A 144,179-nucleotide genomic window follows, 5' to 3' on the forward strand; every position below is an offset into this window, starting at 1 on the left:
TTCCCTAAACCTCATGTCCCAATTTCTAATACCTTTATTTCTCCTTTAGTTTGTTCATCACTCTGAGTTCATATACCTGAAGTGCATTATGAAAATGACCTGTAGGAAGTAAGAAACCACATCCAAATACCTGATGAAATTGGGTTTAGATCTGGAATGATTCTAAATAACTAACTCAACACATACTTATGGACTTTTGTTTTCTATCCACATGCCATTTTTATAAATTTTAAGCATAGTGTGGTGAACAAGTAACAGTGTCTATATTGAAGAACATTAAAAGATACAATGCAAAATATGTGTAAAATTAGGTAATTATTTCTTCTGAGTGCTCTTAAGGAAGAGTACTCTGTATGAAGAGGACAAAATTGTACCTCCTCTAGATTCATTGTACATTTTTGCTATTGCAAGTTAAACTTGAGAATCTTACAAATACCTGCATTAATATACCAACCGTACAGTTTATGATATAGGTGTCATATGCATCATAATTATACACATCATGAATCATACAAGCGATTTATAGTTTTTTGTTAGCTATTAACAATTGATACATTGCATATTTGTAACATAATCATAAATATGTAGATATAAACATGCATGCAGATATACATAAACATGTTTAGAGTGTTTGCAATTTTTTATTGCTGAGCCAAAAACCTGAAAGAAATAATTTTTAAAGGAGGAAAGATTTACTATATTCACCATTTCAGATGGTTCAGTCCACAGTCATCTGGCAGTATTGTTTTATCCCTGAGGCAAAATAGAACATCATGGCTGAGAGTGGGTAGCAGAGGTTTTAATGTGGCAGGAACCAGTGAAATATAGATATTAAAGGGACCAAGCAAAGGTATATATATTTTAATGCATGTCTCCAAGGGACCTACTTCCTCTAACTAGGCCCTATCTGCTAATAATTCCATAATGTTATGAATTCTTCAAGGGATCAATTCATTTATTAAATCAGAGCCCTCAGAATTTAATTACATCTCAACAATTGAATATACCATCTGAATGACCAAGCCTTAAATGCATGAACATTTTTGAGATTATTTCATATTCAAATTTTAATGTACATTAGACTTATATTGACTCATATGTATTTGATTTTTGATGTATTTTATTCTTTCATAAGGATTCAGTTCCTATCTTGTCTGATTTCCCTTAGCCTGAAAATATCCTTCAGTATTTGGGGAAGGGGCATTAGAGTTCTACTGCTGCAAACAATCACTGATTTTCTTTCTTATTCTGCAGCTTAATGTCTTTGTTCCTCCATTTTGTTTTACCTAATGAGAACTCAATGATCAGGAATTTTCTGTCTCCCTCATTCCTCTCTCTTTCTGTTTTGGCAACTAAATCATGATATCCTTTAGTATGAATGTCTTTATAGTTTTGCATTTATTTTGCTTTAAATTTGTTGAGCTTCTTAAATTGGTAATTTTATGTCTTTCCTGGAGTTTAGGAAATATTTGACTACTGTTTCTTCCATTAACTCTCTTCTATTCTCCTGGAATCCCAGTTATGCATACAAAAAGTGCTTTCACATATTCACACAGATCAATCTGTCATCTTTTGAAATTCTTATTTCTCTTTTGTCTTTATATTGCATATTTTCTAGGTTTCTGTCTTAAAATTCTCTCTTTCTTCTGTTATTTCATTCCATTGTTCATCCTATTCAGGGTATTTTAGTTCAAATAAAGTATTTTCAGTATTTTTCAACTCTAGATTTTCCATTTGTGATCTTTCTAATGACTTCTGATTTTCCTATAAGATTTTCCTAATTACTTTTTCTCAGTATCTTATTATTGTCATACAAATAATTAACTTCTATTATGGCTTTTTTAAAGTATATTTTTTACCTCCTTATGCCATATTTAAAGATTTATTTTAATTAATTAATTTACTTATTTTCAAGCAGAGAGAGGCAGAGATACAGAGAATGAGCATGTCAGGGCCTCTAGCCACTGCAAACAAACTCCAGATGCATGCACCTCCTTGTGCATCTGGTTTACATGGGTACTAGGGAATCAAAGCTGGGTCTTTTAGCTTCACAGGCAAATACCTTAACAGCTAAGCCATCTCTCAAGCCCCTCCTTTGAAATATTTACAATATGAATGTTGACATTCTGCACTACTAATTCAAACATCTATGTCCTCATTGAAATCAACAGGTGATATTTTCCTTTGGATATACTCACATTTTTATTTTTTTCTATATGCCTAGGAATTAAATTTTTTCTTGGGGCTGGAGAGATAAGTCAGTGGTTAAGGTGCTCGGCTGCAAAGCTTTCTGACTTGGGTTTGATTTCCAAGTACCTATATAAAGCTAGATGCATGAAGTGGCATATGCATCTGAAGTTCACTTGGAAGCCATGGCATGCCAATTCTCTCTTTCTTTGTCTCTCCTCTCCCTATCTCTCTCTCTGCTTGCAAGTGAATAAGTAAATAAAAAAATAAATATGGGCAGGGGTGTAGTGGCCATGCCTATAATCCCAGCATTTGGGAGGCTGAGGTAGGAGGATCACCATGAGTTCTAGGCTACTCTGAGGCTACATAGTGAATTCCATCTCACCCTGGACTAGAGTGAGACTCTACCTCTAAAACCCAATATATACATATACCTTATCTTGGATAACATCATGAAATTTACATGGATTATCTGTTCTGTTAATTATTTTTATATATAATTGTTTTTTGTGTTTTTATAATTGATTATGCTATTTAAAGTAATGCTTTAAATTGTCCCACTCCCAGCACAAAGAAATGAAATCTCTGTCACTTTTGTCCCTATCTTGGAAGCTAGAATCAATTTTATATATACATAGTCAAAGTAAAAGTCAGAAAGGGGTAGCATTCATAGTCAAAGTTAGTAGGATTACTTCCAGTGTCTCTCTTCTTGAACTTTTCTCCCTTCCTAAATGTTTCGCATAAATAATATTTACCTGATGTCAACTTTCTTGAAGGCAATGTGACTTTCAGTTTATATTTTAGATGTATTTGGCCTGTAAATTTTGATATTATCTTCCCTCAGAACAAAAAACATAAAAAATAAAACTTACTCAATATTGTTATTCTAATTTTCAAAGGGGGAATTTCTCTGAATTTTCTACCTGTCTTTTTGTTGTTATTGTTATATGCAAGTCCTTCAAATTATGATTTTTAATATTTTGGCCAGAGCCTATAGTGATTATATTCAAGAATATTAAACTAATCAGAACTACTCCAGGACTGCTAGAGATGGGATTACTCTAATAATTATATGCTTATATAGTGTTTATAAAAGCACCAGTGCAAGAAATAAATGTCAATAAATGATAACCTTTTTCAAAGACAAATCAATCTAATCTAGTAATTATTCTGTCTTCCTATCTCATAAATACATGTAATATTTTAACATGACAGATAAGTTTCTAGCAACAAAGATGTACAATATGTACTAGGTCCAAAACAAATTCTTAATATAATTTTGGGTATATTCTCTGAAGAGTTTCTTCTATTGCACTTATGAAAAACTAGTAAAATTACTCAGCAATTTATTTAATTCATTTTGACTATCAGACATTCTGCAAAATGGATATTGACTGCAATGCTGATTTAGTTGACCTGTACTTTTAAATGATTTCCCTAAGCAGAAATTAATTTAGTGTTTCAGTACAAAGGTTGTGAACTTCCCTGAGTTATATAATAAGAGTTTTTAAATTTGTATATTCTTGTGTAGTTGTAATACATAATAGAGTGATCTTTAGTGTTGCTACATAATTTCCCAATTTTAACATCTTGAAAACCTATAGTAGGTATGGTATCACAACTACCATGTTGGCTTGGATATAGACAGGATAAAGAACAGTTTGTTTTTAATTTTATTTATTGATATATTTGAGACACAGAGAGAAGAGAATGGGCATGCCAGATCCTCTAGCCACTGCAAATGAACCCCAGATGCATGTGCCATCTTGTGCATCTGGCTTACATGTGTACTGAAGAATTGAATCTGCTTCCGTTGGTTTTGTGGGCAAGTGCCAAAACTGCTAAGCTATCTCTCCAGCTCGAGAATAGTTTTGTAACCATATGAAATAATTGTTATATATTTCTTTTATTTTCTTTTTTTTTGTTTTTTCTAGGTAGGGTCTCACCCTAGCCCAGGCTGACCTGGAATTCACGATGGAATCTCAGTGTGGCCTCGAGCTCATGGCAATCCTCCTACCTCTGCCTCCCAAGTGCTGGTAATAAAGGCGTGCACCATTACTTCCAGCTATGAAATCATTGTTATATATTTCTATAGACAAATACACACCCACTTTTGTCTGTGACTCTGGTCAACCACCAATTGTTCTCCATTATTTAACTCTGTGTGTTCAGTAATATCATAAACATACAATCATACACTATACAACTTTTCATTTCATGTGTATCTACTGTATAATTTGGGGTGGGATATTAGCCCTCAGGGATATGACCAGGTCCTTGTTTCCACAATTTTATCAGGTTTAGACTACTTGCTTGGTCTCTCTGGAATTTCAGCAAGGTGTGTGAGGCTCTGTAACACTGTATGTTGCTGGTGGTGAAAAAGTTCTGGGGTTTGGAAACTGTAGATCTGCTCTCACAATTTCATAGGCATTTTATTGATTCTCTTGTTACTTTGCTTTCATCTTTCCAGGCAGACACCCATGCTTAGAGTTCACTTAGGATAGACTAAAAAACCATTATTTAGGTAAACTGTTAGCTCTAAGGAGGAGGCCTTATTTACTTTTCTTTTTTAATTTAATTTTTATTAACACTTTCAAGCATTATTAAAAAAATCTCATGGTAATACCCTCCCTCCCCCCCTTATTTACTTTTCAATAAAAGAACTGTAACCTCTTTAATTGTTCTCCATACTTCCAATCATTCCTATGTGGCTCTTCCTATTACCTAGAAGCTTACTTAACATTGAACATTATGGGTTTTCATTAGCAATTGATCAAGCATAAGTATAAATCCAAATATGTTTTCCTAATATTATGAATCATCTGAAATAGTGCAAATGTAGTAGAATTGTCCATTTCCAGACAACTACAACAACCTTATAGGTTAAATTGCATTTATCCACAGCATTTTACAAGCTAGAGAAAGGATAGATTGCTCTTTCCTTTATAAAAGGAAAACCTAAGGCAGAAGGCAGTTTTTATTATTTTTATCACACATGAAATCAGTGAGGAAACAGAATAAGATTAATTCTGATATTTGTCTCAGATAACTGCAATGGTTATAATGTATGTTATTTAATCCAGAAATTACCCTGATTACAGTTGGCCTCATATTCCTAGATGTTCATTGAAAATGCAGTTTTACTGTAAACATCTTAAATACAAGCTATAAGCCTTTCATGAAGCTCGTTTCTGCATTAGAAGTGAGCATTAATCAGATTTGGAAGATATCAAATTTTAATGTTGCCTTTTGAATTAATATTAGCTTCAAAATAAACTTGTTCACTAAGCCTTGTTATTAATTGGGATTTCCAATTACCTGTGGAAAGCTTCAGGTAAGCATTGACATTTATTTGTGTATAGTTTCAGGTGCTGTCACACCTGATATCTCTGAGACAGCTAAAGATGCAGATTATATGATGTTCTGTTTGTACATCAGGGTTTTAATAGGTAATTAGTATAAAGATTGACTCATAAACTAAGCCTAAATGTTATATTTTAGGTATAATAACATAACATCTAAGCAAATCATAAACAGAATTATTCTTAAAGGCTTTGGTGTTTGTAGTTGTGAGCTCATTGTTCTCTCCTTCACAACAGTATATTTTTAAATGTTGGTGAAAACATATACGTTATATCATATATTTTAAGTTTTATTTTATTGTGAGTAGCTTATATAGATTTTGGCAGATCAACTTTTATATGTTCATACCTGAATTCTATTTTCTTTTGAAATCTAAGGTAAGAGCTGGAGATGTGGCTGAATGGTTAAGGCACTTGCCTGCAAATCCTAAGGACCCAGGTTTAACTCTACAGAACCCATGTAAATCAGATACACCAAGTGGCACATGCTTCTGGATTTTGTTTGCAGTGTCTACAGGCCCTGGTGTGCCCATTCATATGCAATCTCTCTTTCTCTCCCCCCATAAATAAAAATAAAATATAAAAAATATAAAATATAAGGTTAACAATGATGGTTCTCATTAAAAGTATTATGAAAACTATGACTATCTATACATCATTATCCTGTCTCATCTTTCTATGACAGTCATGTCTGTATAAGTATTTATTTATTTATTCATGTGTGTGTGTGTGTGTGTGTGTGTGCATGGTGATCCATCTTCTTAGCCCTGCTCACAAGCTTTTAAAAGTTTTATTTTGTTTTCAACTGACAGATTATAGCATACATCTTGAGAGCAAAATATGATATTTCAATACATGTATATGTTATTGAAGGATCAAGTTGAGATAATTAGCACAATTATGACTTTATGTATTTATCATTTATGTGTTGTGTGAACATTTAAAATTATCTCTTTCAAGTACTGTGGAATATGTAATACACTATTACTAACTAGGGTTCTCACCATTATGTAATAGAAAATCAGCATTTATGATTTTTAGCTGTCAGAATCTTTGTACTCTTTGACTAATGTCTCCCATTTCTCACTGGAATCCTTATTCCAGCTGTGATAATCATAATATTATTTTCTATTTTCATGAATTCAACTTTTTGTAGATTTCACATATAAATCATTTCATACTGTGTCTCTGTGTCTTGCTTATTTCTCTTAAAGTAATATTCTGTAGATCATTATGTTTTCACAACTAACAGAATTTCCTTTTGTATAGCCCAAATAATACATTGTGTACAATTGCCATATTTCAAATCCATTCAGCCACTGAAGAATAAGTAGGTTATTTACTTATCTTGGCTGATGGTAATGAACTAATATCGACTCATAGCTGGAGTTCTTATATGATATTTTTTATTTTTTAAGCAAATTCTATAATGTTTCTGTAATGGCTGAGCTCATTTACTTTCACTCAATGCACAAAGTTTCCTGTATCTGGGCTTTGTGCCAGACACTTGATTTTTAAACAACATTTTTCATACTAACAGGTGTGAAGAGTTATCTCAGTGTGACTTAGTTTGCATTTCTCTTATGATTAGAGATGGATGTTCCACATATATCTGTTGGTAATTGTACATTGAAAATTATCAAAATTGGAGCTAGGAAGATGGATCACCGGTTGAAGTAATTCTGCAAAGCCTACCAACCCAGGTTCAGTTCTCTAGTACCCATGTAAAGCCATGTGTGTGAAGTGGTGCATGAATCTGGACTTTGTTTGCAGGTACTAGTGTGCCCATTCTTTCTCTCCCTCTTCTCTCTCTCTCTTTCTCTCAACCTTTATGCTCTGTTTGCAAATTACTGCACAAAAATATTTTTAAATTAAAATAAAATGTAACTTTCTAAAGCAATTCTCAAATTTTATGTCCATACTTGATGTCTGTATTGAAATTCAGGTCTAAACTTCTTAAAAAAATGAAGCTGAGTATATTCATGATTTTCCCAAGATACTAAAATCAACCAATTCTAAATTGAATTCATCTTTTCACATTTACTCACCCATTTCACCTAATCATCTAGTCCATTTTGCATGTCACATTTCCTTATTTGTGATTCTGTTCTTCATATAAGAATTTATGTTCAGTCATTCATCATAACTTTTTTTTCATGTTGCCTTATGATTCCTTTCTTATTTTCATTGTATTTCCCAGTTCAATCCATCTGGTTCAAGTCTTTGTCATCATTTATTTATGCTATTGAAGAATTATCCTGTTATCATCAGTCTTCTCCTCTTTTCTCTGTAATCTACATAATTGTTTTATTTATGCTGGTAAAAAATCAGCTATGTAGGGGTAGTTGAACTTTTCTAAAATGTTATTCACTTTCATTATAGATATTACTTATAAATGTTTTCACCTATTTGACCATAAGCCTCATGAAAACAAAAGTTTAAATATCTTACAGTACCCTGTAGTACTTTCTTCCATGTAGAGAACCAATATATATTTTTTGACTTAAACTACCCATGTAAGCATATGTGTCTTAAGTTCTCAAAACTCACAGAATACAGATATCACCATGTGTGTAAGCATTCTGTGGAATAAATATCATAATAGAACTAAAGTATATAATCAAGGTATAACTGAGATAGGCCTAATTTGCAAATTAATACAATTGAGATACACTTTAGAAGTAGAGTGTGCACTTTTTTACTTCAGTTTCTAAAATTTCTAGTTACTAGAAATGAGAATGTGAATTTGTATGTGTATAAATAAGAGTACATATCACTATATGCATATTCTTATGTATCCATACCATGATTTGTGTGCCTTATAGTGGACTTTTAATAATGATGGGTAATGACTTTGGTACATTAATTTTTTTTTAATCTATGAGACATGATTTGATTTATGTTATATCCATATATGTGTAGAGCTTAGTCATTTCGCAAAAAACATGCACACTATCTATAATGCCAAAACTATCTTCATGAAATATTATACTGTATACTCAGAAACTTAGAACTGGATACTTTTTTTTTCAAGGTAGGGTTTCCCTCTAGTCCAAGCTGACCTGGAGTTCCCTATGTCTTCTCAGGGTGGCCTTGAACTCATAGTATTCCTACTTCTGCCTCCCAAGTGCTGGAAGAACTGGATACTTTTGAGATATTGGAATTTTTAAATTCACTTCAAGTATATTCCAGCTTATTTCCTAAACATTTTGGAAATTAAATTTAACAACAATCCTTAAAAAATTTGGACATTGTTTATCCACAACTATAGATACCTTCGCATAAATTATTATAATTGAATTTTACTTTTGCCTGCATCTGTGAAATTAGACTTTTTTTTCACCCACTATGAACTATCTGATATTTTAAAGCTAGCTTCTCAGAAGGGCAAGACCAATTATTAAAGGATACTATTGAAAATACTGCTCACCACATGAGTATGTATTCCTATGCACTCATGTGCACACACACCCACACCCAGACACACTCAATCTACACACCTACATCACACTGCTGTTGTGTTATATAATTCTCTTCTTGTGATTCCACTGTAAAATACATAAATAAATTTCAACTTAAAACAACTCAAATAATTTTAGTTTATGACTTAATGTTAATCATCATGCATACAACTTTTAACAAAATTATGATGGTGACAAATTTAACAAATTGTGTATTTTAGAAATCTAAAGACATTTTAGATTCTCTAGTTCATAGTTTAAGTATGATATGTCCTTGAAACTAAATTCAAATTATGCATCTGAGTTTTAATTGGCAAATCAATGCTTTTACATTTCACATCTTTATGACTTTAAGATAAAATGGAATAAAGCTCAATAATTCATGTACATTTGAAACTGATATATTTAGAAGGGTTTAGAATAAAGAAGATTATTAAGTTTTAAAATAAGTTTTGATTACATGTATAAATATTTACAGTATTTGGTATATATTCATTTTAATAAATATTAAAGTTGTCATAACTTTATAAATTAAAGTCTAGAGTTCAAGTGTATATGTGCAATAAAGATTACAGTGCTGAGGGCCAAAATACCTTCTTAATACTTTTTGGGTAAAATATCGATCTTTAAAACATTAATGTCAATTCTTCTTGACAAAGTTTAATTCAGGGTAATCAGCCTTTTGAAAACTGATACTCTGTCCTCTATGTGGCTACTACTACATAAATATACAGATAATTTTTTTTTTTGAAGTAGGGCTCACTCTAGCCCAGGCTGACCTGAAATTCACTATGGAGTCTCAGGGTGACCTCGAGCTCATGGCAATCCTCCTACCTTTGCCTCCCGAGTACTGGGATTTAAGGCGTGCGCCACCATGCTCGGCTCAGATAAATGTTTTTTTATGGAGACAGGTTTTGTAGTTCATTAAAGTTTGGTATATCAAACATATAGATAAGACTATAGCATATATGAAATATTTAGACATTACTGGTCTAGATATGACAACTAAAACCTAGTGGGGAAATAAAGTTTAAAAGAGAGTTAACATAAAGACATAAATTCAGTGAGATGAAGCTGAAACTGTGGCCTCTGCATAGAGATAGATATCTTGATGAACTAGAATGACAGAAATTAAGGCACAGGATTGGCAAAATGGCTTACAGAATAAGGTGCCTATAAGCAAAGCTGAAGGACCCAGGTTCAATTACTCAGTACCCATGTAACTCAGATGCACAAAGTGGCACATGCATCTGCAGTGGCTGGAGGCCCTGGCACGCCTATTATTTTTCTCTATCTGCCTCTGTCACTCTCTCTCATAAGTACATAAATAAATATAATGTAATTTTTTTTTCGCTGCTGTGCATGACGGCATGCATTTTAATCCCAACACTCAAGAGACAAAGGTAGGGCTGGAGAGATGGGTTAGCTGTTAAGTGCTTGCCTATGAAGCCTAAGGACCCCCATTGGAGGTTCGATTCCCCAGGACTCACGTTAGCCAGATGCACAAAGGGGCGCATGCGTCTGGAGTTCGTTTGCAGTGGCTAGAAGCCCTGGAGCACCCAATCTGCTTTCTCTCTCTCTGCCTCTTTCTCTCTCTCTCTGTCTGTTGCTCTCAAATAAATAAAATAATAAAAAAAGAGACAAAGGTAAGAGAATCACACTGAGTTCAAGGCCAGCCTGAGACTACGTAGTGAATTCCAGGTCAGTCACCCAGGGGTAGAGTGAGACTCTACATTTAAAAACCAAAAAAAAAGGCTGGAGAGATGGCTTAGGGGTTAAGCGCTTGCCTGTGAAGCCTAAGGACCCCAGTTCGAGGCTCGATTCCCCAGGGCCCACGTTAGTCAGATGCACAAGGGGGCGCACACATCTGGAGTTCGTTTGCAGTAGCTGGAAGCCCTGGTGAGCCCATTCCTTTTCTATCTGTCTCTTTCTTTCCCTTTCTCTCTGTCACTCTCAAATAAAGAAATAAAAATGACAAAAAATATTTAAAAAATTTAAAAAAAAAAGAAAAAAAGGAGAAAGAGGGAAAGGGAGAGATTTGTGTACACAGAGAACAGCATGTATTAAACAATATGTTTTTGTTTGATAATGAATAATGAAACATCTATCTAGAAAAGAAGACATGGTTATTTTTAAATTGAAACACATTGTAAGATACTTGTAAACATTGTTTCTTAAATTTTCTGGGGGCAAAGAGTGGTCATCACAAAGCAGGTTTCAGTTCTGACTGGCTTTGAGGCCCACTCCACAGGAAAAAAAAAAAATTCTAGGCATTTTAAACCTGGCCAAAAGCTTATGACTAAGGGCATAGCTCCTGTGAGGGGGGTGGCTACTACTGTGGTAACACTAAATGGACAGCATGTCAAACAGATATTCCCTAGATTAATATGGTTGGAAACCTCAATCATAGAAGTTTCTCAGCAAAATAGTGGAAAGTAAATGACTACTGTGTGTTCAGCTTCAGGCAGGACATCTAAATCAACCCTTCTACAGCTCAGGAAACATTGAGGAAGAATGAGCATAAAAAATGTAAGAGCAAGAGTATTTAAAGGAAGGCTGAGGAACAGTTTTGTATGGATATGACATAGCCATTACACTCATGAATTCATGGCAGGTGTGGTTTCCCACATAAGAGTGAGTTTATTAAAAATTCACCATCAGGCTGGAGAGTTGGCTTGGCCCTTAAGGCACTTGCCTGCAAAGTCAAAGGATCCAGGTTCAATTTCCCAGGACCCACATAAGCCATATAAATAAAGTGGTGCATGCTTCTGGAGTTTGTACACAGTGGCTGAAGGCCATAGTGTGCCCATTCTCCCTATCTCTCTCTCTCTCTCTCCCTCTATCTCTCTCTCTCTCTCTCTCTCTCTCTCTCTCTCTCCATCTTTTTCTGTCTCACAAAAAAAAAAGTTAAAAGAGAAAAAATTAAAAAATCTTCACTATCAATGAGTGAAAGAATACATGAGACTCTACTTTCCAGAGTTGCTAATGGCAGCTAATGCTGGCTGGGAAAGTAGGAGTCAGGTTCATCAGTAGGGTAGCCACTGGTAAATTGCCCACCTTAAAGTAAATATCCCCTCACACATGATCATGCAAGCAACTCTAATTTAATTCAATGGGGGAGGGGGAAGTCATGAAAGTAAGATAGAGGTTAATGTAAAAGAAGTATGCCTCAGGGAAGGGGAAGGGACAAGAAAGGGTATTTGAGGGGTGGAAAACATCAAAATATACAGGAAAATATAGGAAATATATAGGAAAATGCCACAGTGGAAGAAAATAAGTAATTTTAAATAAATGAAAGCAAGCTTCTGGATCCTACTTTAAAAATGCTGAATTATAATCTTTATATTTAATGCATATTAAATGTAAAATATCAGCTCAAATTTTAAAACATTTGTATTTGAGTACACCCTTTCAATTTAGACACAGTGATGGCAATTAAAATAAGTGGAATATAATAGGATAATTTATGGAAATCCTTACAAGACTACTGTAGAATACCACCCACTCACTCACTATGAAGAAGCCTTTGAGACTTTCTTAAATGATTCACATGTTCAATACTGGCCACATACTCAAAGATCAGTTACTATAGATAACTATTATAGATAACAAACAGTGGGACTAAATAATCTGTTGAAAAATAGATGGGAAGTATGAAGATGAGAATAACCTGTCCATAGCATAAAAATCAACTTTATATTTTATCATTAATTATTTAGCATTCAAATATGGGAAAACCCTACTAACTTTAGTCAAGATTCTCTAGTCAATAGAACTACTATTGCTGGGAGGTAGGAGGAGAAAAAGAGGGAGAGTCATTTTAAGGAATTAGCTCACCTTAACTATGAAGTAGGGAGGCTGGTTAGTCCTTAAATCTGTAGTAAGGAAGATGGAAAGTTGAACAATCTGATGGTATCTTTCCGCTCTGCATGCCACCAGGCCTGAGGCCTAGTGTGGTTTGAATATAAAATGCTCCCCGAAAGGCTCATGTGTTTAAATTCTTGGTCCCTAGCTGATGTAGCTATCTAGAAAATTTGTGGAATTCTTATGAAAACCCTTCCTGGAGGAAGTGAATAATGATTGGAAAGTCTTTAGGTTATGGAGCCCAGTCCTACCGGCTGTTGTTTTCTTCTGTTTCCTGATTCTAGCATAATGTAACCAGCTTTGCTTCATGCTCCTTCTACCATGCCTTCCCTGCCATGCAACTTCCTCTTGAAACTATGAACCAAAATAAACCTCTTCTTTCTTTAAGTTACTTTTGCTGGAATATTTGCTCACAGCATTGGAAAATGTGACTGATATACCCAGGAAGAAGACAATAATTTAGTTATAGTCTGAATACAGTAAAAGTCTGTTTCAGCTCAAATAATCTACCAAGAATTCTCTCCTCGTTAATGGGGATTCAGACTACTATTCAGCTAGCAACTGAATGGATACATCACAGTAGTGAATTATGATAATGAGACTTACTCAGCCTGTTTTTTTTTCATAATTGAAAGAACTTTATTCTAATAGTCATATCTCAGACAATTCTCACCTAATACAAGCTTAACCTCTAGTTTAACACATACTTGAGGAAACTAAGTTTCAAGGTCCCATCTTATTCTCTTTTTTTACTTTGGTTGAAGCAATTTTCAGAATATGACATCAATGCACAGATGACTGGAAGCAGTTGTTTTCAAAGACCCATATTTTATGGAGTTTTCTCACCTAAGATTACTCCTCATATTTTCCATGTGACCAATTGTATTCTGAGTTTACAAATTCTTTTTTTTTTACTATTTTTATTTTTTATTTTTTTAATTTAAATTATTAGTTTTCTTTTCAGCAAATACAGGCAGTTTGGTACCATTATTTAGGCTCATCTGTGATCTACCCTCTCCCATTAGACCCTCCTTGTTGAAGTAAGTGGGTCGTGCATTGTGCAGTTAGCCCATGGTTTTTTGGGATGATAAATGTCTCTGCATATCATGACCCAACATGTGACTCTGACATTCTTTCCGTCCTTCTCTTACGCAAAATTTCTCTGAGCCATGTTGGGTTCATTTTTGGTCTGCTTCAGTGCTGAGGTGTTGGGGGCCTCTGAGGCTCTGGCTCTCTGATGTGGTAGGAGTTGATTTTTCTCTGTGTTGGTCTCCTTCCCCTTTGTGCTGGTATCCGGTTCACAGGAAAACATCACCTTTGCTTGTTTTGCCAGTTGTCCTTAGTTTCAGTCGGGCCCGTTTGAGGTATGTTGGGGCAGCTCTCTTCTTAGGATCTACATCTATCTGGAAAAGAGAAGCAGATTCTCCAACGGAGAGTAAGTTAGCACCCAGGAAATTGAGATAACACTTTTTTGATAGACAGTTTGATAGGTGTAGGCCCTCTTATACCCCGTGATTGATGGTAGCTTGATATTGTAGAGTGGGCTTATGTTTGGATATGATTCTGACTTGTTTCCCCATTCCACCTATGGGTCCCAGACCACTGATGGGATTAGTTAGCCAAATCAAGAGCAGTCGGTTGCCCATCATGGCTGTGTGCCACTATTGCACTTGTGTGGGCATCACACCAGGTTATTTGCTGCTAAGTAGTTTAGACCACGAGTTACTTGGACAGATATTGGTCATTTCCCCAGTCGCCCATGTAGCACCTTCTGGCACTAGACATGCTGACTGTCTGGGGACTGACTCTCTCCTGGCTTCCAGCCATGCCGTTCCATTTTACATGTCAGTTGCGTATGGTATCTTCAACAATAGGGTCTTACCACTGACCTTTGGTGGGTCATCGAGTACTCTGACAGAAGTCTGTCATTCATTTAGGAATTTTGTAGGTTTCTCTGATCAAAAGCTCATTGTGGATGATATCCCCATGCTGGTAGTAGGGGTTACAGGTCAGTGCCCACTAAGAAAATGAAGGAAAAAATAACTAATATACAAGAGTTAGAGAGAAGAGGGGGGGAGGGGTAGAGGGAGGGAGGGAAGATGTAGAAGATTTATGTTAGACTTGATCCTACCCTGTCCAATGTCTTGTGGTTCAAGTGTTTCCTGTAAGGGTCTAGTGAAGGTTCAGCCATTTGGTCTGCATTTTAGGAAGTAGAATTTTATGGTACTATTGCCATTTAGGGCCAGATTAGTGTTTCCCACATCGTCGTTGCCCTCCCCTCCCTCCCCATCCATCCTAGTGTCCCATGAGATGCTTGCTGGTTATGTAAAGTATCTTGGGTAGATTCAGGTTAGGTGTTGTAGATGAATGAAACTATGTGTCGATTTTTTTTCTGTGATTGAGTAAGTACACTGAGAATGCTCTGTTCCAGGTTCAACCATTTTTCTCAAATTTCTTTGCATCATTTTTTTTTCTCAGTGCTGTATAAAATTCCATTGTGTAGATATAACACATCTTAGTTATCCATTCTTCTAGTGATGGACATCTGGGTTGATTCCAGCTCTTAGCTATTACGAATTGAGCCGCTACAAACATGGTTGAGCAAATCTCTCTGGCCTGTAGTTTGAAGGTTTTAGGGTAGATGCCCAGTAAGGGAATAATTGGGTCTATTGGTATCTCTATAGTCAGCTTTTTCAGGAGTCTCCATATTGCTTTCCAAAGTGGTTGTACCATTGTACATTCCCACCAACAGTGAATGAGTGTTCCTACTGCTCCACATCCTTACCAGCATTTATTTTCATTTGATTTTTTGATGTTGGCTATCCTTATTGGGGTAAGGTAGAATCTCATAGTAGTTTTAATTTGCATTTTTCTGATGATTAGGGATGATGAACATTTTCTAAGTGTGTGTTTGCCATTTGAATTTCTTCCTCTGTGAACTGCCTGTTCATCTCCTTGCCCCATTTTATGAGTGGGGTGTTTGTCTTCTTCTTTTTTTTTTAAAAATATTTATTTATTTATTTGAGAGCGACAGACATAGAGAGAAAGACAGAGGGAGAGAGAGAGAATGGGTGCGCCAGGGCTTCCAGCCTCTGCAAACGAACTCCAGATGCGTGCGCCCACTTGTGCATCTGGCTAACGTGGGATCTGGGGAACTGAGCCTCGAACCGGGGTTCTTAGGCTTCACAGGCAAGCGCTTAACTGCTAAGCCATCTCTCCAGCTGGTGTTTGTCTTCTTATTGTTCAGATTTTTGACTTTGTAGATTCTAGAGATCAGACCTCTATCCATTGGAAAACCCGCAAATATTTTCTCCCATTCTGTGGGTAATCTATTGGCTTTGCTTATTGTATGCTTGTCTGTAAAGAAACTCTTCAGTTTCATATGATCCCATTGGTTGGGTGACTGTTTAAGATCATGAGCCACTGGGCTTTTGTTCAGGAAGTCTTTTTCCATTCCTATATCATGGAGTGTACTTCCTAAATTTTCTTCCAGTAGTATTCGAGTTTCTGGTCTTATGTTGAGGTCTTTGATCCATTTGGATTTGAGTATAGTGCATGGTGAAATGTGTGGATCAAGTTTCAGTTTCCTGCATGTGGTTATCCAGTTTGTCCAGCACCATTTGTTGAATATGCTATCTTGTTTCCAGCCCATATTGTTCAGGCCATTGTCAAATATCAAGTAGCTATATTTGCTTGATCCAAAATCCGGGTCCTCAAGTCTATTCCATTGGTCTATACTCCTGTTTTTATGCCAGTGCCATGCTGTTTTTATTACTATGGCTTTGTAGTATAGCTTTAGATCAGGTATGGTGATGCCATCAGAGGTATTTATTTTGCTGAGGATATGTTTGGATATGTGAGGCCTTCTGCTTTTCCATATGAAATTTGAGATCATTTTTTCTATGTCTGTGAAGAGCACTGTGGGGATTTTAATTGGAATTGCATTAAATCTATATATTGCCTTTGGTAGGATTGTCATCTTCACAATGTTAATTCTGCCTATCCAGGAGCATGGGAGGTCTTTCCATCGTTTCAAGTCCTCCTCAATTTCTTTTTTTTTTTTTTTTTAATATATTTTCATTGTATAGATCTTTCACTTCCTTGGTTAACATTATTCCAAGGTATTTTTTGTTGTTGCTGTTGTTATTGAAAATGGGTCTATATCCCTTATTTATTTTCCTGTATCTTTGTCATTTGCATACAGAAATGTGACCAATTTTTTTGCATTGATTTTGTATCCTGCTACTTTGCTATGGGAGTTTATCAGCTTCAGGAGTTTTGGGATGGATTCTCTTGGGTCTCTTACATATACAATCATGTCTTCAGCGAATAGAGTGAACTTAACTTCTTCCTTTCCAAATTGTAACCCTTTTATTTCCATCTCCTATCTTATTCCTTGAGCTAGGACTTCCAGCACTATATTGAAAAGCAGAGGGGAGAGAGGTTATCATGTCTTGTTCCTGATCTTAGTGGCAATTCCTCTAGTCTCTCTCCATTAAGTATTATTTGAGCCTTTGGAGCTTTGTATATTGCCTTTATTATGATAAGATGTGAACCAGCATGCTGATTCTCTCCAATGTTTTGATCATGAAGTGATGTATCTTGTCAAAGGCCTTTTCTGCATCTATCGAAATGATCATATGGTTTTTATGCTTAAGCTTGTTTATGTGGTGTATTACATTGACAGATTTTCGTATGTTGAACCACCCTGGTGTTCCTGGGATAAATCCCACTTGGTCCAGGTGGATAATGCTTTTAATGTGTTGTGGGATTCAGTTTGCGAGTAATTTGTTCAGGATCTTTGCATCTATGTTCATAAAGGGAAATAGGCCAGTAGTTTTCTTTTCTTGTGGCATCTCTGCCTAATTTTGGGATTAGGAGGATACTAGCTTCCTAGAAGGAGTCAGGTAGCTTTTCTTGTTCTTCAATTGTGTGGCACTGTTTTAGGAAGATTGGTATGAGTTCTTCCATGAAGGTTTGATAAAATTTGGCAGAGAATCCATCTGGTCCTGGACTCTTCTTTTTGGGTAGTTTTTTTTTTTTTTTTTTTTATTACTTTTTCAATCTCCATGAGTGTGATGGGTTCATTGAGGTGATTACTCTACTCTGAGTTTAGCTTTGGTAGATGATATGTGTCCAGGAATTTATCCATCTCCTCCACATTTTCCAGTTGTGTGGAGTAGAGATTTTTGAAATAAGTCCTGATGATTCTCCCAATTTCACTTATGTCTGTTGTGATCTCTACTTTTTCATTTTGAATTTTGTTAACTTGGAACCTCTCCTTTTTTTGCTTGATCAAATTGGCCAGAGGTTTGTCAATCTTGTTTATTTTTTCAGAGAACCAGCTCTTTGTTTTGTCAGTTGCCTTAAATGTTTCCTTTGTTTCCAATTCATTAATTTCTGCTCTGATTTTAATTATTTCTTTCCTTCTGGAGCACTTTTGTTGGATTTTTCTTGTTTTTCCAGTGCCTTTAGGTGGATGGTTAGGCTATTGATTTGGGATCTTTCTGTCTTTTTTTATGAAGGCATTGAGTGCTCTGAATTTTCCCCTGAGGACTGCCTTCATTGTGTCCCATAAGTTTTGGTATGATGTGTTCTCATTGTCATTCAATTCCAGGAATTTTGCAATATAATTTTTCATGTCATCCACTATCCATTTATTGTTTAAGAGTATGCTGTTCAGTTCTCAGGTGCCGTTGGGATTCTTGGTGGGTCTTTTGTTGTTGATTTCCAGCAATATAGCATTGTGATATGATATCATGCAGGGAATTAGGTCGATTTTCCTAAATATGTGGAGGCAGTCTTTGTGACCCATTATATGGTCTATTTTAGAGAATGTTCCATGGGCTCCTGAAAAGAATGTGTAGTCTGTGGATTTGGGATGGAAAGTTATGTAGATGTCCATTAGGTCTAAGTGTTCCATGGTTTTGTTGAGCTTACTTCCCTGTTGAGTTTCTGTTTGGATGATCTGTCTATTACTGATAACGGTGTGTTGAACTCCCCAGCTATGATGGTGTTGGTGGTTATTTCTGTTTTCTTATCAAGTAGGTTTTGTTTTATGAACTGTGGTGCCCCTGTGTTTGGTGAATACAGATTTATGATTGTAATATCCCCTTGATGGACTGTTACCTTATATGTAGCTAGTAGCCTTCTTTGTCTTTTTTGATTATTTTTGGTTTGAAGTCTATTTTATCTGATATTAATGTAGCTACACCTGCTTGTTTCTTATTCACATTTGCTTGGAATATTGTTTTCCACCTTTTCACCCTGAGGAGGTTTCTTTCTTTTGTGGTAAGGTGAGTTTCTTGAATGCAGCAGATTGAGGGGTGTAATTTTTTGATCCACCCTGTTACCTTGTGTCTCTTGATGGGTGAATTAATGCCATTAATATTTAAGGTAATGACTGTGAGATTTGATTTGATCCCTACCATGTTGTGTTATAGATGTGTGTTGGTGTTTTCATGGAATTTGAAGTTTTTTGTGTCTACTCCGGGTTTGGTTGTTGTGATCTGCTTCTTGTAGGCACTGGTGTTTGGTTATTTGTTTCTTCTCTGTGGGGAATTTCCTGGAATACTTTCTGTAGGTTTGGTTTTGTGTTCATATAATTGTAAAGCTGGGTTTTGACATGGAAAGTTTTTCTTTCACCATATATTATGAGGGAGACTTTTGCCTGGTAGTTTGGGTTGGAAGCCATAGATTCTTAGAGTTTGGAGAGATTCATTCCAGGCCCTTCTAGATTTCAGTGCTTCCATTGAGAAAGCTGAAGTAATTTTGATGGGTTTTCCTTTGAAAGTGGTGTGCTGTTTCTCCCTAGCTGCTTTTAGGATTTTCTCTTTGGTGTCACTGTTGAGAGTCTTAAAGCTAATATGTCTTGGGGAGTTTCTCCTTTGGTCCAGTCTGTTTGGAGTTCTGTTTGCTTCTTGTATCTTGATGGGCCTTTTTTTAAGAGACTGGGGAAGTTTTCTTCAATTATTTTGTTAAGTAAGTTCTCCATGCTTTTGGTCTGAAACTCTTCTCCTTCTGGTATTCCAATGATTCTGATATTAGGACGTTTAAGTGCATCCCAGAATTTCCTCGTGTTCTGTTCACAGGAACTTTTGAACTTACTGAAATTTTTGAACTCTTGAACTGTTTCTTTCATCTCGTCTTCCACATCAGAGTTTCTATCCTCCACTTTGTTGACTCTACTCTTGAGAGCCTCTAGAGAGTTTTGGACTTGTTCAATTAAGTTTGCATTTTCTACTACTTTCCTATGTATCACTTCCATCACTCTTTCCAGCTCCCTTTTCACCTCATTTTCTGATTTTCTTGATGCTTCTTGGAATTCATCCTTGCATTTCTTTATGTTTTCATTTAGTGTGGCCAGCTGATTTTTAAGGTCCTCTTTGTTTTTCACTCTCCCTCAACTCTCTTAGCTCTCTTTGAATTCCTTCCAATGTCTTATCATATTGCTCTAGCTTAGTGATGGTAGCATCCACATGATTATTGGTCCTTTGTTGCTTTCCTGCAAGTTCTAGCAGTAGGTTGGTCACTGTTGCATTGCTCATAGCTTCCACTTGATATTCTGATCCTAAAAACTCTTCTATGTTTTGGTTAGATGTAATCCTTGTTGGAATGGGTGATCTGTCTGGATTTTCTTGCAGTTTATTTTTCATGTTATTTCTTTTGTGCTGTGGTCTACCCATGTCAGTGTATGGGCAGGTATGTGGGTGGACCAGCCTGGGCTCTAGCTCAAAGGGAATCAAAGGCAGCCTGGGGCAGTTGCCTAACAGCCTGGGTTTTTGCTCTCTCTTGCCAAAGCTGCCTATCTACTGCCTGACAAGGGCACCAAAGTTGCCTGATTTCTCACCCAGTAATGCACAAAAGCTGCCTGCCTTTGAGCTTGGATGGGGACTAGGGTAGCAAGTCCTGAAGCTGCCCAAACTCTGGCTGGGAACACTGGGACCTGCAAACAGTCTGCACTCTCCTGCCTCAGGAGAGTGGGGGATGGGCAGCAATGGACAGGTAGGGGATGGCACCTGAGCTGGCACTAGTGACTCAATGTGGGCTTGTGTGGCCCTTGCTGTGGGACTGGGCCTGCTGCACGTGCAATTGTAGTGCAGAGGCAGCTTCGGTGGGTACAGGATTGGGGCACAGTGGGGGCTGGCCTCCGGGCCCACAATGGGAGCACAGCAGCAGGGGGGCATTCTGAACGGAGCACAGTGTGGTGGGCTGGCGCACGCTATTGGAGCACAGCCACTTGCGGTGTGGGGCACAGCGGATGTATGGGGGGTAGACTACCCACCCAAGAGAGGATCCGCGATTCCCTGTTTGTCCCCACTCTGTGCCCTCCCACTGGAAGAAGACCCTGATAACCCTTAGTTTCTTGCCTTTCTTTACCCAGTATTTGCAGTGCAACTAGGAGGTCGCCATCTTGGCTGGAATTCCCTTACTCAGCCTGTTAAGGTAAATATTACACAGACCCAAAACACCCTTAAAGAAACAAACACATTAATGGCTAATAAAATACATTGGCACACTATAATACAGTCAAATGGACATAAATTAACAATTATACCTACAAAAACAAGAGAAAAAAAGGAAAGATACAACTGAACTCATAATTAATTGGGGAGAGATTAAAATGTGTACCAAAACATAGAATAATACATTATAACTTCCAAATGCTTTAAGCTCATGCTATGTTGATGCTGGTAGAAACTTGTTGATCTGTTCAGCATCTTCATTATATATGTATATAAATATAAATAAATAACTAAATAAAAATAAATAAATAAATATATATGTTTATATATATACAGAGAGAGAGAGAGAGAGAGAGAGGGAGGGAGGGAGGGAGGGAGGAAGGGAGGGAGGGGGGAGGGAGGGAGGGGCATTGAGAGGTAAAGAAGTAAAATGACTTATGTGTGGTCATACAACTCCTTAACACCCTGATGCATACAAATTCAGTATTAATTCTAAAGGTATGCAAGGCTAATTCCCCACCCTTGTCAATCTGAGTATATGAACCAATGTTTGGTATCTTTCAAGATGAATTACAAAATTATTGTGGTCAAAACATTCTTTTTTTTTTAAATAAATTATTTATTTATTTATTTGAGAGCGACAGACACAGAGATAAAGACAGATAGAGGGAGAGAGAGAGAATGGGTGCACCAGGGCTTCCAGACTCTGCAAACGAACTCCAGATGCGTGCACTCCCTTGTGCATCTGGCTAACGTGGGACCTGGGGAAGCGAGCCTCGAACCGGGATCCTTAGGCTTCACAGGCAAGCGCTTAACCGCTAAGCCATCTCTCCAGCCCAAAACATTCTTTTGAAAATTTTTTTTTTAGGGCTGGTGACATGGCTTAGTGGTTAAGCACTTGTCTGTGAAGCCTATGGACCCCGGTTCAAGGCTCGATTCTCCAGGACCCATGTTAGCCAGATGTACAAGGGGGCACACACGTCTGGAGTTTGTTTGCAGTGGCTGGAAGCCCGGACATACCTATTCTCTCTCTCTATCTGCCTCTTTCTCTCTGTCTGTTGCTCTCAAATAAATAAATAAAAATAAAAATATTTAAGAAAAAAGTTATTTTTATTTATTTACTTACAATGATGGAGTGAAGGTGGGAGGGAGGGAGAGAAAGAGACAGAGAAAATGAGAGAGAAAGAGAGTATGGACATGCCAGACCTCTTGGCATTGCACAATGAACTTCAGACATATGCACCATTTTCTGTATTAGACTTTAAGTAAGAAGTTGGGACTCAAACAGGGGTCAGCAGGCGTTGGAAGCAAACACCTGTAACTGCTGAGACATCTATCCGACCCCTCTCTTGATACACAAAACAATTTGGGATAGAAAAGCATGCCTCTGCACAAAATTGTGGTTCAGATTCAAATGTCCTATTGAGCAGTGTGATGATTTTGAGAGAATTGAAAATATGCCCTGCTACATCCTTTCATAAGGACTTCTGAACAAAGAAATAGACCCTTAACACTGTGAAAGTTAAGGGGCTGATCAAAATGTTGTTTATAGAGGCAAAGGGCCATAAAGGAAAGTTCATTTTTCAGCTTTGGTCAGAGAAGGCATCTTATTCTTTTCTTTTCTTTCTTTCTTTCTTTTTTTTCTTTTTTTTTTTTTTTTTTTTTTTTGATTTTTGAGGTAGGGTCTCACTCTAGCCCAGGATGACCTGGAATTCACTCTGTAGTCTCAGAGTGGCCTTGAACTCACTGCGATCTTCCTACCTCTGCCTCCTTATTGCTGGGATTAAAGGCCTGAGCCACCACTCCCGGCTATCTCTTTCAATCTCCTTTTAAAAAGCACTGGTCTCTCTTTTCCTGTGTAAGCATAAGTTAGTAACTGTCCTCACAGCTTTTATTGAGTGTGCATATGTGTGCTGGTGTGCAGGGGAATCTTTTTGAGTGTGTAGTCAAGGCTAAACAATAAGAATGTAGGATGTTTCTACTGCTCAGGTTTTTCAAGTAAATGTTTATATAGGGGCATGAACATTTGCAGATGAGCTTTGCATATCATAACTACAGATCTTCATACAGGGACTGAGCATAGGATGATTTTTCTTAATGAGCTATTATGAAATTTTCCATAAGAATCCCAAAATAGACCATAATGAATTCCTTTTCCACACTTCTCAGAGGATTAAGTGGCACATTTTTTTAAAAGTGGGCTGTTGAATAAATAGGGCAGGGGAAGAGGAAAGAAAATATAGAAGGAAGTGACTTTAAATGCTTCACTGTTACTCAGTTGCCTGGCTTAAGCCGCAGCTATTACACTTCAGTATCAAAGAAGCAGGGTTAGCTCTTTACAAGCCCAGGCGGGAGGGCTGGAAGCGTGCAAATCTAGCAGCTGGAGTGTGTTGTGGTACTGCTTTCCTGTGCTAAGCTGATTTACTTGTTTAAGGTCTGACCTCATCATCCTGTCGGTATGGGTTCCCACCTACACTGTTAGCTGCAGCTTTCAGCTTCAGCTAGGCTGGAAGTATTCACAGTGTATCATAGGCAGAGGGGGAGGGGAGCGAAAGCAAGACAGACTGCTCTCTCTCTGCACTTGTGCTTTTGTTAGTTCTACAGAAGAGGCAGAGAAACAAGAGATAACAAAGGCTCCGTTTCCTTTCTGTTAGAGAAGGCTTTTGTCTTTCCTCCTGCAACAATGTCAGTGTCCGGGAAGAAAGAGTTTGATGTAAAACAGATCCTGAGGCTACGCTGGAGATGGTTTAGTCATCCTTCTCAAGGTTCATCTAACACTGGAAACTGCCTTCAGCAGGAAGGATATGAGCATAGAGGGACCCCGGTTCAGGGCAGGTTGAAGAACCACGCTCGGGACAGAAACGAACTAAAGAAAGGAAACAGTCCTGTCCATCAAAACATACTGACACCAGTGCCAGGACCAGCCCCTACCCATCAAAGAGCCCTTCAGAACTGGCACCAGCAAAATCTGATCGAACATCTTCAAGCAAATGAAGATACTTCTAGAGGTGTTTCAGAGGAGAATTTGTCCAAGGAATCTTGTGAGAAACGCTCACAAGATTTGGAAATGATGGCGGATGACAAAATAGAAGATTCTAGAGCACGGTAGGAGTTTTTGGTTATATGATTGTAAGCCTTAGCATACACTAACTTATCCTCTAAAACTTCCATTTCTTGTTAACTAGGAAGTGCTATAATAATCTCTGAATTTGTGTGCAGCCAATCAGAATCTCCAAGAAACCCCCCACCCTCTAAGTCTATGAATAATCACTCATATATTTTGATAATCCATGGGAACTTTTTTTTTCATTTGGCAGGATTACTTCTCATTTTCTATTCTCACTCCATTTAGAATTCTCTTCTGGTTCTGAGGCATATTTTATAATTACTCGCCTTCTACAGATATCTTCGGCAGCTTAAATATTCAAATAGTGGTGCTTTTTTACATAAGAACTCTTTTTGACTTTATGAACTAGCCTACCGTTGAATAAATTAATGTTCATCTCAGCATATCCTGTCTACTGTCTAGTACAATGAATAGTAATTTGAAACTATGTCACATTTTCTGTGAGAATATGGAAATTTTTTGGTATTTGAGATTCATTTCGAGTGGTGTTACTTTCACAGATAGTTTGTAATCATGAAAATATTCTTCATTAAACAAGTAATAAGATGCAGCTTATAGCACTGAGATGTTAAGTAGGAAGTTGAATGTGCCACCTATATCAGGGCATTAAAAATAAATCTTTGGGGCTGGAGAGATGGCTTAGCGGTTTAAACGCTTGCCTGTGAAGCCTAAGGACCCCGGTTCGAGGCTCGGTTCCCCAGGTCCCACGTTAGCCAGATGCACAAGGGGGCGCACGCGTCTGGAGTTCGTTTGCAGAGGCTGGAAGCCCTGGCGCGCCCATTCTCTCTCTCTCCCTCTATCTGTCTTTCTCTCTGTGTCTGTCGCTCTCAAATAAATAAAAAATTGAAAAAAAAATAAATCTTTGGGGTACAATTCATAAAACATATGATTTTTAAATATATTTTTTATTTCTTTATTTGAGAGAGAGAGAGAGAGAGAGAGAGTGAGAGAGAGAGAGAGAGAATGAGAGAGAGAGAATGAGCACACCAGGGCCTTCAGCCACTGCAAACGAACTCCAGATGCATGTGCTCCCTTGTGCATCTGGCTTATTTGGGTCCTGGAGAGCCAAACTGGGATCCTTTGTCTTTGCAGGCAAATGCCTTAGCCTCTAAGCCATCTCTCCAGCCCCAAATTCATGTTTTATTGTGACTTTATCCATACTTTTTTTTTTCCCCACAAATGGTTAGAGTGGAAGAAACTTATTCTATCCAACAGTACTGTCAAATTTAAGTTAACCTAGGTATATTTTGGCTTTCTTTTTGTAGTCAGAAACATTTGTTTTCTGCATAGCTTGTCATAATTGATCTTTGTAATCCAGTTAAAATTTGGAAGCGGGGGCTGGAGAGGTGGCTTAGCGGTTAAGCACTTGCCTGTGAAGCCTAAGGATCCCGGCTCAAGGCTCGATTTCCCAGGACCCACGTTAGCCAGGTGTACAAGGGGGCACATGCGTCTGGAATTTGTTTGCAGTGGCTGGAGGCCCATTCTCTCTCTCTCTGCCTCTTTCTCTTTGTCTGTCGCTCTCAAATAAATAAATAAAAATAAACAAAAAAAATTTAAAAAAATTGGAAGTGGAAAAAGAAGCATTTTTGTTGAAAATCATATAGCATTATTGCAAGAAACTATACTACTTTATTTGTGTTCCCATTAAAGACTATTTATCCCTTGATGTAAGTTTTGCCATTATATTCATTACACGCTATCAGTTCCATAAATTCAAAGCATAATACCAAAAGAAAATGGAACATAGCTATACTGTTAAAAGTCAAATCATTTCTGCCAAATGGCATCTTTTTTAAAAAAAATTATTGACAATTTTTATGCATGTACAAAATGTATTTTGAACATATTACCTTCAACTCCCTCTGTCTTTTCCTCACCCCATACTCTTTCCTCTGTAGCCTGTCTCCCTGCAACTAGTGCCTCCTTCACAACAGGTTCATACAATAAAATTCATAACCAAATAGCATATTTCTATATAGGAACACAGTATTGTTGATAAGGAAGCATACAGTAGATTCTGTCAAATGATTTGAGTGTCTGTAATGTAGGTCTTTTAACAAAGCAAGTATGCATTTGTGATGTTATCTACATATTTTTATTGTGGCATACCCAAGGAAAACTATATAACTTTGGCATTACAAATTTCATTTGTTACAGTATTTTTAACATAATAGGAAGTCAGTAGTTTTAATTCAAACTATTTCAAGTTGATCTCTCATCACTATATTTTTAAACTGCCATAATTGTAATATAATTAATGTAGTTAACTATGCTATACATAAATCTAAATTACCAACTGTGTTTTCCAAAAATATTGTTTAGGGATCTGTGAATTTAATTTTTAGTATAGCATTGATTAGAATGTATTGGAGGCTGAACTGTAAAATGTTGTCACATAATTTATCTCTTGATTTTGTTCTGAACGCCATCATGTTCTAAAAAAAATGATAGTTATCCTATGGTTTCATAGGGAAGGTAATATTTTCATAAAATAAACACTGGAAGTATTTAAAAATGTGCCAGGGATATTTAAACAAAAGGGGAGTATGATCTTAATTGAATTATGATGGTATATTACCTTCACATTAACCATTCTAATTGTCTATGACTTATTCCAACAGATTTCAAGAAAGAGCATTTTAATTTGTTCCTCCTGTAATTATCTCAACTTCTGCAAGATTGGGAAGCAGGAGGAAAAGATTGTCATTGTGATAAGTTGGCAGCAGTCTAGTCTCCTCTCAGTATAACTCTGGATAAAATGAAAACATTAATCAGTATGGAAAATCATCACTCTTTTATGAGTGAGTTCTATTGCTTGGACAAAGTAATGCTTTTTATCCCATCCACTTTCTGCAAATATTATAAGAACTGAAGAGAGCATTAAGTAATTTAGAGACACCAAATAAAACAGAATAATCCAAATTAGTCCCAAGGCATTAAAGTTGTATTAATATGTTGGTCTTATAACTTAAAAACCAAATATAATTTCTACAAATTTGTATTAAAAGTATGTAGTGCATTCTGAAGAGCTGTGTAGCATGTAAACAATATGAGCATACACACATCAATATGCCTATCATTAGACTCCTGGGTTCAGCTGCCTTTTTAAATTTTATTATAATTAAATATTAACAGTGTATTTTATCTGGGAAACTAACCCTTTTATAAGAGTCCTGTCTCTTCTTTGTGTCAACCACAATAATCCAGTTATAAAATATTTTAATGGTGTATTTTGAACATGTACATTATGGGACAATTTTCAGCTCTGAAATTGTATCTATATTTACAATGCTTCTTACATAAATGATTCCATTAGTACATGGATGACACAATGATAACCATAGGCCACCTGATAATAAATAATAGCCATTGAGTAAAATGCATGTGATCTTTTTATGGCCCCAGGACATGACTTGATGGAAAACTAGAAGTTCAAAAAATTACTTAGTTTAAAGGAATTACAGAAATGGAGATTATGCTCTCATTTTACCTGTTGTGGCTTTTTATCATAAACTGACAACCACATAGATATATTACTTTCTATATATTTACCATATATTTAACATGACACAAAATTCCCTCTCACTTAAGTTCTATCCATTTGTGTTTCAAAGAAAATTCAAAAGATAACAGATACTCAATGAATATATTGTTTTAGAAAAGACAGGATGGTTGGATGCATAATAGTTAAAATTCAACCATAATTAGTTCACAAACACTGCGTTACCCTTGTGTGATAGGCACTCTTGTGAGTGTGTGAGAGAAAATAAAATAGCATCAAAATAAGTAGAGATGGAGATCAACAAATAGAGAATAGAATTAAAAAAACATATTTAAATGGATGTAAATAATATGCAAGAAAACTGATTGGAAGGGAATGTGAGGAGGGTGTGCTCCTTCAGATAAGGAAGCATTTTCTTGCAGTAACTTTTGGGCAGGAATTCAAATAAAGTGAAGGAAGAAACTGACTGCTGACTCATGATTTTGAAGTAAGTGAAAGGCTCCTGCTCCACATGAGACCACATATCCGTTTGTGTGTAAATCTATGTCATAGGTCCCCACAGAGTCCATTGAGTGATGATATACATACATACATACACATGCATACTTATATATGTTTGTGTGTGTGCGTGTATATGTATACATATTGCTGAACTTAACAAAAAAAGTCCTCTCATACTGCTGATTTATAGTGATTTTAGTGTCACATGCATGTCCCATATCCACAGAAGTGACTTTCTAGCAATTGTGGAGCCATGGTACCATTTTGTTCGTTGAGAATCTGGATATTCAGCCCAGAGATTTTTCATCATGCACAAAGGCCTATGTACTCCCTTTGTGGAAAATTTACACATAACGTTGCACTTGTTCTTTTTTATTTTTGACAAAGTTGTTCACACAAAGCCAAATACAATGTGGGTTTTCATGCTCACCATAATCCTATCTGTGGTGTGTGATATGTATGGAAAATATTTAACTATAGGGGTATTACTGAAATGAAAACAGTGAAACTTACTCTAATATTTTCTCATAAAATAAAAAGTGAGTATTTGAAGAGAGACCCCCCCTTCCCCAAGCAAGTAAAACAGTATTATCAATGACCCTGAAGTTGAAGTGTGCTCAATAGGTTCAAACACAAGGAGCTAGGGTACCTGAAGTAAAATGCTCTACAGAAAGAAAGGTGGAAAATAACTTTGAAAGGTTATGAGAATTTAAATATATATATTTGTGTGAGACTGAAAGAATGAAACAGATATATAGAGAGAATTGGTGTGCGATGGCTTCTAGCCACTGCAAATGAACTCCAGACTCATGTGCCACCTTGTACATTGGGCTTTACGTGGGTAGTAGGGAATCGGACCCAGGCCCTTAGATTTTGCAGGCAAGTGCCTTAACTGCTGAGCCATCTCTCCAGACCACTAGAAATAATTTTTAAATCCTGTTTTCAACCTTATTTTAGGCACATTCCATGTCTTAATAAACCAGTTTGAAGTGAAGAACTGTTTGTAACATGAAAAAATATAAAACATAGATTTTAGTTCCTCATCAAAATAAATCCCCTTTCAAAAGAATTAAGTTACAGGGTATAACATTGTGATTTCATATACTGACTATGATAATCCTGTCTGTTACAATTAAGTTACCCATAAAGCCAGCCAATTATTTACATAAGGAAAATAAACTGACATTACACTTATAAGAAAGGGGAAATGGGCTAGAGAGATGGCTTAGCAGTTAAGGCACTTGCCTGAAAAGCCTAAGGACCTGGGTTTGATTCCCCAGGACCCACATAAGCCAGGTGCACAAGGTAGTATGTGCTCCTGGAATTCATTTGCAGTGACAGAGGCCGTGGCATACCTAATCACTCTCTCTTAAATAAATAACTAAAATATTTAAAAATAGCTACATTAAAAAAATAAAATAAGGAAAAATTACTTCAAAAATTTCTATGTACATATGGACATTCAACTAATTTTCACCTTAAATTAATGGTGTTTTAAGAAATAAGTGACATTTTTAGCAAAAGTTAAGAAAATAAAAGAAATAAATGTCTTTAAAAACTAATAAATGTTACAGTGTCTTTAAAAAGTTCTAAGAAGAACATTGCTATTGTTTATATTATATTTATATGCCATGCTGTATGCATACAAATATATATATAATATGTGATTTGTTTGAATCTGTCCATTTTTCTCTAACAAGCTCACACCCTACTTTCTATATTTTAAAATTATTGCTTGTGCTTTCATTCAAACAAAATACGACCATGCTTTGTATCAGTAGCAAACAGGTAGTAGGGATACTGAAACTTTTTTTTTTTTGAGGTAGGTTCTCTAGCTCAGGCTGACCTGGATTTCACTATGTTGTTTCAGGGTGGCCTTGTAGTCATGGCGATCCTCTTACCTCTGCCTCCCAAGTGCTGGAATTAAATGTGTATACTATCAAGTCTGGTGTTTGAAACATTTTTGAAAACTAGGAATTCTTAAGATTTCAGACTTGGTTTGATTTAAGGAAACATTCCAGGGTTGGGAAAAAAACTTTTCTGTACTCTAACAATACCTCTGGAATATCAGCTACAGCACAGTGATGCATAGTGGTTTATGTCAAAGGGACAGGGTAAAAACTAGTCTTGAGGTGGCATATCTCTGAGATGCCTTTTGTCAATATTTACTATGTGACAGGAACAGAAACATTTACTAATACTTTCCTGTATTCTCACAGAAAAAAATCAATGTGAAGCCGTTGTCCATATGTACAATGGACATTTCACCGAGAATTATTACATGGGATGTCTATTGTTGCTGAAACAGTGTGGTTTTCTAAAGTTCATAACAAGGCCTGTGTTAACTTTATACTGCATTATTCAATAGAAACTTATTTCAAAGGAAAGAATAAGGAACAAAGTACAATTCTATTTCTAAGAAAATTATAGGATAAATCTTCTTACTTGTGGTTTTAAACCTACCACACAAAGTTATGCACATTAACAAAATGTTTCTTCAGTTTTGACTATAAGATAAAAATCATATTTTAATCCCAAAGGGTACCATGAATACTAGAAAAGTGGTGGATATTTATTGGTACTTTCAACTATCAGTTACTTTAAAAAAATCACAAAACCATTTATTGTTTATCTTTTAGCAGGAAAGCAATGACACATATGACAGGCCATTAGGTAAAATATTGTTCTTCTCACAGTAAATGATATATAGCCGTTGGTATATTTTACTTGCCATCATTCTGTTCCATTCAGATGATAATTTCACTAAAAGAATGGAAACTGTGCTGGCATTGTGGTAGGGAGGCTAATATTTTACAACATTACCTTAAAGAATGTTCACTAGAAATGATGAAACACACATCAAGTTTTTAAGACATAATATTTTATGCTGGAATATGTAGTATTGAAATTGCATGAATGTTATTCATTAAACACTGTAAAATATGTATGTCTTGAGTAATATAAGACTTTATATGTAAGTATAATGTGGATTGTAAGAGAGTAAGACCAATAATTCTTTTAGGCTACTATAAGAAGTGAAGGAATAAACTTGTATTAATCTTCATTTTTCCAGACTGTCACTTATTGTTCAGTGACCTATCCCTTATATAGTGTAAAATGTTAATGGGAGGAATGTACTCTTACCCTTTTTCATTTCCTCTTTCTAGCACTTCCTCAGAAGCAATAGTAAACAAACTACTATGAGTTGCTGGTGGAACTTAAACATAATTTTTTAAGACATTTAATGGCAGAAGGGATAAAATACATTAACTTGAAGGATTCCACAGCAATAAAATTTCATTAAACACTGAACACTGTTGATATTCAAAGTAAAGATCGAATTTAGTCAGATTTCAGAACTGGAATGCTGTATGCTTCATGGATGATGCATTGTTGACATTAACCCTGAGGAACAGAGAGTATTTTGATAAAGTTGTATGACAGGATAAATTCTATGTGGGAGAAAAATCATACTGTCTTTCTGTGCAAAAAAGCAATGAAGTAAGGAAGTTTAATATGTACTTAAATGATAGATTTTGATTTAGTTAAGGGGAATAATATACATGGGAGAATACTACAAAATTAATCTGAAAATTAAGGTGAAGAGATGATACAAGAATTTTCTTGGAAGCAAGGATAGGGACTGTATAGATTTTACCTTTGAAGTCAATTTTTTAAGAACATGCTTTGTATGGATACAATATGTATAAGTACCATCATTTCCCTCCTCCTTACCCCTAATCCACTGAGCATCTACTTCATTTGTGGTTCCTGGTATTACCCATGGAATTGTGGGTTATGCATTGGAGAGCAGAAGTCAGACATTGGAAGGTGGGGGATGCCTCTAGGTATGCCCTCCTTATTTGTTCTTAAATTCTTTCTACACCTTCTACAAAATTTCCTGAACCTTGGTGGGTATGTTTTAAGTCTACTTCAGTGTTAAGTTCTCAGAAGATTCTAGATTTCTGGTATGTGTTGAGTGTCCTTAGCATCTGTCTCAGTCGCCCTGGTGCAGATTGTCAGGCTCCCGTTGGAGGCAGCACTCTTACTCATGTCACCTGATCCTAAATGGTTTCATCTGGGCCTTGGCTGAAGTGAGAGGGGTGGCTTATCTCCTCAGGTCTTGCTACCTTTTGGAAAAGAAAACAGAACCTCCAATAGAATGAAGTCAGCATAGTTAAATGGGATAAGTATTGTTAAATTAGGGAAATTTTGGTGGATGTAACCCCTCTTTTAGCCAAAGAGAACTGGGAATTTGTCATTGGAGACCATAGTTTTGGTCTCCATGAGACACCAACCTACTTCCCACTTCTTCCATGGGTTCCTTTCTAATGAGCAGATCACTTATCCAACCAGAAAGCCATTGGTTACCTACCAAGACTGTGTTCAACCATTGCAGATGGGCTTACCTTTTGTTAGGCTGGCTGCTTTTGAGTAGCTGTGACTTTTGCTTGCTTACCACATTGTTGGCCACTTTTCCCAGCAGCTCATGTAGGCTTCCAAGCACTGAATGGGTTAACCATCTGGGGACTTGCTCCTTCCTCAATCAGTGTTCTTTGCTGGCAGCATGTGGTGTCTTCATCAATAGAGTCTTACCTTTTAGTCAAGTGCTTTGATAGAAATCTGTCTTGTTTTGGGGACCTTGTAGGTCTCTCTGATCAACAGCTCAATGTGAGTAGCAACCAGTCTCTGGTACTGGGGCTTACAGACCACAGCCAAATATTTTAAAGTTAGGCTTCATCCCATCACCTCCAGGACCCTTCTTAAGGAATGGCCCACCCCCATAGTCCTGTTGACGGTTATATCTTTTACTCTTCTAAGAAGGAAAATGGTTTCTATGGTATCAGGTTTAATTTTGTGTTTATCTCCCCACAATTTCCCACTGTACTCTCCCCAAACCCTTTTAGCCCTATTGTTGGGCCTTCAAATTGCCTGTCAGATATGCCAGCAACACAAATTGTTCCAGATTAGGAACCACAGATAAGTGAGAACATTTGTCTTTCTGTGTTTGTGTGAGCTCACTGAGTATGATCTGCTCCAAATCTGTCCATGATGTCAAGTTTTATTAATCCCAAGAAATCTCTAAAGTGGTTTGTATAGATGTAAGTATTTTAGGAAATTTTCCTATTTAACTGTTCTTGTGTTTTCCAAAAGTTCCATTTGACAATATGAGAATATTGTAAACAATAAAGAAACATTTAAAATTATCAAACTGAGGAATTGATGAAATGATTAAAAAAACTGCAAAAATTTATATTAAGTTCCAGAAAAAATAATGCAAATAATCTGTAAGCTTTGGTTGATGATGCATTTTTAAATAAAAATTTCCTAGGCATTTGAAAACATCTTACTTTAAGCTTTAGATCCATTATAATCCTAATCTACCAGAAGTATTTGTAGCTAATGTGAACTTTCTTAAACACATACTTTTAAGTAATAGCCAGATAAATGTTTAACTTTCAAGATAAGAAACAATAGAAGGACAGTGTGTTAGCACATGCCTTTAATCCCAACACAAAGCAGGCAGTAGTAAAAGGGTCCCTGTGAGTTCCAGGTCAGCCAGACATAAGTGAAACCCTATTTGAGAAATACAAAATAAAATAGAATAACAAATTAAAGTAACATTTTTTATTTATTTATTTATTTGAGAGTGACAGACAGAGAGAGAAAGAGGCAGATAGGGAGAGAGAATGGGCGCTCCAGGACCTCTAGTCACTTCAAAGGAACTCCAGACACGTGCGCACCCTTGTGCATCTGGCTCACGTTGGTCCTGGGGTATCGAGCCTCAAACCAGGGTCCTTGGGCTTCACAGGTAAGTGCTTAACCGTTAAGCCATCTCTCCAGCCCTACAGCAAAGATCTTTTAACATAGATTAGAGTTTACAAAAATAAACTATAGAAATGATCAATGAAAGTATATATTCTCAGTTTAGGAAAAAATACTTTTTTGTTAGAAATTACAAACCAAAAACATGGAAAACAGACTAATCATATTTTCTTTTAAAAATTATACTGTTTTAACAGTGTGTGTTTTAATGAGAATCCGGGTCTCAGTACCATTAACAGTGACAACTTAGTATGAGATATTTTAAGTTCCATAGTTTATTATCATATTTCCTATTTGCTATTTAAATAAGATATAGGTTTATATAATATTTCCATTTGCATTTGTTCTAGAGTTCATAAAATTACATATAATGTTAATAAAGGTGAAGGCACTTTTACTATAAGCCTATTAGTTACAACTAATATTATACCGAAGAATAAAGCACCATAAAGTGAAAAGTAAATTACTGCATTTAACTAAAAAAGTTATGGGAACAATATGAAAATTTCCATATATATTTAGCACACCAACATTATTGAGCTTTTATTATTTAATTACTTATCTATCTATGAACCCTTCTAACACCAGCCATCTTTAGAAAGAACCTTTTTGTTTGACTGTTTTCAGAACAGTCAAGACGCTACATGATTATATCTATAAAGCCTTGAAGAACAAGTAAAGTCAGAAATGACTTATAGATTTAAAATCATGTACTTCTATTCCTTCTATTAATAAGGGCTAATCCAAAAGAATAAAAAGAGAATATTCCTTTGGAAATTAAATGGAGATCTTGGGAAATTGCTCAGCTATTAAAGGCATTTGCCTGCAAAGCTTGCTGGCCCCAGCTCCATTCCCCAGTACTCATGTAAATCCAGATGCACAAAGTGGTGCATGCATCTGGAGTTTGTCTGCAGTGTCAAGAAGCACTGATGTCTTTTTTCTCACAAATAAATAAATAATAAAAATATTTTAAAAGGAAAATAAGTGGGTATTTTCCCTCTTTTAAAGAAATGTTTGTAAACCTTCTGGATAATACAATTTAAATATCTTAATTCTGAGGTGCTTCCTATGCCAAGTCACTTGAGTAACTAAAATACAACATGAGAAGTTTCAAAAAAGTATAAGCAAAAGGTTTTCAAAATATCGTCTTCAAAGGTATAACTTAGGCTTTCAAACAGTTTCCCTGATGTTAGTATTATTTTCATCTGGAATTTTTATCTTCTATGAGGTAAAATACCTCAAATGCTTCTATCAGAACAACAATTAATGAATTAACAAAATCAAGGTATTTTCCAAGCATTAGCAACATTAAAATTGGCAAATTACCTAATTGAGTAAAGGGAGTGGAGTAGGGGTACTAGGCATTTTATTTAGTCAACAACATAAAACTGAAGACTGTATCTGGTATAAAAGTTCTACCAAAATAAGAATGTAAATCTAAGGCTAAAAACTCAACAAGAATATAATTAAGCACACCTATAAAGTCTCTAATGTTGTAAAGGTTGCAACAGAGTAGAGTGAAATTGAGACATAATTTTCAATTACCCGATTAAGGGAGTTACTACTAGAAAAATCCTTTATCCTGACTATGTTAAGTAAAATCTTGGGCTTCATTATGGGCAAACATCACCTGGAAAGAATTGTAAAATGTAGCTAACACTCATACTGAGAAAATTTGACATTGGTTTTAGTGTAGGACACAGAAATCTGAACTTTTAATGAAATGATACAGATTTAGAAATCAAACAAAAGAACCCTGATCAGCGCCTGGAAGACACATTTTTCAAGCCTTCCTACAACAACCTAAGACTTGATATATTCATGAAGTTATACACCACAGAAATATAACACGAAGCTTGAATCTATGATTTACAATGAAGTCTCATATGTAGAGCAAGATAATATTTTAGCTTGTACTGCTTTTGCTTGTAATAGGTTCTATTAGGTTCTGAGGTAGAATAGCTTGTAAAGCATCTTTACATTGAACCATTTTAGTCAATCATCCTTGATACTGGTTTGTTAGAATCTTATTTCCCAGATGGATTACTTTCATGCTTCTACATGAAAAAAGAAAGAAAGAAGAAAGAAAGAAAGAAAGAAAGAAAGAAAGAAAGAAAGAAAGAAAGAAAGAAAGAAAGAAAGAAAGAGCAAGAACTTTATTACTAGAAAAATAATACCTGTCCTGTTTCTTAGCATTATTAACCTGAAGAGAAGATGGTACTGGGATTTATAAACACATTTCTTTCTTTCTTTCTTTCTTTCTTTCTTTCTTTCTTTCTTTCTTTCTTTCTTTCTTTCTTTCTTTCTTTTTTTTTTGAGTAGGGTCTTACTCTAGTGCAGGCTGATCTGGAATTCACTATTTCGTCTCAGGGTGGCCTCGAACTCATGGTGATCCTCCTATCTCTCGACCCCAAATGCTGGGATTAAAGGCATGTGCCACCACACCCGGCAACACATTTCTTTTATATTACAAATAGCCCTACAACACAATATATTATACAAAGCAAATCACATCTGTGAATAAACAGTAAACTGATATATCTCAATATTTTCCAAGCCTTTTTACTTTACTTGATGTTTGGGAACCAAGAAAGTTTGAACAGTCTTTAAAAACTGTCAGTTTTAGGCTGACCTGAAATTAACTATGTAGTCTCAGGGTAGCCTCAAACTCATGGCAATCCTCCTACGTCTAACTCCAGAGTGCTAGGATTAAAGGCATGTGCCACATGCCCTGCCTTATTGTTCTCCTTTGATGAAAACTAAAAGCATATGCCCTGCAGAATGAAGGCATGGGGAAATTTTATATTGATTTCTCATTGTAATTAATGGCAAGTGTCTAAATTTAGTAAATCACTTCAATACATTTACTTGGGGAGCTGTAGAGATGGCTCAGCATTTAAAATCACTTGCTTGTAAAGCCTTTTTGCCTGGGTTCAATAAACACATAAAGCCAGATGCTCAAAATGTCACATGTGTCTGGAGTTGATTTGCAGCAGCACTATACACTGGCATTCCCATTCCCATTCTCATTCTCTCCCTCCCTCCCTCCCTCCCTCCTTCTCTCTCTCTCTCTCTCTCTCTCTCTCTCTCTCTCTACCTACCTACCTATCTATCTTTCTATCATGTATCCATCTATCATCTATCTATAATTTATCTATCATCTATTTCTCTATCATCTATCTATCTATTGAAATAAAATATTAAAAATATACTTGGTACTATATGTAAGAGCACTCAACGGAGCTCACAATTCAATGTAGATGAGTTAGAAAGTTAATGTCTTATTATTATCTAATTTTTTTTAATTTTATTTATTTATTTATTTATTTATTTATTTGAGAGTGACAGACATAGAGAGAAAGACAGATAGAGGGAGAGAGAGAGAATGGGCGCACCAGGGCTTCCAGCCTCTGCAAACGAACTCAAGATGTGTGCGCCCCCTTAAAGTGTTGGAATTAAAAGGATGAAAATTCAGTTCAAATCCCTACTCTTTGCTAAACAATGCTTGTGTGTTAGTTCCTGTTATTTCTATTTTTACTTTCTTAATTATCTCTTTGTTATTGTGATTTACTTACTGAAAGGAAAAACAGAAGCAAGACTTGACTTATGAGTATAGTTTTATTTTAATGAAGTGACACCAGGGTGTAAGAGAAATCATCATAAATGGGGTGTTAACATGAGTATTTACTATGCCACAAGTTTAAGTTTTCATCATAAATTGTGTCTGAATGAAAGACCACTTCTACATACTTTTGGATAAATTTTGATGACGACTGTAATTGTTGATATCTGATATGGAAGTTAATGCTTTATACCAAAGTTTAGTGTGTATTAATAGCAGATGAAACACATGATAAGATGTGATAGAATTAGCCCTGAGTAAACATAACTACAAATTTTAAGACACAGTCCTATAGTTAAAGCACCTCATTATATGAAAAATGCTCTTTAAAATTCTACTCATACTTACCAACTTGGGATATCAAAACATGAATTCATTTTCTTGCATTATTTATATGGAAGAGTTGTTTTGTGAGTGCTTGCTATAATGATATAATGAAATATATTTTAAAATATAAGAATGATTCCACCATATATTACACAAGAAAACGTTGAGTATGTGTTTCACCTAACTCAACATTATTCTTTTTCTCCACTCTCTTGCCTTCCTCCAACTGAGTATTAAGAATAACTAGAAGAAAATATGGAAAGAAGCTCCCACAGACTCAATGTGACATCTGTTGTCTGTGACTTGCATTACTTGCTGTAAATTGCTGCCAAAACCCTTTAATTTTCTCACATCCTATCCAAGAGAATAAATTTTAAAAATGCTAAAGTGAACCACAAGTGACATTTTTATTTTATTTTTCTGTTTTATCAATATTATTGTTTAAAATACATATCAATATTTGCAAATATAATGGGCTTAAAGGGTTACAAACATTTGTAACTTTAATATTAACAAATATTAATATTTATGTGGTATTATACATGATAACCAAAATATTATGTAATACATATGATAACAGAATAATTTTTGAGTCATTTTTGTTTTAAATTGTTTCTCTGATAGTACCTTTGGAATGTTTCACTGTTGATGCTTCCCAACGTGATATACTATTTACTGTATTTCATGAAGCACAGTTAGGAATGCATAAAAGTATTTTTTGAAATTAATGCCCTGGTAATCATTTTAGTATAAATATATTCCACTTTCCCCCAGAGCACAAGTTCTCTTTCATTATTTATTTACTTATTTACTTATTTATTTATTTATTTTATTTACTGTTTTGTTTTTCTGAGGAAGGGTTTCAGTCTAGAACAGGCTGACCTGAAATTCGCTATGAAATCTCATGGTGGCCTTGAACTCATGGCAATCCTCCTACCTCTGCCTCCCCAGTGCTGGGATTAAAGGCATACACCACCATGCCTGACTTTTATTTTTATTTATGAGAGAGAAAGAGACAGATAGAGAGAGGAGGGGTGGGAAAGAGAGAGAAAAAGAAAGAGAGAATGGGTACACCAGGGCCTCCACTGCATGAACTCCAGACACATGTGCCACCTTCTGCATCTGGCTTACATGGGTACTGGGGAATATAACCTAAGTCCATAACTCAACCCACTAAGCCATCCCTCTAGCCCAAGAACCAGTTCTTTTGATGTAATCTCCTTACCTGGAAAGAGAGTGTATCTCTTGCTAAAACAGTACATTCTTTGTAATCTTGCAATTTTGTGTTAGATATACCTAATATACAGACCTACATTTTTGTTGGTGTAAGATATATTAAACAAATTATTTTTATTATCCTTTGTAGAATTTTCTCTGATATAAGTATTTCATGCTTGGAATTTTTCACATTGAAAATTTGCATTGTGATACTGATTTCACTAGAATAATGGTGGATGGATATAAAAGTTTTCATAACTAACATTATGTATCTAGTGAAACTTTTCATTAATAAAGTTGTTATTTTGTCATCTAATATCTCCATTTCCATCAATCAACAGCTACTTCTTTACTATTTACTATATGGAGCCAAACAGTAATAACTTCACATTGAGACTTCCTTGGGGTTCTGAAATAGTGTTATATGTCATCATACACAGCAGAAGAACATACCTATTATCCAGTCCAGTCTTTATAAAATTCTCTTACATTTGATTATCAAAAACGCTGTTTTGGTAACAAGGGACCATTAGATAGAAACTACATAGATAAAATTAAAGTGGAAGATCAAGTGAACATTTCTCCATATTTTCATAAATTTATTTAAAACCAGTAACTGAGTAGTTTTATTGCATATGGCAATGTTTTGAAGTTAAAATGCATTATAACATGGTTGACTCTTGTTAATTTTCACAAAGTTATTGCAACTGGCAATTGGTTTCATTCAACTGCCTCCTAAATTTTTTTCTAAGAAATAAACATAGCAAATTGAGGTTTTTACATAGACCTAAAGAGTAATAAGATGGAAAGAACAAAAAGGAAGTAAACCTCACCTAAAATAACACTTAAAATGCTATTCCATTATAATATAATTTTTAATTTACAAAGTGAACTATTATGGAAAAAGCATCAGTGGAGGTTCATTAAGATCCATTTCTTGAATCATAGACTACGAGTATCAAGCCAACATCAATGAAAAGTCATTATTTTTTTTTACTTCTTTATTAGAGAGAGAGAGAGAGAGAGAGAGAGAGAGAGAGAATGGGTACACTATGGCCTCTAGCCACTGCAAACAAACTCCAGACCCATGTGCCACCTTGTGCATCTGGCATATGTTAGTACTAGGGAATAAAATCTGGGTCCTTAGGCTTCTCAGCCAAGTGCATTAACTGCTACACCATCTCTCCAGCCCTGAAAAATCATTCCTGAGCTTGTTTATAAATATATTCTCTTTCTCCTATGCAAAGAAAAAGTCAGTTCTATTCACATTCTTTTGCGTCCTTTATGCTTCTTCCAAATGTAGAGATTAAGGTGTAGTTGTGGATATCAGATAAAGTGTGGTTTTATACTTTATGATGCATATTCTCTGATGACATCATCATTTTCTTAGAAAGTCTATGACAGTTTGTCCTCAATCAGTTCAAAATACAAACTGTCATTTCCTTTATAAAACTAATAAGAATAATAAAGCACCATTACAAGATTCCTAATATGCTAAAGAAAAGAATTATATGAACACTCGGATTTATTTTCAAATCCTGAAAACCAACCTAAAATATATATTCTTTTGAACATAAAAGCTACTTAATGATCTATAATCCCCCATCTCCAAAATAACTTTGGCTGTGAAACATTCTCCTGCCTACTCCATAAAAAAAGCATGATGTAGTGCCTTTTGGAGACAAAATATCTAAATTCAAGTGCTAGTTCTGATGTTCAATGTTAGTATGAACCTTCACCTATTTAACTTCTGTAAGCCTCAGTTTATGTCCTTTGTAAAATAAGGGTAGGTATGTATATTTCTTATATCTGTGTGGAATGTTAACTGAGTTAATAAATAGCTTTGGGGACATTGCCTCACACATAAATGTTGACTTTATCATTTTAAATTTTTGAATAATTTTAGAATAGCTTATTTATCTTTTGTGATAACATAGGGAATTTTTCATACTAATCTACAGTGCTTAGAGGTGAGCAAATCTGCCTACTAAATATTTAGTCATTTACCCTGTTTTATAGAATAATAAGCCATTGTTTTTTCATTCTTTCTGGTGAGCTAGGAGAAATTTCTACATAGTTGTACAATGTAGTTAATTATACACACTCTCCCTTCATTTGTTAAGATGAATTTCTGGAATGACAATGATTAGAAGCTAATATTTTGTAGGAACACAACCAGTAAATCAATGTAAGAAGTTCCATAGTCAGTTTGCTCTATTACTGCATGATTTGGAATGTAAGAAAAAAATCTATCAAATGTAGAAAATAGTATAAGTAAAAGTGTTTATTCTTAACCAGATATGCCATAATAATGTTTTGAACATAAATGCAGTGAATGTTTTAGATCAGACATAAATAAACATGTTTTATAAGGGGACCGAGAATACATATGAATGCTTTGGTGGCCTTCTGCTCTTCACCTTGAAGGCAACAATATGCAAGTTGTATTTAAATGACTGGAGCACTGTTCCAGTAAATTCACATTGATGGATGTTGAATTTTAAATTTTATAATCTTGAATTTTCTTCAGTCTGTTTAAAAAATGCTGTTAAAATCATACATTCTTGTTTTATGGAGCCTGAGAAATTGCAGGGTAGCTTTATTTGACTCACAGGCTGAAATTTGGCATCCTTTGTTCTAGAATCATGCTCTGAGACATAAAATGATACTTTCTAGAAGAGAAATCCATGAAGATGCTTTCAGATTGACAGGATTCTTTCAGGTCCTTACGCCTTGGCCCTTTCTCACTGGATGGCTCTTATTTCCTGGTTAGAAGTGTTCAGGTTTCATGCTGGGCTGAGATTCATTTTGACATGGTAGGATGTGTTCATTGCTGTTAAAGAAGCTAAATGAAACCTGATTACAAGATTTTTACTCTGAAACAAAGCCAGAAATAGGAGTGAAGAAAGCGCCTTCTTCATGTGTGATTCTTAAGTTTAATAGACATTTGTAGCGTGCATAATAAATGCATGATATGTCAAAACAGGGAAAAGGGATAGATGTCCTTTGGACAAATTAGGTGCTTTTCTAAATGACTGGCACTCTCTATGTTTATATGCTTATAGTGGGGAAATATTTACATTAAAGTAAGGTAGCACTACTTAAAGGGAGTCTTCCAAACTTGAGTCCTGTTGCAATATTGCTTTAGTCTTTGTTCAGGTAAGTCAAGTATAGTACTAGAAAAAGACCTCATGCTTCAAATATTTTGCCTTATCCCACTTGCTTTCATACATTTATTTTTGGAGATTACTTCCTCATTTTCAAGGCTGTCATTGTCCTTTGTTTAGCTGTAAATAGTCATGTCCTTTCTGCTACAGCTTTCAATAGGAATGCATTGGTTTGCAGACCTCCAGTATAATTTTCCATATGTTACTGGCTTATTATTTTTACTGTGGTAAAAAGTGCTGAAGAAATTAAAATGTAATTAGAGGTTTTTTTTTTATTTTTTTGGTTTTTCGAGGTAGGCTCTCACTCTGGCTAAGGCTGACCTGGAATTCACTATGTAGTCTCAGGGTGGCCTCTAACTCTCTGAGATCCTCCTACCTCTGCCTCCCAAGTGCTGGGATTAAAGGCGTGCACCACCACGCCCAGCGTAATTAGAATTTTTTAAGACTACTGGTTACAATGCATAGGCACTAGTCAAGTGTCTCCTTTCATTTTTAATTTATTTATTTGCAAGCAGAGAGAGATAGAGAGAAGAGAGACAGAGAGAATGGCTGTGCCAAGGCCTCCAGTCACTGCAATGCAATTCCAGATGTGTGCACCATATTGTGCATCCAGCTTTACGTAGGTAGTGGGAAATCAAACCTGGGTCCTTGGACTCTTCAGGCATGCAAGCACCTTAACTGATGAGCCATCTCTCTAGCATTAAGATTTTTTTTTTTTGTAACTGTAACCTCTTAAGAAATTACAAGTGTGATTTTTTTTTTTATTAATTGTGAAACATTGTTGTATTGAGGTCTCTAGAATTTGTTACCATTGACTACCTGAATCTTTCTTTTTATTATACTTATGAATTTTCAAGGAAAGAGAGGAGGGTGGAATGAGAATGGGTGTGCCAGTGCCTCTAGACACTGCAAACAAACTCCAGGCAAATAGGCTGTTTTGTGCATCTGGCTTTGTGTGGTTACTGGGGAATCAATCCCCAATTGTTAGTTTTTTGAGGAAAGTGCCTTAACTACTGAGCCATTTCTCTAGCCCCCTAACAGAACCTTTCTATGTATTGAAAGATTCCACATTGTCTAAACCCATCAGACCATAGCATCTACAATTCTACTACAACTTTCTATCAGATTGACTGGTGAGAATCTAATCTTTGTATTAAATCCTGTTGTATCACACCTGGTTGGGAGCTATGCCTTTCTGGGACACAGGAACCAAGGCTGCCAATGAAAAGGAATGGCGTAGTTGCCCCGGTGAAAACACTGTAGTAGAATTACTCAGAATCATCCCAGCTTCATGGATTTGTCTGTTGCTCTTGGAAACAAGGCAGTCTTTCAACCAAAAAGGTATAAAGGTTGTAATCCTAGCTTTCTGTGGCCATTTATTTTTTACATAAATTCTGGGTAAAACACAAAGAAACTTGAGTTCTCTCTTAGATTGACAACTTTTTACAAGTATCCTAAAACTCTTGGTGAAGGACGTTATGCAAGAGTAGAGATTTATAAAGAGTAAAATGAAGTGAGGCACTTGAGAGATACCTATGGTCCTAATCATTCCTGTCTACAGGAACTAGTGTTATGAGTAGGGCACATGTTGGCTTCTGTGGTACTATCCCCTGGTGGTACTTGGAGTAAACCCATGAGAGAATTGGTATGGGGGTTCAGGGATGAAATGGAAGAACTAAACACTGACTATGGAATAAAGAAAAGGACAATGGGAAGTGGTAAAAAGACTGCAAAGTGAATAAAGACTATGTATAGTTGCAGGAAATTAGAAAATATGGGCTGGAGAGATGGCTTAGTGGTTAAGCGCTTGCCTGTGAAGCCTAAGGACCCCAGTTCGAGGCTCGGTTCCCCAGGCCCCACGTTAGCCAGATGCACAAGGGTGTGCATGCGTCTGGAGTTCGTTTGCAGAGGCTGGAAGCCCTGGTGCGCCCATTCTCTCTCTCTCTCCCTCTATCTCTCTCTCTGTGTCTGTCACTCTCAAATAAATAAATAAAAGATTAAAAAAAGAAAATGTATGATAAAATATAAGAAATTGAATATAAGCCCTGGGAGAAGACAGAAAATTATGCCCTTTGACCTGAGTTTTCTTTTCTCCCCTACCTTGCTTATGCTATCCTGAAGCTGCTCCCTAGTTGCTGACTGAGTTATCTGCAGAGTAGAACAACCTACTCAAGAATTAGGTTGGTAAGAATAGAGGTTATGAATAAGAGTTAGAGGAAGCGGATGTTGGGCTTGAGTAGCTGCCACTGATACTGTTTTCTACAGCACCTCCCCAAATCGTTTATGTCTCAGATTCCACTTAACTAAAATATTGTAGGTCAGGTAAATCAATGAAATTCTCATAGAACAAGTATCCTGATAAAGTATCATCAGTGAAAGTGAATACTTCAAGAGGATGTTATCTGGTGATGAGATCTTCTCAAGATAAGACATGCATAGGTAAAAATAAGAGGAAGGGTTTGAAAAGCTACATGACTATATCAGAGCTAAAGGTGCATGAAATGAGTGAAGATTCTTTGGTTGACTCAGAGGTCCAACCCCCACTATACGGGAGATGCTACTTAAGAGGATTAGTGAGGGGAAACCTGGACCTTGGGAGAGATTTGGAGCCACAAATTGCACTGGCCAGTTAGTTAACTAGCAACATGATCCACACTTATTGCCTGAGAGTTTGCCTTTCTATACTTACTTCTACCTCAGAACACACTCCACAAGCCAAACTTAAGAATGCTGCAGTTTTCAGATGTGAAGAGCCCAACAAGGAAAACAAAACAGAAAAAAAAGAATGTTCCCTTACTATCTCCTCTTCTAAATCTTATGTTTCCCAAGGATCCTTTGACCCAGAAACCTAACCTCCCTCTTCAGTTCCTGGGTTTACCACCTTCACCATCGTGGAGAGAGGGGGTAGGAGGATAGAGAACCCAGATAGTTCAAAAGTAGAAGAGGGAAGAGACAGGAGACAAAAGTGTTTCTGGGGCTGGAGAGATGGCTTAGCAGTTAAGCACTTGCCTGTGAAGCCTAAGACCCCAGTGCTAGGCTCCATTCCCCAGGACCCATGTTAGCCAGATGCACAAGGGGGCACACACATCTGGAGTTCATTTGCAGTGGCTGGAGGCCCTGGCGTGCCCATTCTCTCTCTCTATCTGCCTCTTTCTCTCTCTTTGTCACTCTCAAATAAGTAAAATAAACCAAAAAAATATTTTTAATAAAAGTGTTTCTGAAAACCTGGGGAAGAACAGAGGAGAATGAGTTAAAATAAGTAATTATAGCTTAAGCACCTGTTGCAGTCAGATCCACATTGCTGGTAGAAATCACTCAACCAAGAGCAGCTCGTGGGTAAAAAAGAGGTTTATTTTCGCTTACAGGCTCCAGGGGAAGCTCCACGATGGCAGGGGAAACAATGGCATAAGCAGAGGGTGGACATCACCCTCTGGCCAACATAAGGTGGACAATAGCAACAGAAGAGTGTGCCAAACACTGGCATGGGGAAACTGGCTATAACACCCATAAACCCACCTCCAACAATACACCACCTCTAGGAGGCATTAATTCCCAAATATCCATCAGCTGGGAACCTAGCATTCCGACCACCTAAGTTTATGGGGGACACCTGAATCAAACCACCACATTCCACCCTGGGCATTGTGAAGCAGGTTTACTGGCTGCCTGCGTGGAGACCCCATGGGGCCATAAGGGTGAACTGTGGGTTGCAGTGCAGAGTCAGTGGAGATGGAAGAACCACAAGATGGCTGCCAAGGAGAGCTGCTGACCCCAATGAAGTTTTCCAAGACTGTAGGTATTATGACAACCAGATTCTCTAACAAAGTTGCAGTCCCTAAGGATGTGTGTTGCCCCACACTCTTAATCCTGTCAACTGGGAGGCTAAGATTTCTGGTCTGCAGAGGGTTCCAAGCCAGCTTGTAACCAAGTGAGACCCTTCCCTAATGAATGACAGAAGAGGAAACAAAGGAACTACAAATCAGGAAGCAACAAATGACAAACCCAAAACATGGCTTATTTAAGAATGACAAATCCAACCATCCATTAGTTTTAACATATAATTTACCCTGACATGGAAGGTGCAAGTAGCATTTCTGATTCAAGACTATATATGAAGCTTATTTGGTGGGTACTGACCTGGTGTAATCCCAATTACCTTTTGGGATGATTTTGGTCTCAATGATGCTGCATGCCCACTTGGGTCCCTCTTTGCTGTGCTATGGGCTCAGGTAGGCTGCCTGGGTTGCTGGGTCACTGCTCTGATTGCCTGTGCTGGGTGCTGTGTAGGTTAGCTCCCTTCCCCAGGTCTCTTGTGCTTTTTGGCACTTGTGCTGGTGGTGGTGGGGGTAAGGCTGTGGATGGTGGCTGAATTTCTCCCACGGGTCCTCATGATACTTTTCCTCACTACCTGCTCTGTTGGTCCCCACTGTCCTACCTTCACACTTTTTGGGTTTATGAGAAGTCCAGTGTGAGTGGAGAATCTCCTCACATGGTTCTTCCTGAGGCTCAGGCCAAGCCTTGTGGCTGTGGCCACATGGACCTGGTGCTGTTACTGCTGGTGTTGCTTCTGCCAGCTTCTGTGGTCTCTAGATGATCTGAATCTCACCCTACATCTCTGCTGCAGTAGATAATTTCTTATACACCTCACTTTCTAGTAGATGAGTGAAGAGTGTATTTTGCGTTTTTTTTTTTTGTTTGTTTGTTTGTTTGTTTTTAAATCTTTCCCCTAGGCTGCTTTGGCATGGTTCCTATGCTTCCATCTTAACTGGAAGTCCCCCAGGTCTCACTTTTTGACCATCAATATATACTTTAAAGCGCTTGTCTTTACACAATCAACAAAATCAAGACTCATCTTGCCATTGTTGATCAAATATTGTGTATATATGTTGATCATATATTCAATTTTATTCCTAGCATCGGTCATTGTTGAAATTATCTAACATACATATTTGTTTACTGGTGTCTCTCCCTCTCTCTCTCTCTCTCTCTCTCTCTTTCTCTCTTCACTCTTAAGTGTAACACACAAGAAGTAAATTCTGCCTATCTTGTTTACATCATTTTCCCCTTATTTGGCACACAGAACATGATCAGTAAATATTTTTCAACTGAATCTTATCTGAGAATTCAAATCTGAATTTGTGTTTGAAACATTCATTACAAGTGTAACTGAAGTGAATAATTTTTACAAGACACAATAAGAGTGGTTTGTAAAAATCACCTAGGTTTTGTTTTTATTTTAAAGAGTCCCTAAGCCTAATGTTGCTTTATTGAAGCACTATATTTGGGGTGTGGCTCAAGGACTTAGGGTTTTTTGAAAAAATTACAAGAAGTTGCTGATACAGTAGCTCCAATGAATAGACTTGTTCGGTGTTTGAAAGCCAATCATCTAAGACATATGCTAATTTACACTCTCAGGATTATTTCCAAATATGCTAAAGTAAAGTTGCTTCATCAAAATACATCAATCCTAGAATGTGGTAATGTAGAAAAATGATTTTACAGAATTTATAATTAATTTGTTGCCTCAATATTTCATTGAAAGTCATTAAAAGAAACATTTCTAAAGTATACATTTGTGCATTTGTGTCTTAAGAATTGTCCTTTGATTAAAACAATAGTGATTATTTCAATGAGCCAAGAAATAGATACATATGTACACTTTTTACAGAATTAAGTGTCTCTCACAATGAGCTTGTATGCTTCTATTTTTTATATGTTATGGCAACATGTATTCTTTTGCTTGGGCTTATGGAAATTATACAAAAAATTTAAGTGCTCAAGGATAGAAATTAATTTGCTCTGCATGCTAGGTGATGCATTCTACTGCATAAAACTTGTTTCTAGGGATTTGTTTTAGAAATTTAACCCTTATTATAGCAGTTCTTAAAGTATATTTTAATATGTTAAGCCATGAAACCTCCTGGTGATCAAAGAGCATTATAAATAAAGATTTCTAAGTAGATGTCAGAAACATAATGTTCATCTATCTGTATATGTCCATTTGTATGAAAACTAGTGCATCCAAAAGCAGCAATCCTGGATTATATAAACATAAAGGTTAAAACGGACTGGGTAAGAGAGTTAATAGAAGTGAGTGAGCAAACTTCTCTTAGAGCTTCACATATATTAATTATTTTATGAATTTAGGGATTACACAGATACACTAATGGTACATTTTCTTTTACTCCCAGAGGAACAGAAAAGAAGGCAAACTGAATATTTATTTCAGTATATGCTTTTACTCTCCAATAGCTCTTTAAGTAAATACTATCTAGAATAAGGGATGTAAAAGCCTTTGAAGAACATGTAATTGAAGAAGAGTTTCTTGAAGAACCCTATGCTTACTATGAACCATATATTTCCACGTTAACAATGTTTTCTTTTTATTAAAGTACCCCATGCTTATCAAGGACAACACATTTTTCACATTAACAATGTTATTCTATGATATAGAAGTAGAAATAAAACTTCAAGTTGTTGCTCATATGTGATTTCTTGCTGTGGGTGGCAGCCAAAGTTTACTCTCCAGCCAGTGCATCAGCTTGTCCTTGAAGCTAACAGTAGATACTCTGTTCTACATGAGTTTTCTCTGACATGTTTGATTGTTAAGCTAATGAATGTCTCAGAGTCACTGTTGTAAAAATAGTCAATACATATCACAAAGGCACAAGAAAAATGAATCAATAAACCACTCAGGGATAAAAATACTTCCAGGAAAATTATGTAAAATTGATCCCTGGGAGAATATAAATAGCATACATGTATGTTTCACAAGCTATATCTGGAGACTGCTAAAAAAGCAATGAATGTATGTATGTATGAATGAATGAATGAATATGGTATATTACAGAAAGGAAACTTTTAAAACATTTAACCACTTTTAAACTTAGCAACACCATCTTATTATTTTTGTGTATCCATTTCATGCTGGGATTTCTTCTAAATCAAGTAAAAGTGAACCATTTCATTTTTTTTCCTCAATACTGAGACAACATATTGTGTTATACTGCTAAATAACTCACTCATTAGCCGACTGTTAAAATCTCTGAAACAGCTTTGATCTTTCTATTTGGTAAATAAATTTCATTTGTTTTATACTATTGACATCCTTTTTATTTTGACAAAATTATAGGAACATATCAATTGGTGTGCTTACATTTTCAAAAGGAACATATACAAGCACTTTAAAAAAAATTGTCACATGGCATAAATGTGGTTTAAAACAGGATTTTTTTTTTTTTTTTTTTTTTTTTTTGCTCTTTCGAGGTAGGGTCTCACTCTGGTCCAGGCTGACCTGGAATTAACTCTGTAGTCTCAGGGTGGCCTTGAACTCACGGCGATCCTCCTACCTCTGCCTCCCAAGTGCTGGGATTAAAGGCGTGCGCCACCTAAAACAGGATTTTTTAACCTAACCATTTAATGAGACTGATAAGGCAGTTATCATTAGTATAAAAGTAAAATTTATAAAACTATAAAGTGCATAAACTAGTACATTATAAAAGTATACAACTCTAGGGTATTTGTGGTGGGGTTGGGAAGATTGTTCAGTGGTTAAAGCAGCTTTCTCAAAAAGCCTGTAGGCCTGGGTTCAATTTCCAAGCCACCCACCTAAGCTGGACACCAAATGTGATGCATGCATCTATCATGCTATGCCAAGAGGTCCTGGAGATCCAATACACTCACATGTAATAAGTAAACTTTTTTTTTTAACTATAGGATTTATAACTGATTATAAATTTATTTATATACTATACTTTAACTTTTGAAGCTCACAGAATCATAATATATGGAAAATATTACAGACTTATAAGAAGAGTCTTAGATCTTTAGATTATAAAATATGTACCATGAGAGTTCATCTAGATCAAAATATTGATAAGATTTGACTTAAACTTTAAATAATTTATACTTTCTAGTGAATTTATTAAATTATGAACTTGGTACTTTACTCTTGGGCATTGTTACTTAAGCACAAAATGATAATATCAATTTTCCCTAGCAGCAGTTTGTCATAACCCCTTTGTAGACTGTTTTATTAAATTCTACCTTTTTCAAATTCTAAATATTAAATCTTTCAACCTCTTGACTTATTTCACCACTCCATGTACTTAATCATCTTCTATAGACTACCAATAATATGATGCATAAACATATAAATCCAGTTAAGCCTTTTTATAAAGCTTCTATTTTCCTTGAGAAAACATAGAAACTAAGTTCCATTTCTTAAAAAACCATGATTATCTGGGAATGTTTGTGCATATCTTTAATCCAAGCAGAGGTAGGAGGACCTCCATGAGTTTGTGGGCAGCCCTGTAGTACAGAGGCAATATCAGGTTAGCCTGAGCTAGAATGAGACACTACCTTGAAAAAATCAAACACAGAAATCCAGACTTACCTGGCCTAGTGAGGAAGAAACAGGAACAAGGTAGCTTTTTATAGGTAGTCAGACAGAAATAAGTCCCAAGAACAGGAGAACTCTCATCCCACCATGCTTTATCAAAACTAAAATTCAGCTTCTGATCAGAGTAAGAGATTTCACTAACTCTCTATTCTCTGATCTCCCTTTTCTGTTGGGCAAAGAGAAAAATTCCCTTCTGACCTAAGTCTTTCTAGCCTTCCTCTAATTAACAATTACCCTTAAATAAATTTCATAATTTCTTACCAAATAAACAAAAACATTCATCATATTGTTACATACTCTCTCTGAGTTTTGTGGACCTATTATGTTCTACCAGGGCCTTATGGCTTCCATTCTCTAGAATTTTGAGACTCAAGAGGAGGTTGCCATAGCTTACTATACTCATAGAACACAGTGTACTTTGTCATTATACATATCATACTTGTAATTTTTGAATTTATATCATTAGACTTCCATGACTGAATATAGACTAGAGTAATGTCTTTCATACTCAATAATGTGTTCATGAAATCTGACTCATAGCAGATAGATTAATGATAGATAGATAGATAGATAGATAGATAGATAGATAGATAGATGACAGACCAACTGTTCCATACTAAATAACAGTCATTATTCTAAATTATTGACATATTATTTGAATAGTATATAAACAAACATCTTTTTAAAACCATATTACTCTTTCCTCTCAAGTCTATTAATTTAACTTATGCAACTGCTATATTCATTTTTTTACTTTTCTTGCTTGGAAATTATGAAATTCTTCAGAAAGGAGAATTTCTCAACCTACTCACCTCTATAATGCACCTTAAACATGATAGATGAGCTCAACAAAGTTTTTAATCATTTCATTTACCAACTTATCAGTTGATTTGAGGTGGTTTTGTATTTTGTCTTTTGCTAATCATTTGAGATATATATATATGCATTTGTGTGTGTGTGTGTGTGTGTATCCTCTTCCCATTAATAGTATACCAAATTTCCCACCATTTCTCTATATTATTGCCTACACTTCTAATTTTCCTTTCTTAAAATTATAGTATCTATGCTGGGTGTGGTAGCACATACCTATAATCCAAGCTACCTCAGCCTCCCCAGTGCTTGGAATATATATATATTAGAGGTGGAGAGCAGTGTCCTTAGGCACATGTACTACAGGCGTGGGACCACAGAATCCTTTGTCCCAGAGCTTCTGAGACTTCTGTATCTATCACCTAGGTTAGCCAGCATCACCCCACATTTTTACAACATTACATGGTTTCCCAGCATTCGGTAAAGGCATCCTGACACACTATTCAAGACTGGAAGTTTCTCATGACCCCCAAATGAAACTTTAAACCCACGATATAATAATATCATTCCTTTAACCCCTATGAACCATAAAAAGCTTCTTTAGAGTACATATTACTATGATTTTGACTTTTCTAAATATATAATATGTATGGAACCTCAGTTTTTTGCTGCATTATATGACTTAGTCTTTTCTGAGACAGGGTATCACATAACTGATGCTGTTGTTGAACTCACTTAGTAGCTGTGAATGTCTGTGAACTTTATATCCTGAGGTAGCATTACAGGCATGTACAGCCACATTCACTGTATGAAATTCTGGGAATGGAACCCAGTCTTTATGCACACTAGGTAAGAAAATTGCAACAGTAACATCACCAACCTTTGGTTTAATTTGCTATAACATAATGTCCTCAAGATTCCCCTGTACTATGTTGGAATTTCAGTCATTACAAAAACTAAATGATCAGTTCAGATGCTGTAAGAACAAACATCCCTGTGTATATTCTCTTGAATAAGAAACTACAAAAGCATTTCTTACCCATTCCCATTGGCTTAAAAATGTTCAGCAGAATAGAGCTAGGAAGTGCTTTTGGTTAAATCCTATTTATATGCAGTACACTGAATCTTTAGATGTGAGATATGAATATCAACACTGTAAACATCTGGTGTGTTTGGCACCTTTTTCTGTTTTTATATGAACATATTTGTTGATTATAAAGCAAAATAAAAATTGTACTTACATGATTTTTTATTCATATCCCTTAATTAAACTGCCAGAAAGTAAAATGCAATATTATATCCTTTTAGTAAAAATTTAAAAAGAATATTTTTATGTTTCTTGGATCACAAGAAATATAGTATAATAAAATTAGCAGAATGATAAAAAACTAAAAAATATTCATTGTGTGTATATATTACTCAGTTCATTTATGAATACATGGATATATAATGTTTCTGTCTTGACTATATTGTATATATGCTACTGTGAACATTATCTACTTGAACTTTTGTTTTCACTTCTTTGAGTATATTCCTAGAATTACAAGTCCTCACTTAGTAAATGTTTTAAGGTACTGCCAATAATTTTTTCCAAATTGACATCATTTGACAGATTTACTCAAAATTTATAACTGTTCTCAATTCTTGAAATTCCTGCCAATACGTACCTTTTTACTTTGTTCAGTTTAATTTGTTATAATCCACAGTGTATGAGGCATGTGGTAATATCCCATTATGATTTTGTTCATCCTTAAATAGGATGATAGTTTCTATGTTCATAAATCAACTTTATAAATTTGGGAATATATTTGTTGTGCTTCTAATTGATTGCTCCAGCTAGGAGGGATTGGATTTTATCAAATACATTTTTGCCAATATTTTCACATGGTGGGTTTACTACATTGGCTGAATTTTGAAAGTTGAGTCAACTTTTGTAAGATAAATCCCACTTTATTATTCTATATAGTCTTATTTTTATGTTTGTTTTTGAGGTATGGTCTTGCTCTAACTTAGGATAACCTGAAATTCACTATGTAGTCTCAGGCTGGCCTTGAACTCACAGAAATCTTCCTAACTCAAGCTCCCAAATACTAGGATTAAAGGCATGCATCACCACAACTGCCTATATAGTCTTTTAAAATACTCTTGGGATTTGGTTTTCCATGGGCAGGGAGGAGGGAAAGGATGGTAACAACATGTGATGTTTACAAACAAAATAAGTCCATATCTAATATAAAAAAATGAAAGAAAGGAGACTTTTGGGTCACTTATGTACAGGATTAGTTCATCTGTAAATTGGGCTAACTTTATTTCTTCCTTTCCAATTTGTATCCCTTTTATTTTCTTTTCCTGTCTTATTTTTTGGGTAAGTACTTCTAGTACTATGTTGAAGATCAACAGTGAGAGTGCGGGCACCCCTGTCTTCTTCATAATCTCAATAGGAACTCCTTGAGTCATTCTCCACTGAATATTATTTGGGCTTTAAGTGCTTTGTTTTTTTTTATTTTTTATCTTTTATTTTTATATTTTCGTTTTTTGAGGTAGGGTCTCACTCTAGTTCAGGCTCTCCTAAAATTCACTATGTAGTCTCAGGGTGGCCCTGAACTCACGGCGATCCTCCTACCTCTGCCTCCTGAGTGCTGGGATTAAAGGTGTGTGCCACCAGGCCCGGCTTTTTAGGTGCTTTTTATATAGCCTTTATTGTATTGACATGCCTATATTTCCAGCATTTTGATCATGAAGTGGTGTAGTTTTTCAAAGCCCTTCTCTACAACAATTGAAATGATCATGTGATTCCAGTGATTAAATTTATTTATGTGGTATATAACTTTGATGAATTCCCATATGTTGAACAATCACTGCATCACTGGGATACATTCTGCTTGATCAAGGTTGATAATGCTTTGGATATGTTGTTGATTTCAGTTTGCAAGGATTTTTAAATTTAAATTCATCAGTCTATAGTTCCTTTTCTTATTGTACCTATATCCAGTTTTAGTATTAGGATAATTTTAGCTTCATAAAAGGAGTTGAGGAGGATTACCTGGTCTCCAATTATGTAAAACAGTTTGAAAAAAGTTATGTTCTGCTCTTCAATGAAGGTTTGATAGAATTTTCCTGAGAAACTATCTGGTCTGAACTTGTCTTTTTGTGGAGGATTTTGATTACCTTTTCACATGAATGTAATAGGTTTGTTTAGGAGATTCGTCGGCTCTGAGTATAGTTTTGGTTGGTGGTATGTGTCTAGGAATTCATTCATTTCTTCCAGATTATCCAATTTTTTGTGGAGTAGAGGTTTTGGAAGTATGTCCCAATGATTCTTCCAATTTCAGTGATGTCTGTTGTGATTTCTCCTTTTTCATTTCTGATTTAGTTAATTTGAGATTTCTTCATTTTTTGTTTGATCAAACTGGCCAGGAGTTTATCAATCTTGTTTATTTTTTCAAAGAACCAGCTCTTCATTTCATTGATTTTTTAAATTATTTTGTTAGTTTCCAGTTCATGAATTTCTGCTCTGATCTTAATTATTTCTTTTTATCTGGAGCTCTTAGGGTTGAATTCTTGGTTTTTCCAATGCCTTTAGGAGAACAGTTAGGTTATTAATTTGGTATCTCATTGTCTTTGTTATGGGTTGTTATGAATGCATGTAGCACTATGAATTTTCTCCTTACAAATATCTTCATTGTTTTGGTAAATTGTGTTTTCATTATCATTCAATTTTAGGAATTTTACAATTTCTTCCACAACCCATTCATTGTTGAACAGTGTGTTGTTCAGCCTCCACAAATTGGTGGAGGTCCTAATGTGTCTCTTGTTAATTTCTAGCTTTAAAGCATTGTGATCTGATATGATGCAGGAAGTTACTTCAGTTTTCCCAAATTTATGGAGGCATGCTTTATGGCCTAATATATGGTCTATTTTGGAGAAGTTCCCAAGTGCTGATGAGAAGAATGTGTACTCTGTAGAGCTGGAGTGGAAAGTTTTTTAGATGTTCATTATGTCTAGTTGATCTATGATGTTGTTTATCTCTGATATTTCCCTGTTGATTTTCTGCTTGGGTGATCTGTCTATTGATGATAGTGGTAAGGTGATTTTCGTGAAGACAGCAGACAGAAGGCTACATTTAAAAAAATATATTTATTTATTTATTTGAGAGACAGGAAGAGGGAGAGAGAGAGGAGAGGAGAGGGAGAGGGTGAGGGAGAGAGAGAGAGAGAGAGAGAGAGAGAGAGGGAATGAATGGGCACACCAGGGCCTCTAGCCACTGCAAATGAACTCCATCTGCTTATGTGGTCTTAAAGAGTCAAAGCAGGATCCTTTGGCTTTGCAGGCAAAGGCCTTAATTGCAAAGCCATCTCTCTAGCCCCAAGGTTCCATTTTTTAAATTTTTTTAAAAATTATTTATTTATTTATTTGAGAGCGACAGACACAGAGAGAAAGACAGATAGAGGGAGAGAGAGAGAATGGGCACGCCAGGGCTTCCAGCCTCTGAAAACAAACTCCAGACGCGTGCGCCCCCTTGTGCATCTGGCTAACGTGGGACCTGGGGAACCGAGCCTTGAACCCGCGTCCTTAGGCTTCACAGGCAAGCGCTTAAATGCTAAGCCATCTCTCCAGCCCCCATTTTTGATCTACCACAATCGAACTCCAGATGCCTATGCCACCTAGTGGACATGTGCCATTTGCACTTACCTCAATTTTGTTAAACATGATTTTTTTGAACTCTTTAACAATTTCTTCTATTTTGTCTTCCAGCTCAGTGGTACTGTATTCCACATGAGTAACTCTGTTAGTGAGGGGTTCTGGAGAGGTTTTTAAAAACTCTATTTGACTTTTGTTTTCAGTTGTCTTATTTTGCATTATGTCCATCTCTTTTTTGAGGTCGGATTTCAGTTAAAGATCTGATCTTCTTGATGCTTCCTCAAGTTCATTCATCAAGACTTTATTAAGGTTAGTCAACCGGTTATTGATATCTTACATTTGTTGACTCACCTTCAATTCATTTATATCTTTTTGAGCCTTCTAAGTTTTTCTTCAATTAAGCTAAGCCTAGTTTCAAAAGTAGAGTGCTCTAAGGGATCTACTTAATTTTGTTTATGCGATTGTTGTTTTTTGATGGCTTGCTTCTGGTTCTGCAATTATTTTAATGAGGGTCACATTTGTTGTTATATTTTAATTTTGGGATCCAATTTCTGTTGGTTTCTTTATGATTTTATTGGAGTCATTCATTGTGATACTAGGAATTTTTGGTGGAGATCTTAGTTTTCTGTTTTGTTTATTTATTTATTCATTCATTCATTTATTTGCATTGTGGTCTACCCTTCTTGGAGAGAAAGTTTATTCTATTAAGAGGGAAGCAAGTATTTGCCCTTGTAGGAGCTGCAGTGGGTATTCTGTTTTAAATATAAACCAGGGGCTGGAGAGATGGCCTAGCGGTTAAGCGCTTGCCTGTGAAGCCTAAGGACCCCGGTTCGAGGCTCGGTTCCCCAGGTCCCACGTTAGCCAGATGCACAAGGGGGCGCACGCGTCTGGAGTTCGTTTGCAGAGGCTGGAAGCCCTGGCGCGCCCATTCTCTCTCTCCCTCTACCTGTCTTTCTCTCTGTGTCTGTTGCTCTCAAATAAATAAATAAAAAATTTAAAAAAAAAATATAAACCAGGTTGGTGTATGAGGTGATTATAACTGTATTTGTGGAGATTGCAAGTACATCAAAGGTACCTGGGAAAGTTGAGAAGTGGGAGCTTTGCCCTTCTCACTCCACTTGCACATACTCTTCACCACGTGTTGATCAGAGGTTGGGGAACAGGAGCTGGGAAGCTAGAGATCCAGGCACAAGAGGCCATTTCCTACAGTGGCCCATGCACCCTCTGACTAAATGGAACAGGGATTTGGGTACCCAGGGACTAGTCAATCAGGAAACCCAAACAAGGGGCCTGCTTCTGCAGCAAGCTCCTGGGGTCCAGACAGCCCAAGCCAACAGGCAGGGAACCAACCAGAACAAAGGGGCTGGGAGGAAAGGTGGACAGGGCAATCTGGCCTACTCACTCCATGCATTTGCACACCCTCTGAAGCAGGTGATATGGGAGTTGGGAACCTAGGGGCCATTCAATCAGGAAAGCAGAACAAAGCTTGATTGTATTTTTGTCTCTGTTCATGGAGTAAGTTTTAAATGTATTTCCTTATGATCATCTCTGTTTGTTACCACAATAATGCTAGTCTCAAATAGTATCACTGAATAAGTTGAGAGGTGTTCACTCCTCTTCCCTAATTTTTAGAAATAATTGAGGACTAATGTATTTATTTACTAAAAAGTTGGTAAAATTTATCATGGTGTCCATGGTCTGGCTTTTTCTTTGTGGGACCAGTCTAGACTATAAATTCAATCAGTTAATTTTCTAAGCCTCTTCAGAGTTTCCAATCCTTATTGAGTTAATTGAGTAATCTTCACATTTCTGAAATATATTCATTTCATTGAGAATACATAACTTCTTCTTGGACACACAATTGTTCAAAGTCTCCTCTTTTAGTATTCTTCATTTGATAGGGACAATAGTCATATCTATTATATAATTTCAGATTTTGTTGGTTTGTCTTCTTTTGTTACTCAGTAGCTACATATTCATATATTTTTCTTGATTTTCAGGCAGAATAAACTCTTAGTTTCATGGATTTACATTTTTTTCTGTTCTCTTATCTCCACTATTATCGTTATGATATCCTTCCGGAGGTCTGTTTGCTTTTCTGTTCCTTTTTCTGTGTGTTTATGACTGTTACTTCTGTCTAATCACTGTCTTTACTACCTCATATACGTTTATGGTTACTATGTTCTTTTTAATTCAGCCTGAAGTACTTTAAAATCTCCTTTGTGGTTTATTTAGCTCAATAGTTGTTTATGTACATGCTATTTAATTCATACATAATGGTGAATATACCATTTTTGCAATGTATTACCAATTTTACTCCATAGTGGTCAGAAAATAAACAGTATATTTTCATACTTTTCAATTCTGTAGGCCTTATTACTAAATTAACATAATTTGTTCGTGGAGAATATTCCATGTGTACTTGAGATGAACATGTAATTTTTAGTGTATGCATAATTCTAAAAAACTTTGGTTGGTCTTCTCACTTAGAATGTTTCAAGTTCTTGATTTGCATAAAATATTTTTCTGCTGGTTCTACTGATGAAAGTTGATGATAAAGTCTCTATATTGTATTCAATTGCCTACTTCTCCTGATAATTCTGGCATATTTGCTTCATATGTTTCTTCCCTGTGTTGTTGTGGTGTGCACATGTTTACAATTGGTACATCTTTCTGACACAGTTCTTTATCAATATATAATTGTATACATTTTTGGCTTATGATCTATTTAGTTTTATATGTGAATACTTTCATACATCTGTGGTTTCTCTTTAAATGGTTTTATTTACTTACAGTAAAACATGGTTCAAAATAAATAGTTCCAGAAATAAGCCATAAGTTGTTAATTGTGTGCCATTCTGAGTAGTGTGATGGAATTTGTACAATTCCACTGTCTCACCGGGGAAGTGAACAGAACATGTTTAATTCATAACATCCACTGTGCTTGTCTGATTTAGCCATTACTCAGCCATTTTAGTTATTGTTTTGAATATAGTGATATCACAATGTTTATAACCATGTCAAATTTACATATTCTGGCTATATCACAAAGTCTATGTCATTCCAATATCATCTCATCATGTACACATTGCACCATTGTTCATCAGAAGAACATGGGCAAGTGCACAGACATATGATATGTTGAAAAGGAGAGAGCCCACATACCTTTATTTCAGTATAATTGTTCTGTTTATGGTTGTTGTGTCTAATAGCACTATAGACACTAGTCAATGAGGAGGAAGCTTCCAGTTCAGTTCCAGCTTAAATTCTTTGTTTCTTGCCACCAAAGTGTGTACAGTCTTCATTGGTAGGGTCTTACCATTCTCATCCAACATATTTTGTTTATCAGGCATGCTAAATTTTCATTAGATTTGTTCATGTCACTAAGAAGGTTGTAAAATAATTGAGAAACCACATTCTCAATCTAATTTAAATTTTAGATTATGTAAAGAGCATCCTGAAGAAATGAATACCACCAAGTCTGATGGCCACTTTCAAGCTATAAACCATGCTGATCAAACACTCCATAAAATGGAGAACTACTTAAAGGAAAAGAAATTGTGTGATGTGCTACTAGTTGCTGGACCTCTCCGAATACCAGCCCATAGGTAAATATCCTTATGCAAACATAATATTCACTGGGAGGACAGGTATGCATAAAGACAAACAAAAATCCGAGTATATATTGGAATATGAAGAACTTATGTTTTTTGAAACATTAAAAAAAGTTAGTATAATTTGATCCATTTTACTATACAATATTTTTCTCCTTTTTATGCAATATTTAAAAGAGTAAAACTTCAGAGAGATAGATAAGGGAAATAGAATAAAGTAGCACAAACTTTCTAAAAGGAGACAGTTTTATTTACTTGAACTTTCTAACAGTAATACACTTTATTAATCTGTGAAAGTTTTGGCAGTAAACAAACTGAGAAGTTTTACAAGCTTACTGAAAGCATTTCATAATTTTTCTATGAGATTATCAACTGATGTAAGTGCCAATGAAATAATTCTATTTCTAGGTTGGTTCTGAGTGCAGTGTCTGATTATTTTGCTGCGATGTTTACTAATGATGTGCTTGAAGCCAAACAAGAAGAAGTCAGGATGGAAGGGATAGATCCAAATGCACTGAATTCCTTGGTGCAGTATGCGTACACAGGTAAGTCTTTCATATGCACTAGCTCAGAATAAACTGCATTATACAACAAGTCATCTTGGTATTTTCACACTACATATAAGGAAATTGCAGAGTACAGCAGTTAGATTATTTTCCAAAGATGGTAGACAGGTAGATTAATGACTTAAACTCAGTACTTTGTAATAAAAATAAATGATATGATGGTAATATTATTCTCATAAAGACAGAGAGATACTTTAGCACAAAAATATATCTTTTCAATAGTGTGGGCTAATTATTATGTGAACAAACAGTGAACGCTAGATTTTCTAGTCTTGCATTATATATTTAAACAGCGTGTTTATACAAATAAAGTCCTATTTATTCACAATCTTAAACAAATGTAGAAATAGATAATGGTGAGGTAGAATTCCTGTGAATCTGAGAGAAATCCTCTAAGCTGTGACTCCCAAGAGATGAGAGGCATCAGAAAGCAAGATAGGATCACAGTAAATAGCACACAGTGAGAAATGAAATGAAATTCAGAAATATTACATGTTAGGTTTATAAAGGAAATAACAGATTCAGACCTAGAAGATTAAATAAGATTTGTAGGGAACAAAGAAAAACTTCTTTCTCCTTGCTCAGAGAATATAAACAAAAGAGAAAACCTCAAAAAAAAATAAATAAAAAAGAGAAAAACCTCTAGGAGCCAAGAGAGTAAAAATAAAATTTTGGATGAATGATCCACAATCTATGTGAAACAAATGGTAGGAAACCACCCAGCATTACCATTCTCCAGTCACAGCATAGCATGCTGAATTTACAAGGGAAGAAATCCCAAGAGAAATTACAATCATCACTCTGGTGGGAAAAGAAATCACTGTAAAACCATATCTCCAAAATACATCCCCCATACTCCCTAAGAGAAAGATATCTTAAGAACCACAGACATAAATGCACATTCCACAGAGGTGGACCTGAATTGAAACCCAGTGGAGAAAGCATACTTAAACTAAGTCTGTGGATGCTGGCAGAAAGACATCTAGAATCTTGGTAAGACAAGATATCCTCCTTCCAAAATAAATACAGGTGTAACTATGGCCACACCAGAGCCTTGGACATTTAAATCCAAATAGGGAAAAGTTGACCAACCAAGCACATGTAATAGATGGAAGCTAGCTTTGAACTATGATGAAAGGGGGGGGGGAACATGCTGGGGGATGAGAAATTCCTAAGGGTTAACTGACATTTTGTTGATGTGTGGGCAGGAATTCAGTTCCACAGGTAGCTGGATTCTATCCACTGATATGTTCTACACAGACTGATCTGATCATAATATTTGGAACTGGAGACATAGAGAGGTAGGAATTATATCCATGAGACAGTTCAGGGAATGCAGGAATACTGAGTGATGCCTTAACATATTTTTTAAACTTTGCTTTTATTTCAGTGTCTTTTATTTTTGATTTTTTAAATCTTTATGTGCATTTTTTATATTTTAGCTCTCATGATTACTTTGTTTCAATGCCTATTTTGTTGTATTACCCCTACTATTTCTTTTGCCTATAACCTAAATGCATTTTCTTTCATTCCTACTTTGACTTTGTTTCTTTCCCTATCTCCTTATCCATGTATCCATGTAATTATAAATTTTGTAGTTTTATTAAGTGTCAAGTAAGTCACAATGAATAAAACATTTTTTCCCTTAGGGGTTGCAACCACATAGCATATATTAGCTAAGATATATTAATAAGAAAAATAAGGTTATACTGCTTATAAAATCCATTTAAAGAAATATTAATAAATTCTTTAGTTCAGTTAGAATGATAAAACACAGCAATATATTTTATTAAAAGTTTTCAGTAAGGACATAATAGTGCTTGAACTAAAATAAAAAGAAAGATTACAAATTAAGTGATTTAATTTGGTCTTGATAATTTTCTAAAAGTTCATTACCACATTTTTTAAATTTCATCTTTCTATATTAAATCAAGTAAGTATAGCAGCATTTCTTCAACTGTTGACTGTAGTATTTTCTTCATTTTGAAAGAATGTGAAAGTGAATTTTGAGCATGACATTTGGGCCAATACAAATTTACCAATAATAAATGCATTTACAAAAATGGATATAAAGAACTTATTACTGTTCTTATTTGCCAGTGTCTTTATTTGCACAACAATGATGTCTTCGTGTGTGCATTGTTGTATAGATCTCAATATATTATATGATGTTTGTCCTTGAGACATAATGTTGAAATTTTTTCCATTTCAATTTAAATATGATTGACAATTTAAAATGCACATTTAAGCTGATGCAATTACATAGGTATGTGAAATGTTGATATAAAACTTAAATTCAACCTTAAGTTGAATAAGCCATTGTTCCTTGTAATGTTTTAGCCACTTTTCATTTGATAAAGTGATTTTGGATAATCTAGTCTGGCTCCTTTCAGCCTTGTATTTGTCAAATACAGACTCCTTTGTATTTGTCAACTTCAAACCATATCACTAGAGGAGTTATTGTACATTAAACAATATAGATGGGGCTAGAGAAGAAGTTCAATGGTTATGTGCATTTTCTGTGCAAGCTTGTGGAACTGGAGGGGTCTGCAATATTGCAAATTCGAATCTCAGATCCCACATAAACAGCTAGGTATGGCAACACATGCCTGTAAACTCAGTCTGTAATGTGGAGCAGAGACTGGGAAACCACTTGGGCTTCTAAAATCCTTCAACCTCCCATTTAAGTAAGACACTCTGGCTCAAATAAGAATAAGTGGAGGAGCTATGAAGGAGGACAATTGATGTTTGGCTCACAGGCAAGCATCCTTCACCACAGTCAAACTCATGAGGTGCAAGACGGGCATACAAATATGCATGTACCATAGATAACACACACATTCCCCCATGACATTACACACACAAACACACACACACACACACACACACACACACACACACACACAGCAAGAAAGATGTCTCAAATGACATAAAACTAACTAGCATACTTTGGTTTTAATTTATGTTTCATATAATCACTGTAAACTGTTTCAAACCATCTAGGTGTGTTACAATTGAAAGAAGATACCATTGAAAATATTCTGGCTGCAGCATGTCTCCTGCAGTTGACTCAGGTCATTGATGTCTGCTGCAGTTTCCTCATAAAGCAGCTCCATCCTTCAAACTGCTTAGGGATTCGGTCATTTGGAGATGCCCAGGGCTGTGTGGAGCTCCAGAATGTGGCACATAAGTACACCATGGTAAAGTCCTTTTCTTCGAGTTGTCTTATAAAAATACATAACAATTTGACCACCAGGGGTGGTGGCACACACCTTTAATCCCAGCACTCTGGAGGCAGAGGTAGAAGGATCACCGTGAGTTCGAGGCCACCCTGAGACTCCATAGTGAATTCCAGGTCAGCCTGGGCTAGAGTGAGACCCTACCTCAAAAAACCGAAAAAAAAAAAAAAAAGTAACAATTTGGATAAAACCAAATAGTAAAAATTGATATAATGTCCCAGTGACTTATACATTATATATTATACATATTAGATATAAATATGTGTTTATACAAGAAGTAATAAATAAAAATCTACATTTTACAAATAAAATATTTAATTGAGGCTCAAAATATTAAAAAATGAAAATATTGGTTGATATCAAATAGAACAAATCTGTATGTCTATTACTGTACAGTACAGAATAAATTACTTCTCAGATTTTTTACATAATTAGCAATTTATTTTGTAATATTATATCAATTATGATTTAAAATGAAAGCTAAATGTGGCTCCATGTGAAAAAGTAACAGTAATGGATTAGTATAATTGTATTCCTTAAAGAACTATCAAAGTAGTTGACTGAAAATTTTCCTGAATTGACTCTATGTCTTATTGAAACTTTGTGGTGTGGTTTAAAACAATATTCAGTTTAGTTCTTTTGCTATAGATTCACTTCTAATGTTATTAGAAATTATACAATATTAAATCAGAACATAAATAGACAGGAATAATATGTTGAATAGGCTAGAATAAGCTTTATTCAGTCAGAAAATAATCATGGGATATATAGGCTCTAAGGACACAAGAAAACTGGACACCAGAAAAAGGGAAAGCTTTTGCCACATTTGTTATTGGTTCCCTGATGCAATAAAGTAAAAGAACTTATTTTTAAATCTTAAGAAGTGAATGACATAAGAGGTGGATCTTTGTGAATCCCAATCAGAACATGTATATTTGGAACAAAAGAAAGAACACCATTTATTTAAGATTTGAAAACAAGAGGTAATTGAGTACAAGTGATTAATAGATAAATCTCTGTAAAATTGTTGAGAAAGTAGCATTAGGTTAAGTATGCATATAAAGAGTATTTTTAAAGATTTTTTTCAAAAAAAAAATTCAAAATTGTAAAATTTTTATTCTCTAAAAGTTTCTTACTTTTTGTCATTCTTCTTCCCACCTGAATTCATTGCTCAGAATTTGAAGCTTCAAACATATTCCTAAAACAATACCATGATGTGAGGAGCCAAATTCTAACAGATTGCCTTTTAAAATGCATCATTTAATCATGTTATTTATATTCCTGTTTCCTAAATAGAGATACTATGTAATCTAAAGGAACAGCAGTCATGTAGTTCAAAGGTTAATCCTACCACAAAAGCCAAACACAAAAACTTCCTGTTAAATTGCTTAAATTCTTGAACTAAGTATTAACAGTTTCCTGTCTGGTATCTTATGCTTGCAGACAAAATACATTCTGATAAACAACTTGAATTATTTTTGTTGCTTAAAATGAACATAGCTTCCTTTTCCTATTTTGTGTCACAAACTTAGTGTTAAGGCAGGAAATGCATAAAAATGCAATAGTGCTTTCTCTCTTAATCTCCCTTCTCAGTTATTTTAGTACCTGTTAAGGCTACAGTATAATGAAATAGATTAAAATACTTGATATAGTAGTATTTTGCCATAATGTATTGCTAGCATAATAATGCTGATAATAAATGTCTAAGAATAATTTTAGACAAATATGGGATTTACTTATACTCCTATGAGTTAGCAGAGCATTTTGCTTACCTTAGTATGGGTGGATTTTATATAGAAATACACTCTCAGACATACAGCAAATGAGATTCAGCTAAATCTCTGAACTCTACATGACCTATCCAATCTGACACATAAGATAACCATCTCAGTTGTAAAAGTACTGAAACTATAGTAAGAATTTTATGTTTTATAGATTTTTCAATTTAAGGGCACATCAATAAAAACAGAATTAATACAAAGAACTAAAGAATCTAATGGGAAGATTTATAAGTAAATTTTTTTACCTTGAAATTAGGAAAAAAATATTTCTAAACACAAGCATAAAATTAATCTTTTGGTAGAATTAAAAATTTGTCTACTGTACTAGATACTGTACTGTCCTATGTAATTACTTTAAAATATATAATATATTTTAAAATTTATACTATGTGGTAATTTCCATGCTTTGCAATGCTTCTGTATATTGTCCAGAAATTTTCAATATTCTCATATGGTAATAACTCTAACACATTCTATGAGAAAGTCTCATTTATTTGTATTTATCTATAACCTTGTCATTATATAAGCCATTTCTAATCCTTTCAATTGTAGTCATATTTAATAGACTATGATCCACTTTGACATTGGGTAAATTTTATATAGACATATCTGAGATTACCTCTCTCTCTTTTCCCTTTTACTTTTTAAAAGTTTTATTTGAAAAGAAACAAAAGGGAGTGTGATATGTGATGCTTTTCAACATATTAATACAGTTACATGGTTTAAATATGATGGTGCTAATAGGGAAGCATGAGTTTCCTGTTTTGTTGTTTTCTTAAGCCTTTATTGCATCAAAGCTTCCTTTTGTACTTACCAGTTTCATGATGTGTGGATAATTTTGCTACTGGCTCAACTTAGTTCTATAAATTACCAAAAAAAAAAAAAGTAGGTGTAAAGGTCTCATTTGATTGATTCAGAGTCCCAAATCTCAGAAACTCTCTTACCTGCTCCTACTATACCTGTTTAGTATAGTATTTACTGAATACTAAATAGGTATTTATATACATACATGCATCTAGCATTCTAAATACAGATGAGCTAAAAACAATGATGGTATTTTGAGAAAAATTAAAACACAGTTTGTTTGAAATTTTATGCCTGATGAAATATATAACAAAATCACAGAGGGGAGACTTGGATCATAGCATATAAAAAAGAATGATCTCATGTTTCTGATAACAAAGTAAAGTGCATTCCTATTTAAATGTGTGAAGAAGTTTCTCAAGTAGATTTTTTTTTTCTTTTCTAGGAACATTTCATTGAGGTTGTAAAGAACCAAGAATTCCTCCTGCTTCCAGCTAATGAGATTTCAAAACTTCTATGCAGTGATGACATTAATGTACCTGATGAAGAAACCATTTTCAATGCTCTAATGCATTGGGTAGGTCATGATGCTCAGACTAGGCAACGAGATCTGGCAATGCTGCTTTCTTACATCAGACTACCCTTACTTTCACCACAGGTATGGATTGTTACACAGGTATTGTTTATTACATTTGCATACTATTAGGCACTAATCCATTATTTATTTCTAATAAATATCTAATAAATAGTAGTCACAGGATTTACTTCATAGGGTATATGCTTCAATAGATATGCTTCAATAATGAACAATATGTATCAATAATGAAGGGTTTTTACAAAGTTATAAGTATTCCTTAAATATCAGAATGTATTTGTTTCACTGCCATCTCTTGACAAATAGCACTGTTTCAGGCAAGAAAATGACTAGGCTCTTCTTCTTTTCCTAGTAACATTTTAGGTAAAGTGTTATATAGTAAGCATAATAGCCTTCCATGAGAGGTAATAGGAAGAAGTCAGATACTGGATAACAGCTACTAAGAAGGGCAATTATCTACTATATTTGCTATATTTGAAAGAATGCTTTATGGTCTCAGATCCATGCAAGTGCCTCAAATCTGTGGCCCATAGGCCACATGTGTGCCAGAATAGAATGTAGCCCAACACATGAATGCTGACTCATTGAAAGGTTCAGAAACCCTGATTTGTGAGTATCATTGTAATGGTACCCTCATCAGATGTGCAAAACTGAAGGATTATAGCAGAGATGATTCTGAAAACAAATACCCTTGGTCATGATTCAAAACTAGCTTGTCTTTGAGCGAAGTTTAATATGTGCATTTTTGTTCAGATCCAGTCAGTGCAGTCTGACTATATGATTATATCATTTGCATTTATCATAAGTGAGCTCTAGTAAATTGATATAACTTAAGTACTATTTATATAAAATATAAGACTATATTGCAAATATGCACTTAATTTTTATTGAGTTTAGCTAAAGTGTTCAAATTGCTAGCATCAAAATAACTCTAATCTTTGAGCTGGAGAGATGGCTTAGCAGTTAAGGTTTGACTCTACAGGACCCACATAGGCCACATGCATGAGGGTGTGCATGCATCTGGAGCTCATTAACAGTGGCTGGAGGCCCTGGTGCACCCATTCTCTCTCTCTCTCTCTCTCTGCTTCTTTGTCTCTCTCAAATAAATAAATAAAAATATTTTAAAACACTCTAATCTCAACTTAGTGCATCAGTAACATTTTAAAGCATAAAATTGGTATAAAATAAATATTTATAACAAAATTTAAAATTAAATGTTAGTATTGTCCAAAGTATGCTAGCATAATGATCATGTCTTTATCAGAATTTCAGCATTGATTACTTTTTGTATGTCTTGCAGTAAAATATTATCTTGAAAATTAATACATAGGTGACAACTATATTTGCCTTTGCTGTCCTCTTAGTTTCCACAGATATTTAAGACATGATAGCAGAAGGGACATATATATATATATATATATATATATATATATATATATATATATATATATATATATATATATATCTGATTAAACCTAGGTTTAATATGATGTTTACCTTTATGGCTAAGGCTTATCTTGTCATAGTAATCAGTTCTTTTCATTATCTTGCAAATGATACTATTGTGGACTTTCTGGGTAAAGAAAATGGAATTTTCTTTATTTATTCATCTGTTGATAGACATCTAGGCTGTTTTCCTATTTGGGTGATTGTAAAGCTTTCACAATGTGTTTGCATGTAGATATTTATGCAGCATGCATATTCCAATTGATTATATTCTCAGGAGTGGAGTAGGTGAAACATATGAGAGTTGTAATAATGTTTTTTGAGTCAATTTAATTCTTATTTACATAGTAACTGCACTAGTTTATATGTCCAAATACAGTGCATACATTATGACTGGGGTGATACAGAATGACAATGTGATTTAATATGCATTTTTCTAGAGGATAAGGATGTAGATTGACCATCTGTATTTCTTTTTTTCAGTTAATTTCCCCATTTATTTTTCAAATGATTATTCATTTTATTTTTGAGTTCTCCATAAATTCTAGATATTAATCCTTTGTCAGTTTTCTAGCTGGCATGATTCTCTTGCATTGTATAGGCTATTTATTTCTATAACCATTTCCTGTACTGTGAAGATATTTTTAGTTTTATGTGATCCCATTTTTTTAGTTCTTACTATCACTGATGCAGATATTGGAATTTCAGAAATCCCTTCTATATCCTTATATCTTGATATTTTCTGCATACATACCCCTAGCAGTTTCAAAGATTTAAGACCTTCATTAAAGTCCTTGATCCATTTTGAATTGATTTTGTACAAGGTGAGAGGTAGGAATCCATTTTCATCTTGCTATATATGGATTACCACTTTTTTAACCATCATTTTTGGATAAGGGCTTTCTTATTACATTTTTTATTACATTCAAATATGTTCTTTCTTTTCATATAAACTTTATTTTTTTTTCATTTCTTTATTTACTTGAGAGAGAGAGGAAGAGGCAAAGAGAAAGAGAGAATGGGCATGCCAGGGCCTCCAGCTACTGCAAATAAACTCCAGACACGTATGACCCTTGTGCATCTGGCTTACATGGGTCTTGGGGAATCGAACCAGAGTCCTTGGGCTTTGCAGGCAAATGTCATAACCACTAAGCCATTTTCCCTGCACAAAATTATCTTTTATAATCTGATTATTTTTATTTATTTTTATTTTAATTTCTGTAGTCAGTGAATACAGTCAAGTTGGTACCATTGTTAGCCTCCTCCCTGTCCTCCCCCCTCCAAAGGGACCCTCCTTGTTAGGTTATATGGCTCATGCTTTGTGGGGTTAGCCTTCAGTTCTGGGTAGGAGAAAATGTCTCTGAATGTCATGCCCCAAAATGTGGCTCTGACATACTTTCCACCCCCTCTTCTGCAAATTTCCCTGAGTCATGTTGGGTTCACATCAGGTCTGCTTCAGTGTTGAGGTCTTGGGAGCCTTCTCTGGATATATGGTTTGGTAGGGGTTGATTGTTCTCTGTGTCTATGTCCATCACCATTGTGGTGGTTCTAGGTTCGCCAAGAAAACAGTATTCTTGCATTTTTCCCCAATTATTCTTAATTTCAGCTGGGGCCCTTTTGAGGTACGAAGGGGTAATTCTCTCCTTAGGATCTGCAACTATCTGGAAAAGAGAAGCAGATTCTCCAAGGGGGAGAGTAAGTTAATACCAAGTAAATGTGATAAGCACTCTTTTTTAGATAGAGTTTAATGGAGAGTGGGCTCATTGTTGGATATGGTTCTGACTTGTTTCCTAGCTCCAACTATGGGTTCCTTTCCACTTAACAGATCAGTTAGCCAAATCGAGAGCAGTTGGTTTCCCACCATGGCTATGTGCCACTATTGTACTTGTATGAGTATCACATTAGGTTATTTTTTGTCATATAACCCTTTCTTAGTGTTTTCTTCTTAATGTAATGGTGAAGTTTGTGAAGGTCTTTTTTCATATATTGAAATAATCATGCTACTTCTGTACTTGTGCCAATTTATATTCTATATTACATTTAAATATGTATATATGTTGAATCATCATTGAATCCCTGACAGGAAGTCAATTTGATAATAGTGTATGATTATTTTAATGTGTTGTTTAATTCAGTTTGCCAATATTTCAATGATTTTTTTATAGTTTTCTTCACTAGGGAAATTGGTCTTTAGTTTGCTTTTTTTGGTGAAACCTTATCTAGTTTTGGTACAAGGATTATACTGTCTTCTTAGAATGGTTTTGGTAGCATTCTATCACTTTTTTCTTTATGTATGGAACAGTTTGAGAAGCATTTATGTCAAATCCTTAAAAGAGTGATAAAATTTGGAAGAGTCTTTATCAAGTCTTAGCTTTTACTTCATTAGGAGACACATTATTAATACTTGAACCTTGGGGCTTATTATTGTTCTCTGTAAACCTTTATTTATCTTCTTGAATTTATTTGGAAGGTAAAATGTGTCTAGGAAGTTATCGTTTGTAGAGTTTTCAGGATTGTTTTTGTATGGAATATGTTCCCAATGTAGTCACTAATGTTCCTCTGGAGTTGATTTGGCTCTGTTGTAATTCCATGTATCTCATTTAATTAAATGCAATTCATTTAATTTAGCTCTTTCCTTTGTTTTTATTAGTTTGGCTAAGGATTTGTCAATTGTGATTATTTTTTAGAGAATCAACTCTTTATTTCTTTGATTTTTAAAATAAAGTTGTTTAGTCTCCATTCCATTATCTTTTACTCTGGTATTGATTATGTCATTGTGTGTATTAACTTTGAATTTGACTTGTGCTTATTTTTCTAAAATCTTTAAGTGCATAATTAATACATTTTTGTGATTTCTCTGGGTTTTTTTTGTAAATGTATACACTCATAGCTATAAACATTCCCATTAGAATTGCTTTTTCTGTCTCTCAAATATTCTGATAAGTTTTAACTACTAATTAAATCCCATGAAAACTACAAATGTGGGCTACAGATATGACTTAGTGGTAAGAGAACTAGCTTTTAAAGCCAATGAACTCAGGTTCAATTCCCCAGGACCCACAAAATCCAGATGCACAAGGTGATGCATGTATCTGGAGTTTTTTGCAGCAGCTAGAGACCCTGGTGTACACCCATTCTCTTTCTCTCTGTCTCTCTCTCTCAAATAAATAACACAAAATACATAAGAAATCTTGCAAAAGACATATTGTTCTGAGAATGCCTATGTAATACAATAATATTGCTATTCTGAGTATATTGTTAATTCAATGGACCAGACAGCCTCGTGGAAGCAATGTCTAAGGATCAGGGCTAGGAATATATATTTAAACAAATACAGCAAATTATTGTAAACATACAAAAATTAGAGATGCGTTCATAGATCAGAAGTTCTTAATATTCTCTTGAATCTATTTGACATTTAAGCAATATGATTAATTTAAATTTCTCTTTATTGGAATGAAGGGAAAAGTCCAGTCTAAACATTAAACATTTGTTCTTTTATCACTGAGAATGCCATATTCCAAGAATGTGGATTGTGTGAACATTTCTTGATGATGTTAGTAATAAGTAATGGCAGGCATTTATAGGATTTTTAAGACAAATTAATATATTTCCCTAACCAAATGTGATATAAATGAATGATATGAAGAAAATGAGGATGGATCTATAATGGATAGCTTTAGAAAAATATATACAGTTTCAAACCTATTTCAAACAGCATATATAATTAATGAAATGCCTGCAGTTTCATTAGGCAAGTCAAAATACTGATTCACCAGATATTACAAATGGAAGGGAAAGAGAGCTGAACTTAAATAGTACTAAGAAGAAACTTTAGAGAATTTTATGGTAGGGGATTATCAATTTAATTACTACAAAATTAATTGCTGTTCCTCTCTATATCCTGTAACACTGTTCACCTAAAATTTCTTAGAAGTCAATATGACCATTGAAAACATTTGAAATGCACAGTTGACTTTTCTCCAAGTCATCTCAGGACAAATGTTTTTTATCAATGTTAATTAGTATATCCCATTTCATACCAGGTAGTAATAGGATTGAACATCTTCTTTTGCCATGTATTGACTAGTCACACATGTACATTAACCCATTTAACAAGTATGTAGTGAGGATGCTACAACAGAAGTGATTTGATGATCAATAATGCAATCTCCTATAAGTGACAAGATTTTAACAGAGCCCATTTCCATGATCACTCCAGTAACCAAGTCAACCAGAAAGTGGATTGCTTGCATTAACTGCATGCAAAAGAATAGGATATACTTTACTTTGAGTATATACGAGCAGTTTCTTTGATTAGTTTTGGTAATATATTCATAATTTTAAATATACTTATAATTATAAATATTTATAATATCCATAGTTATATATCTTATAGTATAATTAATTATAATATATAAATAATCATAGTCATTTATATGTTTATAATATCTATAATTATACTTATAAGTGCTTTTTAATTCTAAGTCCTTCATTTGATATACAATAAAATATGTTCTTTCTCATGGTAGAATCCTGATATATATGTCATGCATCATTACTTTTAAGTTACTTGCAGATCTTGAAAATAGTTCCATGTTTACTGGGGATCTTGAGTGTCAGAAACTACTAATGGAAGCTATGAAGTATCATCTCTTGCCTGAGAGAAGACCCATGATGCAAAGTCCTCGAACAAAGCCTAGAAAATCAACTGTCGGGGCACTTTATGCTGTGGGAGGCATGGATGCTGCAAAAGGTACAAGGGCCAAATGAGTTGATTTCAAAATATCTTAATTTGCAAAATAAGAGAATATATTCCTATCAGTCTTTACTTTATGAAGATTATACTAAACCCTTGCTAAATAAATATATCCAAACCTGATTCTCATAAATAAGGTACATTATGTGATGTTAGGACTTTATTTCTCTTCTCATTTTATGTATCATAATACGTTAAACTTATAATAGGAGTTTCATTTTATGGAAAGCAACTTTAAGTCTGAATACTTACTTTGTACTAGAAAATCTTCTAATGACAGCTTATCTAATGTTCATTATAAAGAAAGGGGCAAGTCAATCCAAATTTTTGCTAGAAACAGAGAGGAAATCTGGAGCTCTTACTCTCAAAACCTGGTAGGTCCTTCAAACTAATTTAAAAGTATTAAAATGTTGACTGCCATGACTCCATTTCTTCATGTGTAATTCCACACAATCTTTCAACACATGTTGCTAAAACAACGAAATGAGGATTTTATAATCAGGAATTAATGGTGAAAGACATAAATCATCAACCTACTTAAAGAGAAACACACTGTTAAACTATATATAAAATTTTATTTGATATAATACCAAAAATATTTTAAAAATTTGAAGATTTATATTTTTGAAAAAGTACTCTTTCCTTTGACATTTGTAAGTGGAATTTGGAAGAAAACAGAGGAAATATGCTGATTAGGTGGAACCCTCTTAATTTAGACACTTTTCTTTTACTATAAGAATATCTGAGACTGGGAATTTATAGAGAAAAAAAGTTTATAAGAATAGAGGCTATGAGTCCAACATGATGGAAAAGTAGAAGGGCAAAGGAAAATTGTACATATAAAAGCACAAAATAAAAAGGACAACATATTTTTAGTGTATTTTAATTAGACAAATAGTAGGTTTCATTATGACGTGAATGTAGCATTGTTCATCATTCTATTATTCTTCTTATCCTCTTCCCCTTTTGTGTATGACAACATGTTTCCATAATAAATAATGGGGTCATGTGAATTCAGTGTTGATCCATTCCAATTTTTATCATCTTATTAACAACTTCCATGCAAATATACCTGACCATACTCCCTCCCCACTGCTATGCTTTTACCTCACTTCCCTAACACCCCTCCACTGAAACCCTAGTTCTTTCCAGCAAGTCTTTATTCTATTTTGAAATCATAGTTTGACACTCTTACTATGCATGCCTTATGCAGGTAGCAAAAGCCACCACTTTGTATCTGAATTCCAAAGCATTCTCCCCCAGTCTGTTGCTCATTTGTTATTTCCTTACCTTTTCTGCAATGTTCCCTGAGCCTTGACAGGCTTTATACAGATGTATCATTTAGTGATGAGCACTCATTTGTCACTTCTTCTCAATATTTTGATGAGTTCCTTAACCAAAAGTGTGAGCAGCAACAATATTTGAACATACACATAAATATTTAAAGAAAAATTTTGTGGATATAATCCATTTAGCCAACAACAATGGGGATAGAAATAAGACACCATACCTAGGTGCATTATGGTGAACATAATTAAGAATAATACTGTATTATAAAGTTTCTTGTTATTTAAATTTAAAATGAAATAAACTAAATGCAAAACATAACTGCATTTATCATATTTTGTGATTTTTTTTTGTATGTCAGTGCTGGGGACCAAGCCCTGTGTCTTAGTAATGCCAGACAAATGCCCTACCATTGAGCCACATATGAAGGTCCTATTTTATCATAGCCTTAAAGATTTAATATACAACATGAAAGATGAAATATGTTTGTGTGTGTGTGTGTGTGTGTGTGTGTGTGTTATATTTATTTCTATTTCTGTCAATTTTAAATTTTTCTTACATAAGGGAATGTGTTTCAAAATGTAAAATATCTACAACACTAAAACTGCTTGGGCAAATAAGATAAATGTGAAGCTACTATACCTGGACTCTACTGCCACAGTTCAAGATGGGAGGGAGTGGAGTTTTCTTCCTTAGACCTTTTGAGTTTTTATTATATGTAAACATCATGAGAGGCACTATAGGAAATTTCAGAGTACTGGGAAAAGTAGTAAAATGTTTCATTTTTTAATTTAATTTTATTTATTTGAGAGAGAGAGGGAGAGAAGGGGCACACCAGATTCTCTAGCCACTGCAAACAAACTCCAGGCACATGCATTCTTGTGCATCTGGCTTAACATAAGTACTGAGGAATCAAACCTTGGTTGTTAGGCTTTGCAGGCAATTGCATAAACCACTGTCTCATCTCTCCAGCCCATGCCTTTATTTATAGTGTGTTATTTCTGTTATTCTTAAAGATTATTTTAGATTATTTTTGAACTTTCATCTTTGATGTTCAGAAAATCCATAGAAAGTTCTTAGTAAAAATTTGAAAATGGGGGCTAGAGAGGTGGCTTACTGGTTAAGGCACTTAGCTGTGAAGCTTAAGTATACAAGTTTCACGTACTCATGTAATCCAGATACACATGGTGGTACACGCATCTGAAGTTTGCAGCGGCCAGAGGCCCTGCTATGCCTATTCTCTCTCTCTCTCTCTCTCTCTCTCTTGTTCATTCTATTTCTCTCAAAGAAGTGAATATTTTTTTAAAAAATGAAAATCATCAAACAACACTTTCAATGTCCTGTTTGTCTAGGTTATTGAACCATGTTTATATTTATTAAAAACAATCAGTTCTGAGAGATAATATGGCAAAAGGCAAAATAAAAGTTAGTGTACATACTTTTAGAAAGTTGGATAAAGGAAATGAATAAGCCACACATATTCATAATTCCAAGGCCTGTAGTGTTTCTAGCAATACTGCAATTCAATTTGGTACATTTTGTGTACTCTTATAAAGATGACAAATAAAGATTGGGTAGGAGTTTTGAAAGGAATTGAGACAGGTTTGCAACATTCTAGTTACAATGTTGATTTAGACAAAAAATTCTAAAGAAAAAAATCCATAAAGTATGATTTTTCCAATAAATGTAAATCTTCCTCCTAGAGTATTGAGGGAATTTATATTTAAATTAATTGAAATACCAGGGAGTATGGGAAAGGAAGATATGAAAGTTTTCAAAATTCAAGATGCAGGGTTATTGGTTAAAATATTATGATTGTAGTGGATAGCTCTAGAAATAGTATAGAAAATATTTTTTATCTTATATTATGCCTGAAAAAAATTACCAGGCATAAGTTACATATCTACAACTTTCAGGTTCAACATTCTGTGTAATTAATGCAGCTTTGTACAGTTTTCTAACCTACTACTGCATCATTACTATATATAATTAGTTCATTTTACCTTTCATTTCCTAACCAAAATGCATTCTTTGTAAATCCCAGTGGTTAATACTATTATAAGTAAAATAAAAAATAAAAAAAAATAGGAAGTCTTGGGAAAATTGAAATGGTTAAATGCAAACCTATTGTTGTATGTGAAACTGAGATGAAATTCCCTGAAATGTCCACAAATGCTATAAGTATGAAAAGTAGTACTAGTTATTAGTTATTTATCAAAAGTTCCCTATAGTACAAAATTAGCTTTAAATTAAAAGTATTAGTAGCTATTATGAGTGAATTGAAATAAGTATCACCTACTAAAGTAAACTTTATTATAGTGATAGTAATAATTTACTGCTACAATAGTAAAAATATACTATTTCAGTAACCTTGGTACTTTTGTAATTGAAAAGGAATTTTTTTTAAATTCATGAATGAAGTAATATTTCAGAATGGTATCTTTTTAGTCATGATTCTTCATGTTACATTCCATGGAATGATTTTTGTGTGTGAAACAATATCCAAAGCCAACTTGAAAGGAATTTTCATTTCTGGTTAATTGTATATGTATTTAAGAATTTACAAAAAAAGTTTAATGAATGGCATATTAGTTACTTTACCCATTGCTATGGTCAACTATCTAGCAAGAAGGGTTTATTCTGGCTTGCAGCCTCAGGGATACACTCAGTCATGGCTGGAAAGGCAATGATGCAAGCCAGCTGATCACATTCCATCTGAAGTTGGGCCACACTAGAAAATTTTAAGGCCTAGCCTTAGTAACCCACCTCCTCTATCAAGGCCCCACTTCCTAAAGCAACTTCTTAAATGGCTTGACCATATGGGATGCCAATTGTTCAGACACAAGGGAAACATTTCACATTTGAATCACAACAAATGGTCATAATAACTAAAACTTTAAAATGTGTAAATGTTGCATAATATAATCAAAAATAACAATGTCTGAATGCTTGATACTTGGTTTAATAGCACCAGTAGGATAATTTATTTAAAATGGTATTATGATGGTATAAGACTTGTGCATTTTTATAATTTATTCTTTTAGCCCATTTTGATTGAGAAGTAGTAAAGATATCACTCTTTGCCTTATCTTTAACTTATTAGTGCCATGTAAGTTAACTAATATAATTTGAGCTCTACTCACTGATAATATGCTATAAATTATAGATATAATATTTATTTTGAATTATGGCAATTCAATTTTTTATATCTTTGTCATTTACCATTGTTCATTATCCCTGTAACAGGTACCACTACAATTGAGAAATATGACCTCAGGACCAACAGTTGGATACATATTGGCACTATGAGTGGTCGCAGACTTCAGTTTGGAGTTGCAGTTGTTGATAATAAACTCTATGTTGTGGGAGGAAGAGATGGTTTGAAAACTCTGAATACTGTGGAATGTTTTAATCCAGTTACCAAAACCTGGGGTGTGATGCCTCCTATGTCAACACACAGGCATGGCCTAGGTAAGATATTACTGTGATATAGTTTATCAAAAGTATTTACTGAAGTTTTTCAAAATTTAATCTAACTAACTTTATAGGGATGTATTTAAAACATAGTCAAAATGTCTACAAAATGCTGAAAAGCTCAAGCAAATAATAAAACCCAGTGGAAAGGTTTAATTGTTCTATAATACCATATCATTAATTCTGTGTCCCTGCTTCGAGTTTTCCACAGGATTTCTTTTCACAAAGCTAACACTTTTGGGGAGAAATATATTATTGGAAAACTTAAAAGTACTACAGAAAACTTTCTTCAAGCTCTTCTAATTGTGGTGAGCTATTGATGATGATCAAGTACCTTGTTCTACCTAGATGAATGATGACTTTACTACAAGAGGCAAATCTATAGTCTCAGGGCGTAGGTTAAAAGTAAAGATGTCAAGAAAAAAAATCCCAATTTAAGGTATAGTTTCTTTGGAAAGAACAGGGCTGTCTGGAATAGTGGGGAATACTGACTCCTCTGAATATTTATTTGTTAGTGCACAGTTTTTTCATACTAAACTCCATGTGGTTTCAATGTCATCATGTTTGAAGAACTGAATTGACTACGTAATAATTTTATTTAAAAATTATTTATTTGAATAGATGAATCTATAGCCACTGTATACACATTCCAGATGCATACAGCAGCTGGCTTGACCTGGGTACTGGGAAATCAAGTACAGATAGCAGGCTGTGTAGGCAAGCATCCTTAACTGCTGAACTATCTCCTTAGTCCATAATAGTTGTTTTTAAAATTCATATATAGCAGTTCCAGGACTGGCATTTTGCCTTTTTTTCTGGATGAATGGCTACTGCTTAATGGTACATAATATAGTTTTTAGTTCAATTATATCACTCATATATATGCATATATATACATGTATATACACATATATGTGTATCACTCATATGTATGCATATATATATATATATATATATATATATATATATATATATATATACATATATTTGTATCTGTATATACTCCCTAAAGAAAAATAAGGATTTTTCTGCATTCTAATTTATGTTAATAAAGATGGAGAAGAGAAGAATTACAAAACACACTGAGAAGCTGATTAAGATAGTGAGGAAGGTGAAGCTTGTTCTCAGAATATTGTTAAATACTCAGAAAAAGATAATTCATAGTATCTAACAGGGTAAATTTAAACCTACAAAGGGACATGTCAAGCTAAATATCTCATAAGAATATCTTTGCTCTATATATTTAAATAAAGGTTAAAAAGACCTTCCACCTTCATCTGGGTTTACAGTAGATAAAACATCAGGTTGCATATATTCCTTGCACTAAAAACAGTACTGAGGTCAGGAGAGATGGCTTAGCCCTTAAGACACTTGCCTGTGAAGCCAAAGGAGCAGGGTTGAATTCACCAGGACCCACATAAACCAGATGCACAAGGTGGCAAATGTGTCTGGAGTACATTTACTGTGGCTAAAGGCCCTGGCATGCCCATTCTCTCTCCTTCTTCCTCTTTCTTTCTCTCTCTCTTCTCAAATAAATGTAATAAATTAAAACAGCAGCCAGGCATGGTGGTGCACACCTTTAATCCCAACACTTGGGAGGCAGAGGTAGAAGGATCACCGTGAGTTCGAGATCACCTTGAAACTACATAGTGAATTCCACATCAGCCTGAGCTAGAGTGAAGCCCTACCTCAAAAAGTATGTGTGTGTGTGTGTGTGTGTGTGTGTGTGTGTGTGTGTGTCTGTGTGTGTGTGTGTGAGAGAGAGAGACAGAACAGTCCTTAAATTATGCCAGAAAAAAATATAGCTTCCCATTTTCTTGTGTACCTAGTAAAACATTCTGCTACTTCTGTTGACTCTAGTAATGCAGCAATAATACAATTCTATAATGCATAATTGTAGCTGAAAATTTCCTAGGTCATTATTATATTTAGGCTCGTATCAGAATGTATATGGTTCAAATATATGGAAAACTACTTAAGAAAGAGACTATAAATGTTCAAGCAGCCCATTGTTTGCAGTTAACTTGTGTTGCATCAGACATACCTAGTTGAGCCCTCATACAATTTTTACCCTTTAGGTGTAGCCACACTTGAAGGACCAATGTATGCTGTTGGAGGTCATGATGGATGGAGTTACCTAAATACCGTAGAAAGATGGGACCCTGAGGGACGCCAGTGGAATTATGTGGCCAGTATGTCAACTCCTAGAAGCACAGTTGGAGTTGTTGCATTAAATAATAAGTAAGTTGAAACACAAATGCTCTTTGCTTCCAGATCATGTAGTTAAGAACTTCTGTGTGATGATTATCCAAAGGAAAAAAAAATCCAACTAATTATTACTCCCTTGTTAGAAGTTATACAAATCTTTGGTTATTTATTATGACAGATTTTTTTCATCTAATATACATTATTTATTCCATATTCTCCAGGCACTTACTATTAAAAGTGTTGTCCTAGAGCCATCAAAATAAATATTCTTGGGGACACTTTTGGCAATGTATCATCTTAGCTCCACTACAGACCAACTTAAAATCTGTGTTTTAACAAGATCCCTAGGAATTGAGTATGCACATAGTACTAAAATGTATTTTTGTAGGTGATCACTTCCAAGATTACCCTTTGGATTTTCATGTATTGGATTTTCCACCACTGTTTACTCTTGATTACTAAAACTTTTGTCTATATTCACAAACATGGAAAGCTTTTGTTCAGTAATATCTCATTTTAGTGTTCCCACTATCAAATCCTACCTATTTTACCTTCCTGAAAATTTACTGTAATTCCCTGTAAGAGTTATCTAATAAACTAAACCTGATGATATTATTTGTTTCAAAAGCTTGTATTTATACATGATTATTATAAGGCATATTGGAGAGCTTGCATAATAAGAATGTCAGATAATAGGGTGGTACAATGTCGAGAGACTTCATTTAACTTTGTGTTTTTGAGTTCCCATTGTTCACAACTCAGCATGAAGGGCTGTTATAAACATATTATTTAATAAATGCTGAGTGCTTAGCACTAAATGTAATTTATAAAATGCCTTCCAAGGCTCAGGGAACACTGAAGAAGAGAGGGCTAAAAGACTGTAAGAGACAGAGGAAGGTGAGGAGTGCCATTGCATGCTGTCTTTAAAATATGACATAGTGGGCTGGAGAAATGGCTTAGCGGTTAAGCGCTTGCCTGTGAAGCCTAAGGACCCCAGTTCGAGGCTCGGTTCCCCAGGTCCCACGTTAGCCAGATGCACAAGGTGGCGCACGTGTCTGGAGTTCGTTTTCAGTGGCTGGAGGCCCTGGCGCGCCCATTCTCTCTCTCTCTGCCTCTTTCTCTCTCTGTCTGTCGCTCTCAAATAAATAAATAAAAAACAAAAAAAAAATATGACATAGTCATTGCTTTCATGAGCTGGTAGTAGCGTCCCTTACCTGCACAAGACCTGCACAAGATTGGACCTATCAACATTCTGACATGAATAGTGGAGGGGATCATGTGTTCACTACTCCTTCCTGAGGAGGTGTTTGTAGCTAATGGTTGCTGGGGAAAGGGGGGCATTTTATTCCGTAGTATAACCACTGGTAAGATGACCATGATCTGTTAAGTAGCCCCACACTCATACTCATTCAGGCTACCCTAATTAGATTCAGTAGGTCATCAAAGGAAAGAAATCAATAAAGGAAAGAGACAACTTGGGAGGAAGATGTTCAGTCAGAGAGGATAGATGACAACAGTAGTAAACAGGAGGTGAATGTGATCAAAATACACCATTTATGCATATAAAAGTGTCAATAAATTATAAAATAAAATCATGTTTGACACAACCAGTGAAGTAAGTGGACTAAGTAAAGAAATAAACACTGGAGTAAGCAAAAAAGAATGTTGCAGGATTAAATTAGATTAAACATTGCTTATTGAAAGAATTGACATCTTAAAGTGATAAAGGAACTTGGTTAATTTCTACACTGTGGAAAAAATTCAGTTTCTAGATTATTTCACATTACTTGTTATTTGCATAATAAAAACTTAGTATATTATAGAGATGCTGAGGCGAAGCAGTGGAACCCACCTAAAATTGCAAGGCATTTGGTCTTTATCACTGAAAACATCCCGCCTTTTTCTACTCATAATTTCCCAAAGGACGCTGTAATAAAATTTGACACATGCCAAGTGGGGGAGGGGTTGAAATAAGCAAGATCTTAGTAGATACCTCAGATAACCATCCACTCATAAACCCCATCTATATGATGTAAAATAGTGAGGGTGTACAATGCATCCTCAGAAATAAAATAAATATAAATTATTTTAATTCTCTTTTCTGTGCATTAATTTTGTGTTGTGCACACACACACACACACACACACACACACACACACATGTAATTCTATATATTTTTCTAGGTTATATGCTATTGGTGGACGTGATGGAAGTTCCTGCCTCAAATCAATGGAATATTTTGACCCACACACTAACAAATGGAGCCTGTGTGCTCCAATGTCCAAAAGGCGTGGAGGTGTGGGAGTTGCAACACACAATGGATATTTGTATGTAATAGGGGGCCATGATGCTCCTGCTCCTAACCACTGCTCCAGGCTTTCTGACTGTGTGGAAAGGTAAACTGTTTTTATTTATTTATCTGTATGTTATTATTTGGTTATTTATCTTATTCAGAAATGGAAAACTATCAGAAATTAATAATTAGCCGTTTAAGTAAAATAGTTCTGTAAAATTGTGCACTTACTCTCGGATACAAAATAATTTGGAATCATTCTTAAGGATTTATATGTAGTGTAAAACTTGATTAAACCTGATGACCTAATGTTTTATAGTCAAAATATAAATTAATGATGATGACAGGATGAAAATTAAGGACATCTTATGACATAGTGTATCAATCAACTCACCAAACTAAAATCAATTAAATATACTGTTTATAAACTCAACTCAATCCTCAAATGGATAAAATATTTATTATGATAAAATACAGACAGAATTTCCAAAAATATTGTTGACAATTTCCTGAACAATGACTCCATTGCAATAAATATTCACTTTCCCAAAGGAGATCAGTTCTTTGAGGAGGAGAAATTCTTTCAGATAAACATTGTGATATGTTGGTTACAATAGGGTCATATGGCTATGTTATATTGTCCATATTCCTTTTCAAGATGGCTAAAATGTAAATATATGCAAAATAGTTGAACTAATATTAACTTATCACAAAATGACAAATTTATATCCATTAAGTTTATCAAACACAGAAAATAGTGACAATGTCCTTAAGAAACATTCAGGAATAGATAGAATTTCTATTTTGAAGGTATACAAAAGTTGAAAGAAATTTCTTTTTTTTTTTTTAAATTAGTTTTCTATTCTGCAAGTACAGGCAGTTTGGTACCATTATTAGGCTCATTCGTGACCTACCCCCTTCCCATGGGCCCCTCCTTGTTGAGGTATATGGGTCGTGTATTGTGGAGTTAGCCCACAGTTATTGGTACGATAAATGTCTCTGCATATCATGACCCAATATGTGGCTCTGACATTCTTTCCACCCCCTCTTCAGCAAAATTTCCCTGAGCCATGAGGAATTTCTTATGTAACAAAAAGCACTACTACAACCATTTATGTAAAAAAAGGAACACTTTTTAGATGAGAACAGTTGCTTTGTTCATAAATATAACTCAAAAGTTCAGTTCAAAGTAATAATAAAGACCACATGGTATTATGGTCTAAAATACCAAGATAGATACTTTGGGATTATTTTTATTCTACAAATGTTGTTTTATGTACTGGAGAGATGGCTTAGCAGTTAGGTGCTTGCTATGAAGCCTAAGGACCTGGGTTTCGAGGTTTGATTCCCCAGTACCCACATAAGCCACAAGGCGGCGCATGCGTCTAGAGCTCATTTGCAGTAGTTGGAGACCCTAGCGTGCCCATTCTCTCTCTCTCTCTCTCTCTCTTTCTCTCTCTCTCTCTCTCTACCTTTTTCTCTCTGTCGCTCTCAAATAAATAAATCAAAATAAGCAAAAAATTCAAAATATCTTTTATTATACATATGGTTTATCTTGAGTTAAACAAAAATAAACTCCTTTGGGCTGGAGGCATGGCTAGACAGCTAAGATGCTTGACTGAAAAGCCAAAGGACACAGGTTCCCCAGGACCCACATAAGCCAGATGCACAAGGTGATTAATTTGTGTGGAATTTGTTTGCATCTGCTGGAGGACTTGGCCTGCCAATTCATTCTCATTCTCTCTCTCCCTCTCTTGCTCTCTCTCTCTGTCCCTCTTTCTTTATCTCTCTCAAGTAAATAAATAATAAAACATTTTTAATATTTTATTTTAATTAATTTATTTTTTTGACAGAGAAAGAGGGAGAAAGAGTGAGAGAATGGGATCACCAGGGCTTCCAGTCACTGCAAACGAGCTCCAGACAAGCGTGTCCCCTTGTGTATCTGGCTAAAACGGGTCCTAGGGAATCAAATGTGGGTCCTTTGGCCTTGCAGGCAAATAAAGTAAAGGCTAAGCCATTCTCCAGCCCTGCTGTTTTTTTTTTTTTTTTAATGTAATGACTACAAGAAAATAATGATCTTTTTTTTTACCCAGGAAGCATATTGTTGAATTATAATTAACAAAAATAAACAAAAAAGAGAGCTAATATTTTCATACAGGGAATATCTGATCTGTGATAATTGCTTTTCTGTTAAGGAGAAATAGATATACATTTTGTATATACATTTTATTTATCTGTCCTTCAGTGAACTATACTGTATTGCTTCTGCATGGCTACTGTGAATAAGGCTAGTATAAACATAATGTTTGACAACCTGTCTTCCATTCTTTTGAATATATATCCAGAAGTGAGATGGATGGATAATATATACTTCTAATTTTAATTTTTTGAGGAGCCAACATAGCTTTCCATAGTATCTATTATGTTTTCATTTTATTTTCACCAAAATAGAAAACATAAAAGGAATCAATTTTTGTAATCCTTGCTAACATTTGTTATTTTATTTTCTTTTAATTAAGAATATAATTTGAGCTAGGCATGGTGTTGCATGCCTTTAATCCAAGCACTTGGGAGGCAGAGGTAGGAGGATCAATTGCTGTGAGTTCAAGGCCACCCTGTGGCTTTTTAGTGAATTCCAGGTCAGCCTGGGCTAGAGTGAGACCCTAAATCATAAAAGCCAAAACAAACACAAAGAAATGGATATCCTTACTTTGTATGGACACATCATGTGTTAGTGCCATCATTTCCCCCTCTCCTGCCCCATTTTGCTGAAGGCCCACCTCAGTAGGGTTGCAGATATTCTCCATAGGTATTTTTCTTTTTTTGAGAATAATAACAATCCTAATAGATATGAAGGTGTCTGTGATTATGATTTGCATTTCCATAATATTATGAATGGTCAGAATCTTATCTACTATTACCAGCCATTTGGGTACCTTCATTTGAGGAATGTCTATGTAAATTCTCTACATATTTCTACATATTTTTTTGTGGAAGGGATTTATTTAATTTTACAATTCCTAGGGAATTTCTGGTGGAAGAAGCTTAATTCCATATACCCAAGCAAAGAGAAACAACTGCAACAAGCAAACACCAACAAGCAGAGAGTACAAACCACCAGAACTCAATCTGCTTTTTCCATACCTTTGGGCCAGACAATCAGATCAGTCCCCAGTGACACACCTCTCTGTAGCAGGTATCTGCCTGCTAGGTCTGAAGTTGCATCCTCATTTTTAATAAGACACCTGAGTCTTTGGGGCCATACATTTACACTATGATATTCATAGTATGGATTTGAATATGTATGTGTCAGGCCCTTTTGCTGTTGCAAATGAATTTCCGCTGCATATTTTAACGTAAAGGTGTAAGTATATTTATTTGAGTCTTAAAATATTCTTGAAGCTAATCTCATGTCAGATACATAATTTGTAAATAATTTCTTCCAATTTGTGGATTGCTTGTTCATTATATTTTAATACCTTTTGACATGCTAAATGATTTACTTTTGATAAAAATCTCATTAAATCTGTACTCATCTTGGTTGACTTTGCTTTCAATGTCATGTCTAATAAATGATTTCCAGATGCATTTTTATGAAGCTTTTCATCTGGGTTGGCTTTAGTTTAATGTCTTCTGACCAAACATTTGAGTCGTTAGTCTATTTAAGTTTATTATCTGTAGAGATCTAACTATGCCTTTTCTAAGTGAATCTCTGGTCTTTCAGTATTGTTTGAAAACAGTCTCCTGTACTCATTAAGGGTTCTTGGCACCATTGTAAAAACTCAGTATGTGAGGTTTTGCTTAAGGTCCTTTATTCTGTTTCAGTGATCTTTACATCATTATGATAGAAAAACACTATTTTGTTTTAAGTGATTAGGATGTTTAAAATTTCCAAATTTCTTTTTTTCAGCTATTCTGAGTACCTTAGTATTCCATATGGAATTATTGTGGATGTTTATAATTCTACAAAAATAATACCTGGGGTTATGATATGTATTTGATCTGTACCTGACATTGTATAACCCTGAAATCTTATTAAGTCCTAAAATCCATAAATAAGAAATATCTTTCCATTTATTGAAGATTTCTTTGTTTTTCTCTTTTGCTTAAGTGCTGATGTCATAAATCCCAATAATGATGTGAATAAAAATAGTAGATGTAGAAATCATATCTTGGTCATGAATAGAAGAAAAAAAAAAACAAATCAAGGTAATTTTACAATAAGAGATAACCAGGATGGGGGCAGGGAAAGGCAAAAGTACACATTTGATCTGTAAACAGAAAGGAGGCTAAAGGAATGGGGAGATGAAGGAGAAGAGAATCAACTCAAACAACCTGTGTTAACTTGAAGATGCTCTGATACCTAAACTCTTTATGCTGCCTAAGTAATAAATAAAATGACAAAAAAGAGAATAAGAGCTAGAGAGATGACTAGCAGTTAAGGCACTTGCCTTCAAAGCCAAATGACCTGGCTTCGAATCCCTAGGCCCCACATAAGCCAGATACACAAGGTGGCTCATGGGTCTGGAGTTTGTTTACAGTGGCTATAGTCCTTAGCATGCCCACTCTCCTTCTCTTTCTGTCCACTTCTCTCTCTCTCTCTCTCTCTCTCTCTCTCTTTCTCTCTCAAATAATTAAATACAAATTTAAAAAAAGAAATGTTAGAGAAAATATATTTCTCTAGAAAATGCATCTATTCTAGTATTTATTTTAATGTCTTATCAGATGTTTGGTGTATTACAGAGACACTTTCCAGAGACTTTTATTTCAAATGGAGCTTGTTTTCTTTTAATTAACTTTTATTAGATATGAACATAGTATGTAAAAACACATTGTTGGCAGCATCCTTTCCCTCATCCTTGCCTCTTTTCCAAAGAGGCCCACCCCTGTGGGGATGCAGGTCAACCTCATGGAGATTGTGGGTCATACATTGTGGGAACAGCAGTTTTAGGCAATTGCAATGTCTGTTTGTGGCTCTAACAATTTTTTCACCCCTTCTTCTGCAAAATTCCCTGAGTCATGTTAGGTACACTTCAAGTGCACTTCAATGATGGACTCTGGGCCTCTCATTTAACAGGTGCTGAGTGTCCTTGGTGTCTATCTCACTCACCCTTGTGCTGCTATCAGGTTCATTGAGAAAACAGCACTCTAGCTCATTTGCCCAGTCCCTCTGTGGTTTCAGCTGGGGCCAGGGTGAAGTGCACCGGGTTGTTTATCTCCTCAGGTTCTGCTCCCATCTGAAAAAGAGAAGAAGATTCTCCAACGGAGAATGAAGTCAGCACCAGTTAAATGGGATAACCATTGTTAATTTAGAAAGAATTTAAAGAGTATAGAACCTCTTATAGCCAAAGGTTAATGGGAGCTTGACAATGGAAAGCAGAATCATGATCTGGATATGATTGTGACTTGTTTCCAAGTTCTAGATAAATTCCCTCTAATGGAATAACAGGGTCTGTTGGTAACTGTATATTCACCCTTTGCAGGAGTCTCCATATTGGTTTCCATAGTGGTTGTACCAGCTTACACTCCCACCAACACTGAATAAATGTTCTTATTTCTCCACAGCCTTGCCAACATTTGTTTCTATTTGATTTTTTTTTAATGTTTGCTATCCTTACTGGGGTGAGGTGGAATCTTGTATTTGTTTTAATTTGCATTTCCCTAATGGTTAGTTGTTAAGTCAGAATAAAATGGAGTCACCAAGGACAGCAGGAGGGTGAGAGAGAAGTGAGGAATCCACATTCCTCAAGAAATTGCCCAGCCATTACTCCTCCCCTGCCTAACAAGTCTCCAAGTCTAGATTTACTGCCCCCTTGTCTCTTACCGGGTCACTTCTGATCTCACCTTACGGTTAATGTAAAGAACAGAGATTTACTGCCCCAACAAAAAAAATATTCCTTCCCTTCCTCACCTTCCCCCAACTAAAGAGCCTATAAAGCCCACTATCTGTAACCACAAGCTGACTGCTCCACTCTACAGAGTAAGTCCTGAAAGCTCGTGTTTTCTCCCCAAATATAAACTTCCATCTTTGCCTCAGAGTGCTCTTCATGGTCTTGGTCACTCTTGAAGCTTACAGTTAGTGATGTTGAACATTTTACTAAGTGTGAGTTAGCTATTTGTAATTCTTCCTCTAGGAACTACCTATTCAGTTTTCTGCCCTATTGTGGAGTGGGTTGCTTCATTTTTTATTGTTTAGTTTTTTTGAGTTCTTTGTAGATTCTAGATACTAGACTTCTGTCCGTGGTATAGCTGGCAAAGATTTTCTCCCATTCAGTGGATAATCTACTGGCTCTGCTTATGTTATATTTGTCTGTGCAAAAGCTTTTTAGCTTCATTAGACACCATTAGTTGAGTGCTTGTTTAATTTCCTGTGATACTTAGGTTTTGTTCAGGAAGTCTTTACCCAATCAAATATTGTGAAGAGTGTGGCCTATGTTTTCTTTTAGTATTTGAAGATTTCCAGGTCTTATATTGAGGTATTTCATCCATTTGGACTTTATTTTGGTGTATAGAGAAATGATTAGGTCTAATTTAACTTTTCTACATATGGTCATCCAATTTGTTCAATACCATTTGTTGAAGATGCTGTCTTTCCTCCTGTCTACATTATTGGCACCTTTGTCAAAGATCAAGCAGCTGTAGTTAATTATCTAAGGTCTGGATCATCAATTTTCTTCCACTGGTCTATGTTTCTGTTTTTATTCTACTACCATGCTGGGTTTTTTGTTTTTTTTGGTTTTTATTTTTTTTTTTTTTTTTATTTTATTTTTTTTTTTTTTTGGTTTTACAAGGTAGGGTCTCACTGTAGACCAGGATGACCTGGAATTCACTCTGTATTCTCAGAGTGGCCTTGAACTCTCAGTGATCCTCTTACCTTGGGATTAAAGGTGTGCACCACCACACCTGGCCCCATTCTCTTTTTATCACTATGGCCTTGTAATATAGCTTTAGATTGAAAATGGTGATACCTTCTGTGGTGTTTTTTTTTTTTTTTCTGTTGATGTTGAATATATGTTTGCATATCCAAGGCCTGCTGCCATTCCATATGGAATTTTAGGTTATTTTCTCAGTCTCTATAAAGAATTATGCTGGTATTTTATTGATATTGCATTAAATCTATATATTGCTTTTGGTAGAATTGCAATTTTCATAATATTAATTCTACCTATGCAAGAGCATGGGAAGTCGTTCCATTTACCCAAGTCCTCCTCAATTTCTTTCTTGAATTTCTTTTTATGTTTTCTTTTGTTCTGTATATTTGTCCTTTGCTTATAGAAAACCTACTGATTTTTGTTCAATGATTTTATATCCTGCCACATGCTGTTAATCACCTTTAGAAGTTGTGAGATAAAGACATTTGTGTCACTTATGTATGGGATCATGTCATTGGTAAATAGGGATAACTTGACTTCTTCCTTTTCAATTTGAATCTCTTTTATTTCTTTCTCCTGTCTTATTGCTTGGGCTAGTACTTCTAGTACTAAAGTGAAGAACAGTGGTGAAAGTGAGCACCCCTGTCTTGTTCCCATTCTAGGTGGGAATTCCTTAAGACTTTCCCCATTAATTATTTTTCAGGCTTTGGGTGTTTTATATATAGCCTTTACTGTGTTAAAATATAAACTATCCATACCTATTCTTACCAGTGTTTTGATCATAAAGTGGTGTTGTATTTTGTCAAAGGCCTTCCTTCATTAATGGAGATGATCATGTGGTTCTTGTGGTTAAGTTTATTTATGTAGTATATTACATTTACCAATTTGTGTATGTTGAACAATCCTTGCATCCCTGGCATGAAGCCTACTTGATCAAGTGGATAACGATTTTGTTTTTAGTTATGTATACAGTGTGTATACAGCCATGGTACTACATTGTTAGCCTTCTCCCCGTTATCACCCCTTCAGATTGCGGGTGTTGCCTTGTAGGGGTGGCTGTCAGTTATGGGGGAGAGGCAATGTCTCTGTGCATAATGACCCCACTTATGACTCTAACAACCTTTCTGCCCCCCTTCCACAAATTTCTCTGAGCCATGTTGGGTTCATTTTAGGTCTATTTCAGTGACAGAAGGTCTTGGGGGTCTCTGTGTCTCTGGATATCTGATTTTGTAGGATTTCAATGTTCTCTGTGACTTTCTCCTTCACCCTTGTGCTGGTACTAGGTTTACTGAGAAAGCAACTTTGCTCATTACTCCGCTAACTCTATGGCTTCAACTGGTGCCATGGTGGGGCACATTGGACTGATTCTCTCCTCAGGTTCAGCATCAATCTGAAAAAAAGAAGCAAATTCTCCAATGGAGAGTGAGGTCAGTGCAAGGTACATTGATACCCATTCTTATTTTAGAGAGAATTTAATAAGTGTAGCCCCTCTTGTAGCCCACTATTGGTGGGAGCATGATATTGGAGAGCAGGCTCATTTTTGGATATGGTTCTGACTTGTTTCCCCATTCCAGGTATGGGTTCCATTCTACTGAGTGGATCCATTAGCCAAATCAAGAGCACTTGGTAATCTACTGTGGCTGTGTACCACTATAAGAAATATCCAACCCAAAAAGTCACAGATGGGAGAAATAATTAATATCAGAGCAGAAATTAATTAATTGGAAACCAAGAAAAAATTAAGAAATTTGATGAAACAAAGAGCTGGTTATTTGAAAAAAAAAATAAGCAAGGTTGATAAACCCCTGGCCAACTTGATCAAGTGAAAAAAATAAATGCTTCAAATAACCAAAATTATAAATGAAAAATGAGAGAACACAATAAGCATAAGTGAAATGGGGAGAATCATCATGAATTACTTCAAAACAAAATTGGCTAATATGAATGGAATGGATGATTTCCTGTACCACCCACCAAAGTTAAACTCAGAGCAGATTAATCTCTTAAACAAATCTTTCACAAACACTGAGATTGAAAGGGTAATCAAAAACCTTCCTATAAAGAAGAGTCCAGGACCAGATGGCTTCTCAACTGAATTTTATAAAACCTTCATGAAAGAATTGAAACCAATTTTTCTCAAATGTGTCACACAATCAGAGAACAGGGAAAGCTCCCCAACTCTTTCTATGAATCTAGTATCACCCTAATACAAAAACCAGGCAGAGATACCACAAGAAAAGAAAACTACAGGTCTATTTCCCTGATGAATTTAGATGCAAAGATCCTGAACAAAATCCTCACAAACCAAATTCAACAACACATCAAAGATATTATCCACCTGGATCAAGTAGGTTTCATCCCAATAACACAGGGATGGTTCAACATATGAAAATCTGTCCATGTAATACACCACATAAATAAGCTAAACAGAAAAAACCACATGATCATCACAATAGATGCTGAAAAGGCCTTTGGCAAAATACAACATTACTTCATGATCAAAACAATGGAGAGAATAGGCATGGACAGTCTATAGTTCAACATAACAAAGGCTATATATAAAGATCATAAACTGGGTGTGGTCACACACACCTTTAATCTCAGCATTGGGAGGCAAAAGTAGGGGGATCACCATGAGATCGAGGCTACCCTGAGACTACATACTGAATTCCAGGTCAGCCTGGATTAGAGTGCAATCCTACCTCGAAAAACAAAAACAAACAAACAAACAAATCCTAAAGCCCAAATAATATTTAATGGGGAGAGACTGAAGGAATTCCTGTTAATATCAGAATCAAGACAGGGGTGCCCACTCTCACCTCTGCTCTTCAACATAGTAATGGATAATTCTTTTTTTTTTTTTTTAAATTTTATTTATTTATTTATTTGAGAGCGACAGACACAGAGAGAAAGACAGATAGAGGGAGAGAGAGAGAATGGGCGTGCCAGGGCTTCCAGCCTCTGCAAACGAACTCCAGACGCGTGCGCCCCCTTGTGCATCTGGCTAACGTGGGACCTGGGGAACCGAGCCTCGAACCGGGGTCCTTGGGCTTCACAGGCAAGCGCTTAACCGCTAAGCCATCTCTCCAGCCCGGATAATTCTTTTGATGTGTTGTTGAATTTGGTTTGCAAGGATTTTGTTCAGGATTTTTACATCTAATTTCATTAGGAATATAGGTCTATAGTTTTCTTTCCTTGCTGCATCTTTGTCTGGTTCTGGTATTAGATGATGCTAGCTCCATAAAAGGAGTCATAGATGATCCCCTGGTCTCTGATTATGCAGAAAAGTTTGAGAAAAAATGGTTTCACTTCTTCCATGAAGGTTTCATAGAATTCAGCTGAGAAACTGTCTGTTTCTTGACTTGTTTTTGAGGAAGTTTTTTTTTTTATTATCTGTTCCATCGTCATGGATGTGATAATGTGATAAGTTTGTTTAGGAGATTAATCTGCTTTGAGTTTATTTTTGGTAGGAGATATGTGTCTATGAATTCATCCATTTCTTCCACATTATTCAATTTTTTGTAGTATAGGTTTTGAAAGGAAGTCCTAATGATTCTTCTAATTTCATGCATTTTTGTTGCATTCTTTCCTTTTTCACTTCTTATTTTGTTGACTTGAGACTTCTCTCTCTCTTTCTTTATTTACTTTTTTTTTTTTTGCTTGATCAAATTGGCCAGAGATTTTCAAATCTTGTTTGTTTTTTCAATTCATTGATATTTTTAAGTGCATTCTTTGTTTACAATTCATTAATTTTGGCTTTAATCTTGATTATTTCATTCCATCTGGAATGCTTTAGGTTGGATTCTTCTTGTTTTTCCAGTGCTTTAGGTGGACAATTAGGTTATTAATTTTGTAACTCTTTGTCTTTGTAATAAAGGCATTTAGTGCTACGAATTTTCTCTGTGGATTGCCTTCCCTGTGTCTAATAAATTTTTGTAGGTTTTATTTTCATTATCATTTAATTATAGAAATTTTACAATTTACTTTTGATTTCTTCCACAAGTCATTCATTGTTTAAATGTATTTTTTAGTCTCTAGGACCCAGTGGAGTTCTTAATGTGTTTCTGTTTGCTAATTTCTAGCTTTAAAGCATTTTGATCTTTCCTTCACCTTTATGTAGTAAAAACTTGTGATGAGTATAAATAGAAAACACACTTTTCAACTAAAATTAAATAAAAAAAATAAAAATTTAAATTTAAAAAAAAGTATTGTGGGGCTGGAGAGATGGCTTAGCAGTTAAGTGATTGCCTGTGAAGCCTAAGGACCCAAGTTTGAGGCTTGATTCCACAGGACCCACATTAGCCAGATACACAAGGGGGCACACACATCTGAAGTTCATTTGCAGTGGCTGGAGGCCCTGGCATGCCCATTCTCTCTCTCTCTCTCTCTCTCTCTCTCTCTCTCTGCCTCTTTCTCTCTGTCTGTTACTCTAAAATAAATAAAATAACAACAAATTTTTTTTAAAGTATTGTGATCTGACATGTAATCATAGAGTTGAGTTTTTTCATAAAAATTTTCCTTTCACCATCTATTATAAGAGATAATTTTGCTGGGTATAGTAGTTTGGGTTGGAACCCATAGTTTTTTAGAGTTTGACATGGTCCATTCCAAGCCTTTCTGCCATTCTGGGCTTCCATTAAGAAATTTGATGCAATTCTGATGGGATTACCTTAGCATGTTTGGGTTGTTTCATTCTTGCAGTTTTAACATTCTGTTTGTTTTCATTGTTAAGACTTTTAACTATGAAGTGACTTCAAGAGTTTCTTCTTTGTTCCTGTCTGTTTGGTGTTCTGTGGGCTTCTTATATCTGGATGGGTCTCTCTTTTGAGTGATGTGGAAGATTTTCTTCAATAATTTTGTTGAGTATGTTCTCTATGCCTCTGGCCTGGATTTCCTCTACTTCTGGTATATCCATAATCCAGATGCTTAGTCATTTTAGGGTATCCCACAGTTCCCTAGTATTCTGTTCACTTGGTTTTTTGAACTTAGCAAAGTTTTTGGCCTCCTGATCAATTCCTTCTGTCTTGTCTTCCAGGTCAGAGGTTCTGTCTTCCACATGAGTAACTCTGTTGGTGAGGGGTCCTACAGAGGTTTTTTTTTTTTTTTTTTTAATTTCTATTTAATTTTTGTTTTCTGTTGTGTTATTTTGCTTTGTGTCTGTCTCGTTTTGAGGTCGAGTTCTGATTTTATTGATTCTTCCTGGAATTCCTTCTTACATTTGATCAAGTATTCATTAAACTTAATCAATTGGTTGGTGAGCTCTTCCATTTCTTGACTCACCTTCAGTTAATACATATCTCTTTTGAAGGTTCTAATGTTTTCTTCAAATGAAGCCTACTGTCAAAAGCTGAATGCTCTAATAGATAATTCTGTTCAATTTCATTGATAAGGTTTTTGGTTCTTTGATAGTTTGCTTCCAGTTCAGCAATTCTCTTGATCAGGGTCTCTTTAGTTGTTGTGTTTTTATTTTGAGATTGAATTTATGTTGATTTCTCTATGATTTATTTGGATGCTTCCATTGTAGGACTAGACATCCTTGGTGGAGATATGTCATTTTTCTGACTTTTATTCGATTTTTGTGTTGTGCTTTACCCATTTTAGGGAGACTCTATTTTATTGATTAGGAAGCATGTTTTTGTCCTTTTTCCCATGCATCTCTCACGAGTGAACAGGGATGTTGATTCCCAGTGACCAGTCAGGATACCATAGCAAAAGGCCTGATTACACAGCCCACACAAGGATCAGGCCTCCCCAAGCAAGGCACAATGGGACCTACCAAGACCAGGGAACTTGGAAGAGTCTGGAAATAGGGATCTGGCCTACTCACTGCATACTGCACCTGCCCTTAAACACTCTGGTGCAGGGTACCTGGACCAGAGAGCTGGGAGGAACTGGGAAACAAGGATCTAGCCTACTCACTCTGACTGCCTGCCCACTCACCTTCTGGCACAAGGTACCTCTACCAGGGAAGTGGGAGGAGATGGCAAACAGGGACCTGGCCTACTCACTCTGTACTGCATCACCTGCTGCACCTCCCCACACACTATCCTGCATAAGGAACCCTTATATTGTTTTGTTTTAAATCTGGTTTATTTAATACTATGTGATAGTTTTCTTTAAAAAAGTGAACATTTGAAAAAGAAGCTTTCTCTCCTTAGGTGTTTATAATTTTGCTTCATGTGTATAAAACCATCACTAATTATCTAGTCATTTGAGAGAAAGTCAAAGGGACATATGGGACATGTGAGCATGAAGTAGAGAGGAATATAGTGGAGAACAAGAAGGTAGAGTATATGGTCAGGAGGAAAATAAACTAAATCAAATAGTATTTAAAAATGCCAAAATAACACCAAAAATTTGATACATTAATTAGAAATGAAATGTGATAAAAATAAATACATTTAGACAAGCAAAATGCTGAAAGATCTTAATATTTGCAAACTAGTCAATATCAAATTTATAAAATGCAATTTTGGAAGGTTTAAATCTGGCTAATTATATTATTAATGAAGAAATTACACATTATAAAAGAGTTCTCTCTTGAACAATATTCCTTTGCATTTTTGTGAAAATAATTTGTAGAAAAAATATTCTATAACTGAACTTCTGCACATGTAGTTATGAAACATCATTGTATATAGAAAATCAGTCAAACACACATATACATGGAAGCAGATATCCTTATCTCCATGTCTTAGGCAATTACTCCTGATAGTATTTTTTGTTAAAATACCATTTGTTTACTCAGTACCATAGGAGTCTCTTATCTAATTATTTATCATAGTGTCTTAACTTAAAAGTTTCTAAGCCATCACACTTGTAAAATCAATGATCATTATTACTGCAATGTTAATTGTAAATCTGAATTCAAGAAGTCAAATAAATCATCCATGATTAGTCTAAGTTGTGAACCGAATGAGTTCACAACTAATTCTCTTACTTTTAAGCTCAATTTTATTTCCACTAGAATGTATATTTAGATGTTCTTGCACCCAAAGTAATATAGAAGGCAGAAAACTAAAAGAAAGAAGTGGTACTATTTTAAATTGAATGTAATCTAGTAGACAATGTATTAATTGGTAACTACAATTGTGTGTCTTTACAGATTAAAAAAGCACTATTATCATTATTTTCTTCAAAGATTCATAATATTCTGCACTTGGGAGTATAGAGCACTTGCATATTATGTAAAAGGCTCTACGTTCAATTAACAGTAATGGCAAAAATGTCAAAGATTCACCACTGCAACATTTTCCCAAATTAAATAATATTCAAATAATATTAGTTTAGCTGTATTTGAGCATTGCAAAAATGTCTTGAGATTTTGGATATAAATGTGGATTCTAGTTTATTATTTCTAAATGTCTGTACAATGTCTTAATTAATGAAATCTCAATCAACAATACTGAACAGGTATTGAGGTTGTTTTGATGCAAACTTCAGGATCAAGTGAGATGAGATATTTTAAAATATAACTGCTGACTTAAGTTGAGTTGGGGGGCAGAAGAGATGGCTTAGTGGTTAAGGTGCTTGCTTGAGAAGCCTAAGGACTCATGTTCAGCTCTACAGGTCCCACATAAGCCATATGCACAGTGATGGAAGCAGGAAGGTCTCACATGCACACAAGGGGCACAAGCTCCTGAGTTCAATTGCAGTAGCTGCATGACATGGTACACCAATTTTCTCTCCCTTTCTCTCTCTCTCTCTCTCTCTCGCTCTTTCTTTCTCTCTCTCTCTCTCTCTCGCTCTCTCTCTCTCACACACACACACACACACACACACACACTTTTTTGAAAAGGCCACTCTGTTGGTCTTGCCGCAAAAACAAGTTGAGTTGGAGAGATGGCTTAAGCAGTAAGGCATTTGCTTGCAACCCTGATGGCTTGGGTTAAATTCCCCATGTCCTGATGTAAAGTCAAAAGCACAAAGGGGCACATGCATCTGGAGTTTGTTTGAATTGACAAGAAGCCCTGGTGTGCTCATTCTCTTGATTTCCCTCCCCATCCTTGAAAATAAAATTTAAAAAGTAAATAAATACAATTTTTTAAAAATTTAAAGAAGGTCATACAAATAAAATTTAACTAAATTAGTAGAAAGTGATGAAATTCCCATCTATTTTTACAAATAACTCAATATATAATCAACCAGTGATCATTCCATATGGAATTAAATGGGTTTTTAAAATTTCTCATTTTTTTGGATTTCATTGCTACACATGTTAAATAGGCTTCAAAGTTTAGGAAACAATTCCCAAGGAAGGCTTGAATATACTATTTGTAGGTCTAGGGACATTGTTCATGTAATTTTAGGATCCCAACAAGAATTTTCTGCAGTCTGAGTGTGGATTAAAGAGATGCATGGTGCTCAGGAAAAGACAGTTTCAATGTGTTTTGTGCGCCCTCTTGTGGAACAATCGAATTTTGTCATGTACATATTAACATTAGCCAACATATACTTGGTAGTTATATGTTTTAAATCCTGTGCTTAGATAATTATGTATGTTACTAAAACCTATTATTTTCCATTGTAACATTACTTAATTTTACCTCTTGACTTTCTTCCTAATTCTCTGAAGATATGATCCAAAAATTGATTCATGGTCGACTGTGGCTCCTTTGAGTGTTCCTAGAGATGCTGTTGCTGTGTGCCCCCTTGGAGACAAGCTCTATGTGGTTGGAGGATATGATGGACATACTTATTTGAATACTGTCGAGTCATATGATGCTCAGAAAGATGAATGGAAAGAGGTATTTGTGGTATTTTCAAATTAGCATACTTATATCATTAATAAAATATTTTGGAATTTATGTTGATATTAATTCTACATTATTTTTTCTATGATGCCTAACAAGATCCAATAGTGAAATTTGTCTTCAGTGTTTTGTCTGTACCACTGAGAATTAATAATTGATCATTAATAAGATTCATTGTGAAAAACAGCAGCAGACTAATGGCTCATGATTTTACGGAAGCATTGCATTCACAGACAAGAAAACCTAATTGTTCCTGGAGCTTCCTCTAATCAGCTATCCATTATGCATTATGACTTGAGAGTTAAGTAGCAGAGACTTTTTTTTTTTTTTTTTTTTTTTTTTTTGGTTTTTCAAGGTAGGGTCTCACTCTGGTCCAGGCGCTGACCTGGAATTAACTCTGTAGTCTCAGGGTGGCCTTGAACTCACGGTGCTCCTCCTACCTCTGCCTCCCGAGTGCTGGGATTAAAGGCGTGCACCACCACACCCGGCGTAACTAGCAGAGACTTTTTAACAAATGTCCACCTTTATTGGTTGATATATTGGGAAAAAGAAAACACATTCAGTCACCTACTTTCTGAGACTGTGAATAGAAATATTGTAAACTTTTCAAGTCATTTGGGGATACAGTGCATAGCAAAACACAGAATTATCATCTCTCAAAAAACCCTAAGATGTGCTAAAGCAAACTCCAAAGTTGGTACAAAAAAGAACAGGTTGAGCAGTTTTGCCCATGATATACCTATATTCATTGCAAAATATATACTGGTAATTTCATAATTAAAGGATGGATTAATAAAAATTATAAATGGGAGTTGGGAAGATAACTAAGTCTATAAAATACTTGCTTTTGAATCATGAAGACATGAGTGTTATCCCCAATACACATACAAAAGCCAGGTAATTGGGCATATGTCTATAATCCAAGCCCTGAGGAGACAGAGCTAAGAAGAATCAGGGTATCTCTGAACAGCAAGTCCAGCATAATTGGTGAGTTCAGGCCTATGAGTGATTTTCTGAGGATGATAACTAATGTTGTCTTTGACTGGTACATATTCACATGTGCACCTTCATATATATGGACACCAATATACACATGAACATACACAAATGAAAAAATAGGAATAAACATCTACACAAAAAGGGGAATCTTATATTTAGGAATGAAATTAAATTTCCATTATCCTGAATTCTTGCTATGCTATATTTTATTAAGACAAGAGTACGTAGGTATTAATATAAGAACAGGTGATAATGAGTTTCTACTTATTGCCTTTAAAAGTTGGATTAATAAAGACCAAGAAAATAAAGCATACAGGTGGTTTCTTACTTTAAAAATCTGTTTAGTACAAAACAGAATTAAAGAAATTTATTAATAAAAGGCATTATATAGAATATAATGAAGAAAATGTTTGGTTAACTCATGAAGTGCATTTGACCAGCACAAAGGAGAAGGAGACCAACAAAGAGAAAAATCAGCTCTTACCAAATCAGAGAGCCAGAGCCTCAGAGGCCTCCAACACCTCAGCACTGAAGCAGACCAAAAATGAACCCAACATGGCTCAGGGAAATTTTGCGGAAGAGGGGGCAGAAAGAATGTCAGAGTCACATGTTGGGTCATGATATGCAGAGACATTTATCGTACCAATAACTGTGGGCTAACTCCACAATGCACGACCCATTTACATCAACAAGGAGGGGCCATTGGAAGGGGGTAGGCCATGGATGAGCCTAAACAATGGTACCAAACTGTCTGTATTTGCTGAAAAGAAAACTAATAAATTATTTTTTTTTAAAAAGTATAGCAAGGACAGTCTGGACCAATACAAAGTGAATAAACAGTATGCACATTTCAAACATCTGCAGTTCAAATCCAGTATCTAAAATCACTGATGAAATTCTCTAGATTTTCGATTCCACTCCTATAGCTTGGCTGGTTCATAACAGCCTAGGGAAAAATTTATTCTTACCTCATAGCTTTCATAGTTCAATAGTCCTAGAATACCCTAAACATCTTCAGGTCTACATTACAAACCATGGTTCACCCCCATCCATCCATATGATGGACTTCCTTGACTTCCAAAACTGGAGTTCAACCCTTGTTCTCATTGACAAATCTCAGTAGCAGCTCTGGGAAATGAAAATACAGTAGCCTTACTGGGCTTCCACACAGGAGTTTCAGTCCTGTTTCACCTTTCCCAGAGGGCATTTTCAAAAAGCAAAATTGTGTTGCACATCTAATGACCTTTTCTTTCCAACATTTGTTATACTCCATAGCAACAGGTGGGGTACAAAAATTGATAATCCAGAGGAGAATAAAGCTTGACCTTAAAGAGTGGGATACTCTTTCAGAATTCTTCCTTTAAGCCTTCTTGTAAAATAATTTTAAGTCCTACTCATTTGAACCTTTTATTTGGTGGATATCATGTTTAGGCATCATGGTGGCTTGATTCAGGTGCCTTCCCCATAAACTTAGGTATTCTGAATGCTAGTCTCCACAGGCGATGGCACATGGAAATTAAAGCCTCCTAGAGGCAGTGCATTCTTGCAGGCAGGCTTATGGGTTTTATAGGCAGTGTCCCCTAGTCAGTGTTTGGCACACATTGTTGCTATTGTCCACCTTATGTTGTCTTGGGAGTGATGTCTACCCTCTGCATATGCCACCATGTCCCCCCTGCCATCATGGAGCATCCCCTAGAGTCTTAAGCCAAATTAACCCCCCCCTTTTTTTTTTACCAAAAGTTGCTCTTGATTGGGTGATTTCTGCCAGCAATGTGAACCTAGCTGTAACTGTAATGTTGGTAACAGGAGTGGGGTCAATTGCTGCTAGACACCTGACTGTATGGCTTTGGCCTTTTTGAGTTGATTTTCAAGATAAATGTAGAAGGATTTGAAACCTTGGCCCAAGAGATGCCTTGAAGTGCGATAAGTATAGCTTGCTGGACTATTCTGGTCAGACTTGAAAGGGCTGAATGCAGTAAGAACTATGGACTGTATGGCTTTGTGATGACAGTGAGAAAGACCATTGCTTGGACTGGGCTAGAAGCAGTTTGTTTGAGAAGCTTGCTGTTATGTTTGTGTCCTGAGAACATGTGCAGGGTTGCTCTACATAGAAACAGACTGATGTGAGCAGAGGACTATGGCACAGAAAATTGAAATCTTTGGCCCCAAACTTCTGTCCATTCACCTGCAATTATATGAGATTACAACCACTGAGATTGGGTCAGCTGGCATGCACTGGGATGAAACAAACAAACAAACAAAAAAAGCAGAGTTTTTTGAAAGAGCTGAAGGAGTGTCCTGTTCTTCAAAATCTGTTTTATTTCCCCCTGTATTAACAAACTGCCACCATATGTGGTATTATGTAATATAAGAAATGCAGGAAAGAGGCCAATTGAATTTGCAATGCAGTCTTGTGTTTTGGAAATGGCCATGGACAGTGTGAAGCAGTTTTGCTGAATACTTGCATGGAGCCCCAATGTAGCCATGAGGATGAACCATGAATTGCAGTGTTTACCCAGTGGAGATGCTGGGACCACAAGATAGCTGCCAAAAAGAGCTGCCATCCCAGGATGAAGTTTTCCAGGAGTGTGAGTAGCCTAGCTGGATGGGCAGAATGAGAAATCCAGACTTGTTGCTGGTTAGAATTATTGGACTTGGAGACTTGTCATGGGCTAGATTTGTTGGACTTAGAGCTATAGAGTTTGACGTTTGCCATGTTTAACTCTTGTATTGGCTGAATATTTCTTTGCTATGTCCAATGACACCTTTTTCAGTGTGAGTGTTTATTCTGTGCTATTATGGTTTGGGGGGGGGGATTTTTTGGTATAATGGTTAAGTTAAAAGACCTTGGATTATAGGGATGTTTGAACATCATTATGAATGGTAAAAACTATGGGGACTTTTAAAGTTGGACTGAATGCATTAAATTTTCTATCATGTATGGTTATCAGTTTATGGGGGCAAGGGGTGGTATGTGGTGACCCCATAAACTTTAGTATTCTGAATGCTAGTCTCCCCAGCTGATGACAATTGGAAATTAAAGCCTCCTGGAGGCAGTGTATTCTTCCAGGCATTCTTATGGCTATTATAGCCACAGTCCCCTTGCCAGTATTTGGTATTCTCTCCTGTTGCTATTGCCCACCTTATATTGGTCAAGGGGTGATGTACACCCTCTTGTCATGCTGCCATTTTCCCTGCCATGAAAGAGCTTCCCCTCAAACCTGTAAGCCAAATTAAACATTTTTTTTCAAAAGCTGCTCTTGGTTGTGTGATTTCTGCCAGCAATGTGAACCTGACTACAACAGGCATCTTTTCCCTTGCTCCAATGCAATGCAGTTGGTACCACTCTTAATGGTGGTAATCCTAACAATTTCAGCTGACATAATATAAAATGGATATCTGTGCCTGGAACTTCAAACTTGCTTGAATTTTTTCTATAATAAACTATACATCTATCATATCTTCATTTTCTATACTTTCTACCAATCACACCAGTCTATTACTAGTTCACCTTGCTGAAATTCTGAAGGCATGGGCAGAAGAATGCAGCAGCCTATATACCAGTACCCCATTTCCAAGAAAGTTGTCCCCTTCCCCATTGAAAGTTCCTAAGCCAAGCCTTCACAGTCCGTAATTATCTCTTCATTTGATATTTTTAAAACTCTTACCACAATAAACCATAATGTTTTGCTTACAGCAATATGAGGCTTCTCTATTCCAAAGTACCAAAGCCTTCCACAATCTTCCAACAAACACATTCCAAAAGACCAAATCTCACTTATTTAGATTCATCACAGTAATGACTCCATTTCTTGGTATCAATTTTCTGTTGCATTTGCCTTTACATTGCTGGGACAAACATCTGACCAGAATCAGATTATGTGACAAAAGGGTTTATTTCAGGCTTAAAGATTCCATGGGAACTTCTGTCATGGAGAAGCTAGACTATATCCCTAGTAGATAGAGAAAAGCCAACACCAGCAAGTACCAAAAAACAATGCTCCTACTTGCTCTCTATACATGTATGGGACTCCAGATCTTCTTCCAGTGACACCTATTCTAGAAGAAGTTGTCTGCTGTAGACAAAAGGAGCAATCTTAATCAAAAGTATCTCAGGTTGGGTTGAAGAGATAGCTTAGCACTTAAGACACTTACCTACAAAGCCTATGGACTCGGGTTCAATTCCCCACAACCCATATAAGCCAAATGTACAAGGTGGCATAAGCATCTCGAGTTAGTTGGCAGTGGTTAGAAGCCCTGATATGTCCATTCTCTCTCTCTCTCTCTCTCTCTCTCTCTCTCTCTCTCTCTCTCTCTGAAATTAAAATTAAATAAAACAGAAAAATCCCCAGGCTATGGGGGTCATACATTTACATTCAAACCATCACCTTTATTAATTCATCTGATCCTCACAAAATCATTGAAACGAGAGTATTATAAACTGTAATTTTACCACTGAGAAAATTTTAAGAAGTGAAACTTGCTTCAAATCCCCTGATTTTTAAACTGAGAATTATTAGCACTCTAAAAGCTTCATTAATTCTACCACATTACAATGATCTGAATTACAATTTTTATTTTTAGATAATTGAAAGTTGGACAATATGAAACTGTTGACTTTTTTTTCTCAATTCCAACATTCTATAAAATAATAAAGACAGAGTTAAAATAATGGTGTTTATTCTTGCTTTGTTGTAGGAAGTTCCTGTCAACATTGGAAGAGCTGGTGCATGTGTGGTAGTGGTGAAGATCCACTAAAGCCATCTTTGTCAAATGAAGCTGGATCATTTCAAGAAAGAAGAAGCATATTATTTTCTATAGTTAATAACCAAACTGAAACATCATTGTGTTATTTTAAGGTGTAGTTAAACTTGTTCTCATTTATGAGGCCAAAAAAAAATTAAATAGTATTACATGTCAATACTATGTGTGATTTGCAGTCCCAATTTACAGTATAATGAGAAATCCAATAGGCATTTAGTCTCATTACTACAAAATTTGGCAGTGGCCAATATGTGAAGGAAATACAGCATTAAGAGTTTTCATTTAAGAATCTGAGGAGTAAAAGTGTTTTCTATTTCTTTAAAAGGTACTCTACTATCTGGAATATAGTTTAATACAGGAAAGAATTGAAGCTTTAAAATAAAATGTCAGGTTTTCAGAAAGACCTCATTGTCTTAGTGAAACAATATCTTACCAACTAATACCTCACATTTGGTAAGAATAAAGAATTTACCTTGTTAATGTTGAATCAAATGGTTCATTTACATAATTTGCTACACTAATAACAGTATGTCAAAATTTTGTCACCTACTATTTTCAATACCTATCTACCAGAATAAATGTATAGGTTTGATATTTTATAATATATCATGTTAGATTATTTACCAGTAAAATATCATAATGCCACCTATATAATCTATATAGTAAAACATTGAATATTGTATTGATACAAAATGGGACCTCAGCTTCAGAATGGGAGGGTCTCATTTACATGGAAATTAATATTCTCATAAAACATTTAATCTGATTTCTATAAACACCTTCAACTAAACAAAGTTAAAAATGTTTCAAAAAGTATATCAAAATTGAGAAGATGATAAACAATATTAACACATGAAAACCAGAGTTTCTTAAGCATGGTTAGTTCAATAGTTTTTTTTTTTTTTTTGGTTTTCGAGGTAGAGTCTCACTCTAGCCCAGGCTGACCTGGAATTCACTATGGAGTCTCAGGGTGGCCTTGAACTCATGGCGATCCTCCTACCTCTGCCTCCCGAGGGCTGGGATTAAAGACGTGCGCCACCACGCCCGGCCATCAATAGTTTTACATATGAAATAACACATGCTTTTCTGTTGATGTCATAATGATGTGGTAGCACACATGTACTCAAAACTATACTTTTGAAATTAAAAATTAAAGGCTATTTGACTAGTATTTTTGCTTTAAATTTGTATTGGCATTTATTCCATGTAATTATAAAACTGTAAAGTGAACTATTCCAAATGTCTTATGAAATTAAATTTTTCAACTAAGTTTGTCATTTAAGAATTCCTATAGTTCTTTTAAACAAATTTTGTATTGTAGTTCAAAGCAACATATAAATCCAGAGTAATGTTTATAAAATGTAATACTATGTTTTTTTATATCACACCATAAGTTGTACCAAGGTATTTCTACTTGGACAAATTAACTTTAAATAAAACCTGTTCCCTCTGGTTACAAAGAGTATATTTGGGATAGGGATATGGTTCAGTACTTAAAGGTGCTTGTTTGCAAAGCCTGCATAGCCAGTTCCATTTCACATTACCCATATAAGGGCAGACATACAAATTTGTACATGCATCTGAAGTTTATTTGCAATAGTGAGGCCCTGGTGTGCCCATTTATTCTATTCTCTCTTCCTCTATTAAATAAATTAAAAAGGGTTTGCTTTTAGAATATGTGAAATATAGCTCCAATGGTATTCCTTGATAGTGTAGTGCCACAAAGCTAAAAGATTTAAGTGAAAATATAAAATTCATTTCTCATCCTTTGTGTTTTATACTTTTCTCTAGTTCTCAATCAAAAGAGATTTTTACAGATATATCCATACAGATAGATAGAGAAAGATATGTATGCAAATATCTGTATATAAGAATATATATATGTACATTCTTAAAAGAAATCTATCTCAATATTCTGTCAAAGAAGATTTCTCCAACATTTCTCTTCACGTACATTCTTTGTGTAGTCACCCTATCATTTTCTAGCTTCATTGGTGCATGACTGAATGGACTGCTTTCAGTCTCCTCCAGTACACAGAACATTTTAAGGGCTTGTTAAACTTTCTTCATGACTGGTAGTCACATCCTCCACACACAAAGAAGTTAATAGGATCACAGAAAAAAAAATTACTAGCCACAGTTTGCAAAATATTAGCTTGGGTTGTCATTATCCACTATGCCTTTTTAATCCAAATACTAAGTATACTCTATCTCTAGAATTTTTAGCCTAATTTCATATTAAAGGGTGATAAAGATTTGTGTCTTTTTCATCTTTAATATTTTCCATATGAGTATATATTGTACATTGAACATATTTCCACAAGTGTTGGTTTTTATGTAAAATAACCCTTATACCTTACATTTAGAATGCACGGTTCCTGCTGTTGAATTTGGGAAATTTGGGAAAGTTGTTGAACCTTTGTGGGTGGAGGGTTCTTGGAGGAAGTGTGTCTGCCATTGTTTGCTTTGAGATAATATACTCTAGCTGCTTCCTTCCTCTTTTTCTAGAAATGGGATACTTGACTTGGTGACTGCTAATGCCATACTTTTCCTGCCAAGTTGCAACTTCACCTTGACACCATTAGCCAGACATAAACCCTTTCCTTCCATAAGTTTCTCTATTCTAGCCAACCTGTTATGCTGCAGGCCTCTCTTTTTCATCCATTTCTCTTCACATTTGTCTACTTTGTTCCCCTAACCAAGTTCACTTAGAAATTGGTGTGTGTGTGTGTGTGTGTGTGTGTGTGTGTGTGTGTGTGTGCATTTATAGGGTTATTTCAAGGTAATTTTTGAGGCAATCATGAATGGGGTTGTTTCCATAATTTCTTTGCTAGGAAGGATTTTATATGTTGATGTTGCACCTTGCCACTTTGCTAAAGTGCTTATCGGCTATAGGAGTTTTCTGGTAAATACCTTGTGTTTAGAATTATATCATCTGCAAATAAAGATATTTTGAGTTTTCTTTCTGATTAATATTCCTTTATTGGCTACTCTTGTCCTATTTTTCTAGACAAGATTTAAAGCACTTCTTTGAGTGAGAGTACAGAAATTGGATAGCCTTGTCTTATTCCTGATTTTGATGGAAAAGATTTGAGATTTTTCCCCATTTAGTAAGATTTTTCTGTATTTGTCTCATATAGTCTTAGTGATGTTAGTATATGTTCTTTCTATCCCTAGTTTCTTTAGGTGCTTTGTCATGAATGTATGTTAGGTTTTGTGGGAAGGCTTGTCTGCATCGATTGAGATGATCATGTGATTTCTGTCCTTGGATCTATTTATGTGACTTACATTTATTGCTTTGAATATACTGAACAAAACTTAAATCTCTTCAATAAAACAAACTTTATCATAATAAATGATCTTTTGTTGTGTTAAATTCAGTTTGCAAGTAATTTGTTGAAAATTTTAACATCATTCATTAGGGAAATTAGTCACTTTAAACTTTTTCTTTTCTTTTCATTTTCTCTTTGTCTGGTTTTGAAATAAGTGTAATATTAGCAGTGTAAAAAAGTGTTTGTTGGGATTCCTTCCTTTATAATTTATGGAATAGTTTGAGCAAATTTATGTTCGTTCTTGAAAGTCATAGTAGAATTCGGAAATGCAATCAATCTGAGAATGGAGTTTTATAAGTTGGAAAAATTTTTATCACTGCTTCAATTTCATTGCATATTATCAATCATTTTAAGTAATATATTAATTCTTGCTTTTCTTTGTGTAGGTAATGTTTATCTTGTAGTTATTCATTTCCTTCAGTTTTTTTTTAAATTTAGTGGAATATAAATTTTAAAGTATGTCCTATTGATTTTGTAAACTTAATTAGTATCTTTGTAATATCTCTCTTTTTATCTCTAATTGCATTATTTTGAGCATTCTCTCTCTTTTTGTTTCTTTGGGTCAAGATTTGTCCATCTTGTTTATCATTTCCAATAACCAAATTAGTATCTATTTCATTGGTTGTTTGCACTTTTTTCATTTCTATTTCATTGTTATTTGCCCTGATCTTCATCAGTTTTTCCTCTACTGTCTTTAGATGTGGATTGTTTATGTTTCCCAAAAGTCCTAAGGTACATCATTAACATATTTATTTAAGTTCTTTGTGATAAATGTTGGTATATATTGCTATAATTTTTCCTTTTAGAGCTGCTTTGTTTTTATCCCATCACTTTTAGGATGGTGTGGTTCTTTTTTTTTATCAGGTTCTAGAAGTTAGTTTTACTTCCTTCTTGATTTCTTCAATAGCCCATTCTGTGTGTGTGTGTGTGTGTGTGTGTCCATACTTTTCCCAATGTGAGGGAGATTTTCTCCTTCTGCCCTCTCCTTCTGAGAAGAAAGAGTTCTTCAGGCTTGGGCTTTTCTGCTTGCTTTCTCTCTGGATCCCAACTCTCCCTAAATAAATCTAATATTTGATCATTTTCTCTTCCCTGAGTCCATGTTTTCATTTATTTATTTATTATTATTATTATTATTATTATTATTATTATTATTGGTTTTTGGAGGCAGGGTTTCACTCTAGCTCAGGCTGACCTGGAATTCACTATGGAGTCTCAGGGTGGCCTTGAACTCACAGTGATCATCCTATCTCTTCCTCCCTAGTACTGGGATTAAAGGTGTCACCATGCCCGGCTTTGATTTATTTTTTAACTTGGACAAGGACAGAAAGTTGGAATACACAGGCCTCTGATCTCATGCATCTTTATGGAACCTAACACCTCCCCAGGCTTCACAAATCCTGAATCAGCAGTTTACTTTCTTATTGATTCACATTTATCAATGTTTGAGTGCTCTAAATTTTCTACCATATCTACATGCTCTCATATTCTGTCTGCCCTTTTACCATATTATTGGTGAGGCTTTCCATTTATTTGAAAGTAAAATATTCATTTCTACTATTGCAATTTGGTTTTTAGCAATATTTCTATTTTTAATGAATTCCATTTTCATATCCTATATTGATGTTTGTGTTCTCTTGGAATTAAGTCAAGAGTTTATATGCTTCTTATTTTATTTATCTGCATATACATATGATTATTTTATTTAAATTCTTTTTTTCTGAATTATTGTAGACCCACTAGGAAAATACAAGATTGTCAAATGAAAACCCTTATTCCTTAAATCACAATCATTTCAGGAATTGTTGTAGACAGCTCATGTTGCTAGGATAGATGTACAAACAGATACAGTTAATTGGAAAAGGAATTTATTTCAGGCTTTCAAATCTAGCAAGTTCCGTCAGTGGCAGAAGAAACTGCTTACTTCCATATATCCAAACAGAGTGGAAAAACTATAGCAAGCAAAACACCTAAAGAAGCATAACACACTACCAGAACTCTAATGCCTCTCCATACCTGTGGGCTAGAATCAGACCTGCTCTCAGTGACATATCCCCTCCAGCATCCTGCTGGAGACTGCAGCAGGAAGTTTAATACTAATAAAAAATAACTGAGGGTTTGGGGGACATATATTCACATTCAAACAACCACAGTAAGTAAAGATACACTTAAAGTACCACGTGTTCCAACATATTAGTTACAGTCAGTTTTGCTGAAAAGGAAAGAAAAAAATAATGCTATGGATTATCATTGGGTCAATAAAGTAAAAAGTAGAAGAGTAAGACACAAATAAATGGAAAATGATAGGAACAGAGTGGGAAGGATATAAAGCAGTTTTTACTAAATATAAATTTTAAAGAGAGAGAAAAATAAATATGATTATATAATTTGAAACAACCCCAGTTTGCAATAAATTGATACACAGGCCATTCTTAAAGCAGGACAGCCTATATTCTTTTGGATCACCTATGGCAAATGAATTGAAAAAGGAAGGCATGGGAGGGAAAAGAAGAAAGAAGGGAGAGAAAGAAAGAGAGAGAGAGAATGGGTAGATCAGGGCTTCTAGTCACAAAAGTACTCTAGTCACATGTGCCGCTCTGCATCTGGGTCTATGTTGACACTTGGGAATCTCCTCCTGGTCATTAAGTTGGCAGGCAAGTACCTGAACCAATAAGCCATCTCTCCAGCTCCAAAATTTCTGTTTTCATGCAGCACTTTTTCTTTGTAGCATAACAATATTCTGATGATCATGCTGTAGCATGTAGTCTTCTAACAGTTTTTCTAAAGTTTCAGAAAGTGGAATTCTTTCATGGTCTGGGGCCACTATCTCCGCAGGGTCATTTTACAGGTGCTGTGACCAAATAGCAAGAGCTATGGAAATGAAGATTTTCTAGAGTCTCTTCTTTGTCCCCCATTACTACTTTGCACCTTTTGTCTGGTCCCCCTATCTTTTTTTTTTTTCTCTATAAATCATCCCTTACTGAAATTTCAGTATCTATTTACTGAGCCTCTTTCTCTTCAATTGTGGTTCTTACCATCTGTTATTGATGCTTCTTATCACTGGGATCAGAGAGCTCCTCTTCCCCCATTCAAGATACATAGAATCAATGGGTATTTATATATGTACTATGAATGACAACTAAAATAAAATTGTTTTATTTGAATACACTTAAAGATGCATAACAAATATTTGCCTATATATAACGAATCCTAGTTAAACTAAGGTAAGTGAAAAAATAAATTAGTCATTTTATAGATGTGAATTCATTGAGAACACTCTGGCTGTCAGATAAAAGTAGTTTAGTTTTCTGAAGACTATTTTAGAGAATTGGTAACATATTTGTGAGCAATGACTTCTTTTGCTTTAATTATTAATTTATTTTCCCAAGCACCTTGATTATAGAAATAATATGTTGGATATTTTTGTGTAATACACATGTGTATTCCAAGTGGAGACTAAATAAAATTGTATGCTAGGCTATTATTTTTTAAGAAAGGTATTTATGATCCAGTCACATAATTATTTTAACACATGTATCTGGAATGGATCAGACATACATACCTTCTAAGCTAAGGACATAGTCATGGCCTAAGTTGACCCTAAGGCATATTTTGTTGTTTATAATTTATTACAGGTGTTTTTATTAAAATGTTATTAACTATAATACTTAAGAACATGCTTATATCATAAATTGGTCATGGACATAAGTCTTCTATCTTGGCTCCTCTATACCTGCCCCTTATTGCATAGGAATTCTGCTTCTACTTGAATGTTGCTGATTTATGTCCTCATTAATTTTCTGTTTTTTTCATTTTCCATAAATGACAGAGAAAATGTAAAACTCACTGTCATTAATCTGCCTGATTTTGTTTAACATAATGTCTTCTAACTCCATCCATTTTTGCTACAAGTAACAATCCATTATTTTTATTCTGTATGTATATATTTATATCATATATTATTTTTTAAATTAAAATAGATTAATTATAAAATACTGAGTTTTCCTAAAATATTACATATATATATATATACATATATACATATATATATATATATATATATACACATATATATTACATATACATGATATATTGATAATAAAATTATATGATCACATTTTTTCTCTCTTATGTACACTTATTCCCCATCTTAACTCCCACTGATCTCCAATCTTCTATTTTCATATCTTTAAAAACATCTATGTATGAGACTCCACATATGTGAGAATAGTTTGTGACATTTTTATTTATTTTGTTTTGCTTAGATTAGTGATCTCCTATGGTTTCCGATTTTCAACAAAGATATAATTTCATTTTTTAAAATTATGAACATACTTTGCATGAATACATAATGTGTTGATAGCATCATTTCTCTCCTCCCTGCCCCCATTGTGCTGGGGGTCCTTTTCAGTGGGGTTGCTGGTATTCACCATGGAGTTTTGGGTTATGTGTTGTGGAAACATCAGTCAGTTATGGGGGAGAGGCAATGCCTCTGGACATGATGCCCCAACCTGTGGCTCTTACAATCATTCCACCCTCTCTTCTGCGAAATACCCTCAGCCATGTTGGGTGTGTTTTATGTCTACATCAGTGATGAGCTCTCAGGAGCCTCTGGATTTCTGCTTTGGTATGTGCTCAGCATCTGTCTGCCTCCTTCACACTTGGCTGTGTTACTGTATTACATAGACCATGTAACTCAGAAAGCTGCTAGTTTTCTGTGTGGTCTAGAACAAGAAAAGTTTCTTTTTTTAATTAATTAATTAATTAATTAATTAATTAATTATTTGAGAGCGACAGACACAGAGAGAAAGACAGATAGAGGGAGAGAGAGAGAATGGGCGTGCCAGGGCTTCCAGCCTCTGCAAACGAACTCCAGACGCGTGCGCCCCCTTGTGCATCTGGCTAACATGGGACCTGGGGAACCGAGCCTCGAACCGGGGTCCTTAGGCTTCACAGGCAAGCGCTTAACTGCTAAGCCATCTCTCCAGCCCAAGAAAAGTTTCTTTGACAGGTCTAGGTTGTTATATAGGTTGCTCTGCCACTTGGTGCATATGATACAGCAGATCCAATGGTATGTGACATGTCAGTGACAGATAGGAATACTGTTTGGGATCTGTGAAAGGGCCCCATAGTGGAGGCAGTTGGGATTTTGGAGCAAGGCTCTACCATAACCTGAAGACAAATACTATCTCCTTGAGAGAAAACACTTGGCCTTCTATTGCACCTTAGTGGAAACTGAAAGCTTGGCAATGCACCATCAAATTACTATGTGACCTGAGCTTTCCATTATGTCCCATGAGGCCAAAAAGTTGTATGTGTACAACAGCAGTCCATCAGCAAGTGGAAATGGTATATACATTATTAGGCTTGAGAGGGCCTGGAAGGCACAATTAAGTTACATGAAGAAATTGCCCAAGTGCTTATGGTTGCTACTCCTATTATAGTGTCTTCAGTCTCCAAACATAAGCCTATGAGTTTAGGGGCTGTGCTCTATGAACAATTGAATGAGGAGCTTAAGGAAGGAAGGGGTACATTTTAAGCTTACACTTTCAATGGGAATTTCCTCATGGTTGGGCAAGTATCACAGGAGCAGGAAACTGGAGTCACATGATGACATCAGCAGGGAGGAAGTAGAGAGAAGTAAAGGAAGTGATCTGAGTTATACAATCTCAAGGCCTATCACCAGTGGCATACTTCTACTAGTAAGTTTACACCACTTAAAGGTCCAATAATCTTCCCAAATAGCATCAAAAATGAGCATTAACTACTCAAACACGTCAGTGCAAGAGGGATATTTTATGTTCAAACTACAGCATTCTTCCCATTGTCTGCCAAATCTTATTTCCATATCATGATGCAAAATACATTCAGTTCAGGTTCAATTTTTGTTTTCATTTTAGAGGGCAAGATGGAGAGCAAGAGCTAGAGTGAGCAAGAGAGAGAGTGGGGGGTGGAAGGCTCTCCAGGGCCTCTTGTCACTGCAAACAAGCTCCATATGTATGTGCCATCAGGTGCATGTGGCTTATGTGGGTATTGGGCAATTGAACCTGGGTCCTTAGGCTTTTTAGGCAAGTATCTTAACTGCTAAGCCATATCTCCAACCATCAGTTCAACTTTAAAAGTACCCATAATGTTTGCCAGTTCTAACACTGTAAGAATTCAAACACTTAAGTCTATGGGGAATATTTTACATTCAAACCACTACACAGCCCATGAAAATATTTGAGTTTGCTTATCCCTAACCTAATTAATATTTTGCTTTTTAATTGCTTTGAGTTATTTTAATCTTTTCAAAAAATATGAAAATTGAGGTTTGAATCCTCTTGGATTAGTCTTCTGGTTTCATTTTGCTACACTTGAGCAAGTAACTAGGTAAACATATATTGTAAGAAGAAGTACAAGGAACCCTGTTAGAAAAACTAGATCAAGTACTTGATTCATTATATTGTTTCATACAAGTGTAATCACAATCCAGTGGTAATATCTCAGTGATGCCACTAATGCCATTAAGTGATATTGATTCTAAAAGGTAAATTAATTGGATTTTTCTAGTCCATTTGTTTTGCAACTTGATAAAATGACTTCAATCTATGTATGTCATAGACAGCTTCAGATTTCTGGAATCAACTTTCAATCCAGGCATACTTATGGGAGGAAATGATTTATTAAAGCTTAAAAATTAAAGGGAAGTTCCATAATGGCAGAAGAAGATAGCTTACTTTTACAAGTCCAAGCAGAGAGAAAAGAAACTACCATCAGTACCACCAAGCACACTTCAGAAAACCTAGGCAAAGCTCAAACACTTTGCATACCTTAGACTGTAATTCTGATTTACCACCAGTAAAACCTCCTCTAGTCAAGTTACAAGCTTAAATAAAACTCCTGTATATATTAGGGCACATGCATTCAATCTACCATATTCTGCCACTATTGCCCAATAGATTCATAACCATCTCACATCATATATTGTGTTCACTCCAAATTACAAGGTCCCCATAGTCTTTACGAACATAAGACAGTTCTAAAATCCCAAGTTTCATCTGAGATTTAAGATTGTCTCTTACCTATGAGTCATGTAATTCCAAAACGAGTTATATATTTTCACCATACAAAAGCACATTTCCAACTGTTATAAGGCATAACAAATAGAAAATAGAACAATGCAAACAAAGCAATAAGAAAACATCAATATTTGCAGGTCAAGTCTGATACCATAATAAGGGACTGACAGTCTCTAGATTTTCTAATCCCATCCCTCCAGCTGGACTGAATAGCCAGAGAAGCTTTCCATGTGAATCAAGAGCACGTAATGGTAGCCCTTACACTGTCGTGATATATTCCAAATATCTCTTGGTCTCCATGCAAACCATGGTCCATCTTCCAATGGATTCAATAGCCTCTTTTCAGGTTTATCATGATCTGCCTCATGACATGTCTCAACAATGGCTTCTACAATTATGTGCACCTCATGACCCAGTCCACACATTTTTCTGCATCCGTAACCAATACCAAGTCTGTAGAAGACAGACATATTCTTAATTTAGGGACAAAATAAATATTTACCTTGATGACCAGGTTTCTTCTCTAGTCAACTCTTTACCAAAATGTTTATATTTCTATCATAGTCTTTCCTCAGACATCCTTTCAATAGTTTAACTGTAAAGTAGTTGGGTCATCTTCCTTATAAATATTGTGTTTGGCAATAGCAGAGTCAGCATCCAGTCTTTGTGCCAAGAATTTTCAACTAGTTTGAGTCTTTCCAAATTAAAATCTTAAATGTCTCAGTCCAATATCTTTAGCCACACAAATCAGTCCATTACAACTTTGACCTTTATAAAACTCTCTGAGTATGAGAATCAAAATAAAGCCACCCCTTATATCCAGCTCCAATAATATTTTCTGCAGTCTTTCCTTCCCCTTATAAAGTTCATAAGCCAAGCATCCAAATGCAATTCTCTCTGCACTTACCATTTTCAAACTCTCATCAGAACAGTCCATAATACTTGGCTTACTGCTATAAAAGGCCTCTTTAGTTGCAAGAACTAAATCCTTGCTCATTCCTCCAAAACAAAATTTCCAAAAAACCAAACTCTACATGGTGAGATTCATCATGGAGCAACACCCCAAGTCTGGTATCATTTTTTTTTTCCCCTTTGGTCATAGAAAGACTCAGGTTTCTGGGAAAAACTTCCAAACCAGAGACCATTATTGGAGGAAAGTATATTTTTAAGATTACATATTGAGAGGAAGTTCTATAATGGCAGGAGGAGCTGGACCACTTTCACAGGTCCACACAGAGAGAAAAGCAATCACCACCAGCACAAGCAAGCACACTTCAAGATCCCCAGACAAAGTTCATACACTTTGAATATCTAAGGCTTGAATTTATAACTGTCCCAGAACACCTCCTCCATCCATGTTAGACAAGCTTGAATAAAACTACTCCTGGATCTACTGGGGGACATCCATTCAAATTACCACAATATAGTTATTATTAGATCTTAAGTAGTGTTTGCTTCTGTTTAGAGCTTTAGGTACATAAAGCTATGTCTTATATGTAACAGGAAATTGAATTAGAGTTTGTCATCTTTGGAAATGTGAATACTAATATATAATTTAATTAATTTAATGCCAATGTTTCTTCATTATCATGATAGTTTATAATTTGCTCATAAGTTTACTGAGTTCTTTGCAATTTTATTTGATTTTATGTTCTTAAAACTTAACTGTATATTGAAAATAAATCATCTTGCAATTCTGAATTTTTTAATGTGGGCCTATATTATAGTATGAGAAACTTCTCCACTTATTCTGATATATTTCTGGGGTCCCATCATCATAAAATATATGGCCATTGAATGTATTGAATAATGTCTTAATTAATTGATTTGAACAAATACTTATTGAGAATCTATTTTATATTAAATTCTATGATATGCTCCAGAGACACCACAATTAATGACACTAACAGCCATCTGAAGGTCATAGGAAGATAATTATCTGGATTCATTGACTTAGACTTTTGCTGAGTATGACCACTCAATGCTCATTGGGTTGGCCATAATTGTTGGTTGAATTCATAGGGACTTTTACAGCCTCATTGACTGTGTGTTAGCTTTGTTCCTCACTAATGAAATGAAGCTAACACACAGTGAAAAATGGAATTTATTGGATTAGTTTATGGCAGTCCAACAGTAGCAAATTACAGTCATAAGAGTCAAGGAACCTGGTAGCTGCTAAGTCCATGAGGCTAGATGCATCAGTAGTCCTAATCTGGCACTGAAGGCCTGGAGGTGTCCTGGAGAAATGCTGCTCTTCAGTCCACATTGGTCTTCAGTCCACTCTGGTCTTCAATTCACAATGAAAAGCAGCAACCCTCAAGTAGGAAGCAGCACCATCATCCAGGTGGGAGGGGAGGATACTATTCTTCCCAGAACTTTTTTAGATAAAGCCTCCCCTCATAGAGGGTCTGACCACTCTGGAGAAAGGGTTCACCCTGGGGTAAGGATGCTTCTGTAGTTAATCCTTCCTGGAAGCAACCTCAGAGACCCACTTATTAAGAATGTCTGTGGATTCCTAAACAGATCAAGTTGACACAAATTTAATCATCACACCATATAAAGAAAATTTATCAAATTCATTACTCCACTCACAGAAACACTCCTGACTTTCTCCTCTAAATTACCTGGCATATATATATAGTGGCTTAGTACAGGTAACAGAACAATTGTTATATAATCCCCTGTGTAGCTGTCACTGACTATGCCTTGGAGGAAGCCATAAGAATTCACTAATTTCTGGGCTGGAGAGATGGCTTAGGGGTTAAGTGCTTGCCTGTGAAGCCGAAGGACCCTGGTTCGAGGCTTGGCTCCCCAGGACCCACGTTAGCCAGATGCACAAGGGGGAGTATGTGTCTGGAGTTCATTTGCAGTGGCTGGAGGCCCTGGGGTGCCCATTTTTTCTCTCTCTCTCTCTCCCTCTCCCTCTTTCTCTCTCTGTCTGTCACTCTCAAATAAATAAAAATAAAATATTTTTAAAAAATCACTAATTTCTATCTGCATATCACTGGACTATTTCTACAGCAAGGGCATGTATTACTCAAGACGTGGGGGTAATAACTGCATAAAATATGATCAAAGATAAATGTTAGGGTCATGTTTCCATTGGGTATAAAAGTACATTGTATGAAAGTCTATGAATGTAATTCAGAATTTTTTAAATTAGATATGGACATATTTAGTATGTAAACAACCAACACATATTGGTACCATCCTTTCCCTAGTCCATGCCTCTCCTCTTTTTTGAAGAGGCCTTCCTTGTTGGGGATGCAGGACAATCTTATGGGGATTGTGGGTCATGGATTATGGGGGGGAGGCAATGTCTCTGTGCAAAATGTCCCAACTTGTGATTCTAACAATCTTCCTGCCCCCTCTTGAGCCATGCTGGGAACATTTTAATTCTACTTCCGTGATGGACCCTTATGATCCTCTGGATCTCTGGTTTGGTAGGTGTTGAGTGTCCTTGGTGTCTATCTCCTTCACCCTTGTGCTGATATCAGATATACTAATAAAACAGCACTCTTGCTTATTTCCCCAATTCCTCTTTGGTTTCACTTGGGGCTGGCATGAAGTGCACTGGGTAGTTTATCTCCTCAGGTTCAGCTCCCACGTGAAAAAGAGAAAAATATTTTCCAATGGAGAGTGAAGTCAGTACCAATTAAATGAGATAACAATTATTAATTTAGAAGGTATTTAAAGTTTTAGACCCTCTTTTAGCCCAAGGTTAATGGGAGCTTGACAATGGAAAACAGAATCATTATCTGGATATGATACTTACTTTTTTTTCCCCCCCAGTTGCAGATATGATTTCCTTGCCACTGAGTGGATCTGTTAGGCAATTCAAGGGCAGATGGTTACCCCCATGGCTGTGGGCCACTATTGCCATAAATACCCTTTATTATATTGAGATATGTTCCTTCTATTCCCAGTCTCTGTAGGACTTTTATCATGAAGGGATGTTGGATTTTGTCAAATGCTCTCTGCATCTAATGAGATGATCATGTGATTTTTGTCATTCAATCCATTTATATAATGTCTTAGATTTATTGATTTGCATATACTTAACCATCCCTGCATCTCTGGGATAAAGCCTAGTTGGCCAGGGTGAATAACTTTCTGATATATTCTTATATTCTGTTTGCCAATATTTTATTGAGATTTTTCCATCTATGTTCATGAGGGATATTGGTATGGAATTTTCTTTTTTGTTCTATCTTTGCCTGGTTTTGGTATCAGGGTGATGCTGGCTTCATATAAGGAGTTTGGTAGAATTCCTTCTTTTTCTATTTTATGGAAAACCTTAAGAAGCAATGGTGATAGCTCTTCCCTGAAGGTCTGGTAAAATTCAGCCGTGAATCCATCTTGGCCTGAGCATTTTTTAGTTGGGAGATTTTTGATAAATGTTCGGATCTCTATATAGGTCTATTTAAGTGATTAATATCATCTTGATTTAATTTAGATAGGTCATATAAATCAAGGAAATCATCCATTTCTTTCAGATTTTCATACTTTGTGGAGTATATGCTTTTATATTATGTCCCTATGGTTTTTTGAATTTCTCTGGCATCTGTTGTGATGTTACCTTTTTCATCTCTAATTTTATTAATTTGTGTCTCTTTTCTCTTTCTTTTGGTCAGATTTGCTAAGGGCTTATCAATATTGTTTATTTTTTCAAAGAACCAACTTTTTGTTTCGTTGTTTGTTTGGATTAGTTTTTTAGTTTCTATTTCATTAATTTCTTTCCTAATCTTTATTATTTCTTCTCATCTGCTGATTTTGGGTTTGGCTTGTTCTTCTTTTTCCAAGGCTTTAAGTGAAGCATTAGGTCATTTACTTTCAATCTTTCTATTTTCTTAATATAGGCACTTAAAGCTATAAATTTACCTCTTAGGACTGCCTTCATTGTGTCCCAGAGATTTTGGTATGTTGTGTTCTCATTATCATTTGACTCTATATATTTTTTTGATTTCCCTCTTGATTTCTTGATCCATTCATCATTTAGTAATATGTTTTTTTAATTTCCATGATTTTGTGTATGCTCTATAGCTTTTTTTGCTATTGATTTGTAGTTTGATTCCATTGTGGTCAGACAGAATGCAAGGAATTATTTCAGTTTTCCTGTATTTGTTAAGATTTGCTTTGTGTCCTAATATATGGTCTATTTTAGAGAATGTTCCATGTGCTACTGAAAAGAATGTATATTCTGCAGCATTTGGATGAAATGTCCTATAGATATCTGTTAGGTCCATTCCATCTATGACCTCATTTCATCCAGATGCCTCTTTGTTTATTTTTTCTGGGTTGACCTGTCAATTGATGAGAGTGGGGTGTTGAAGTCACCCACTACCACTGTGTTTGGTGTTATCTGTGACCTTAGTTCTAATAGCATTTGTTTGATAAATTTGGGGGCCCCCATGTTAGGTACATATATGTTTAGGATTATAATTTCCTCCTGTTGGAGGGTGCCTTTAATCAATATGAAGTGGCCTTCCTTATCTTTCTTAACTAATGTTGGACTGAAGTCTAGCTTGTCAGATATTAGGATAGCAGCCTCTGCTTCTTTACTAAGTCCATTTGCTTGAAACACTGTTTTCCAACCTTTCATCTGAAGATAGTGACCATCCATTGTAAAAAGTGGGGGTTTCTTGGAGGCAACAAATTGAAGGATCCTGCTTTTTCACCCAGTCTGCAAACCTATGTCTTTTGGTTGGGGCATTGAGGCCGTTGATATTAAGTGATATTATTGAAAGGTGTGTATTCATTTTTGTTATTTTCTTTTTTTTACTTCTTCCAGTTTTACCTTTGCTCTCTTGTGTTATCTAGTATTTCAGTATTGTTTGCTTTTTCTCAGTTCTTTATATGTGTGCTTTTCTTTTTCTTCAGCATGGAAGATTCTTTCAATTATTTTCTGTAGAGCTGGTTTTGTCTTCAAATAGTCCTTTAGCCTACTTTTGACATGGAATGTCCTTATTACTCCGTCTATTTGAATGGGTAGATTTTCAGGATAAAGTAACCCTGGTTAACCGTTGTTATTTTTCAGAACTTGGAATACATCACTCCATGCCCTTCTGGCTTTTAAAGTTTGTGTTGAGTAATGTGCTGTAATCCTGATAGACTTGCCCTTGTAGGTAACTTGATTTTTCTCTCTGACTGTTTCCAATATTTTTTTGTTTGGTTTGTATGTATGGTAGTTTGATTATAATATGGCAAGGAGAGTTTCTTTCCAGGTTTTGTCTGGCTGGTGTTCTAAAGGATTCCTGTATCTACATTTGCACCTCTTTCACAATTTGGGGGAAGTTTTCTCTATGATTTTGTTAAAGATGCCAACTATGCCTTTGGAGTGAAATTTTTCTCCTTCAACTATGCCCTGAATTCTTATGTTTGATCTTTTATAGTGTCCTGAATATCTTGCAATTCCCACTCATATTTTTCTATAAGTTTGTCTTTCTCTTTGTTGGACTGTATTAAATATGCCACCTTGTCTTGTAGCTTAGATATTCTGTACTCTCCTTCATCCATTATACTAGTGAGGTTTTCTTTTTTAATTTTTTAATTTTTTTGGTTTTTCGATGTAGGGTCTCACTCTGGCTCAGGGTGGCCTCAAAATCACGGCGATCCTCCTACCTCTGCCTCCCGAGTGCTGGGATTAAAGGCGTGCGCCACCACGCCTGGCTAGTGAGATTTTCTATGGAGTTTTTTTTTTTATTTCATTAACTGTTTTTTTTTTGTTTGTTTGTTTGTTTGTTTGTTTTTTTAGTTTTTTGAATAGCATCTCTGGCCCAGGCTGAACTGGACTTCACTATGGAGTCTCAGGGTGGCCTTGAACTCACGGCAATCCTCCTACCTCTGCCTCCCAAGTGCTGGGATTAAAGGAGTGTGCCACCACACCTGGCTTCATTAACTGTGTTCTTTATTGCTAGTAATTCTAAATGGTTTTTCTTTACTATTTCTACTTCCTTCTTTATGTCTAGTATTGACCTCTTTATTTCATTAAATTGGCATCCTGTGTCTTCTTTGTTTCCTTTGATTTCTTCTTTGAACATATTTATAATCATTCTTTTGAAATCTTTCTCAGGCATTTCCTCTAACTCGTTCTCACTGGAGGTCATTTCTGATGCATTAATACTTTTTGGTGGATTTATATTGTCTTGGTTTTTGGTGTTTCTTGTGTTTTAATATACATACATACATATATATATATATATATATATATATATATATATATATATATTTGCATCTTGGATTATTTAATGATTGGATTTTCCAGTTAGCTGGGTATTATGAGATGTATCAATCAATCAGCTGTTATATATCTTCAGGGTAGGTGCTTAAGGTGTTAGGTGTGGCTCTGAAGACTCTCAGAATATCTACAAAAGTGACTCTAGGTGTTTGTTGTGCCTGCTATGAAAGTATACACGTAGGCTAAGTGGAACAAAATACAGGCAGATTCTAAAATTTCACTAGACAATGTACACTTTCAATGAAAAACAGCACAGGGTATTTATCCAAGAGTAGGTATTATGACAGCCAGATCCTCTTTCTGTCCCTTAGGCTGTGTGGTGCCTCACCCACTCCCTTAATCCTGACAACAAGGCAGTTAAGATTTCTGGTCTGTAGAGGGTTCCAAGTCAGCTTGTGACCAAGTGGAACCCTTCCCTAATGTATATCAGAAGATTAATCAAAGCCATTCTATTTCAAGAAACAACAAATAACAATCCCCAAACACATTTTTAACACATATTTAAGAATGGCAAATTTGACCATCCATCTGATTTAACATATAATTTATCTTGATATTGAAGTTGCAGTTAGCACTTCTGGTTCACGTATATATACCAGGTTTATTAGGTGGGTACTGACCTGGTGTATTCCCAGTTACCTATTGGGATGATTTTGGTCTCAGTGGCACTCTTAATTGGGTCCCTCCTTGGTGCTGTGTCAGTTCAAGTAGGTGTGGCTGGGTCCCTGGACTTCTGTGTTGTTCCCGAGGGCTGGGCACTGGCAGTGGGGTAGGGGGAGGCAGCCAATGCTGCTCTAGTTCACCTGCTGTTCCATGTGTTCTTCTACCTTGTGATCTGCTCCTCCATTGCTCACTGCCGCTCTCCCTTCACGTTTCTTGAATTTGCAGAGAACTTCGGTGTGAATGGAAAATCCCCTCGCCTGACTTTTTCTGTGGCTCAAGCCAAGCCTGCTGGTCTTATGTGTGGACCTGCCCCACTGGAGCAGCTTCTGCTGGCCCATTTGGGCTCTGGATGATCTGGATCTCTCCTACTTTTCTGCTGCTGTTTCAATTTCCTATACACCTCACTTTTTAGCAAAAGTGTGTATTTTTCTGTTGTCTTGTTTGTTTGGCTTCCCTCCCACCCTAGGCTGCTTTGGCATGGTACCTATGCCACCACCTTAACTGAAAGTCTGACCTTAGAAATGTTTTTGGCCTCCTGATCAATTTCTTTTGCCTTGTCTTCCAGACACACAGACTTGTGCAGATCAGGGAGGTGGGAGGAGCCAAGAAACAGGGTCTTCCCTATTCACTCTACACTGCTCTGCTTGTAATTCAGAAATGTATATTTCATATAAAGTATTCAGGTGTGGCTGCTGCATAAAAAATGAGAAAAATTGATTTTGTCACATATCTGTTATCCCGTATTTTCTCAGTAGATGGTGATATATAACCATTTTTCTCTCCATTACCGTCATATGAATGGTCTGTTGCACAAATAGATTGCTATCAGCAGTTTTAAACAAGATAGCAAGTTGTATCTTTCTATATATGTCTCAATATTTTATAAATATATGTTTTTAGCCTCACATATGCTATTTACTTAAGACACATAAACACAAGAAATAAAATGTAGATGTAGACCAAAGTTAGTACAACAGTTTAGTGATCAGGATGGCATCTATTTTCTCTAAAAGCTATATAGCCAATAATTTGTGTTTTTACCAGAGATACAGTCTCTGTAGCAGCTAATCATGTCTGCTGCATTAGCCTGAAAATAACTACATAAAACATGCTAATAAATGACTGTATTTCCTGTGTGTGTGAACAAAAGCTTTAATTATGGAGAATGAAACTTAAATATCAAATACTTACTGCTTATACCAAAATAATACCTTTCTTTTAATTGCCTTTCAAACATATAAAAATATCTTGGATGCAGTTCATAGCTCATACAGCAACAGATAGTACACTGGATTTGACCTGCAGCTTGTAGGCTATGATTTGCTAATCTTTATACTTGTATTTCTTCAAACCAAAGCATAGGATTTAACAGCTTGTGTTTTGACGTTAGATGGTCTGACAAAAAGTGCTGATTCTAGATAAGGTCTCATTCTTGCCCAGGCTAATTTGGAATTCACTACGTACTCTCAGGTTGGTCATGAACTCATGCTGATCCTCCTATCTCTGCCTCTCTAGTGCTAGGATCAAAGGTGTGAGCCACTATACCTGGCTAAGTATTAGCTTCTTAATCTGCGAAATGTAAATTATAAGAGTAAACACCACTTAAAATTCCTTTGATGATTACACAATTATATTTATTTATTCTTTATTGATACTTGTGCTTACTTTACATTAACATTTCCTCTCCTCCAAATCAGTTCAATCTTTCACAGGTTAATTTTTGCAAAGAGCTCAAAATGGCACTTCATACACTGAAAGTAACCAGGAAATAAGAAATATTGTGACAGGTAAAAAGTTTCATTCTCTATGTACATAATACATCACCACATTTTTATTGTGTAATAACCTTTAGACATAAGCAATATTATATTATTGAATATATTCTTTTAAAAAATTGACACTTTCATACATATCTATTTTTTTTTTCGAGGTAGGGTCTCACTCTGGTCCAGGCTGACCTGGAATTAACTCTGTAGTCTCAGGGTGGCCTTGAACTCGTGGCAATCCTCCTACCTCTGCCTCCCGAGTGCTGGAATTAAAGGCATGCACCACCACATCCGGCTTTCATACATATCTATAATTGAATTTGATCTCACTAACCCCAGTTACTTTTGCTTATACCCCTTTCTTCTTCTCCATTATACTCAAGTTACTTTCAGTCTATCTTTAATCCACTGAGTTAAATTAGGTTTCTTGTATTATACTGGCTTTTATAGCAACTTCCACAAATAGTGTTGAACAAATTGGATGACCATATGTAGAAAAATGAAACCAGACTCATTCTTCTCTCCATACACAAAAATCAAGTCCAAATAGATTAAAGAACTCAATATAAGACCTGAAACTCTTCTTCTGCTGGAAGAAAAAAAAAAAAAACAAAACAAATACAAGACACACTCCATGGTATAGGAGTCGGGAAAGACTTCCAAAACAAAACCCCAGTAGCCCGGGAAATAAAACAATCATTTAACCAATGGGATCTAGTGAAACTAAAATGCTTTTGCACAGACAAGCACACCATAAGCAGAGCCAATAGATTACCCACTGACAGATCTACCACTTAGAGAAGTGTAATATCTAGAATCTACAAAGAACTGAAAAAATTATTAAACAATAAAAATCAAATAACACACTCTAGCATGGGGGCAGAGAACTGAATTTGGAATTCTTCAGTGGAAGAATTATAAATGCATAAAACACACTTGATAAAATTTTCAACATCCTTAACTATTATGTAAATACAAATTAAAACAACCATGAGATTCCACTTTACTCCAGTAAGGACGGAAATCATTAAAAAATCCAACAATGGTAAATGTTGGCAAGGATGTGGAGAAAGAGGAACCTTCATCCACTGTTGGTGGGGATGTAAACTTATACAACAACTATGGAAATCAATTTGGAGATTACTGAAAATGATGAACATAGAACTACCAACAGATACAGGATTCCCTTACTGGGCATTTATCCTAAATGCTCCAAGCATTAGCACAGAGACATTTGCTCAATCATGTTTTTAGCTTCTCAATTCATAATAGCTAAGAATTGGAATCAACCCAGATGCCCATACTTGGATGAATGGATAATGAAGTTGTGGTACATATACACAGTGGAATTCTACTCAGCAGTAAGTAAAATGTATACAATGAAATTTGTAGAAAAATGGACAGACTTGGAACAGATCATGCTCAGCAAACTCACACAATCACCAAAAGAGAAATGCCACATGGTCTCACTAATCTATAGTTCCTACCCAGGAACAGCTTGAGTTGCTTATATATCTGGTAGGAAACTGAAGGTCCAGGCAACAGGGATGAATGGGATTGGGGGAGGGGAGGGATAAGTGGGGGAAACAAATGCAAAATTATATTTAAAAATAATTTGATACCATAGAAACCTTTATCCTTGGTGATAGCCTAAAAGTTATAACCCTCAAAAGGTATAAGGGGGAGCCCCTGAAAAGTAGGGCTCTGGTGAGAGTGGGATGAAGCCTAAGCTTAAAAGAAGTTTTTTGTTGTTGTTGTTGTTGTTTGGTTGTTTGTTTTTTCCTGTCTCTGATCTGTAACTCCTAGTACCAGAGATTGGTTGCTACCCACATTATGCTGTTGATCAGAGAGACCTCCAAGGTTCCCAGGTCAAGTCTGCTTTCTGTCAATACACTTGATTTCCTGCCTGAGGTAAAAGCTACGACCCTATTGCTGTAGACACTATATGCTGCTGACACAGAGCACAGAGCTTCCTGAAATTCAGAAGGAAGACAGTTTCCAAACAGTTAGCCTGTTGAATGCTGGAAAGAGCTACATGAGCTACTGGGAGAAAATGGCCAGCGATGGTCTGAGCAATCAGAGTTCCAAAGCTACCTACAAGCAAACACCCTGACCCGATGTAAATGCCAGTGCAATAGTGACACACAGCTTCAGTGGGTAACCGATAGCTTTCTTTATGGCTAAGAGATCTGCTCAGTGTTTAGGAACCCATATCCGGAATTGGGAACTAGATCAGAATTCTGTGGAGATAAAGATTATGTTATCCAGTATCAAGCTCTCACTAAAAGAAGGGTAACATACATAAAATTCTCCCTGAATTAATAATACTTATACAATTCAAACTATGCTGACTTCACTCTCTGTTGGAAAATCTGTTCTTTTACAGAAGGTAGCGGAACCAGAGGACATAAACTACCCCTTGCCATTAAGCCAAACCACAGTTGAATCCACAAAGGAATGGTGAGATAAACAAGAGTGCTGCTTCCATGCAGTTCCTGTTAATCAGTACCAGGGTGTAGGAGACAGACCCTGAGGATACTCAATACCTACCAAATTAGAGATCTAGAAACTTGTAAGAGCTCATCACTGAATTAGACTTTAAACTCACCCATCAAGGCTCAGGGAATTTTGTGGAAGAGATGCTAGAAAGATTTTAAGAGCCACAGTTTGAGACATCATGCCCAGAAGCATTCCCTCTCCCCCCAAATAACTGACTACTACTCCCTGCATAAACTAAAACTCCATGGGCAATACCTGCAACCATACTGAGGAACATCCTCAATGGAATGGGGACAGGGAAGAAGGAAAAGAGGGTACCAACACATGATGTATCCATATGAAACATAATAATAATAATAATAATAATAATAATGACAACAACAACAACAACATTTCTAGGTGTGGTGGTGCACAGCACTCAGGAGGCTGAGGTAAGAGGATCACCACGAGTTCGAGGCCACCTTGAGACTACATAGTGAATTCCAGGTCAGCCTGGGGTAGAGCGAAACCCTACCTCGAAAAACAAACAAATAACAAAAGATTAAAATAAAAGGTTAAAAAAATTAGCATAAAGAAACCAAACTTCAGAGAGGTGGGTAATATATACAAAGATTTATAGCAAGCAAGTAGTAGGATTTAGTTGTAGAGTAGGTTCCAGGTTTGTGCCACTACCGATTTCCTATTTTGGCCACTGTGATGACCTCTTCCTTGATTCAATACTATGGGTAACTCTTGAATTCTATACATTCTTAACCAGTAGTAGTTATGAATTTTCTTTTTAGTATTTATTGAGTATCATATTCAATATAGTAATATATATGTTTGCACCAAATAGTTTGGAAAATTAAAACATATATGACATGATATTTTTCTGTATCAATTTGACAACACTATGAAACTCAGTTATCCAAACACTAATACATGTCCTGATGTGGAAGCATTTTGTAGATTTATTTAAGATTTCTAATCTATTGAATTGTGTACAAGACACTACTTTGTTCCTATTATGTGGCCTAATTAAATTAGATAAAATATTTCAAGAGAAAATTGATGATTTAACAAGAAAAAAGAAAATCTATCTGAATATCACAACTTCTCCTTAAGAGTTTCAGCCTGTGAGTCTACCCTGCAAATTTCATACTTGCTAGGTCTCTCAACATATAAGCCAATGTCTTAAAATAAATCTCTGCTGGATCTATTTCTCTTGAGAGGCCTGACTGACACAGAAGTATAAATTTAACATGTGTAAAAAAAGCTAGGTGTAGGGCTGGAGAGATGGCTTAGCGGTTAAGCGCTTGCCTGTGAAGCCTAAGGACCCCGGTTCGAGGCTCAATTCCCCAGGATCCACTTTAGCCAGATGCATAAGGGGGCACATGCGTCTGGAGTTTGTTTGCAGTGGCTGGAGTCCCTGGTGCGCCCATTCTCTCTCTCTCTCTCTCTCTCTGTCGCTGTCAAATAAATTTAAAAAAAAAAGCTAGGTGTATATCTTCATTTGTACATGTACTACACTTTATATTTTTCCTATTGCTATGGGAAAACATAGATGAATAGTAACAATACAGGATTTTTCTTACTCTGGCTTCTCACTATATAGCAGTATTTCTCAGCTAGGGATGATTTTGCCCACCCAAAGAATATTTTTGGCTGTGACAGATTATGGATAAAACTAGAATCTAATATGTGGAGATCAGTAATACTGATAAAGATGTCACATTGATAATATAACCTCATAAAACAAAGAGCTTCAAATTCATAGTGACAAACTTCAAGGTAATCTGGTATTGAAATAAACTGAAGTTCTCATTTAAAATGTTCTCAAATAGCTTGTCTTTTTTCCCTAATTAGAGGGTTGTGTGTGTGTGTGTGTGTGTGTATACACACAAACATATACATATACATACATATATATATATATATATATATATATATATATATATATCCTCTAAATATATATATTCCTCTTGATTCTTCCACTGTAACTTCCTTGTTACTGCCATCATCCAATAAAACAGTTATAATATTGTTGTCTTAGAATCCTCAAAATTGGTGTTGGAAGGCTAGAGAGATTGCTCAGTGGTTAAGGTGCTTGCTTTCAATGTCATGACCCAGATTTGATTCCCCAGTACCCACGTAGAGCCAGATGCATAACGTGCTGCATGCATCTGGAGTTTGTTTGCAGTGGCTAGAGGCCCTGGTACATCCATTTTCTTACTGCCTCTCATTGCAAATAAATGAACAAAATATTTTTTAATTAAATATAAACTAGTATTGGAGTTTGCAGAAGGTAGAGATGCTATTGAAAATGGCTGTTTGCATGTAGGATAAAGTTAGTCTTCAGCTGATTATACCATCCCCATTTATTACTGAAAGTACTGCAATCATTGTTGCCAAAATCAGAGTTACTTTCAACTCTTTTTATTTTCCCCAAACATTTTGTTATAATCCTCTCCCCCTTACATCCAGGAATAATATGGATGGCATTTATAAATGATGTAAGTTTTTTTTTTTTTTTGGTTTTCTGAGGTAGGGTCTCACTCTAGTTCAGGCTGACCTGGAATTCACTATGTAGTCTCACGGTGGCCTTGAACTAATGGCAATCCTCCTACCTCTGCCTCCCAATTGCTGGGATTAAAGACATGCACCACCACACCCATTTTATTTTCTTTTTTTAATCTGTTCTTTTACCTAAATCTCTAGTTCTCATCCATAATGGACACAAATTAACTCTATAAAAAGGCAAGATTTTCCAAATCTTTAGTATGTGAAACATTTTGCTCAAGTGAGGATTTTTTTTTTTTTTTCCAGGTAGGGTTTCATTGTAGCTCAGGCTGACCTGGAATTCCCTATGTATTGTCAGGGTGGCCTCAAACTCATGGTGATTCTCCTACCTCTGCCTCCTGAGTGCTGGGATTAAAGGTGTGTGCTACCATGCCTGGCAAGGATTTTTTTGTAAAAATATAGATGATAGATAGATAGATAGGTAGATAGATAGATAGATAGATAGATAGATAGATAGATAGATAATTTATTTGCAAGCAGAGAGATCACACACACAAACACACAGAAAGAGAGAGAGAGAGAGAGATTGAGAATGAGAATGCCCGGGCCTCTAGCTGCTGCAAAAGGATTCCAGACACATGTACCACTTTGTTTTTTCTTAAGATTTAGTTTTGATTTTTTTTTAATTTAATTTATTAGTTTTCTTTTCAACAAATACAGGCAGTTTGGTACCATTGTTTAGGCTCATCCATGGCCTACCCCCTCCCAATGGCCCCTCTTTGTTGATGTAAATGGGTTGTGCATTGTGGAGTTAGCCCACAGTTATTGGCACAATAAATGTCTTTGCATATCATGAGCCAACATGTGACTCTGACATTCTTTCTGCCCCCTCTTCCGCAAAATTTCCCTGAGCCATGTTGGGTTCATTTTTGGTCTGCTTCAGTGCTGAGGTGTTGGGGGCCTCTGAGGCTCTGGCTCTCTGATTTGGTAAGAGTTGATTTTTCTCTGTGTTGGTCTCCTTCCCCCTTGTGCTGGTATCTGGTTCATCACGAAAACAGCACCGTTGCTTGTTTTGCCAATTTTCCTTAGTTTCAGTAGGGCCCCTTTTGAGGTATGATGCACCACTTTGTGTATCTGGCTTTATGTGGGTACTGGGGAATTGAGTATGTTGAAGAAGAGCATATTTACATTTAAGGGTATTCTTCAGGTGAGACACAAAGGAGGAAAGAGTAAAATTTGTGGAGTGACAGAACTAGTAGAAGTAAGTAAGTGTAAATCCTAGGGAGAAGGGGGAAGGCACCTCTAGGGTCACTGAGAAGTAGTTTTCTTTTTCTTTTTTTTCCCTTAATTTATTAGTTTTCTTTTCATCAAATACAGACAGTTTGGTACCATTGTTTAGGTTCATCCATGGCCTACCCCCTTCCAATGACCCCTCCTTGTTAATGAAAATGGGTCGTGCATTGTGGAGTTAGTCCACAGTTATTGGTATGATAAATGTCTCTGCATATCATGACCCTACATGTGACTCTGACATTCTTTCTACCCCCTCTTCCTCAAAATTTCCCTGAGCCCTCTCAGTGGTAAGGGACCCATAGCTGGAGCTGGGAAACAAGTCAGAACCATATCCAAACATAAGCCCACTCTCCAATATCAAGCTACCATCAATCATGGGCTACAAGAGGACCTACACCTATTAAACTCTCTATTAAAAAAGTAGTAGTTTTCTTTCCAGCACACAGATACTAACCCACTTGTCGATAGTGAGAGATCAAAGAACCTATGGATTAATGTACTTATTGGGGTCATAACATTATCCAGCAAAGTTTTTGTTGGGAAATTCAAATTGTTAGTGGTTTGTATTATTTTTAGACAAACTGTGACAAATAGGTGACACTGCAGCATAGCAGGGTACATTTAGCTGTTTTACAGGAAGGAGCTCACCAGGAGGCAGTCATGCATAAATCAAAACTTTTTAATGTTTTTGTTTATTTTTATTTATTTGAGAATGACAGACAGAGGAAAGGAGGGGGAGAGAGAGGAAGAGAGGAGAGAGAGAGAATGGGCGTCCCTTGTGCATCTGGTTAACGTGGGTCCTGGGGAATCAAGCCTCAAACCCTAGTCCTTAGGTTTCACAGGCAAGCGCTTACCCATTAAGCCATTTCTCCAGCCCAATCAATTTGAAGTAGGAGAAGGTGGAAAATTTAATAAGCTTTAGTTCTGGCATAAGAGTTAAACTGGCAATCAAAACAGACAATAGGCAACAAATTCTAAAAAAAATTCTTCAGCTTAAAATTGTTAAACTTTATAATTTTTCAGCTCTATGTCCAAATGAAAGCAATACACATTCAATAGAAATCATACTACTAATATTAATATTATATTCCAATCATTTCTCCTTGTCATAATATATCCTGTTGTGATGTTTGGCAGCTTCCAGTTAGCCCAAGTATCACAATGGTAAAACACCAACACACGGCAGTATATTGTGTTGAGTTATGGTGTTCAGCAGATTAGGTTAGATTATGTGTACTTTCCTTTCTTGACATCTTCAAATTGTGATAGGTTTATCACATCACAACCCCATCACTATAGTACATCATGACAATTTCAAATGAGACTATTATCATACAACTTATGATTCTGGAAGTATTTGTCAGGAAAAAAGCAGAAAAAGAAAATGATGATAAATTATAAAATTTATATATCGGAACCAAAATATCACTTTATAGCACCCTAATGTATATATGCCAGTAAAATGCCAACAGCAAATAAAAAAAAACAACTTTTTATGTGGGTTAAGCTTGATTTTTAAATGTATCAACTAAAAAGAATTAAAAAGGTAAAAAATACAAAACTTGCTTCAGTGCCATAGTCAATTTTTGGAAAATACATTGTTGTGATAGGGTTTTGAATTGTTCTTACTCTGAACTTTTAAACATTGTAATTTCACAATGTTAATATTGACACTTTTTAATGTGACTATTAATATAATTATCAATATCACCAATAAGCTATCATTGTTATTATTTAAGAAATAAATGCTAACGTTTTGACAGACAAATCTCAGATCTTGAGAAAATTTAGGATGAAGATTAAAGTAGTAAATGAAAATTTCTCTGAATAAACCACAATTTGAATGTGTTAAATGAAAATTCACACCAGAAATGATAAATGTTGTATTTAAATTCTATAACTGGAAATCTTTATATTTTTGCTTGTGTCAGTTGATTTTAGAGACAAATATAGTTGGCAATACAAAATTGAAGAAAATATGAGAGTGTCATCAAATGGATGCAAAACATTTTCTAGCACAAATATGATGGCATGCAAAATATATGCAAATATGTGCAAAACAACATACGTACTGTGGTTAATAATATGTAAAATCTAGTTGAAATATGCAAAATATAATGTGTCCTGTTTATTTTATAAAGTGTCATTGCTTTATAGCTTATGCTCACAAAAATGTCAAATTAATTTGGTGGCTAAGGGGCTTATTACATCTGTTTTAGAAAACACAGTGGGAAAGGAAGTCACACATTGTTTGGGTTTTGCTATTATTATTGCAGCTGGAATGATTTATGAAATTTTACATGGGCTCCCAGCATCTGGAAAACCTTTTAAGATTTGTAGATCATGAAGTATCAATAGGAATTCTCAATGCTCCTAAGGGAGTATTTCTTTCACAGTATTACAGGACAATGCTTCTCAAAAGAAAGTAAATCTCAGGTTGGAAAGATGGCTTAGCAGCCAAGCCATTTACCTGCAAAGCCAAAGGACCTTGGTTTGATTCCCTAGGTCCCATCTAAGCTAGATGCACAAGCTGCTGCATGTGTCTGGAGTTTGTTTGCACTGGCTGGAGGCCCTGGCATGCCCATTTTCTCTCTCTCTCTCTCTCTGCCTCTTTCTCACTCTCTCAAATAAATAAAAATTTAAAAATATTTAAAACAGAAAATAATACAATAGGTAAGTATCATCCAGATTAAGTTGTTCCTACTATTTTTAGTTTTAACATAATATTGTTTATAAACATCCCAGCCATATATATATACATATATATGGCTGGGATGTTTGATTAACCTCCACTTTTGTTTCAACCTCTACCATTATTTTGCTTACTCTTTTAAACCATTTCAGTAACATAGAATGATAAATCAGAATTACCTTGTTAAAACATTGCTAGCATCTCTTTTATGGATAATATAAATGATGCCTACTGATAAAAATAAAGCAAGCTGTAATATAAACAGCTAGGAACTAGTTCCAGAAGTTGTACTCAAGCATGTCGCATATTCAATACTATTAGACCCCTGGTTGTTAGAGTTTAGTGAAAAACTTGAAAACTAGGCTAGGTAGTCATGAAATATGTGCTAGTTTCACAAAACTCATGTCAGTATCACAAAAGAATACTACATTAGGGTGAAAGGATAGAAAATAACTCTTCCAAGCAGTTGGAGCCAAGAAAAATTCAGGTGTTACAATTATAATATCTAGAAAAATAGACTTTAAACCAAAACTAGTCAGAAGAGGTAAAGAAGAACACTTAAAACTTATTAAGAAAACAAGATCCCAAGAGGTTGTATATCTATCTATCTATCTATCCACAAACATACACACACACACACATACACACACACACACACACACACACACACACACACACACATACACATATATATATGTTAAATGAAGGGGCACCCATCTTCATAAAAATATGTACTACTAGACACAGAATCTGTAGTAGTTTGGATATAGACAGAAATCATATAAAGGGCAAAAGGAATACAAATAGGAAAGGAAGTCAAATTACACTAATTAGCAGATGATATGATTCTATAAATAAATGACAAAAATTCTATAAATAAGTGGCACTAAAGTGTCTATAAAAAGCAATATACAGGTGCAATAAATTTCGAATCAAAATTTCAGTTTCAGAAATTGAAAAAAAGTAACCTGAGAATTCATATGGAAGAACAAAAGACCCAGGTAAACCAAACTATTATCAGCAAAGGAACACTGTTGTAGGTATCACCATACACAAGGAATAATAAGGGCAATAAATCTAGGTATTGTTACAAAAACAGACTTGATCAATTGAATAGAGTAGAAGATTCAGGTATAAGTCCATGTAAACATAAAAAAACTATTTTTGACAAGAAGGTAAAAAATATGCATTGGAGGAAAAAAATAGTATCTTCAGCAAATGGTGCTAGGTAAACTGGATCTATGAGTGTAGAAGAATGAATCTAGACCCTTATCTTTCAGCATGCACAAAAAAATCAATTCCATGTGGATCAAATGTAAACCTCAATATAAAATCAGAAACAAAGTAACTAGCAGAAAAAGTAGGAAGAACATTCCAAAATAAAAGCATAGGGAAGACTTTTTGAATAGGACTCTAGCTTCCCAGGGAGTAAAAACAAAATACATTGGACTTCATGAAACTAAAATGCTCTAGTACAGCAAATGAAAACATCAACTGAGTCAGGAGACACACTAGAGAATTTAGGAAAAGTCCTAGACAGCAATATATTTGACAGAGTATTAACAAAGAACTCAAAATTTCAAACTAAATTCTCACTGAATTTACCCAATCACAGAAAGATAATTGCAACATAATCTCACTCATCTACAGCACCTAATCTGAATCTACCCAAGATGCCCAAGTACCCAGAAAGCATCTCAAGGACTAGACAATAGGATTGGTGGGGAGGGAGGGGAGGACAAGGGAGGGGTTGAGGGACACAAATGTAGACCCAAATGACAATGGTACCATAAAATTCTACATCCTAATAGGCAGACCAAATGGTTGAACATTCACCAGGCCCTGAGAGGGAACACCTGAGTCACAATGCCCTGGAGAGGGTATGATGAAGACTGACCTTAATCTTCTACAGCTTCTCCCCCTCTCTCTCTTTTTTCTCTAACTCCTTTATATTAGTTATCTTTTTCTTCCTTCTACTAGTGGGCACTGACCTTTAATTCCCAGTACCAGCAGGTGGCTGTCATCCACAAGGAGCTTTTGATCGGAGATACCTACAAGGTTTCTCAAAAGAAAGACAGATTTTTGTCAGAGTACTTAATGACCCACCAAAGGTTAGTGGTAAGACCCTACTGCTGAAGACACCTTATGTGGTTGACACATAAAATGGAATGACATGGCTGGAAACTGGAAGAGAGTCAGTCCCCAGACAGTCAGTGAGTCTAATGCCAGAAGGTTCTAGGTGGTGGATTGGGGGAAAATGACTAATATCTGTCCAAGCAACTCATGGTCTAACCTACTTAGCAGCAAATAACCTGTTGTGATGCTCAAGTAAGTGCAATAGTGGTGCACAGTCATTGTCAGAAACCAACTGCACTTGATTTGACTAACTGATCCCCTCAGTGGTGTGGGACCCATAGCTGGAGCTGGGAAAGAAGTCAGAACCATATCCAAACATAAGCCCTCTCTCCATTATCAAGCTACCATCAATCGTGGGCTCCAAGAGGGCCTACATGTATTAAATTCTCTATAAAAAAATAAGGGTTATCCCTTTTGTATTGTGCTAACTTTATTCTCTGTTGGAGAATCTGCTTCTCTTTTTCAGATAGACACAGATCCTAAGGAGAGACCCACCCCATCATACCTCAAAAGGGCCCCAGCTGAAACTAAGAATAATTGACGAAACAAGCAAGGGTGCTGTTTTCTTGGTGAATCAGGTACCAGCACAAGAGTGAAGGAGATCAACAATGAGAATGATCAAGTCCTACCAAATCAGATATCCATAGACACAGAGGCTCCCGGCATCTCATCACTGAAGCAGATCCAAAATGAACCCAACATGGCTCAGGGAAATTTTACGGAAGAGGGGGCAGAAAGAATGTCAGAGCCACATGCTGGGTCATGATATGCAGAGACATTTCTCCTACCCATAACTGTGGGCTAACTGCACAATGCATGAGCTATATAACTCAACGTGGAGGGGCCAGGGAGAGCGGGGAGGACATTGACAAGCCTAAAAATGGTACCAACTTGACTATATTCACTGAGTACAAAACTAATTAATAATAAATAAGTAAATAAATAAATAAATAAATATAGAAAAAATACCCAATCAGCAAATGGGCTATATAAATGAACAGGAAATTATCAGATAAAGAAATATAAATGGTTGGTGAATATTTTGAAACTGTTCAACACCCTTAGCTATCAGGGAAATGCAATTAAAGATATTTTAGAATCCACCTTACTCCTGTTAAGAAAACAAATGACAATAAATGCTGATGAAGTGGGGAAATTGAAACTCTTACTCGCTGCTGTTGAGAGTTTTAACTGGTATAGTCATGATGACAGTCAATGTAGAGGTGCCTCAAAACCATTAAAATAGAACTACCATATGACCAACTTTACCACTTCTGTGTTGATACCAAAAATCTCTGTATCCTACTATAGGGATATTACACATCCATATACATTGCTGATCTATTTCTCCATAGCTAGGAAATGTAACCAGCCCAGATGCATATCAACCAATGAATGCAGGATAAATACAGAGTGTAATTTTACTCACCTGTAATAAAAATAGAAATTATGAAATTTTGAGGGAAATTAATAGAACTGGAAACAATTATATTGAGTGAGGAAATTCAGACTCCAAAACACAAATACCACATGTACTCTACATCTAAATCTAGCTTCAAGTCTCAAGACCCATGAGTAAAACTTGGAGTGTCTGCTGAGATGAAGGAAATTTGAAAAAGAAGGGGGGATGTGAAGAGATTTTAGGGGACAATATTTTGGATGACAGGTGATAGGAACGTGGTAGGGAGGGTACTGGATTTGGAATGCATTAAGCAGGATGAGGGTGGGACGTTAACAAAAAGGGGTGAAAAGAGAGTTAACTAAAATTTATGAGATATAAAAATGCATAAGAATACTTATTTTGTGAACTTAATAAAATATTTAAATAAATTTATAAAAGAATGAATGGAGGAACCATACATGGATGGATAATGCTGCTTCTAGTGGCCATAGGCAATCAAACTATAATATCAGTGCTAGACATGGGATACCTCCCAGTGAGTGTTTGGTCTAAGAAGTCTCTGAGGCCCTGAAGTAATGCAGTCTATTGCCATGACTTTTGGCTAACTACTATAACTAAAGGTAAGACCCTATTATTAGAGACACCACATCTTTCTGGGGTAGACGATAAAGAAATTAAGCTGGATGCTGCGTCAGAAGTTTTCCTCCTGATAACTAGTTTGTACAGTGCTGAAAAGTCATATGCAGCTTACCTGCAGAGAATAGTCATTAATGAGATCACTCAGTTGTGAATCCTGAATTTTATAATACTAATCCACTAAGACAAGACATGCCCTCCAGTGAAATAGTAAGTTGAAGGTAATGAGGTTGTTGCAGTCAGCTTCTCATTGCTGGCAGAAAACACTAGAACAAGACCATCTTGTGGAAAGAAAGGGTTTGAGGGGAAGCACCATGATGATAGGCAAAAACAATGGCATGAGCAGAGGGTGGACATTCCTTCCTGGTCATCCTCACATTGACAACTGCAACAGGAGAGTGTGCCAAATACTAGCAAGAGAAAGCTGCCTATAACCCCCATAAGCCTGCCTCCAATAACGTATCAGCTCTAGGATGCTCCAATCCCCACTTGCCAAGAGCTGGGAATCTGGCATTCAGAACACATAAGTTATGGAGGAGACATGAAGCAAATCACCAGAAGGGCTAACCAATGCCTTTATGATTGGATTTGAGGCTTGTTGCACAGGAGGTAGTATATGCCTGCTACTACAAACCTGGTCAAAAGCCAATGACTACGGATAATGTAGGCTCTAGGGTGGAACCTACCATCACTATGTTGCTAAATAGATGTGTTATCATATCACCTCATAAATATTCATCATTATATTCAAAGAACACAATTTTTCTTTCAGCCATCATTAGAAAAACATTTTAATCAATTGACCACATCCTACTGCCAAATTAAAAGTAACAATAATTAAATAATTATTAGTTTAAATGTTATTTTTTTCTGACAAAGTACATACACATTTTATTGCAAACAAAATATATATTTGAAATATATTCCAATGGACATTTCCTTGAGTTTCCAAGTTATCTTAAGACCAATAGACAGAATATTTTCTCAATTAAAATTACCATATTGCTGAAGTGAACAATCAGTTTATGATACAATTTCAAATTTATCAACCTTAAAATGTAATGTTGAAGAATATCTTAGAGAAAATTAAAGGCAGTGAAGTAGTCAGCTTTATGTTGCAGGGATGACATTCCAGACTAGGCATAGTTCATAGGAGGGACAGGATTTATTGAAGATTAAAGATCCAGAATAAGTTGAATAATGGCAGAAGAAAGTGGCCCTCTTTCATAGATCATGCAGAGAGAAATACCAGCACCAGCACCATAAGTAAGTACACTGGAAAAATACCATACAGAGTTGAAGCATTCTGCATACCTTTACTTTTGAATTCCAGATCTTCCCCCAAACACACCTTTGGGCTGGACACTAGGATCTGCCCACAGTGGTACCTCTTCAAGCCAGGCAAATAGAAATCTAAATTACAAGTTTTAATAAACTGCTTACTATGTTGGGGGATATCCATTCAAATCACTACAGGCAGTATGAACATATTAAAAAATTATTGACAACTTTTATACTTACAGAAAATAAACCATGATAATTCCTTCTTCCTAACTTTCCCTTTAACAACTCCACTCTCCATCATATCCCTTTCCCTTTCTATATTAGTCTCTCATTTACTTTGATGTCATTTTCTTTTTTACCTATTATGAGGGTCTTGTGAAGGTATTGCTAGGCACTGCGAGGTCATGGATATCAAGGCCAATTTCTGTGACCATAGTGCTGAGAAGAAGTGACAGTGGAGTGTCCAGCACTGAAACATCTCTATCACACCATTGCAGAAGAGGTGGTGAAAGAATGTAAGAGCCAAAGGAGGGGTACCACACCTTACAATGCAACTGTTATTGATTTTTGGTGCTGGATAGTGAACATAGGATTTCACACATTCTAGGCAAGTGTCCCTAAGCCACTTTATAAGAAAAAAAAAAAATATCATCAAGAGTCAGGGAGATGATTCAGCAATTAAAGGCATTTGTTTGCAATTCCTGTTGGCCAGGATTCAATTCCCCAACATCCATATAAAATCAGATTATACAAAGGGGCCCATGCATCTGGAGTTCATTTGTAATAGCAGGAGACCCTGTTGCATCCATACTTACTCTTTCCTTCAATAACTAAATAAATAAATATATTTTAAAAATTCAAGGCAGTATCTGATTAAATTTCCAAGATGATCTTCAAATATGCAACCTCCTTTGGACTCTTAAAGAAGCTGAGATCACAAGAATATATTAATACTCTTTGCTCTGTCGACTATATTTTTTTACTATTAATATAAATTACTTTTCCTTAAAATGAAACTTTAATGCATTAATATACACACATATATTATATTTTACTTTCTAAAAAAATTTCTGTTTTTCAGTAAAACTATTTTCTATGTCTAGGGCAGTAGGTATAGAGTTCAAGAGTAGAGCATTTGTCTAATATGCACAAGGTCCTAAACCAATCCCAAGTTTTCCCCCAACTTTCCCCCAAAACAAATTAGTTTATGGATCTACTAATACAGTGAAAGTAATGTTTTAGTTGATATACAAACATTTTTAAATTATATATATATATATATATATTGCACTCCATTTCACTCTGTAAAATGTTATATTTTGGGTTGTGTAAATTAAATATATTCACTGCATTAAGATCACTGTAAGTACCTCTTTAAAAATACAGATTTAAAAAATACAATGATATTCTTTCAGGGTGGCCTTAAATCTAAATCTTTGATGATTATTAAGCATACTGTTATTTCAAATGCACTTCAGTAAGTATAGAGATTAAACTTATATGACCAAGTAACTTACTTTAAACCAGAAGAAGAGTAATCAGCACTGTGGACATGTTGCCTGAGAAATATTCTAGGATGTTAGTAACTTGCATAGTCAAAAGAAATCAAACTTATCCTTACACAGTAACATCCAAATGTTGCCTTCCTATAAAAGTAATTTGTTTTCATTACAGAAAAAATAGTAAATATAAATGAGCAAGAAGAAAATAAATGCCTGTACTACATCCCTCCTGGGAAAACTACTGTTGAAAATTTGATTCTTTTACTTTGGGAATTTCTTTAAATTATATTAATGATTGATATTTTTAAATTTATTTATTTATGTATGTATGTATTTATTTATTTAACAGAGAAAGATGGAGAGAAAAAGAGTGAGAGAGAGAGAGAGAGAGAGAGAGAGAGAGAGAGAGAGAGAGAGAGAGAAAGAGAGAGAATGGGCATGCCAGGGCCTCTAACCACTGCAAATGAACTCCACACACATGTGCCCCCTTGTGCATCTGGCTAATGAGGATCCTAGGGGATCAAACCAGGTTTCTTTGGCTTTGCAGGCAAACACCTTAACCGCTAAGTCATCCCTCCAGCACTTAAAATATAGATATATATTTAATTTTTTGTTTATTTGTATTTATTTGAGAGTGACAGAAAGGGAAAGAGGCAGAGAGAGAGAGAGAGAATGGACATGTCAGGTCCTCCAGCCACAGTAAACTAACTCCAGATGCATGCAACACCTTGTGCATCTGGCTTATGTGGGTACTGGGTAATCTAGCTTTGAACAGAGGACCTTAGGCTTCACAGGCAAGCGCTTAAAGGCTAAACTATCCCTCCAGCTGAATTTTAATTTCAAAGAAGATTGCCTTACTTCTTTTGAGCATAATAAGTTTAGTCTAGTCATACATAAACATGTATGCATAAAATATGATGACTCTTTTGTTGGTTGTGTGTTATAATTTCTGTACATTGAATGTACAAAGTTAATACTGCATGGATTAAAATTGTAATCCTACACTTGTCTTAATGTATGGAATTTAGGACTTATTTAATCCTCTGTGCTTCAGGTTGATTTTCTGTTAAAAAGAGATTCATGATAGTAACATCCTAATATTATTAGAAAAATTAAATATGATAACATACAGTGTATCTGACCTATTAAAAACACTCATTAAATACTGACTTCTAATATGGAAATGGTTGAAGAAATATCATCAAGCTGATCTCAGTGAGAGATATAACTTGATCATTAAAGAGTAACTTCCATATACCATATTCAAAGAACATGTTAACTTACTGTGGCAGGAGTTAATCTTTGACAAATATGACATTTCTCCTCTGGATGTTCTTTGCTCTATTTTTACCTTCTTTAAATGAAATTTCCTGCCAGCTTTTCACGATCAGCTCTCATCTTGGCATTTGCACTGAGTTATCCTTTGTATTATCTCATATAGTTATTTTTAATATATATTTTTAATTTTCGCATTTTAATACATGTATATAATATATTTTGATATTTTTATCTTATTCTCTTCAATTATACTCTCTTATTCTCTTCCCCTTTCTAGTGACATTTTTCATAATGGCATAGTCTAATTGAACAAATATATATATACAAAGACACACACATGCAGAAACAGAATATAGAGAATATTTTATTCTTGCTTAGCATTCATTAAAGCATGTATAACATGCAGTGATAAATCACAGTATTAATGTATCCTCCTGTTGTGGAAGGCTACAAAATTGGGTTGTTCTTTTTATTTTTTTAAAAGTGTGTGTGTGTGTTTGTGTGTGTGTGTGTGTGTGTGTGTGTGTACTCAAGAGGCTGAAAAATTAATTTCCAAGCTATTCAGGGCTATTTAGCACAAATTTGTTTCAATTTTTTTAAATAACAAGCAATCAATAAAACAAAAATCTCAGTCACAAATTAGAAGAGGCTTTAAGCAAATGGATTATTTCCAAAAGAATGTGAGTATTGCAATAGGGACAATGGTCCAAACATAAAACCTGCAAGCCTATCAAAGGTGAAGTAGAAAACTGTTCTTTTATATAAAAAGATAAAGAGAGCAAAGGAAATCTGGAAATGGAATAATGTTATGAACAAGTGGTGAGACTAGACAGTAAAACAAGAAATGTCTCCCTTGTCATAAGCCAAATTTTGAGCAGAGCTTACAAGGTTATGGATGATTGGTCCTCATTCAAATGCTTGTTCAACCAGAAGTTAAGTCAGTACTCAGGAGATCACCCACCATAAGAATGAGCCTAACTAAAGTTTGATCAGGCCACATGAGTGTTAGGGAAATGTAGTTTAGTTAACAATTGATAAGGAAAAGAATGAAACTCAAAGTTTGTAAAATAAAGTTTCTATAGGTACACAGGAAAGTATTCCAAAGTCCCTCCTTAAATTATATGAGGAAATGCTATTTCCTTATTGTAAGCCATGTACTGAATGGTGCACAGTTTCTTAACTTACACCTTTCCAGGAATGGCAGCTTTGGTTAAGCTTATAATTGTAAGGAATTTTTATTGTTATTGTGCTTTATTTTGTGTTGCCAAGAATATTTTACTAGGCATATATCTAAGGATTACAAGGCTCAATCCCTTTTATCATTAATATCTCATCCCTGACAAAGGAGTATGCTCTATGAATCTTCTTCCATTTCCTTATATGGCTCAGTGGGATGGGGGAGAATGGGGCTGTAGAGGATTCCACTGGGCATTGTTTTTCAGTGAGATTGTACTTTTCACATCTGTACATGTTTTGGTTTTCTTTTTTACCTAACTTTTTAATTGCTTGATCACATTTAGCTTTATATTTTTAGTTTTAATAAGTTTTCTAGTACACAAGGACAAATTCTGAACATAATTTTAAATAATTACAATAATGTTATCCTCCAACATTTATTCTGATCTTCAGATACATATAAGTATAATTAATATGGATGCTTCCTCTGAAAGCAATATCTATACTTTGATTTAACATATATACATACATATGTATATAAATATTATAAGATATGTAAATGAATATATATGTAATATATAAATATGTATATTATAAATAATTTAATAAAAATTTATACTTAAGACTTTTCCTTGGCTTCAGTAATTTTAAATATTTTATGTTTTGTTTTTTTTTTTTCCTGAGGTAGGGTTTCATAGCCCAGGCTGACTTGGAATTCATGATGTAGTCCCAAGCTGGCCTTGAATTTACAGCAATCATCCTACCTCAGCCTCCTGAGTGATGGGATTAAAGGCATGTCCACCCCAACATACCTGGCTGTTTTAGGTTACTTTTTATTAGATTTATATTATAATACAAGAATAATTACTTATCTTACCCCTCTATTCCCTTTCCATTATTATTTCTATGTGAATGGTAGTCACTGGATGTATCTTATAATTATATGATTGTTTGCCTTTTCCATTTATTCAGATTTTTTTCCTTTGTTTCCTTATGTAGTACTCAAGATTTCTAATTTTTTTTCACAGATGCCCTCTCATGTTTTACAAGAATATCTGTTCAACTTAGTTTAATAATTGTAAGGTACCTACTTCCTGGAACCTTCCATCATTCAGATTGCTTTCCAAATATGCCATTGACCTGATACTTTGAGACTAATGTTTATACTTCCTTAAGTGAGATTCAATGATAACTAAACCTAGGACTAACATTTAGCTGCTACACAAATACACAGTGAACTAATTACCCACCTTTTTTATTTGGTGAGAATCCATTATGATTACTATGTGCATTGCAATACAACCTGCTAAATATTTGTAACATTTAACCTAAATGAGCTCCATGTTTTTTCACTCTTTATTTTTCACCCATTGTTCTAAAAATGTGATGTCATAATAAATCTTCTAGGGTGCCTATCATGTTTTCTTAAAAATGATTCCTCAAGTTGAGACATTTTAGGGCTTCTTTGAGGATACATTAGTTTCACTGTCCTCTAATTTGTTGTTGGAAGCTACTGCTTGTTTACATATCTTCATTATTTTGACCTTTTATGTGATTTTTTATCACATTCATTCATTTAATTTTGACATTCATTGTTAATATCTGATCATTGTGCAAAAAATATTTGTGATGGTTAACATCTTCCATTTGAGGGGATATAAAATCACCTGGAGATAAAGTTGTGGGTGGTTCTGTGGCACATCTTGCAAGCAAAATTTAATAAAAATGTAAGACCCAACCTGAATGTAAACATCACCATTCCTTGGGCTATAATGCATGACTGGAAATGAC

At 35.4% G+C, this 144,179-nt stretch overlaps 1 protein-coding gene across 1 annotated transcript; it reads left to right on the forward strand.

The window, feature by feature from the left end:
- The first annotated feature begins 23,887 nt into the window (after positions 1-23,887).
- On the forward strand, positions 23,888-104,800 carry Klhl4 (kelch like family member 4). The gene is made up of 11 exons (XM_004669605.2): positions 23,888-24,444; positions 59,922-60,089; positions 60,504-60,640; positions 63,665-63,861; positions 66,931-67,143; positions 73,096-73,282; positions 77,819-78,043; positions 80,125-80,287; positions 82,438-82,650; positions 97,995-98,166; positions 103,870-104,800. Exons 1-11 carry the CDS (start codon positions 24,023-24,025, stop codon positions 103,927-103,929), a joined length of 2,157 nt encoding a protein of 718 aa, XP_004669662.2. The 5' UTR covers positions 23,888-24,022; the 3' UTR covers positions 103,930-104,800.
- Positions 104,801-144,179: the final 39,379 nt, after the last annotated feature.

The sequence above is a fragment of the Jaculus jaculus genome, chromosome X (genome assembly GCF_020740685.1).
Source record: "Jaculus jaculus isolate mJacJac1 chromosome X, mJacJac1.mat.Y.cur, whole genome shotgun sequence".
Taxonomy (NCBI): Eukaryota; Metazoa; Chordata; class Mammalia; order Rodentia; family Dipodidae; genus Jaculus; species Jaculus jaculus.

Coding starts and splice junctions, on each gene's coding strand:
- Klhl4 (XM_004669605.2), top strand. CDS start 24,023: ATGTCAGTGTCCGGGAAGAAAGAGTTTGATGTAAAACAGATCCTGAGG. Junction 24,445..59,921: donor ATAGAAGATTCTAGAGCACG/GTAGGAGTTTTT, acceptor TTTAAATTTTAG/ATTATGTAAAGAGCATCCTG. Junction 60,090..60,503: donor CTCCGAATACCAGCCCATAG/GTAAATATCCTT, acceptor TTCTATTTCTAG/GTTGGTTCTGAGTGCAGTGT.